The 144,179-nt window shown below is 38.5% G+C and overlaps 1 protein-coding gene across 2 annotated transcripts; it reads right to left on the bottom strand.

Annotated features, from left to right (window-relative positions):
• Nucleotides 1-69,754: 69,754 nt before the first annotated feature.
• SS18 (SS18 subunit of BAF chromatin remodeling complex) lies at nt 69,755-143,382 on the bottom strand. 2 transcript variants are annotated; one of them, XM_066352479.1, is made up of 11 exons: nt 143,050-143,382; nt 139,585-139,661; nt 129,700-129,784; nt 103,768-103,921; nt 98,558-98,779; nt 86,934-87,101; nt 86,043-86,147; nt 83,197-83,289; nt 82,368-82,490; nt 78,869-79,002; nt 69,755-71,507 (listed from the first exon to the last, which is right to left on the bottom strand). In XM_066352479.1, exons 1-11 carry the CDS (start codon nt 143,116-143,118, stop codon nt 71,481-71,483), a joined length of 1,257 nt encoding a protein of 418 aa, XP_066208576.1. In that variant the 5' UTR covers nt 143,119-143,382; the 3' UTR covers nt 69,755-71,480. The 2 variants fall into 2 exon arrangements, with proteins under 2 accessions (XP_066208576.1, XP_066208577.1); XM_066352480.1 differs by lacking the exon at nt 83,197-83,289 and having other exon boundaries at nt 143,050-143,376.
• Between the last annotated feature and the right edge of the window lie 797 nt (nt 143,383-144,179).

Below are 144,179 nucleotides of genomic sequence, written 5' to 3'. Positions count from 1 at the left end.
TGGTGATGAAGCTTCTTGTAAGGAATATGGCACTTTTCAAACTATTTAAAAAGACATTTCTCTCAGCAGCCTTAGCTGGGCGTCTTCTCTTATCTTTCAGAGTGCCTGGCACATAAGGAAGTGCCCCTAGGAATTCTGAAGTCAACAGGAGACTCGTGCAGATATGAGAACAGCCTTCCCACCCTCATCCCCTGCTTACCCCCTGCATTTTTCCATCTTCCCAGCCCGCCTGTTTCTGCATTTTTTTAAAACTTCTTTATATTTATTCTAGCAGTAGTCTGCCATGCAATAAAAGAATGGGGGAAATCTCATTAAAATTATATCAAAAGGAAAAAAGATGGAGCCGAGCTTGAAATTCCTGCAATCCATGCACAATAACCTAATCAGTTAGAACACACAGGTTAAATGGAGCCCACCCTATGGTGAGCCCAGATGATTAAACCCCCTTCCCAGGGAATTGCTACCTCAGGATACCTAGTGGTGAGCCATATTAAAATGCAGCCAGAAAAATACCTCACATTTTAAGAGCACTTTTAACCTTCCCACTCACTTTCACAACCACTTATCTTGCTGACTTCTGCCCAAGGGCCCTGGAAGGCAAGAAAAGCTATTGCTATTACCCATTTTGATAGCTAAGGCAAAGAAGGCAGTGAGGTTTCTCAGAAGTCACAGTGATGAGGGAAGCCAGGCTCTCGTGCACTCAGTTTTGGTTGAAATAGTCCCAGGCTGGAAAGATATTAGGTGACTGGCCTAAAAATTGTATTGTACTAGCAGAGTTTTCTCCCTCGGCTTCTCATTTAAATTTGACACGAGCCTATAAAAGCATGAGAAAACAATGTTTACTCGAAACTGAAAGTCGGGGTCCTTAAATCCATCTTAGCCTGGAAACACAGGGTAACAGGAAGATCAGAAATCCATCTGTTTGTGCTACTGTCAGAAAGCGGAATAAATAAACATCTGACTAAATGCGTACTGATCTCTCTCCTAGTTAATTCATTCTAGTTTTGATCAGGGCATATTTTCTCAATCAGAGAATAGTAAAATTAGAATGTGTGGGGCAATAGGAAGAATTGGGGGGGGGGATTTAGCATTAAAAAGAGATCCCAAACGCTAAAAGGGTTGGAAATCACTACGTCAGACTATTTCTCTACCGAAATTCCACTCAAAATTCACAATTCTGGTTTCCATTTCATAAGAGGCCTGATCGGTATTTTAGAATGATAGTATGCTGATATGATTATATAATAAGTACTAGTAATTGAATGCTTACCCTTCCTAGGGAATGTGCGTTCATTTTTAGACAACACACCTCAATCCAAAGCAAATTTTGGAACCCACCACTCTTTAGCTTTGACCTCTTGCCTACGTTCCAGACCTGTATGTGCTCAGCTTACTAAACATCTCCACTCCGGGTTCCCAGAGGCATCGAAATGCAATACATCCAGAATTGATCCACCACTTCTGTTCTTTATCTCATTCAGTGACAGCACTAACAATCCATTTATCAAAGTCAAAGACCTGGGAGTTGTTCTAGGTTCTTTGCCACCCTACCTCTAGCCGATCGCTGGGTCAATCTATGCAACTCAGCATTTCCCAATAGTGTTCTATGAATATACTGTCAATAGGCAAAATAATTTCCCTGATGAAATAAGTTTGGAAACACTGGGTCAGACAACCCAGTTTTAGAACTTAACTGAGTTTTCTAAGTTACCTTGCATTACATAAATATATAAATATATAAATATATATATAAATATATATATATATATATATTTCACCTTTTGTTTCCCAAACTCATTTGCCCAGGGAACCCTTATTTTCTTTGCAGATTATCCTGTAGTATCTATGTGTAATAGAACATGCTTTGAAAAAGAGCATAAGATATAATTTGAAACATGTTTTAGTATCATGAACTGTCTCGTGCAATTTCTGCAATGAATAGTGTTATACTAGTGTACAGATTTTATTTTTAAAAATAGTATTACATAAGTTGAAAGCCAGAAATGTGAAGAAAAAAAATGTTTTTCCAACTATTTATTGAAAATAGCCATCAAAATGTCACAGGTATTTGGAGGGTACTTCTTCATGAAGTGTGCTTACACATAAGAATGGGAGAAAGATTAAAAGGATGAATGTTCAGCAAATGGCCAACAGGAGCGACCTTCGGGATGTGTTGTTACCGGGTAAGACAGGGCGCTTGTCAAGCTTTATTGTTAAGGCTTATTCTCCACATGTCTGTATGATTTGACTTTGTTATTGCAAGCATATGTTACTCTTGTAATTTGTTTTCCTGAAAAATGAATACAGAAAAAGAATAGTAAATACATGAAATTCCTGGTGTAGTAAGCACTATTTTTTTATTTTCTTTTTTTTAAGACTTTAGTTATTTACTTTAGAGAGAGAGAAAGAGAAGGAAGAAAGAGCAGGAAGCATCAACTCCGATATGTGCCTTGAAGGGGCAAGCCCAGGGTTTGGCACCGATGACCTCAATGGTCCAGGTCAACATTTTATCCACTGCACCACCACAGGTCAGGCAACTTTTTGTTTTTTAGTTGCTCTATATCTCTTCTTTTTTTAAACGCTATTTTTAAAAATCCATCTGAAAGAATATAAATGCAAGAATAGCCAAGACATTCCTTAAAAAGTAGAATTGTGTGTAAGAACTTGTCTTACCAATTTTTATAATGTCCTTAGAGTCATAGTTATTGTTAAAATAAGATAGCAAAATGTGTATATTAATGGACAGATGAGTGAAATTACTTATAAATTCCACAAATGGACTCACGGAGACATAAAAATTTAGTATGGGGCCCTGGCCGGTTGGCTGAGTGGTAGAGCGTCAGCCTGGCGTGCAGAAGTCCCGGGTTCGATTCCCGGCCAGGGTTACATAGAAGAAGCGCCCATCTGCTTCTCCACCCCTCCCCCTCTCCTTCCTCTCTGTCTCTCTCTTCCCCTCCCGCAGCCGAGGCTCCATTGGAGCAAAAGATGGCCCGGGCACTGGGGATGGCTCCTTGGCCTCTGCCCCAGGTGCTAGAATGGCTCTGGTCGCAACAGAGTGATGCCCCGGATGGGCAGAGCATCACACCCTGGTGGGCGAGCCGGGTGGATCCCGGTCGGGCACATGCGGGAGTCTGTCTGACTGTCTCCCCGTTTCCAGCTTCAGAAAAATACAAAAAAAAAAAAATTTAGTATGGGATTATGGTGGTATTTCAAAGTAGTAGAGAAAGATAAATCCAGTACATTTTATTAAAACAGTAGATTAGCTATTTCTCAAATAAATATGCTTCTATTGTTAACTTATTTTTATACCAAAACAAATTCCAAATCAGTCAAAGATCTTAAATGTAGTTATGAAGCCATGAAAATACTAAAAGAAAATGTGGGTAATTATTTTTTAATCCTGGTTTAAAGGAACCCTCTTTAAACTTATATAAAAGCCAGAAATAATAACATCATAAGATTGTACATCTGACAACATAAAAATTCTCTATAACAAAAATCAATGCAAGGTTAAAATACAAACAGGACATAGAGAAAAATGTTTGCAACACACATGACAAACAGCTAATACCTCTTTTTTAGTGCTATTATATTTTATTAAACTATTTTTTTAAATAACACTGTAAAACAAAACTTGTAAAAATGTAATTTCATTTAGAGTGGCGGTCCCTCCTCTTTGCCCACTGGTTTGCCTGAAGGAAACCCCGCCTGGTGTGAGGCCTCAGAAGAGGGAGGGACCTATTCCACCTGAGCGTAGAGTGCTACCTGAGCTAGGTGTTTTTTATTTCCTTTCTTTTTTTTAAATTTAATTTATTGTGTTTACATAGATTTTAGTGTCTCCTCGATTGCAGCCCCCCTCCCACGTATTCCCCTCAACATCTCCCTTGCCCTCCTCCCTACAGCTCCCTCCCCCTTTCTCTTCAGGTTTAATTCCATTCCTCAGTTCACATTGTTCCTTGGATTCCTCAAATGAGTGAGGTCATTATTTTTCTTTCTCTGCCTGGCATATTTCACTTAACATAATAGTTTCCAGGTCCATCCTTGTTGTTGCAAAAGGTAAGATTTCCTTCTTTTTTAAGGCCCCATAGTATTCCATTGTGTATATGTACCACAGCTTTTTTCATCCACTCGTCCACTGATGGACACTTGGGCTGTTTCCAGATCTTTGTTATTGTGAACAATGCTGCCATAAACATGGGAGTGCTTTTTTTTTTTATGGAATCAGTGATATGGTGTTTTGGGGATATATTCCTAAAAATGGCTAATATCTTAATACATAAAGTTCCCTTGCAAATCACTGAGAAAAGAAATGACTACCAGCGACCCCCAAAATTATAAACCCTAATTTCATAAGCATAGTCTTAATTAAGATTCAAGTAAAAATCAAAGGTCACAAGCTTTAGTAGCAGAAATACTTAAAGAATATTGAGAAAAAATCACTGAGCAATCATTTAACATTTTCTTATAAAGATAAGGAAGAAAGTACAATATATTTAGAACTCACAGGTACTCATATTCAAAGCTCAGATAAAGCTAAGTAATGTGAGATATTTAAAACTCAAAGAATACAAATATTACCCAAGTAGAAATAAGGGTTCTTTCTTATTTTCCTTATACTTAATCAGTGTTTCATCATTACAAAATTGAACCCTGGATTAGTCATTTTCAAGAAATCTTCCTGTGAGGTTCCAGTTTATAAATAATATTTTGTTTCATAACCTTGAGATTAATAAGTATCCTTATTTTACTTGTTATAGAAAGCTTTATTTGTTGTCTATTGGTTATATGAAAATGAATGTAGATCAATTCAACAATGTAATATTTAACTCAGTGAGATTTGCTTTACTGACATTATTCTTAAAAAATTCACATACCGAAAGAGAAAGAACAGGAAGAAGGAAGGGAGAGAGAGAAGAAAAAGAAGAGAAGGAAAGATGGTTCCAATTTTCCTGAAATTAGAAAACCATGTCATTTTCTCTTTACATAAATTACAATGTAAGTAAAAAAAGAAAGGTAATTAAAGCCAAAACAATGCATAAACCAGAGACCAGAGTCTATGGTGGATGGGGAGGGACTGCGAGGGTGAGAAAGAAGATGAAAGAAATTTCCATTGGCGCAAACTACAACTGCTCACAAAAATTAAGGCATCAGGGAACATGCAGATACTCCAGTACTTTCAGCCTTTTGAATAGTGCATTTTCACCAATGAAATGAAAGTTGGTTTTGCATCTCATTTGCATAATTGAATAACTTTTTTTGACTTGTAGTTTGCTTTTCTGATGTTCTTGTTTAATAAAAAAAATCAAATGCTTCTTTTTATCTCTTCATATTAATTTTTAAATATCCCTTAATTTTTGTGAGCAGTATATTTTCTTATTTTTTGTTGTATTAAATCTTTCATTCATACAAAGAAAACTTACTTACTCTTCCTTCAGGTGCCCAGGCAAACTGGGTCTCTGGCCCTAATCTAGTTTTTTTGGAACAGTAATTTTCTTGAACAAAACATCCCATGGGCCCTGGCCGGTTGGCTCAGTGGTAGAGCATCGGCCTGGTGTGCAGAAGTCCCGGGTTCGATTCCTGGCCAGGGCACACAGGAGAGGTGCCCATCTGCTTCTCCACCCCTCCCCCTCTCATTCCTCTCTGTCTCTCTCTTCCCCTCCCGCAGCCGAGGCTCCATTGAAGCAAAAGATGGCCCGGGCACTGGGGATGGCGCCTTGGCCTCTGCCCCAGGCACTAGAGTGGCTCTGGTCGCGACAGAGCGACGCCCCGGATGGGCAGAGCCGGGTGGATCCCAGTCGGGCACATGCGGGAGTCTGTCTGACTGCCTCCCCGTTTCCAGCTTTGGAAAAATACAAAAAAAAAAAAAAAAAAAAGAAAGAAAAAAGAAAAAAAAAACATCCCATGGTAATGTGGGTGCTAGCTTCCTCAAGAGCAGGTGAGCCCTTTGTTGAAGCAAATGTCTTGCTTCATTTACCTGAAGGTCTCTTAATCCAGGAGACCCTTTGATTCTCTCTTCTTCATTTACAGCCCTATCCACCAGAGGGAGTCCGGCCATGGGCAAGACTGTTTTATGGCAAGGTGAGCCTCAGTCATGTGCTTATCAGTATTTGGCTTCAAGATGGTGGGCCCTGTTGGTAGCGGGCTCCCAAGCTCAGTTTGACCCCTCCCTCCTGGGTGGGCACCTGGTATAAGCAATTCTCACCTGATTCTCAAGTTTCATGAGTCAAGAAGCCAAGAGCCAACAGTCAAAATGTCTCTCCTTTCCCAGATGCTCTCAATCTTACCTTAGTTTTGTCATTACCAGCTATGATTTTCTATAGACCACCATGAAAAGTTTCCTTTTTTTTTTTTTTTTTTTTGTATTTTTCTGAAGCTGGAAACAGGGAAAGACAGTCAGACAGACTCCCGCATGTGCCCGACCAGGATCCACCCGGCACGCCCACCAGGGGGCGACGCTCTGCCCACCAGGGGGCGATGCTCTGCCCCTCCGGGGCGTCGCTCTGTCGCAACCAGAGCCACTATAGCGCCTGGGGCAGAGGCCAAGGAGCCATCCCCAGCGCCCGGGCCATCTTTGCTCCAATGGAGCCTCGGCTGCGGGAGGGGAAGAGAGAGACAGAGAGGAAGGAGAGGGGGAGAGGTGGAGAAGCAGATGGGCGCTTCTCCTGTGTGCCCTGGCCGGGAATCGAACCCGGGACTTCTGCACGCCAGGCCGACGCTCTACCACTGAGTCAACCGGCCAGGGCCTCCTTTTTTTCTAGAACCGAAAAAAAAGGGGGAAATTTGTATTTTCCCAAATTCTTGGAACCATATATAAAGTATTGCCCTTTCTGCGGTTGGGCAGCGTTCTACAGACAAAGCACAGTGTCCCCCAGTTCACAGGCTCCATGGGAGAAAGGAAGAAAAACAAGAATTAATAAAATGCCATCACATTTGCATTTGCTGTTACGTGACTTGGAATTGTCTTGTTCTTACATCACAGAAGACATTAGTGACTCAAAGATACCTTTCCTGAGTGCTACTTTCCCACATTCTCTGATCCTGAGCCTTGTCTTTGCCCATCTCCAGCCTGGACACATGATTCCCACTTTCAACCATGTTTATAGCAAGCACCGCTCTCTCCATTATTCCACTTAAGCATTCTCCTGCCTACAGCTCCTGGACCACTTCACATTTCATTAGGTGCTTCATCAGGAAGGGAAGAAAAAAGTGGGGTAGCTCAGAACGACTGCCTTCATTTGCTGATTTCTTTGTTTTGCCCCAGAAAGCATTTCTGCATCTCAGTTGGCATATTCAAGAACAATCAAGAGAAAGCCCTCCTGTCAATTCCAATTCCACTCTATTTCCTGTCATACGCAGTTGACTGAGCTGTTTAAGTAGGGTTGTTATGAAAGAAAATGAATTTAGATTTGCATTACATATTCTTTCAATTATTTATGGATTGGGGTAACCCATATCAGTGACTTTTCCCCTCTACTCTCTTGAGTTAACCAGAGAAAGCAGAAGGAAAAGTAACTCAGCACTTTTTGCAAGGCCTGGTGGTGATTACTGCTTACTGCGCTGAACTCGTCTTCATTAAGGGCTGGTATCCTGCCTTCCTCCTACAGCCTTTCAGACCTTGGAAGATCTTTGGGTCTAGGGCCACTACTCTATGGAGCTAAAGAAGACCAAATGTGATTTGCAAGGCCTCACCAAATACCAGGTGTGTTCTACACTTTTGAAATCCCTAATATTGAAGTTGCTTTTTTGGCTGCTTTCAGAAAGTCCTAATTAGTCACTTTTTGAGTGATTCTTTGGGGGTAGGGGGCATGGCCCCTTAAAGGTACTGTTAGAATGTATATTTGTGGCCTGCCTGCCATGGGGCCTCTCCCCTAACTTTCTTCCATTATCAGCTTAACTAACCATCACGTCGGAAGATTAGAGAATTTGGCCTTGCAGTGGGGGAAGTTTTTGCAATCAAGACTATACCCTACATGGTGAAAAGATAGGGGTTGGCTATCCATTATTTAGCCAACTGATTATTTAAGTGCATTCACAAGCTTCCAGAGAACGTACAAAACAGACTTTACTTTGGAAACAAACTAAATGTCTGTCTCTTTAGTTAAATCTAGGAGGTTAAGTGCAAAGGGATCAAGGTATTCACCTTGTCAATCCAGGGCTGGAGCTAGTTACCAAACCCATACTCGTAAGCCGGTGCACTCCTGATTAAGTCTGTTCTCACACCACTTGTTTCCACTTAAGCTTATGCAGGCATTTTGGTAATTTTCTTAGTTGTTACCTTTTTTAATAAAGAAGGGCTATATTGGAAAATCAGGGAGGTATATCACTAAAAACAAATACAAAATTATAAATTACTGGTATGGTACTTAAAATTAACTATAGAACAGAAGCTTAGAGAAAATGAACATAAAATTAAAGGGTAGCATTTGAAGGTCCTTTAATTGCGTGGTAATTGGGAGTCAAAGCAGAATCTATTCAGAATCCACAAGGCTTATTAGGAGTCCAGAGGACCAATAGCAAGTCAACCAAAATTAGGAAAAGAAATCAGACTTGAATTGTAAACAGAAAACTAATCATTAGCTTTCCCCTTTCCCTAGAGTAAGTCATGGAGAGTTACCTGACATTTTTACATTTTACTTTAAGGAAAAAAAATATTACACAAGTGGCCTACTCATTAGCAGGTTTTACTGTGTTACTGGCTATCAGAAATCTAGCTAAGGTACAATATTTAAAAACATCTTCCCAATTCCTCCACAACAGCATACTCTTCAAATTGCCCTGTATTCATTTCAGGTCTACAACTGCAGACAAAGGACCTCACTTTGCAAATGTACATGACAGCTTACCTGTGGCTTCATGACATACGGACCAATTACATGCACATTGAAAATACAGTTAACCCAAAGACTTTTTGAAAGATGTCTCATTGTTAAGTAGCAAAGAAGAGTCTATTCAATCACTGCCATGTTCACGTGATAGCGGGGATAAGGTCTGCTTAAGCCACCATTATGTACATATTGATACAAGATCAGATGATTCTGAAATTGGTAACATCTTTTAATAACCATGCTTATTATATAGCAGTCAAATATAATTTTTAATACTTAAATTGATCTGGCCATAAAACTTTTAACTATGTTAGGGCTCCATTTACATAATACATTAAAGCAAACTGTTTTTCAGTTAGAAATGAAATTGTAACAGACACTATTGAAATGGTAGATTAGGTGAAAATTACCAACTGTTAATATATGAACCACCTCTACTCTGTGTAAATTTTAGAAACATATCCATAGTGTAAAAAATAGAAAGAGTTACGTTTTTATTTTAGTTTGCTAATAATTAAATTATTTATTAAGTGGGGTTTTTAAACCTTTTTATTTGGGTACAAAGTTCATATCCCAAGGGCTCCATGTTAGTCAATTTTTTTTTTTTTTTGTATTTTTTTGAAGCTGGAAACGGGGAGAGACAGACAGACTCCCGCATGCGCCCCACCGGGATCCACCCGGCACGCCCACCAGGGGCGACGCTCTGCCCACCAGGGGGCAATGCTCTGCCCCTCTGGGGCGTCACTCTGCCGTGACCAGAGCCACTCTAGCGCCTGGGGCAGAGGCCAAGGAGCTATCCCCAGCACCCGGGCCATCTTTGCTCCAATGGAGCCTTGGCTGCGGGAGGGGAAGAGAGAGACAGAGAGGAAGGAGGGGGGGTGGAGAAGCAAATGGGCACTTCTCCTATGTGCCCTGGCCGGGAATCGAACCCAGGTCCCCCGCACGCCAGGCCGACACTCTACCGCTGAGCCAACCGGCCAGGGCCCATGTTAGTCAATTTTAAAAGGATTGCATTAAGACCCTGGCAAGTTGGCTTAGTGGTAGAGCATTGGCCGGGTGTGAGGATGTCCCAGGTTCGATTCCTGGTCAGAGCACACAGGAGATGTGCCTATCTGCTTCTCCACTGTTCCTCCTCCCCTTCTTTTTCTCTCTCTCTCTCTTCCCTTCTTGTAGCCATGTCTCAATTGGAGCAAGTTGGTCCCAGGTGCTGAGGATGGCTTCATGGCCTCTGCCTCAGGCACTAAGAAGAGCTTGGTTGCTGAGCAACAGAGCAACAGCCCAGATGGGCAGAGTATTGCCCCCTAGTGGGCTTTTCAAGTTGATCACAGTTGGAGTGCATGCAGGAATCTGTCTCTGCCTCTGCCCCTCTTGCTGAATATAGATAGATGGATAGATAGATGATAGATAGATAGATAGATAGATAGATAGACTACATTAAGTCTTTTATCTTTAATAAGCACCTGGTGGGTATAAGCTTCTATAATGGATATTGCAAAGACTACAAAAATGTACAAAGTGGCATAAGGCTAATATAAGAAAACAAGTGCCACAGGAGCTCCAAGGAGAGATGGCTTCCAGGAAAAAGACTTCCTGGAGGTGACAGAACAGAAGGTAGGTTGAGTAGAGTGAGAATTCAGTTCAATAGCTGAGCAGATATTCCATTCATTTATTGAGCATATACTTGTTGAGCCATACATACCCTGTGCTGAAAAATGTCATGGGTGAAGGTGCAGAGGGAAACACACTTCCAAAAGTTGGCATAACAACCAGAAGATTGACTCAATTAAATGCGACATAGTTTTTGTCAGTGATGAACAGATGCAGCTCTCTAGTTCCTGACTGGACCTGAACTAACTCATGAAGGGCCCTGAACGCCAACTAAGGAATCTGGGTTCCACTACTGGGAAACAGGAAGCCATTAGATGTACAGTACGTAACCAGGAGAGGAACATCAACAGCTGGTTTAACTTAAGTAGAAAAAAGAAAAATACCTAGAGTCAAGGAAACAAGGAAGACAGCTGCTGAAAATGTTCCTGGACGTCAAGACATGTCAGAACTAGTGTTATCGATTTGGAAGTCACGCATAGATGATGTTTAAAGCCACAGATTTGCAAGAGATTATCTAGAGAGGGAGATCATGTAGACTAGAGTGACAAGAACAAGATCAAAGAGACTACACTGGAGAATACAAAATTGAAGCAGTCGACTGGTCAGAAACAAGAAAACCAGGGGAAATGGTGTCTCAAACACCCAGGGTGCAAAGTTCCATAAAACAGGGCACGCACAAGTAGCGTTTGCCAGAGACAGGTCACACAGGCTAGAAACTAAAAGTCATCATTTGATGAAGCCAATGTAAGCAGCTTGGTAGTTTTTTAGGAGCAAGAGCCAGAATATTGTGAACTGTGAAGAGTAAGTGCAAGGGAAGAAGAGATGAAAACCAGCCAGAATACTCTTTCAAGAAACAGGACTGCCTGACCTGGTGGCGCAGTGGAGGGGGTTTCGACTTGCAATGCTGGAGTCGCTGGTTCAAAACCCCGGGCTTGTCTGGTCAAGGCACATATGAGAAGAAAATACTACAAGTTAATGCTGCCAGCTCCTTCCTCCTGCCTTTCTGTCTCTCTAAAATCAATAAATGAAAGAAAGAAAGAAGGAAAGAAAGAAAGAAAGAAAGAAAGAAAGAAAGAAAGAAAGAAAGAAAGAAAGAAAGAAAGAAAGAAAGAAAGAAAGAAAAAAGCTAGTTATACTGGGCTATAGTAAGGAATAGCAGTATCTTGGCCAAGGAGAAAAATTATTTAAGATAGGGAAGATCTGGGAACATGTAAATTTTTTAAGAGCCAGAAAAGATGGAAGATGCAGTGAAAAAAAAGAATCAACTGATATAGTACAGTATTTTTCAACCACTGGTCCACCAGAAAATTTGTGCTGGTTCGCAAAAGAGCTAGCCACCCTGATGTTGTAAGAATATTATCTTACGTCTGGTCGACCACACAAGTCCACGGGTCAGCGGTTGAAAGCACTGATATAGTAAACATGCACAATCTAGGAAGTACTTTATAAGAAGCAATTCTAAAACTCACCACCACAAAGTCAGGTACAACATCAACAGGTTGAGAAGAAAAGACAAAGAAAACAAAAGCTGGAAACTTTGATCAGGGTCAGAGATATAATATGAAACAAAGCTCATTTGTCCAGCCTGCCATGAGGTCACCTCACCCAGGGTGATTGACAATCCGGGATGATGCCTCTGTACACATCGCTTGCCCCTACTGCCAGAGCACTGCCGATGCTCCTGACAATAAATGAGCTCTGAGGTGAACATCAGCCCTCGTTTACAAGCACCTGGTGCTTATAGGTGCCCCTTGAAAGGGGCACGGGAGATTTCCCTGCTGGGGGTTCAATGAAGTAACAGGAAGGATAAGGAAGCATGTGGAGATCCCGAAAAGGCAATGAAGGGTAAGCTGCCTCAGTTCACCTCCCCTTGGTCAAGGTGGTATAATTCTTGATGGCATTTTAATGAAGTAGAGGAGAATTTGTTAAAAGGAGCAAGTAAATTTAGCGCATTACACAAACGACTTCCAGTAAACTTCTCAAAACATGCCCCAAATATTTCACTGAGAAAGATGCAGATCTCTCTCAGATGAAGCAAGTTTACTGTGAGATTTCTAGGGGGTAAACTGCTTTGAGGAGCACGCTGGTCCCTAGAAAATTTCCACTTGCTACCCCTTTCTTTTGGGCGTCTCCCCATAGACCACTGTTCAAGGTTATATTGCAAAAGAGTCAGGCTGAGGAGAGGTCTACAGAGAGGGCTGCAGGCTCTGCAAATTATTACAGGGCCTCTTGGCTTCGCTCATTAGAAAGTTAATCCTAATTCCTGTAAATGAACCAGATTTGAAAATAGGTGTTTAGGAACAGAAGCGGCCCCAGCGACACGGCTCACAACGCAGAGGGGCAAGGAGCATGCTCAGCCCACCATTCAATGATAATAGGTTTAACCAGCAAACTAAAGGCTAGATCGGGGACAGGGGAAAGCATTTTACCCTATTTGACCTCTTAGTGAAGTCACCCAGGGTGTTCTGTGGGGAGCAGAGCAGAGAGGAGGGAAATGTAGACATGCCCTCCCATCTGAGCTGATGGTCTCTTGTTACAGAACTGAGACCGAAAAAAAGAAAATGTTTCCAATCATTTTACAGTTGTATTATTCGTTTTAATTCTATGTTTATCAAGTTCTCTTGCTCGGTCTCCACTATATTAGGACATAGAGCTGTGCAGTTAAGCCCCCAAATACTCCCGGGGCAGCATTAGCTCCTCAAATCTCTCCTGGATCATGTCCCTGGAGCCACCCTCTGTCCCCACAGACCGCAGATACACGTGGACACACCCAGAAATCCCAACAGCTCTTCTACATGAAAGCTGGGTATGAAGGACATGGGTGGAATAAATTGTAATTTGGGAGGTCTGAAGTTCCACATTGCATTGTGTTGTTTATGTCACCAAGTCCAAAATTCTGCTTTTAAAGAATGTTTAAGTCAATCCATCTATGAAAAGAGAAAATTGTATGGATTATTAATTCTGTTTGTGCCTTTTTGCATAAAGATCATTGAATTTTCAGACCACTGGTTCTGCGCATACATCCACACAACACATTTTAGCAGCCTGCATGAGCTCTTTTGCAAATGTTAATGTCTCTTTGTTAATGGGAATTCTTGTAGTGGGCGTATATATATGTATTATGTACAGTTTTTGAGTGATCCCTGACCTCCTGGTTCTGATCATTTTCTGAAATAATATTTTCCTTACTCACAAATAGAATACTTTTTTATTATACAAAATTTAGTAAGTAAATAAAGGCAAAAGAAGAATATAAAAATTATTTATAAGCCTCTACCCAGAAACAAACATTCTTATTTTGGTACATATACTTCTAATCTGGCTTTCTGAGTATAAGTACACTTTTTCCTCCAAAATAGCATTATACTATGTATATGTATGCTTTGGGTATATAGCATTATAATTTGATAGCTATCTTATCCAAGATATTATAAATAGTTCTTTATCACTTAATACACATATTACACACATTTTCTATATTATTATTCTTCCAAGCATAATTTTCAAAAGATACATAGTATGCCATACAATGCATATTATTCAATCACCTCCTAGTATTGACTATGTAAGTTGTTGCTGATGTTTTTTATCATTAGCCAGATTGTGTTAAACATCCTTTAGTCCTTGCTTAAATCCAGAATTATTTCCTTAGGGTAAAATCTTGTAAATTGAGTTGCTGAGTCATTGAGATTAGGCAGTTATTAAGGCTTTCAATATATTGTAAAATTGCTTTTCAGAAAGATTATATCAATTTATATTCCTACCACTATCAAAGTGCATTTTTCCCCATTTTCTAACATTAGATTACCCATTATTTTAACCTTCTGCCATTTGGGATAGAACTTGTTCTGACCATTGTCTTTAAACCAGTAAATGAACAGCAGATTCAAGTAAAACATTTTCCCACTATGTCTTTCATAAACACTGGTCATCACCATGTTAATCTGATCACTGAACACGGTTCTAGCGTGACTCCCAGATCCTCACTTTCTATGGCTAATCTGTTCTTTTCCATCCACACAAAATGTTTCTGATCAGATATCTAAATGCTCTTAAGTAAAAATTAAGGCAATTTCAAACAGTTGGAGATAGAAATTCCAAATATGATTCTATAAAACCTAATGATGTTTTGAATTGTAAAATTCTCAGTTGAAGGGAGAGTTCTCAGCAATGACTGTGATACTAACAGGAAGATCTAAAGAGTAAACAGTTCAGATCCCTGAACGGACCTCTGAGGAATGAAAGGCGGGTAAAAGTTAGCAGGAGCGAACAGAACAATATCAGAGTAAATAGACTGTACCGATTCCAAGAGATAAGATTGATGAAATCCAGTGTAGCACTAATACATCCCACCCACATAGTTATATAAATAGGGCTTGGAAGAAAGCTTATGGAAATGTGTGCCCTAAAAAAAAAAAGAGAGAGAGAGAGAGGGAAAGAAAGAAAAAGAAATACAGGCTGTGTTAGGCCATGCCAGGGGGCTTGTTTTATGTAATGAACAAAGTATGTCCCCAAAGAATCCTTCTAAAACTGGATCTGAGCCTGGTAGGGTAATATAAAATGAGATGTATTGAAAATAATTGTTTTAACTAGTAATGTTAGTACATACAAAGTTAAGATCTACATCCAATTTTCTCATCTAAAACAGTTGGAATTCAATAATTAGTCTAAAAGGTAACTCCCAGAAATGTTTGACAGAGAAACCCATTATTTCTGTGAGAGGCTGCCACCTGGCCTTCAAGTCGACCCAAGTAGTAAATGAGTCCCAGAATGCTTAGGAAAAGCTGACATGCTGAACTAATCTTTAATTTATTGATTAGCTAGCTCACTGAAAAAAAGTAGTATATCAATAAATGGCTTTAGTTAAGAAGTTAAGGTCCAAGAAGAAACAGTGAGGGTTTGCTGGAATACATTGAGAACATCCAGGTTTATAGAAAATAAAATCAAGAGCTTCTGGGAGTAATTGATATCTGGTAAGGACACAGAGCATCAAACAATATAAACTTTAAGATCAACAAACTCGGAGATCTATTTTATAACGTCCTTCGCTTTTTTCTGCCTTTTTATTTGTACAAAATAAAAAACAACAAACTATAAATGGGAAATTTTAAGATAAACTACTCTAAAACAGCTAAGTAAAATAAATAATTTAGAACGCTAGAATCCAACAAAATATGACTTTGTAACTTATGACTTTATGCTAATTAAAATGATCAATTTTAAAAATCTCTGTATGAAAATTAAAAATAGGAAATCCTAAGTGATAAAACTAAAAAGAAAAGTAAAGAGAAAAGGCAATGGTGTAAAATTAAAATAATCCTTAATTCTGAAGATGAAAATGGTCCCTGAACATATTTAAATTACTTCTTGCTCTTGTAGTCTTATATTATTCTTTCAAAAGAAAAAATTGTAAAAATTTTTCTTTAGACTAAGAAAAAATGTTCCTGAAACACATTTTCCCATTAATACAATGACATATTAATAATTTGAAGATGTACAAAATTATTTCTTCCTAATAAGCATGAAAAGTTGAATGTTGATATTGAATACAATTTTAAGTAAATTTTATAAATATACATGTGGTGAAATATTTCAGAAATTTTGATTAATGAAGAGAAGATTGACTTAGGATGTCATTCCTCAATACAAAATTACTAAAAATGTTGTGTTGTGTTCCTTTCTAATATTTTTATCTGAATTAGTGTTTATTACATAGTTATCATAGGATGCATAAAATTATGTATCCTTCTTTTTTTATTTAACAGCATAACAGAAGCATTTTTTCTGTTACCACAGGACAGCTAAAAAATGTACTCCCAGTGTATCATAATTTTTTATTGCCTTTTTTGGACACTTGAGTTGCATTATGTATTGTTATGCTACAAAAACCACTGTGATGAACACCATAATGCATATATTTTGATAGCTTATGTAGACTGGTTTTGCAAAAATGCCAGCAATACTTCCCCTTCAGGGGTCCATGCCCTCTTGCATGTGACTGGGAGTGTTCTCCCACTCTGACTGGGAGCTCAGCCATGTGACTTGCTTGGCAAATAGGATATTAGCAAACCTGGTGCATGCAAGTGCTTGCATATTGGAGCTTTCTCTTTGCTCTCCTGGGAACTGTGTCATCATATCAATAAGCAGGGGCTGGCTTTCTAGATAATGAGACACATGGTCCAGTGCTACCATCCCTTCAGGAGACCTACCAACCACTAGACATCCTAAGTCACCCAGTCATCATCCAACTCACCAACTGAACACTGGTTTTAGCAAGCCTTGCTGAAATTGGCAGAGCTAGCCCAGACAAGAAGAAACACCTAGTCCTGGCTGGATAGCTTGGTTGGTTAGAGCATTGTCCTGAAGCTCAAAGGTTTCCAGTTCAATTCCTGGTCAGGGCACATACAAAACAGATCAATGTTCCTGTCTCTCTTTCTCTTTTTCTCTCTCTGTCTCCCTTCCTGTCTCTTTAAAAACAATAAATAAATTTATGGGGGAGGGGAGGGGCACAAAGAAAACCAGATAGAAGGTGACAGAAGACAATTTGACTTTGTGTGAGGGGTATACAGCATAATCAAATGTCAAAATAATCTGGAGATGTTTTCTCTCAACATATGTACCCTGATTTATCAATGTCACTGCATTAAACTTAATTTAAAAAATGGGGGGGAACCAATAAATAAATTAAAAAAAAAGAAGAAGAAGAAGAGCCTGACTTGTGGTGGCACAGTGGATAAAGCATTAACCTGTTTGAAACTTTGGGCTTGCTCAGTCAAGGAACATATAAAAGTTGATGCTTCCTGCTCCTCCCCACCCTTCTCTCTCTCTCTCTCTCTCTCTCTCTCTCTCTCTTCTCTAAAATGAATAAGTAAACTCTTAAAAAATAAAACTAAATAAAAGAAGAAGAAGTACCTAGGGACCCACAGAATCATGAGATAAATAAATGATTTTCTTTCATCAAACTACTTTGCTTTGGAGTTGTTTGTTATTTAACAAAAGCTAACTAATACAGACTTTGTCTCTATTCCTTACGCTATTTTCCCAGAAATGAATTTACTAGGTCAAAGAAAAAGCAGATGACTATTCTCTGTTCACATTTAGTGATGATAGGGTGTTGTGGTGAACACCTCAACATTCACTAGCCCCAAAAATAGATTAGCCATTAGGTCACTATTATCAGATTGGTTCCTAAGGTCTTCAAAGACTCTTTTCTTGGGTAATCAGAATGTGGTATTTGAGATGTTAATGGAATAAAGGAGACCCTTTACCAGGATAACCCTTGAGACTCAGAATTTGAACATCCAACCCAGGTGGAGACAGATGTCTCTGGTCCCAAATGCACTAGTAATGTAAAAAGTTTACTGTACTTGGGCATCCTTACTGTCAGGCCTAGTGAGATCCACTGTGAAGGCGTAAAACTATTCTATCTCTTACTTTCTTTCACTAATTCTTTCACAACATATTTACTTAGAGTTTAATAGCTAATGAAGCAGGTTTTTGGAGGCAACAAGAAAATAGTTCCTACTTTCAGGATGCTGACTTGGTCTCCTATAAGAGAGGAGAAATGTCTAGCCACACAGATCCTGGCAGCAATCCCTAGACTTCCTATGAACTTTATCCTGAAACATAGTCTGCCAACAGCCACCCAACCCCGACCTTAATCCTAATTTCATTCCTCTTGGCTTCGGTAGTAAAGTAAAAGTGATTTAGAACACAATAATTTTTATATTGATTACACCTAGAAACGGTAATACTGTGGATATATTGACTTAAATAAAATATACTATTAAAATTAATTTTACCTGTCTCTTTTGATTTTATTAATATTATTATCAGAAAAATTTAATGTATGGTCCACATTTGTGGCTCACACCATATTTCTGTTGGATAGTGTTGCCCTAGATACTTTCAAAACCAGGACGAAAAGGATGCTGATTTAAACAGAGCAGTAAAGAAATTAATTGAATGAAGTTAACTGCAATTTGGACAAAGGTGAAGACTCACATCAGATAACAGTATTGGGTCAAACCATAGATTTGAGTTCTCCCCTTGACATAGAAACTTGGAAAATTAGCTACCTCTTCAGTTGATGACACAGATTATCGTAGAAGCATATAGTCTTCAAGCCCTACATCCTATCTCCTACCTCAGGCCACATCCTGGCTGTGACTGTCAATCCAATACCAACCTCAGCTCACCCACTAGAGTGAATTTTCTAATATAGGCAAGTATATCTTTTGGATTTGGAAAGGCTAGAATAAAGTATAAATACAATAAAATAAATAAAACCCATGGTATAAACCAGTGGTCCCCAACCTTTCTTGGGCCACGGACCAGTTTAATGTCAGAAAATATTTTCACAGACCAGCCTTTAGGGTGGGACAGATAAATGTATCACGTGACCAAGACAAGCGTCAAGAGTGAGTCTTAGAAGGATGTAACAGAGGGAATCTGGTCATTTTTAAAAAATAAAACATTGTTCAGACTTAAATATAAATAAAACAGAAATAATGTAAGTTATTTATTCTTTCTCTGCGGACTGGTACCAAATGGCCCACGGACTGGTACCGGTCCGCAGCCTGGGGGTTAGGGACCACTGGTATAAACAATTTTGTGTTAAAGTTAGGAAAAATTTTTATATCATTAGGACAATTAGTATGTATCTAATAATAAAGCATTTTAAATTTAAGAGCATTTAGTATTAAGGATTATGACAGGTTATTAAGCTTTGTAATACCAATATAAAATGTCTAATTAATTTTATAATTTTTTGGAAAGGTTTAAAAAAACTTTTTGAAAAGCTGGTAAATAATGTTGGAATATTTCAGAGAACTTGTTTATGTTTATCATTGGCTTTAATGTGTTTGCAAACTCGGTGTAGTAGATTTACAAGATTTTCCCTGTTTAGTAGACTTGCCCTGTCAGACATTCAAAGTTCTATAAAAGAAAATGAAATCTATTAAATATATTGTTGCATTTTTAAATGTTTAAGGAATTTAATTAAATTAGGTTGGTAAATAGGACTGGTTGTTTGAGGACATCTGGTTTTTCCAACTTGAGTTCATTAAAGAACTAATCTTTAAAAAAAGTTATTTGTTTTTATTGTAATAGATTTTTACACAGAACACAAGATTTATAGGTCAAAATGAAAAACTTAATAAAACCGATTTAATTTTTTTAATTTTTATAAATTATTCACTGAAAACTAAAGTATTATGAATGGGTTTGTTTTTTGTTTGTTTGTTTTTTCTATGCACAAAAGCCCTGCTCAGAATATGAAAAAATCACACATAGCAGAAAGGAAAGGTAACCAAAATTCTTGGGGAAGCCACGTCCATCCTTGTGTTGCAATTATACTCACTTCTGGAAATATGTTTCCACCAGAAAATTAAAAAGGCAGCCTGCAGTGAGGTAAAAAGGTTGTAATGGGATGTACCTCAGACCCAGTTATCTGCCTCAGGAGGCCAGAACGTTTCCATTCTTGGGAGCACTTGCCTGGTCATGCCCAGGAAACCAAGCTGTGGGTGTGGGCAAGACCCCTGTGGCCATCTCTGCACCAGGGGCACCTCTGTTTCTGAGGTGCTGGGGGCTCACACGGGGAAGCATTCCACCTTCGGCCGAGGCCTCAGGAACAGTACCCTCATGTTGCCTGAACTGAGAGTAAAGGGACAATAAAGACTGAGCAAAGGGTCTCTTGGAGTCCTAAAATTTCTGTCTCATTGTTAGAAAAAGAACCAAAGTGGAGCTCATTCCAGAAAGAGGCCTCTTGGCCAATTCTGGCAGCTCCTGAAGCGTCTCCTACAGGCCCGCACTGCGACCACGTTGAAAGGCTGGCCCTCACAACGCTGGCCCTTGCGCGCCTCAGACTTTGACGCCCTGTTCTTTCCTTTCAGAGAAAAAGAAATAAAACTGAAATCACAGTTTGGGGCCAAATTGTGGAAGGCTTTAGACAAAGACCACAGGACATTTACTTTATTTCAAAGGCAAAGGTGATGAGTTGGCAAAGGTTTTAAAGCAAACAGTCAATGTATTTTTTTTAAGTATTTTAAGTCTTTTTCAATAGCATATATTCAGGAAGAGACTAGAAGTGAGAGACCCATTAAGAGGTATTGTAAGAGCCCCTCAAGATCTGAACTAATGTTTTGGATGTGGTGGGGTGACTCATTATCTTCCTAACTGGAACACTTTGTGAGTGAAAGAGGGTGCTAACAGAACGGGGTGCTGGGAGCAAACCCCACCCGTCCTAAGCAAACTGGGGTAGAAGGTCACTCAAGCCAGTGGAAAGACACCGGAAGAAAGATGAGAGAGAAATGTGAAGACAAAAAGCAAACAGTTAGTGGTTTACCGGATTGAAGAGGTCAAGAGAAAGGGAAGCGTCAAATACAAGGCTGAGCTCTGGGGACCTGTGAACACTGGTGCAGTTCATAGAAACACCTGCTAGGCAGGGGCAAGGGGTGACCAGGCGAAGGTGCTGAAGAAACAACAAAGGCTGGATTGAAGCCTGACTACGTCTGGATGTAGAACTAGGGGACTCATTTCCATAAGAAGGAAGGGGAAAGAAGACAGAGAAAGACAGTCACAGGAATACACCCTTGTAGGGGGAGAAGAGGGGAGATCAGTGAAAGAGTCAACAAAGGGGCCAGAGACATACAAGGAGGAAAATCGGGCTTTATCACAAAACAAAGACTTTCAAGCGAGTGCAGAGGAAACAGGAGAACAAGACTACCAGACACTACATGAAATACCAGATTGAGAAGAATAAAGCCTACCTCCTATATCTGGGAGTTTCCACTGAACAAGGAAGCAGTTTCTTTAGAGATATGGGAACTAAAGCTAGATTGTAAATATAAGGTAAGTAACTAGTGATGATAATAGAGACATGGGGGTAAACTATTCTCTTTTAAGTGTTTGACAGTGAAAGTCTGATGGAAGGGTGCTGGGGGGTAATACAGAAAACAATTTCAACAGCAAAATTCTATAGCTAAATTCAGGTTCTCTGCCCAAGTAAGAACTATGTGAAAACCACCTGATTCTCTTGGGCTCTGTCTATTCATTTCGGAGAAAGCCTAACAAAGCCCATATAATAACCTACAGCATGTTAACTTCTGTTTGAAGTCGCTAAATAATTGTGAATTCTGGATCAATTGTTTTGGTTGAATTCAAGTCAAATGTTTCTTTGTGTTATTGGAAGTTGGTCAAAAATCTCATTTTTCATTCAAATTTCCACTGTATTGTTATTTTGAAGACTGTCTATTTAAGTATGTTTCATCTTAGATATATAATTTTAATTTATAAGTCACCCAAGAAAATGTTTACTTTCTCCTTAAAAATGTGGAAAGACATACTCTGGTTTGTCTTCACATCATATAAAAACCTTCTGCCTTTTAAGAAGGTGGAGAAAGGGAAAAGGGAGAGGACATCAGAAGAAAATAGAGAGAAATGGCAACTCACTGTAATTTAGATAGATGATAGATAGATAGATGATAGATAGATAGATAGATAGATAGATAGATAGATAGATAGATAGATAGATAGATGATAGATAGATATCTAGATTTACTCTTGTAAACTTGGTTATTAAACAAGACACTAATCCAAGAAAATTAAATTTTGTTTACATGATTTAGTGTCCTGTGTCCCACCTACCCACCCCCAGTCTCTGTCTTCTTTCCTTTCACCTGTCTACTTCAGTGACTTTCAGGTTACAGCTAAACATCACTTCTGAGCAAACTGGGTTAAGAAAATATGCCATATGTTACTTTTATAATCCCCGATATTCTTTATTGAAATTATTTGTTTACTATCTGTCTCCCCCACCATCCAGAGGTTGGTGAACTAATGGGTTAGAAACCATGGCTATCTTGTTTGCAACTGTATCAGCATTTTGCATACTGCCTAGGGCAATGTAGTTGTTCAATAATACTTAATAAATGGCCTGACCAGGTGGTGGCACAGTGGGTAGAGTGGACGACCTGGGATGCAGAGGACCCAGGTTCAAAACCTCAAGATCACCAGCTTGAGCGCAGGTTCACCAGTTTGAGTGTGGGGTTCCTGGCTTCAGAGCCAGGATTATAAACATGACCCCTGGTCACTGGCTTCAGTCCAAAGGTCACTGGCTTGAAGCCCAAGGTTGCTGGCTCAGCTAGAGCCCTCTAGCCAAGGCACATATGAGAAAGCAATCAATGAACAACTAAGGTGCCACAATGAAGAACTGATGCTTCTCATCTCTCTCCCTTCCTGCCTGTCTGTCCCCTCCTCCTCTATCTCACTAAAAATAAAATAGAATAAAATAAAATAAAACAAAAACTACTTAGTAAATGAATAAAAACATAAAGCTCTGAAAAATGTGATCACTAGCAATTCTATTTCTATCTCTTATTCCTGACAGACTACACCTTTATTTTTGAATTTATAGAACTGAACATCACAGTATTTCAGAGCAATAGTGATACTGAAAGATGATCTGGCCTGACCTGTGGTGGCGCAGTGGATGGAGCACCGACCTGGAACGCTGGGGTTGCCGGTTCAGAACCCTGGGCTTGCCTGGTCAGGGCGCATGTGGGAGTTGATGCTTCCTGCTCCTCCTCCCTTCTCTCTCTCTGTCTTCCTTCTAAAATGAATAAATAAAATCTTTTAAAAAATAAAAAAAATTAAAAAAAAAAAGATGATCTGGTTCAAACATTTATTTTTAGCAGCGTTCTTCTTTCTCCCCCCACCCCCCGCCAAATACAATTTTATAAGGGCACTAAGCTCTAAGTGAGGTAGAGGAGAGATGCTCAGGTTGAAGCATGGGGGAGGGAAGCAGAGCCTTGTCTGTCTGTCTCTCATTTTTAAGGAAGTGCACCCACACATACCTCACACAGCCCCTAGGAAACTTGGGGTTCCATGGGTGGCAGTTCGAAAATCATGGGACTAGATTACTATCCACAATATATTAAAAGCATCTGAAAATTAACAAGAAAAAATGACAAATTAGGCAATAGAAAAAAGTAGGCAAAGATTTTGAATAGGAAATTAATTAAAGTCTAATGGCTAATAAAGGTAAGTAAAGATGATGAGCTTCTCCATTAATCAGGAAATTGTTAGTAGAAACAACAAGGAAAAGGACCTTAGCCATAACACTGGTAAAATGAAAATATTTACATTATCAAGAAGGTGAGAAAGCACTGTTATGGAAGTAAAAATTGAGCAGCTACTCCAACCTTAAATTGTATTCATCCTTTGACCTAGTACTATTACTTCTAAGAATTTATTCTACAGAAATTTCAAACATGTGCACCAAGATAAACATCCTTTAACATGTCTTTGTGCATTATTTTTAATAAAGAGAATTGGAAACTGCCTAAGTGACTATCAGTAGAAAATTAAAATAAATTATTGCATTCATATTTTAGAACACTATAAAATCATTCTTCTAAATGGCAGGTAACAACAAAAAACAACAATAAAATAGAATGCTAAATTAGAGGTTTTAACTGAGGCACCAAGATGCAGTAAATAGAGCCTGTTACTGAACTCTTTTCAACATCTCACCCTACTCAAAGATACAAAAAGCTCAATTGATAGGAAATTAGAGGATGTCAGGCATTCTTCTTTGCTGAAAGCTATTGGTGTACTATGAGCACCATAAAAGAGGAAGAGTTTGCAGTGCTTCCTGTACATCTCAAATTAAGAGAGAGGAACTCCAGAGACACTACTCGGAGAAAGGAATAAAAATCCCTGAAGCTAAGAGGACTGGGGATACAGTGAACTTGATGTCTGGTCCCATGTAAGAAACAGAAAAGGAGACACAGGCTGTCTAGCTACTGATGGATGAATGGACGGAGAGGTGGCTGTGTTGGGAGTGGCCTACACTGCCAGAGTTTGTAAAAGCAAACAGAGTCAAGGGATTTCCAGGGGCCAGATGTGGGCTATTGGGAAGAATCAACCAGCCTGATGTCTTCCTGGGGCCTGTCCAATGGGGCAAACTGAGAGGGTGGACAGACTTCAGCAGAGAGAAGCTGGAGGTAGCAGGTAGCAGTGTATTTCTGGGGAATGTATAATTGGAAAGCAGCCAATTGGAAGCCAGTTCATTATTCTTTTCAAGAGAAATACAGGTGGGAAGTCCCTAGTGGCTGGGAATATCCCAAAAGAACCCATGCAAACATTCATAAGAAAGAGTCCGTTGTTAAAAACTGCCAGATTCCGAAAGCACAAAATCATCCAACCATGAAATAACTTTCCTGCCTCCTTATAGCAATTTACTTTCCTGTTTCAACCCTGGAAGTGTTCTCCCTTCCATAGAAGATGCCAGAAGAAGAGGAGAAGGGTAAGATGGAGAAAGAATGTGGAAAAAGAACTCAACCTACCTTTCCCTAAAGCAGTGGTCCCCAAACTACGGCCCGCGGGCCGCAAGCGGCCCCCTGAGGCCATTTATCCGGCCCCGCTGCACTTCCGGAAGGGGCACCTCTTTCATTGGTGGTCAGTGAGAGGAGCACAGTTCCCATTGAAATACTGGTCAGTTTGTTGATTTAAATTTACTTGTTCTTTATTTTAAATATTGTATTTGTTCCCGTTTTGTTTTTTTACTTTAAAATAAAATATGTGCAGTGTGCATAAGGATTTGTTCATAGTTTTTTTATAGTCCGGCCCTCCAGTGGTCTGAGGGACAGTGAACTGGCCCCCTGTGTAAAAAGTTTGGGGACCCCTGCCCTAAAGGAAGCTTCCCACCTACAGCAGGTCCTAGCTGAACGAGGGGGTTTAAGGATTAATTGTAAATCAAGGACAGTTTTGTTTCTCACCTGATCCTGTATATTGTGACTTCTGAATTGACACTGTAGGTATTTACAATTTAAAGTGACTTTAGAACTTTTCATTACCTAAAGATGCTCAGAAGAGGTGTGGGACTGCTGGGAGTTTTATCCGGGAGCTGGAGTGAAGAATAAAGTTTAGATCAGGGGTCCCCAAACTTTTTACACAGGGGGCCAGTTCACTGTCCCTCAAACCATTGGAGGGCCAGACTATAAAAAAAAACTATGAACAAATCCTTATGCACACTGCACATATCTTATTTTAAAGTAAAAAAAAAAAAACAAAACAAGTACAAATACAATACTTAAAATAAAGAACAAGTAAATTTAAATCAACAAACTGACCAGTATTTCAATGGGAACTATGGGCCTGCTTTTGGCTAATGAGATGGTCAATGTGCTCCTCTCACTGACCACCAATGAAAGAGGTGCCCCTTCTGGAAGTGCGGCAGGGTCCGGATAAATGGCCTCAGGGGGCCGCATGCGGCCCGTGGGCCGTAGTTTGGGGACCCCTGGTTTAGATGGTCCGGAGACAATAAACAATCATTTTCTGATGACAGCCCTGCATGTTCCATGTACTGATTTGTTACTATTTATCAAGTGCTAACTCTGCTAAGCATAGTACTGAACACTTCATTGCCTTATATCAGATAAAATGTAGTTCCTGTCATAGAAAGAAGACACCAAGTGAATAAATAAAATTGTAGGGCAATAGAATCCCATTTAAGTTAAAGACAAACAAAAAGAAAGTAAGTGTGTGTGTGTGTGTATTTGAAATGTTCAGGAAAAAGACGGGAAGGTGTATTAGTCAGGATCTAATAGTCATCTTTAAAGTTAAGCCTAGAACTAGCCACATTCTATTATGTCACATTCTTCTGCCATATTCTATAGGTGGTCAAACCAGTCCAGCCCAGATTCTAGAGACTCGGCTTCTCAATGAGGGCGTAGCGCACATGCACAGGTAGGGAAGGAATCAGTGGCAGCCATTTTTGGAATGAAGGTACCACAGGATTTCTGACCAACATTCAAATAATTTGGAATCTTGCTGACAAAGAAAAAGTGAAGAAATAATGGTTGAATAGGCACCACTTTAGCCTTCTTTTGGGCACATTGTCTCCGAGGATAAGAGGTGGGTTTATAATGCAGCCTATTATGGGGCTCCCTGATGAATCTCAAACCAGAAGGGCCATGCATGAGAGGACTCTATAGATTCCTTGGATGTGTTCAATCACTCACTAAGTTTTAGCTACCATCACTTTTTTAAAACCATAAGATATTTTAGCAGATAGAAATTCAGAGATAATTTTATACAACAAACCATTTTTCAGGTGTAAAATCAGGGATTTAGAGAAATTATATGTTATGTCCAAGGTAACAGAAAATGGCACAGCCAAGACATTGACCACTCAGTCTTGGGCATCTCTTAGTCCCACATTCTGCTCCATGAAATCGAGTTCACATCTCCATCTGTGTAGTAGAATTAGAAGAGCACTGGATTAGGAGTCCGTGACCAATTTCTGTGTCTACCTTTCTGTGACACAGTCTGTTAGTGGCCCCTCAGTATTCAGCCTTACTTTTCCTTTTTTTTTTTTTTTTTTTTTTTTTTTACTTTTCTGAAGCTGGAAACGGGGAGAGACAGTCAGACAGACTCCCGCATGCACCCATGCACCCGACCGGGATCCACCCGGCATGCCCACCAGGGGTGACGCTCTGCCCACCAGAGGGCGATGCTCTGCCCCTCCGGGGCGTCGCTCTGCCGCGACCAGAGCCACTCTAGCGCCCGGGGCAGAGGCCAAGGAGCCATCCCCAGCACCCGGGCCATCCTTGCTCCAATGGAGCCTTGGCTGCGGGAGGGGAAGAGAGAGACAGAGAGGAAGGAGGGGGGGCGGGGGTGGAGAAGCAAATGGGCGCTTCTCCCATGTGCCCTGGCCGGGAATCGAACCCGGGTCCCCCGCACGCCAGGCCGACGCTTTACCGCTGAGCCAACCGGCCAGGGCCCAGCCTTACCTTTTCCATGGTAAAAGGCCTCCCAGTTTTATTTAGGGCACATGTTTAACACTACATTTCCTAAACTCCCATGCAGCTAGATACAGTCATGTGACAAAGTTCTGGCCAATAAGATTTTAGCACATGTTTGTGATGTCCAGAAAAGCTCTTTACAATCTAGCCTTTACTCATGGTCTTTTTCTTCCCCTCCTTGCACCCCCTTTTCCGATGCCCCACTCCACTGTGGCAGCCAGAGCACCAGCAGCTGTTTGGACTACACAGACAGGGCCATACCCTAGGAGAGTGCACAGAAGCCGAGCTCCTGACCACTCCGCACAATTGCCCAGAAATGATTTTCGCTTTCCCCTTCAATGTTCTTGGTTTCCCCAGCCTCCCGGTGCCTCAATACTACCCTCCCAAACACAAAACTACTCATAATTTTGTCATCTTCTTCTGCTCCTTCATTTCTGTCCTCAGACAACGAATCCTTCACTGTTTTTTTTTTCTGGTTCTCTCATCACTGTGTGTCTCAGCTCTTCCCTCTTAACTCAGCTCTGCCGGAGCAGCTGTATGACTGGTAGTATAGTGGCAGCCACAGCCCTAGTTACTTGTCAACATCGTAAGACGATGCTTTGTTCACCATCTTGGCTGTATCCTCTGTTTTTGTCAGTCACTGTGCACTGTGGTTCTCTGTGGGCAGTTCATCTCACAAGGCAGAAATGAAAAGAAAAGGCAGAGCCTTCCTTCAGTGAATGTACAGTCAAGCCTAAGAAACGTACCATTCATTCATTCACTCACTCATTTACTCAGTCAGTTTTTATTACATGTCTGTTTTGTGCCTGGACCTGAGTAGGTGCCAGAGACAGAAAGATGGCTGAGATATGATCCCTGCCATTGAGAACTACTCCTTCCAGAAAGGAAGACAGTCATGTATAAACAGAAACCAGAAACAAATAACTAGATGAAAATTTATTTTCAAGAAGAAAGTCCCAAAGCCAAGTTTCTGTTTGCCACTCAAGGAGGAACAATGCAAAACCACCCAGAGTCTCTTAGGCCCAGTCTACACATTTGGAAGAGAGTCCCATAGAGCCCATGCAATAACCTACAACGTGCTAACGTCTGTTGTAATCTCTTAGTGGTTGCAAAATGCCCATCTATCGTTTTAGCTAAATGGGTTTTGGGTGATTACATTCCTTCTAGCTCTAAATGTCTATGTTCTATGAAATACATAACTAATGACAGTTATGGTTACCAGAAACATATACATGAGTGCTGAGGGGTGCTTAGAGGGATAGCAGTATCTGGAGATGAGCGAGTTAATCTAGGAGGGTTTAATCGAGGAACGCCCACATAGGCATTCCAGTAGGAATGAGAGTGCTTTCCTGTCAATAATACTTCCAAGAGAATAACAGCCACAATCAGAATCCTCACTTGGGCTAAATACAAACAGTTTACACATGTATGTTTCATTAAAAAATGAGACAATACCATTTAATAAAATGTTATGGTTTCATTGCACATATTTATTTTCTACACCCCTACTGTTTCTAAAAATGTATTTGAAATCACTTGTAATGAAAACCATCTATACAACAGGACTTTGAAAAGGATAAGAAAAAACCAGAACAACTGAATTGGTGAGAATATAGCAGGTCCTCAAATAACGTTTTGTTCAACATCGTTCAATACGTTGATGAGATGCTGTAGGAACTTAGCTCTTGTTTCTATCAGTTGGCCTATATAGCAAAATTGGTTTCATAAAACATTTCACCATAGTTCCAACAACCTATCAATCGACTGCGTTAAGTTAGGACTTAACCAAATTTGTCTCTGAGCTTCATGGTAGCTAAGATAAAATGTAAAACATCCTGGCTTATACAGTTCTCATTAACTAATAAAAAAAAAGAAGAATATTAGTTTAACAGGATCTCTTTGTAATTTTTGAGAACTATTTGTACTGATCTTTGTGAAAGGAACATTGAACAATTTGATAAAAATGTATTCAAGAGATTTATAAATACAGTAAATCAATGTTCACTAAAATACCAAAGCATATAATCAAATTATAGTCTGTTAGGACCATCTAATATAATGTGACTGCTAACAATAGAAGCCTATTTTTAGAGGGAATGAAGAGCCTGCCCTAGAGACTCTTTTTTGTAAAACTGAAAATTCCAAACTCAATTGTCCACCCAGCTAATCTGTCACTTTGCACAGACATACTTTTGTATGACCCTATGTCTCCTCCTAGTAACTTTCAATCCACCTCTCCCTGGTTATAAATTCCCTCTTACTCATGCTGTATTTGGAGCTGAGTTCAGTCTCTCCCTGCCACTGTGAAATCCCATTGCACTTGTCTCTATACCTAGCGTGATAGTCCTGCGTAAAGCCCGCCTTACCGTCTTTACAAGAGTCATTAAATATTGTTTTGTTCTTGAACAGAACCAGAAAAACAAGCTTCAGGAACTGAACTACTGGGTGTGGGGTGGGGGTGGGGGTGGAGATCTAGTAACCTGAACCCAAGGAGAAAGATTCAAATACACACTCTCAGAGTACGTTTTCCTGATCTTAGAAATAAGAAAATGTTCTCTTCTCAGCTTCAAATGGGAGAAAAGAAAGGAGAGCAAACACACTGGGGGTGTGTTTGAGAAGAAAACCGCTGGAGCCAAGGGCACCAATCCCACCCTCCCTCTCCTTTGTTCGGGGAACCCCGATAGCTGCCAGCCAGTCACGGGCATTCTCTGGATTGGGGTGACTCCCATAAGGGCACCAGAACTTTGCCAACCCCCCTCTTCCCACCCATCTTCTTACATAGCCCTCATCCCATGATGGCCCAGGATATTAGTAAGCTCGTCTCAAACTAGAGAGTGAACGTCACCTTCAGGATGACAGCAAGAAGAGAAAACCCTGGGGGTGGGAGTCAGCTGGTTCGCACTAGTTCGGCAGAACCCATACCTAATTTTTTGCTGAGTTCAGAGAACCAGTTGTTAAAATGTCATTTGTAATCAGGGTTCTCTCTAAGGTGGGCACCTGGGCAGCCGCCTGATGTGAAAATCACAAATTTACATTCCTTACTCTTTTTTAATGCTCATCTGCGTAACAGCGTATTCTAAGCGCCTATAGTAATGTTCATTCCATCCATAGGTAAAAAAAAATATGACAGAACTGTGCTTGTAATATTTATTTATTCATTTCCTAAAACCCATTATACTTTTGATGAAATACTACTTTTTCATTCCCTTGCATTTGTTACTTCAGTAAACAAGCATAGAATGTAAAGAGAAAAAGTGCCAAACAACCAGGGGGTGACCAACTGTCATTGGAAATATGTTAAATAACATTTTTATTGTTTTTTGTCAGGTATTATTTAAGTTTATTTAAAACTCTTACTTATAAGATAATCTAGTTTTGTGTATCTCTTTTATTGTTCTTATTTACCATATTTTTCGCTCCATAAGACACACTTTTTTTCCCCAAAAAGTGGAGGGGAAAATGCCCATACGTCTTATGAAGTGAATGTTCATTTTTTTTAGCTACTATGGGGTACTGCACCAGTAAACATATGTAGAATGAGCGCCAGCGGGAGTGTAATCACCCGCCACAGCAGTGTGCAGAACCCCGGCATCAGCTGAGTGATCTCCTGGTTCCGGTTTCCACAGTTGCATGCAGCGCAGGCGGGAAGGTCAGCAAGGTTGTCTGGGCGCATTCATCTGGCATCCTCGAGGGCAGACATGAGAGGTGCGCTGCAGCGGTGGAGGACTGCACTGCAGCTGCTGGAGCTCTGTGTGGAGTGCTGACGTCACTTGTTGCCAGCCTAATAGCATTTCATTGGCTGGCTACCTGGCAGATAGGGGAGGGGCCAAGGGTGCGAGGCACCTGCAGTGAGCTGGGAAGCCAGTGCGAGCACAGACAGAGCAGGCTATGCTGCTCATATCCATCAGTTTATTCCAGCTGTTATCCAAGTAGTTTACCTATGTAGTGACTTTAGAGTAAAAAATAACTGGACTTTCCCTAGTGTAGCAGCAGAGGGGTATCCTGAATTAAAGAACTACAACCTAAATGGCCAGTCCTGGAGTCTAAAGGAAAGTGATACCAGTGATTGTGAGCAACTGAGCTTCTTAAATTCTGACACTAGTGATGATTGAGGAGCCCTGAGGAGCCACTGAGCCCCTTCACCCACAGGTGTTGTAAGGTACCAAAAACTACAGAATTAATATTAATATTTTAAGAGGCTTGAAGAACATTTTATTAATTTGGGTTAAGGTGTGCAGAGAAATTGTGAGAATAGTCTCTGTACTGTGTGATTGGCATAACCAGGATGGCCCTTGGCATTGTATTGAAATGCAAAGGGGAGGAAAACATGGATTCCCAGACATTCCACCACACCTGTGGGGAAAGGAGTGAATGGCTAGCCAGGTGCAGGGAGAGAAAAGCCAAAATAAACCTTTTCTTATAGTAATGAGCCATTTGCGGGCATTTGTCCCCAAGAAACTACCTCTCCTATGTAAATGCATGTGGTTAATACGTGTGACTCTGGACAGAGAGATGGCAGATGAACACTAGAAAATATAGGAATGCCTTTTAATATGTAAAGAGACATCTTTCTACCATTGTGTTGATTTGTAAATTTTGTTTTCTCCAAAATGATGTATGGCTTGCAAATTGAACATGGTCCTATCATGTTAAAGGGCATATGACTATAACCAATAGTGGTAAAGGGCTCCTAATTACAATTTTTGCTTCTGTACTTCCCACTTACAAAACTATAAAAACTAGGTAAATCAAAGGACCAGCGTGCTCTCCCTCAGATTTCTGTCGGAGTTGCCGCCACTTGGCCAAGCTAGACAATAAAGCTTTGGTGTGTAATCAACAGACCTTGTTTGTGTCTTCAATGTTTCGGGTCCCTCTGGATTGGGCTTAACAATGATGAGTTCCTGGGGTTCCCAAACAACTAGAAGAGTATTTGAACATTAAAGTCGTTTCTCATTTGTTAATAACAGTGCTAATGGTTGTTAATACTGCTGTTAAGTTTACACTGTTGAAATATTATCATGGTATATTTTATTAAATATATTAACACATCATTTGGTTCAGAATATTTTTTTTCTTATTTTTCTTTTTAAAACTCTAGGTGCATCTTATGGTCAGGTGCGTCTTATGGAGCAAAAATATGGTATTAAATAAATGAAATAATAAACTGCTTTTTGGGCTATCTTTTTTTGTGGTTAAAAGTCATTTGGGCAGAGAACCGGTTGTTAAATTATTTCAATCCCACCACTGGAAAGCCCCTAATAGGCAGGAACATATGAAATCATTTGAAACCAGCCACCCATCAGCACAGCAGTGGGACATGTCACCCCCATCACAACAGCCTTACAATTGTACGACGTTCTGAAACATGGAACCCTCCCATGTTCGGCATCAGGAAACTCAGGTGCCAACGTTCCATTGGCCCCTACAGAGCTCCAGTTAAATGATCTATGTCTTGAGGTAGAAGCTGTAGTCTCTGTCTCCAGGAAACATGTTTACCCTTGTTTTTCTGATTGTGAGGAATATTTCAGATCTTATCACCCGGCTTCCCGCTAGTATCCCAAGTGCTAACATTTTTAGTACCGGGACTCACTTCAAAAAATGTGCTTAAAGTTAAAATCTAACCTAAAATATACATTTTCTTACTTGGTGACTGAGGCATGAAATGGAATCATGTGGGATCAGGAAGTGGCAGAGTAGAACGCAGAAACAATACCAACAACACAGAAATTAGTGTTTCGTAAGCTCTGGGAAACACGTGTTTGAGAAAGTTAATTCCCTGGAAAATGCCTGCATCTATATTGTAGGTGTTTTTTTTTCTGTTCTACTCTACAACTTCCTGATCCCATGTGATTCTGCTTCCCGACTCAGTCACTGAAGAAAAGAAAATGTAGATTTTAATTTTGAAGTGCAAATTCTGAACTGTCTTTGAAGTGTGCATTGGTGCAACAAAGCTGACTCCCTAGACCTGACAAATCAGCACAGAGGTGAGACGACTGAAAAGAAAGTTAAGAGCTCAACAAGTTGATTCGGCAAGATAATTCTGGATGACTTTGGGGATGAGAACTGAATAAGTGGCAAACAAACCTACGGAGCCAGGTAAATATTAAGACCACCAAAAAAAAAAAAAAAAATTCAGGCACCTCTAGAAGGCAGGTGGTAGCAATTAACAAGAAAACAATGGGTGTTTTTTACATTGATTTTTTTTGAAAGAGAAGCTCTGCAATGTTTGAGCTCAATTAAGAGAATTCTAATATTAATCGTTTCACTTCCAAAGAAGAATAAATTTTTAAGAAGCGTGTACCAGCCTGATCAGGCTGTGGCAAGTGGATAGAGCATCGGACTGGGATGTGGAGGACCCAGGTTCGAGACCCTGAGGTCACCAGCTTGAGCGTGGGCTCATCTATCTGGTTTGAGCAAAGCTCACCAGCTCGGACCCAAGGTCGCTGGCTTGAGCAAGGGGTTACTTGGTCTGCTGTAGCCCCACAGTCAAGGCACATGTGAGAAAGAATCAGTGAACAACTAAGGTGTTGCAACAAAAAACTAATGATTGATGCTTCTCATCTCTCTCCGTTCCTGTCTGTCTGTCCCTATCTATCCCTCTCTCTGACTCTCTCTCTGTCTTCGTAAAAAAAAAGAAGAAGAAAAGAAGAAGTGTGTACTATAGGTTGCTTCTGTTTTTTTAATCAGAAATGCAGAATTTTAAGTGCTGAGTCACATTTTATAATGGTGAAGAGGACTACAATTGTTTTTTCAAGACAGATATTCAATAATTATTACACGGTTTGCTGTTGTAGAGGGAATCTTTGAAGAAAGGGAATTGATGATTTTAGAGGCACAAGACCTGCAGAAGGTCCAGGACAAAATGTTCCTTATGTCTAGTTGACAGTTCCACCAAAGCCAACAGCTACCTGGGACTTGAATGTCATCTGCTATTTGTGTTTTTAAAATTTATTTATCATAATTTCTTTTTCCTTTTCTAAAAAAAAGAAAGAAATTTGTTGTTTCCTGGGAAGTAAATTTTAATCTCAGTGAGAAATTTTAGTTTTTATGCTCATATGTTATCCTAACAATATATTAATAATAACATTTGTATTACCCAACAGCCCCCTCTTCAGCTCTTCAATAGAAATCTGTTGTTCACGAAGAGAAATGATTCCTGAAATAATCATTATATTTCAGTTTACCAATTGCAGTAGAAGAGAAAAAAATTATTTTCAAGCCCACACTGAACTTCTGAGGCAAGGTGGGAGGGGTGAGATAGAAAAGAAAAAAGGGGGATCAAATAAATGGCGACAAAAGAAGAATTGACTTTGGGTGGAGAGCACACAATGCAATACACAGATGCTGTGTTACAGAACTGTACATTTGAAACATATATTATTATTAACCGGTGTCACCTCAATAAATTTATTTAAATAAAAAGATAAAATGATTTCAAACCTAAATCTGATGATTTAAGAAAAAATCTACCGTAGGCCCAGTAGATGCATCCACCACAGCCGGGCACTTGCAGGTTCACATTAGATTCGGACAGACAGTAACGAAACTACGGAGCCAAGTACTGGTGGGCCATTCCTTTATTCCAGCCTCTCAACTTGCCAGCAAGTAAAAACACACAGAGGGCACCAAAACCCACTCATACATTCTTCAGTTTCACAACCAGGAGAATCTTTTCTGGTTTTTCCTAGAATCCATGGCCCCCCACCAGCCTCAGTCCCCTCTCGTTCCCCATCTCCTTTTCTCTGCACAAACTCTGCAAAACATGGCTTCCTTCCTCTCCTTCTTCTTCTTCTTAAAATTTTTTGGCATGAAAACCCCTCTTCCAGCATACGTTAGCATAACAAAGCCACTTCCCAAGCAGGAAGGTAATTAGCAGTTTCGCAATTTACCTGGGCAATGTCCATTTTTAACAATAAAAGTGAGCAAATCCAGAAAATACAGATTTTACTAACCCATTTGCCCAATATTTCACCCCTTTTGCTCACTTTGCAATCCACATCACAGGCATTCTTGTGCAAGGCATGAGGCACATCACACAAACAAAATACAGCAACAGCACAAGTCATACAATTGCAACAATTACAAAGGAGCCCTTCACCAGAGCTGCTCCCGCCCCATCAAGGTCTCTCACATTTTCCAAAAACCGTAAGTAAGTCCATCCAACAAGGAAGCCAGTGCCCCCTCTGGTCGCAGTTCAGAAATCAGTCCACACACACGGGGCCTCAGGCCTCCCCCTCTCCCTGCCGTCTTGGCAGGTCTTACAACGCTGTCCCAAAGAGGAGCATGTGGCAATGGCGACCAGCATTTCCACCTCTGCTCCAGAGAGCATGCTGCCATCTACTCCTATGTCTCAAAATGGCAGCAAACCTAATAGGGGCATAGTAGAAACTCCTTGCTGCTGGGATTTTACCTTCTGACGTCTGTGGACTGCAGCTTTAGCCTGATTTTCCTCATCCTCAAAAGAGGAGCTGGAAACGCTGGCTCCTGCCAACTCAGATCCACTCTGCCCTCACAGCTCCATCTTTGGCTCCTGTGGCTGCCGGCTCTCAGCAACTTCCAGGGCAAACTGCAACTCACGAATCAGTAATTCCTTCTCCAGAGACTGCTCCATTTCTAGGTGCAACTCATGAACCTCTCTGGCCTCCTTCTCCAGCACTTGCTCCATATCCAGGATCTGAATCTCTTTCTCCCATGGCCATTCCATCTCCTTCCGCTGCTCGGTTTGCAGGCTTCCGGCAGCCTCTTGCACAGAGCTCCTAGTTTCCTCTAGAGTAAAAAACACCGAGCCCGCAACCCCTAAAAGAACAGCCATGGGGAACCATAAGAGCAACCAGTGCCATTTTTAACAATAAAAGTGAGCAAATCCAGAAAATACAAATTTTACAAACTCATTTGCCCAACATCTACACTGTAGTAGGTGGAAGTCATGTTTATCTAACAGACCCAACTGTTATGGACTCACCAAAACAAGGACGCGACTAAAGAAGAGAGGTCTTGAAATAAAGAGACAAAGAATCCCTGGGTAGCAATGGGCTAGCTGTCCCTCAAAAAGGCTTTTAGTTGATAGTACATCTTTTCAGACTTTCTTGGTGAACTAGTGCAACTATCTATTAAACCACTCCTGAACCTTTCACTAACAACTTTTCACTCCTTTCTGTTAACTTAAGACAAAGTGAGACAAAGAGCCCAGACAGAAAATACAATCAATAGTAATGCTTATTAAAATAAAGAACGTGGAATTTTTCTCTTAAAAAATGAATCATAATTTTCAACTCATGACTCTGGCCATTTACTATTTTTGTTTGAGAAAATAGTGAACAGAATCTGAAGAGTGTATACATATGTGCAAATGGCTCTGGAACCATATGTTTAAATTCAGAGCTTCAATCTTTTTAGTGTTTCACATATTTGAGTTCACATTAAGTCAACAATTATGAGGTTATGAGTTTCTAGAGCAATAAGAATTTTTAAACTTCTCCAAGATGAGTATTTTATACTTTTTAAAATACATAGCCCTGGCCGGTTGGCTCAGTGGTAGAGCATCGGCCTGGTGTGCAGAAGTCCCGGGTTCAATTCCCAGCCAGGGCACACAGGAGAAGCGCCCATCTGCTTCTCCACCCCTCCCCCTCTCCTTCCTCTCTGTCTCTCTCTTCCCCTCCCGCAGCGAGGCTCCATTGGAGCAAAGATGGCCCGGGCGCTGGGGATGGCTCCTTGGCCTCTGCCCCAGGCGCTAGAGTGGCTCTGGTCGCAATAGAGCGACCCCCAGGAGGGGCAGAGCATCGCCCCCTGGTGGGCAGAGCGTCGCCCCCTGGTGGGCGTGCCGGGTGGATCCCGGTTGGGTGCATGTGGGAGTCTGACTGTCTCTCCCTGTTTCCAGCTTCAGAAAAAAATAAAATAAAAAATAAAATACATAAACAATGTAGACACAACAGTATGGTGATTACAAGAGAAAAATAAGGGTGGGAGGAGGTAGAAAAGGATAAAGAGGGGATAAATGGTGATGGAAGGAGATTGAACTTGGGGTGGTGAACACACAATACAATAAACAGATGACGTATCATGGAATTAAACACCTGAAACCAATATAAGTGTATTAATCAATGTCACCAAAAAATTCAATTAAAAATATAAGAATAGAAATATAAACAAACCCAAATTTAGAGATATTATAAGTCAGATATTATAAAAAATAACTGACTTGTACTCTTCAAAAATGTCAAGGACATGACAAAGACTGGAGACTTTTGTAGATTAAAGGACACGAAAGAGACTTGACAATTGAATGCAATGCATCATCTGGAATTTTCTTTTGTTATAAAAAAATTATTAGTAAAATCAGCAATTTGAATAATGTAGATTTGATAATAGTATTATATCAATGTTAATTTCTGAGTTTGATGATTGCATTGTAGATATGTAAAGATGTAAGATGTCTTTGCTTTAAGAAACATACATTGATGTATTTAAGGGTACAGCAGCATCATGTCTGTACCTTACTCTTCAAAATACAGTTCAGAAAAACTATAATAGGCCCTGGCCGGTTGGCTCAGTGGTAGAGCGTTGGCCTGGCGTGCGGGGGACCCGGGTTCGATTCCCGGCCAGGGCACATAGGAGAAGTGCCCATTTGCTTCTCCACCCCCCCCCTTCCTCTCTGTCTCTCTCTTCCCCTCCCGCAGCGAGGCTCCATTGGAGCAAAGATGGCCCGGGCGCTGGGGATGGCTCCTTGGCCTCTGCCCCAGGCGCTAGAGTGGCTCTGGTCGCGGCAGAGTGACGCCCAGGAGGGGCAGAGCATCGCCCCTGGTGGGCGTGCCGGGTGGATCCCAGTCGGGCGCATGCGGGAGTCAGTCTGACTGTCTCTCCCCATTTCCAGCTTCAGAAAAATACAAAAAAAAAAAAAACTATAATAATGCATATATGTGTCTATATATACATTATACACACAAATACACAGCATGGGGGAAGTACAAAGCTCATGTGGTATAATATAAAAATATGGAGGATATAACTGAAGGTCATATGAAAATTCTTTATATTATGTTTGCAAGGTCACTATATACTGACGCTACTGAAACTATGTGAAAATAAAAAACAGTTTAAAATATTTTCAAAAAAATTTTGAATGTTCATTTTATTGATTTTAGAGAGAGGAAAGGACAGAACAAGTGAGAGACAGGAACATCTGTTCCTGTATGTGTCCTGATCAAAGATTGAACAGGCAACCTCTGCACTTTGGGATGTGCTCCAACCAACAGAACTATCTGGCCAGAAAATTAAAAATATCTGTAAGTAAAAATAAATAAAATTAAATTTTTACTAACTGCATTCCTATATAGCCCTTAGCATTATTTAATTAAAGAAACCTATTAGGCCCCAGCTAGTGGCTTAGCAGATAGAGCGTCGACCCGGTGTATGGATGTCTTTAATTCCCGGTCAAGGTACACAGGAGAAGAGATCATCTGCTTCTCCCCCCTTTCAACTCTCTCTTATCTCCCTCTTTCCCTCCTGCAGCTAGTGGCTCCATTGGTTTGAGCATGGCCCTGGGCACTGAGGATAGCTCAATTGGTCTGAGTGTTGGCCTCAGCTGCTAAAATTAGCTTGGTACTCGAGCATTGGTTCCAGACAGGGTTGCTGGGTAAATCCTGGTCTGGGTGCATGTGCGAGTCTGCCTCACTATTATCCTCTCATCTAAAAAAAATAATAAATAAATAAAAGAACATATTAAAGGATCAAGTCTTCTAGTAGAGTGTTTTACCCTTAAAATTGTATGAGGGAGCACTATTTTAAGAAGAAAATATCTAACAATGAGAAGTTAAAGGAAAAAAAGAAAAGCAGGGATCATTACATTCTGATATCTGGAAATAAATTCTAGAATATGGACAGGTTTTTTATGGGTAAGCAACAAATATATTTTAAAAGCTAGGCTTTCTTATTTCAGAAATAGAATTTATTATCAAAGGAAACAATTATGCCCCTCAAATATTAGTTATTAGTACCTCTTAAAAGAGCAAGATTTTCCCCCACTTCCTACTGTGCTAAACATAGAGAAAGTTTGGGGAGAGTAAATTGATGGGAATGAAAGTAGCAATACCCATCATTGATAGAAGTTCCAACACAAAAAATGCCCTAAACTGGGTGAGAGGCTTGGGCTCATTGCTAGTTGCTTTAACAAATGGTTTTCCAAGAGCATTTAAGGGTTCTTAAACCTCCTTCATACCAACCAGTGGATCCCTTCATCCAAAAGATGAAATTCCCTCTCTCTTTTATTTTAACTCCAAACCCCAAGACAGAGAAAAATAACAGGGCAGATTAATATATTTGGAACAAAGAAGTGAAGTAATGGCCCTAAAGTCTGCAAAATCCAGTGGCGAAGAGCATATATCTCCTTGGTTATATTTTATGTATTTAATATTAGTGATTTTGTCAGAAACTTAATGACTTTTAAATTTTTTATTAAATGTATCAGGGTGACATTGTTTAATAATAAGGTGGCCAATCATCTTCCTCTAGGGAGGACAGTTCTTCTTTTGTAAAGAAGTGTCCTCCTACATGTCTTCCTTTGATATTGGATGACTAATCTGTAAATGTCCGTATTCGACTGATGCAGAGTTGATCCATTGCGTGTGATGTGACATATTTGTATTTGACATGACGATTCGTCAAGGATTAGTACAGTGTGGCGAGATGCTATTATGACACGCATGCGCTCCACATGGGAGACCTTGAGAGAGCACGCGATATATCAAGTGTGCAAATGGCTTTGTGTACTTTTTACTGAAACATGACACAGCACATACGACATTGTAGACTCACGATTATTTCTTTCTCAGTGAATATTCAATCATAGACAGGTAAGCACAATTCACGTTTTATTAATTCATTGTCTATTTAATAATTTATAAATATGTATCATTTTATTTACAAGTATTTCCCCAAAGTTTGAGTTTTAAAGTGGAAATCTAACCTCAAACTTATCTATTAATAATGCCTTTTGATTAAATTGTTGCATAAAACAGACGTTTTTTAATTAGAAAATAATAAAGGCCCTGGCCAGTTGCCTCAGTGGTAGAGCATCAACCCGGCATGTGGAAGTCCCGGGTTCAATTCCTGGTCAGGGAACACAGGAGAAGTGCCCATTGCTTCTCTCCCTCTCCTTCCTTTCTGTCTCTCTCTTCTCCTCCCACAGCCAAGGCTTTATTGGAGCAAGATTGGCCTGGGCGCTGGAGCCGGCTCCATGGCTTCCACCTCAGATGCTAGAATGGCTCCAATTGCAGTGGAGCAATGCCCCAGATGAGCAGAACATCGCCCCCTAGTGGGCATCCCTAGTGGATCCTGGTCAGGCGCATGCAGGAGTCTGTCTGACTGCCTCCCTGCTTTTAATTTTGGAAAAAATACAAAAAAAAAATAGAAAATGATAAATACACCGAATATAACTTCAAATTAGTGGTTTTGTTTGATATTTAGTTTTACTAAATGAGTACTTACTTTTTTCTTACAATTATTATTAAAAATTAATAGGCATGTAACCATAATTACAATATAAAATATTACAAATGTTTTTATTATGCATTTATCATATTATAGTATATTATTGTTGCAATGAATAAAATGTTTTTTTATTTACAATATTGTTTTCTTCAATTTATTTTTGTCCTCTTTTTCATTGTAAAATAGTTGGTCACTAGCGCCCATTTGCTTCTCCACCCCTCCCTCCTTCCTCTCTGTCTCTCTCTTCCCCTCCCGCAGTCAAGGCTCCATTGGAGCAAAGATGGCCCGGGCGCTGGGGATGGCTCCTTGGCCTCTGCCCCAGGCGCTAGAGTGGCTCTGGTCGCGGCAGAGCGACGCCCCAGAGGGGCAGAGCATCGCCCCCTGGTGGACAGAGCATCACCCCTGGTGGGCGTGCCGGGTGGATCCTGGTCGGGCGCATGCGGGAGTCTGTCTGACTGTCTCTCCCCGTTTCCAGCTTCAGAAAAATACAAAAAAAAAAATAGTTGGTCACCTTATTAATAAGATTATATAGGTTTCAAGTGTACATTTCTCTGATATGTGATCTATATATTACATTATGTGCCCACTACCCAAAATCAAATCATTTTCTATTAGCATATATTAGATTTCCTTTACCCTTTACTGGTGTTCCCTCTGGTAAACACCATACTGTTGTCTGTGCCTATGAGGTTTTTTTTGTTTTTTTTTCTTGTTTATTTGTTGGTTTTAGTTTTATATGCCATATATAAGTTCCTAACTTTTCTTCTCTGACTTATTTCACTTAGCATGATATTCTCAAGGTCCATCCATGCTGTTGCAAATGGTAGTATTTCATCTTTTATTTTGGCTGAATAGCATTCCACTAGGTATATGTTCCACATCTTCATTATCCAAATAGCTATTGAAGGACACTTTGGTTGTTTCCATGTTTTGGCAATGAACATAGGGGTGTCTATATCTTTGAGAATAAATGTTTTCAAATCTTTTGAGTAGACACTCAGAAGAGGAATTGCTGGGTCACATGTTTGTTTTTCTTAATGTCCCCAGTTTTCATATTAATGTCTAGGAGAATTGGTTAGTCTCCTCACCCCCTTAAAGTTCTACAGACTAAAATAAGAACTCATCATAAAATATGAATAATATGGCTGTGTTACCAATTCTATATTTTTTTCAATTGTAGTAAAATCTCAAAGTGCTTCATTTTCTAATATAAACATTTTATTGTTAACATAAATATTTGCATTTACAGTAATTTTTTTTTTTTTTTTGTATTTTTCTGAAGTTGGAAACGGGGATGCAGTCAGACAGACTCCCGCATGGGCCCTACCAGGATCCACCCGGCACGCCCACCAGGGGGCGATGCTCTGCCCCTCCGGGGCGTCCCTCTGTCGCGACCAGAGCCACTCTAGCGCCTGGGGCAGAGGCCAAGGAGCCATCCCCAGCGCCCGGGCCATCTTTGCTCCAATGGAGCCTCGCTGCGGGAGGGGAAGAGAGAGACAGAGAGGAAGGAGAGGGGGAGGGGTGGAGAAGCAGATGGGCACTTCTCCTGTGTGCCCTGGCCGGGAATCGAACCCAGGACTTCTGCACGCCAGGCCGATGCTCTACCACTGAGCCAACCGGCCAGGGCCGCATTTACAGTAATTTTATGAGAACTAAAACTCCTCCGTAGAGAACAAAGTTAAAAGTTGATGCAAAAGGTGCTTTGTTTAGTTTTACCTTAGTATCTCTAAAAAGCCATGTGAATTGTCATGAATTATCTAAATGTCCGCACACAGGCTTACACTTTTAGTAATCCCTTCTAAAGATATAAAACCATTTTCTTCTAATTTGACTTCATTTTCTGTGCTCAATAAGAACTCTACTCACATTCAGTTTGAAGTTTATGGCTTCAACTCTTTGACTTATATAAGCCCAAAAAGGTCAGAGCAGTTTTTTTAGTGAAAAAAGGTGTTTTTTCATCTTCACGTGACTCAAATATGTCAAAAGTGACACCACTGAAGCTGTAAAAAGACTCACTGCTCAGCTGATTTGAAAAGTTTTAACCTGAGAAAATGTAATCTTTAACCTAATATGAGACTTTTCAGTAGCATATTCTCAAATTACTTGATTACATGTTCTATGTAACATATACATCCATTTGTTAAACTCACAGTCTTAAACTCACAAAGCTTAAGAATTTAAATCAATTATTGCTTGATTTTGCAATATCCTTTCCAAAATTAAAAAAGGAATTTATTGGCCCTGGCCGGTTGGATCAGGGGTAGAGCGTTGGCCGGCCTGGTGTGCAGAAGTCCCGGGTTCAATTCCCGGCCAGGGCACACAGGAGAAGTGCCCATCTGCTTCTCCACCCCTCCCCCTCTCCTTCCTCTCTATCTCTCTCTTCCCCTCCCACAGTCGAGGCTCCACTGGAGCAAAGATGGCCTGAGTGCTGAGGATGGCTCTGTGGCCTCTGCTTCAGGCGCTAGGATGGCTCTGGATGCAACAGAGTGACACCCCAGATGGGCAGAGCGTCGCCCCCTGGTGGGCGTGCCGGGTGGATCCCGGTCGGGCGCATGCGGGAGTCTGTCTGACTGCCTCCCTGTTTCCAGCTTCGGAAGGATGAAAAAAAAAAGAAAAAAAAAGAAGAAAAAAAAAGGAATTTATTAATTTTTTTTCTTCTTTTCCAAGTTAAAGAGGGGAGATAGAGAGACAGACTCACACATGCACCCTGACCAGGATTCAGCTGGGGCTGATGTTCTGCCCATCTGGGATCATGCTCACAACCGAGTTATTTTCAGTGCCTAATGCGGAGGCTCCACAGAGCCATCCTCAGTGCCTGGGACCAATGCTCTCAAACCAATCGAGCCATGACTGCAGGAAGGGAAGAGAGAGAGAGAGAGAGAGAGAGAGAGGGCATGGGAGGCGTGAAGAAGCAGATGGTCCCTTCTTCTGTGTGCCTGACTGGAAATTGAACCCAGGACATTGACATGCCAGGCTGACATTCTACCAAGCCAACCAGCCAGGGGGAATTTATTAATAGTTAATGCAACCATATTTGTCTCCCACTCTCCTTTATTTTTTCCCCCACTGTCCTTTAAATCATCCTGACTGCAGCTAGTTTTTCCTACATCTTTGGGTAAAATTAGAGCAGGTTTCGTAGCTTTTCAGGATACACATAGGTAATTAAAGTTCCTGCAGTGACTCTAGTCCCCAAATAATCTCATTTCGTTAATGAAATGTTCAACCCTTGACACTTGTCAAGTTTTCCAACTATGCTTAAAGCTAAGTGTTCTTCCCTTCTGCAGCGAGGCCTGATTCAGGTTGGATGTCAACAATGGTGAAACTGAGCGTGATGGACTTTTCTCTTTATTCTACCAGCAGTATCCCTCCCCTCCCCACCATAGTCAGCCCAGCTCTGGCTGAGACTTTACCCCCCGTCAGGATTGGAGGGGAGTGGGAGAGGGAAGGGGCAAGAGCTGCATGGTATGAAACTGTCTCTGGATTCCCAGGACAGTGTTACTACTTACTGGCTTTGTCACACTGCTTATAGTTCTTATGGACCTAAGTTCAATAAACATTTGCTGAATAATCGCACTATTCTTCTGCTCCATGGAAAAATAGATGCACACTTCAAGGAAACTATATTCAATTGCTTCATCATGGTTGGTCATGGCTTTTCCCAAGACTTGGTTTTGAGTTGAGATGGGATAGAGCATGCCCTAGGTGGTGGAACTTGGAGAGGAGGGGCTATGGCAACACCTATGAGGACCCTAAGTCCAAAAGTCTTTTCATAAGGATTCCTGTTTATCATGTACTTTTGTTTTCTTAGTACAAAATTTTCAGCTCACGGGAAGTCCCTTTTCTAATACCAGTGCACCTGGTAGGCCTTCATTCAGCCATTATAAAAACCAGTGCTTTATGGAGTTGGCTGCGCATAGCCTTTGTCTTGGACTCTCGGCACCAAGCAGCGTCTGAAGAAGCCATTCTGGGTGGGACCTGAGTTCTCGCATTTCAGACAAGCTCTTAGGTGCCGTGATGCTGGCCTGGCGACCAGGCCGTGAGTGGTCCATCTGAAACTAGCACACAGATCTCCAGGCAAGACTGAGAGGGGCACAGACCCGGGCACAGATCTGGTGGCAATGAGGCTTCAGCAGGAGCTCCAGGGTCAGAAAAGCCAGGCCCAGGGGGACTCCTGCTGTGAGCTGCTCTGAAAATCCTCTAGGAAGAGCCTGAATGGGGTCCTGAGGCACAGAAAAGGCAGAGCACAACTGTGTTTTGCTGGAAGCTGCCTTGTTTTGGGGGTGGGGGAATGTACAAAGCTGGGTTCAGCAAAGGGAATGGGTGAGTCTTATAATAATAAGTCATCTATATGCTTAGCACCCACTTGGGCATCAATGAGTGAGCCTGGAGCCCTGGATTGTGTAATAAGACCCATTTCCCAGGCTCCCTTGACTTTCAAGTTAACATCTCACCGATGTGACTAAGCAATAAGCACACACAGGAGTCGCACCTAGCTCCGTGGCGGCAGCAATATCGTCTGATTGGAGATGATGCTCATAAAGGCTGGGGGACAGGAGCGTTTGCGAAGTTGGTTTCAGTGAGACTTTCAGAGAGCTCCTTAAGCAGTTTGCCTCATAGCAGGCAATATTCAGTCTTCCTCCCTCTGTGGCGTGACGCAGGGGCTTGGAGCTCCATTAGCCCCAGCTTAATTTTTACCAGATCCCTGCTGAGCATACACAGAGGCAATTTTTTTAATTGGCTATTTTTTTTTATATTTTGTACTTTTCTTTCTTTTCCTCTTTTTAAATTTACACACATACTCTTGCACAAGGGAGATGAGTCATTGGTGAAATCTGAAGTTTTATTCATTAGGAGATTTTTTTTAGGCATTATGGTAAAGAATGCTCATCCCTTTTTAGACCTACACAATTTAGAAAGATATATATATGTATATATATTTTTTAATGATGGGGCATATTTTCATATCACAAGATAAAGAAAAACTAGTTCTAAAATATGTTCCCGAACTATTGTATATGTAAAATGAGATCATTCATTACTTCACCAAATAAGGTATAATTTTTAATTCCTAGAAGTGATAGTTGTGTATTGTGTGTTTATCTTTAAAACACATTTTTTCCTATTAAAAGATCATAATAATTATTAATAATAAGTGATTAATAATCACTCACAAGTAATAAAATGAGCTAATCTCATTTCAATATTCTGAGGTTGCGGATACCAGTTCACATGTCTGTAATTTATTTTGAAGGCAGGACCGAGTGATGGAGGTGTTTCAATTAGTCAACAATTAGCCCTCCTCTTCACAGAAAAACAAAATTTTTTTTGCTGGCATTTAGTACATTCTGCAGGGGGTTTTTTTCCAGCTCTGATCTGCACTTCCCATGTTGAGAAGTCTTCCTACTTCTTTTCTATCACTGAAAAGTTAATGTTATTTTAAAATGTCCCCTGTCACTGCCTAGATTCTCCCGAGGAGCGTATTCCTTTCCATAGAATGGGCATTTTTGCAACTTAATATCTTACATTTGATTACCATTGGTGCATATTTAAGTGTTGTCTTGCTCATCTTGTTTATTACATATATGTATTAAAAACTAATAAAAGCAAAATAATACAAAAAATGAGCATTTCATTTTGGCATCCTCCCTACTACAAAACCCTGCAGATGTTTGGCTGCCTGTGATGTATTTTGGAGGATGGAATTTGCAACTGTTATAATTAAGCAATACCATTAAGTCACCCGAGAGTAAATTAGAAGCTAAACTGGTGCTGTGTGTTCAGGAACCCAAGATTATGGGCTGAGATCTCTATTCAGTGTATGAAGTCAGCTCCCTTCAAATTGGTTTTGAAATAAAAGGTGTTATTTCTATTCCCCACCCTCAAAATACCTAAGTGTATTAAACATGTCCCTAATATTGATTTGGCATGCCAATTGCAATCTTAAATTGTAGGGGGAAAATGTTTTAGTAAAATACAGCTATTTCTATTTTGCTGCCACTGTTTCGGTTGTAATGGGCAAGAGAAATGTGTAGGTCTGGATCATTTCCAACGAGTTGGCTGAGATCCACTGACTCAGTCGTGGTTTAAAAAAATCAAGAGAAAGAAAGAAAGGAGTCCTAGTACATCCTGTTGCAGTTAGAATTAGATAAAGGTAATGATACTTCTCGGAGTTTTCCCTGAATAATACCATCTGGAGAGAGACAATCAAATCCCAGCAACTGAAAATACAAATTGTCAGTAACCTGAATAGGACATTGATAAAATAGTTGTCATCAAAGGCAGCTTAAACAACCTATAATCCAATACACTTAAAATATTAACAATTAAAACGTGTTAATTAATTGCCTAATGACAATAAAATAGGTCATCACAAACCTGGCTCCAAGCTAAACTCTTCTTTGACAACAATTCATGTTGACCAAACTAAGATATTGTTACTAGCCACTCAAAGGGCAGTCTTTGGAACTTGCCTCATGCTATCCAAGATATGGTCTTTGGAACAGTATTATGAGCACAGTCTGAGAACTTGTTGGAAATGCAGAATCTTAGCCCTACCAAAGCCCGCTGAATCAGAATATACATTTTAACAAGCTCCCACTTGTTTCCCTCATGTATTTAAGTTTGAGAAGCACTGATCTAGAACGTTAACTTCTTACCCTTTTTCTATTTTCTTTTTTTTTTTTTTTTGTATTTCTTCCAAAGCTGGAAACGGGGAGAGACAGTCAGACAGACTCCCGCATGCGCCCCACCGGGATCCACCCGGCACGCCCACCAGGGGCCACGCTCTGCCCACCAGGGGGTGATGCTCTGCCCCTCCGAGGCGTCGCTCCGCAGCGACCAGAGCCACTCTAGCGCCTGGGGCAGAGGCCAAGGAGCCATCCCCAGTGCCCGGGCCATCTTTGCTCCAATGGAGCCTTGGCTGCGGGAGGGGAAGAGAGAGACAGAGAGGAAGGAGGGGGGGGGGCGGAGAAGCAAATGGGCACTTCTCCTATGTGCCCTGGCCCGGAATCAAACCCGGGTCCCCCGCACGCCAGGCCGATGCCCTACCACTGAACCAACCGGCCAGGGCCAACTTCTTACCCTTTTTTAGGCACCCAAACTTACAGCTTTTTAGTCACAGAACAGTTCCATCCTTTCTTCTCTTTCCCACTTGTTGATCACTTTCTTGACTTGCACAATGTGACTGAACTCCCAAATGTCATACTCCACTTTGACAGCTTCTAAGAATTCTCCCCAAATACCACTGGTCTAGAGGATTGAATACCCTCTCTTCTTTTCAGCAGAGCTGTTTTCACTGAGCTCCTTATGGAAACGTTGACAAGATTTTAATGCTACATGTTTTCAGGTTAGTCCTTAGATTGATCTTTCTGCAACTTGAATAGCTGTTAGGATGAATTGCTTTTCTCCCCATGCCTGACATATATCTTCCCTGGTCTCACAATCTGCTGCAACTTGGCAGCCCAAGTGCATGAAGTTTTCTATTCTTCCAGTTTTTCTTCTACAGATATTACTCTGCCTTTCTTCTTCTTTGGTCTGGGTTTAATTGGTTTTGATCTGATAGTGTTTATGCAAAAGAAAACTCTTTGTTAAGTGACATTTGTCCTTTATAGACATGGTTGATCGTATAAATACTGCTCACAAAAATTAGGGGATCAGGGAACATGCAGATACTCCAGTACTTTCAGCCTTTGGTATAGTGCATTTTCACCAATGAAGTAAAAGTTGGTTTGGTATCTCATTTGCATAATCAAAAAACTTTCTTTGACTTGCTTGCTTTTCTGATGTTCTTGTTTAATAAAAAAAAAAAATCAAATGCTTCTTTATTGCTTCATACTCATTTTGAAATATCCCCTAATTTTTGTGAGCAGTATATATAACAGTCAGGCTTGCACCTTTTTACTCTTCCCTATCAACAGCAAGGGTGTTTTCCCCTTCCCTATGATTCTGCTAGAAGCTTGCAAAGGACATCAATGCATAGGGACATAGACTTCTAATGATATTTAGGAAAAAGAAAAGTTGAAAGCACAAACCTAGCTGCATGAGGTCCATTGCACCAAGTTTATACGGATACAAAGAAAGATTCAATAAGGGCAAAGTCCAATCAAACTCTATGGTGACTAGGGTATCAACCAAAGACCAAGTCTTATTTTGTATAGGAAGCAGCCTCTGTCAAGTCTTCTCCTCCCTAAATGTACTTGCTTGTCAGCCATCTCCATGACTATGTTCAATCCAAGACTTGGCTACATAAGGGTTGCTTTTATTTCTACTTGGCAGTTTCGGTATTGCTGTGGCTTCCACAATCTCAAAATCATGAATTGCTTGAGCAAATAATGAGCCAATAAGCTTAAATCTAAGAGAAATTTCTATAAAACTATCTTTTAACCATTCTTAGATAAAGTGAAATGTTACTAGTCATCTAAGAAACAACATCTAGCCAGATCCACTACTTGGTTTCAAATTGCATACTATTTTAATATGTTAAAACAAACATGTTCTTATGCAATCAATATTTATTTAGTGTTGGCCTGACCTGTGGTGGCGCAGTGGATAAAGCGTCGACCTGGAAATGCTGAGGTTGCCGGTTCGAAACCCTGGGCTTGCCTGGTCAAGGGACATATGGGAGTTGATGCTTCCAGCTCCTCCCCCCTGTCTCTCTCTCCTCTCTGTCTCTCTCTGTCTCTCTGTCTCTCCTCTCTAAAATGAATAAATAAAAATAAAAAAAATTAAAAAAAAATATTTATTTAGTGTCTACTACATGCAAGGAACAAAGAAATAACTCTTGTAACAAACTCATTTTTTTCTTATTTCTTCAAACCTGTTCTCAAGCCCATCACCAGGGCCTCCCAGCTCGTTGAAAGGTCTCTGTGGTCCTCCCTCCTCCTAACCTGTTCCCATCAGCCCTGGGAGCAATATCAATTCAGAAGAGGCCACGAATCCTTTTCAACTCCCCATAGAGGGACTCTCCCAAGCATCTAGAAGAGAGAGCTCTTGCCGGCAAATCAAATATAATTTTAGTTAATATGTTTCTTAGTCATCTCAGTTTAATTTTTGTCATCCCCCCACATGGACCATTTTTCATACTACTTCCAATGGTAACAATTTCCCAGCCTCTTCAAACTCTGTGTGCTGAGCACCCTGGGACCTAATCAGGTTTTCTGAGCAGCGCCGTGCCGTGCTCTCAGCACTCGGGGACAGCAGAAAGACAGCTCGAAAATAAACTGGGGAAAATGATGTTTTTCTTTCCCTAGTCCCACATATGTAGTTGGTTCTCAACCAGTTTGCTTCTGATAGAGTGCCCAGTCATAAAACTCTATGATCATACTGAGAATCGCCATCCCCAAGATGCATCCAAAGGTGCTAATAGACTTCTGCTACCAGACGGGGACTTGCACAAGACAAAGGAGGGGGCCCTCACGAGACCAGCTTTCTGCACCAAACGCAGCGTTTGTACATCATTGGCTGGGCAGAGAGATGTACAGGAGCAAATAAAATCACATTTTGATGAAAGCCTTCCTGGTTTAAACTACCTGTTCCAGTTTGGATTATTTTCCTATTGAGATGTTCTTTAATTTGGAAGAACTCTTCATTCCGTTTTCATAAATGTTCCCTGGTAAATTCTTCTCTTTTGTCTATGGTAAGTTTTTGTTTCCAGAACCTTTCCTTCTAAGCTTCCCTGGAGCTTCACACAGCTTCCTTTTAGGAGATATCATAAGAGAAAATGCAAACAGAAAAAGTTCAGACAAAAACTGCCTTATTCCCATGTTAAAAACAAATAAGATTCAGCCATCACTATCTAGAAAACAAACCCTATTAATAATAATACGATGCTGATACATTCCCCAGGGTTGGCAAGAAGAGCACTGGCGCCCCAGGTCATGTTTTTTTGGCAACCCCTCCCCAAAACAACAAAGCCCGTCCCGCACCGCTCCCTGCTCTCCGTTCCCCAGGTCGCACCAGCTCTCTAATTGGTATTCATCCAACGCGGAACACTAGCTATCAGTACTTGATTAACAGCCTTGTGAGACCTTGTGCTAGCAGCAAGAGTTGGCTCTTTTAGTCACCTTTTAAGGGGATTTTTGAATGTGAGATTCTTGTTGCAAAGAGGTACAGATGGATGGCACTGCGTTCTCACCATCTGAATGGTCACGGGAGCAAGAGATGTGTGATGGAGGACAAACTCCAATATCCCCCTGCATGTCCCTCCAACACTGCTACTTACTGGGGAATTTTTCAAGCTTGAGCTGAGTCTACATTGCTTAAACATTAACACATCACTTGACTGTCTGGTGATGATATATCCATTTGTATTTCAAAGGGTCCTAGGATCGCCATTCACCTTTCTTCCTCACGTTGATTTGTGTGCAATCCAGCCTCTTTTCCCCTACCAACCAATTAGGATTCCTGACTCCCTCCCCCCCACCTTGTACCAACTTCACTGAGTCAAAAGAAATTGGATATTCATCTACAGTTATAGACTTACTAGACAGTAACCCAGTTATATGCAGAATTCAACATCTCTTCTGAATGATCCTAATGGCCTCCCGTCACAAAGACTTTTGCACATTGAGATTATGATCCCACCATATGGGCATCTTTGCTTTGCATTGGAGTTGGGCACAGGAGTCCAGAAACATGTTTGGGGACTCATGGAACTACCAAGTGTGTTTGGGTTGCACCAGATTTTATAAGCCATGGAGCACATTGTAAATACTTTTGGATAACTGGGGCACATTTTATAAATAATTCTGACAAAGTTTTAATTCTCTAAGACTTCAGGGGTTTGTTATATTCTATTTTTCATTATTTGTTCATTTCCATGTGCCTTATTTCTGCAAACATGACTTCTCAAAAATGAAATTAGGTCCAGATTTAACAAATACAAAAAGATGATTTGTAACATTTCCCTCATAAACTAGTTCTGTGCAAAGGCAAAATGAACTCATTTATACTTAGTGAAACGCAATTGTAAATTTACACATAAAACTTGAAGGGAAAATTTATGCTTTAAGTTTTACCAGTCTCTACAGTTGCTATCCTAACCTTTCCAGGGTAACTAGGCCTCTCTCTTTTGGTCTGTCGTGAGCCCAGAACCCCAAGAGGCCCATATACTTGACTAGAGGAAGCAATGACTAAGTGGCCCCAATCACAAGTTTCTCTCAATAGAACTATTTCTTTTTAGAGTGTTTCATACTCACCACCCTGTGTTGATTCTGCCTAGTGATTCAAGGAGACAGGAAATGGCTCTACTAGATAATGTTTAAAAAAAAAAAAATCTGAACTATTCATACAATTACAATTCTTCTGCCCTTAAAATACTCTTCCAGTAGAAGTCTTGATGGCTCACTCCCTCACCTCTTTCAGGTCACTCAGTTGTCACCTTCTCAGAGAGAATTTCCCTGACTACCTATTTAAAATTGCAACCCCTCCATTCCCAACCCCCTATCCACCTTCTCCGATTTCTTTTTCTCGAGAGCCACTGCAAGTGCACATGTGCATACACACGCTCACACTACTAGGATGCGGGTGCCTTGAGAGAAGGGATTTTTGTCATTTCTGTTCACTCTTGTATCCTTCGTTACGAGAATAGGTCTAGCACAGGAGAGACACCCAGTAAATATTTTTTGAATAAACAAATGAATACAAATCCATCAACAACATACATGCAAACACACTCTCACAATCACATTGCCAGTGTAAAATCCACACTCCCATAGTCACTCTTCTAGACTTTGCATCAGTAGGGCTGAGCCTGTCCTTAATATTCTTTTAACCTGTTTCATCTCTATGGAAAAGTTTCAAGTAGGAGGAAATGCATTTCCTGTAAGCTACACTTTAATGGGAGTAATTAATCAAGCTTCTTATATGACTATTTCCTTAACAGGAAACAAACTGTCTTCAACTCTCACAGCCTGGATTCTGTCCCCACCGTGCCGCACAACGGCACTGAAATTCTCACACAATCACTAAATCCAAATGGACAAATTTTTCACTTCTTTTCTTCTTTCTTTTCTTTCTTTTCCTTTCTTCCCCCCTTCCATCTTTCCTTCACTCCTCCTTTCCCTCTCTCCCTCCCTCCATCTCTCTCTTATTCCTCCTTCTACTTCCCCATGCGCACAATTCATCCTCACGGTAGCAACTCACCAATAATTCCCCGAATGCACTGCACGCTCTCAACATTCTGACCTTTGCTCGTAACAGGAGCTAGCTTTTCTTGGCCTCTATGGGTCAAATACAGTATAAGACACTTTAATATATTATTTCATTCAGCCCTCAAAAAAATCTTAGTCATAACTTTTGGTTTTATGGCGAGGGACAGAAACTGGCTTAGGCGTAACAGAGATCTGATTCATGATAGAAGACTACAGGAGTGAAACTGGCGTGGGGTCGGCCTTACTGGAGTAACAGCGATGACCCTGGGTTCCTTTTCCTTTCCTCCCTGCTGAGCTCTGCTTTCCTTATATTGGCATTCTGTGGGATTTAGATGGCTGTGGAAGTTCTAGTGCACAGTATTATTCTAGGGTGAAGCTTGCCCAGAAAAGAAAACTCAAGTTTCAAAACTCAGTCTTGCTGGTTGTCCTCATGTGCCCATTCCTGAACCAACCTCTGCCAGGAGAACACAAGGCACCAAGAGGCTCAGGCTCATCTCAGGAGGCCTCTACAAAGATGAGAAATGGGTGATTTCTCCAAAGCAAAATTAGCACACAGTTCCAACAAGAAAGGGAAGGGACAGAAGAAATAACAATACCCAATATACAATTCCACGATCATAAACAAGGCTCAGCCCTCACTTTGGTTTTGGCAACTAAAGCTCACAGAGGTAAAGTCACTTACTGAGGACCACAGAATTCAGCTCTCTTCTGTACAGACATTACTTCTGAACACCTATCTGTTCCCTTTGTCTAGATGGTTCTTATCCTGTTTCCTCATTTGTCTAACTCCATAATTTGCTTTGAAATTCCAGTCAAGTGTGACTTTCATCCAGAGCCTTTTATAGATGCACCTTCTCTCCTATCCAAGCTGATAAAATGAAACACAGTGAGCTACTCCCATTCCCATAACTTCCTTTCTGTTCCTCCGAAAGCCATGAGTTCTTGTTTGTCTTCACCAGAAAACTGTAACTTACTCATCAGTAGATCCCAGGGCCCAGTGCGTGCTCAATAAGAGTGTTGACTAAAATGACCTAACATGGGGTTTTAATGTCACAAAACCATGTGAGATAGATTTTAGGCTCCGTTCTGCACATGAAGACACCTGAGGCTCTGAGAATTTATGTGTAACTCCCATCTTCACAGGGTCGTGGGCAAGCCAGTGTGGAAAGTAGGTCACCAAGGAACAAGACAGAAAAATAGGATGCTTGGGAGAATGTGAACATAAACCGAGCAAGGAGAGTTTGGATAAATGCCACAAAGCAAGAGAGCTGTTCATTTATCCATTATTTATGTTTACTCGCTGTTGGGTGGGATTGTTCTGAAAATGCTCAGGCTGAGATTCAAACTGAGGTCCTCTAACTCAAAGTCAAAGGCATTGTATAAAAGGTCCTGGTTTCCTTAATCCATATCATGAATTGCACACATCATTCTCATCTAACAGTTTAATTAACATCTCCTTGTATAGCTCAATCTTGGAAGATGACTAGGAATCAAGAATATTTATTTTAAAATTTTATTTCCATTTTTATGTTAGCAGCAAAAGGGCAGGGGAAAAAGAAGAGAGTTAGGAAGTATGTTGCTTCCAATATCATGGCTATCAGGGTACATCTGTGTTCTCTGGGATCCAACAGGGCCATCCTTTGCTGCCCAGTCTTGCAGGGTTAGAGCTGCACAGGTAAGATGCATTGTTCTTACTAACCAGCCTCCCAGGAAGTCACGGATGCAGTGAGCAAAGAACTGCCTTCCAGAAAGGGCGAGTTATGGAGGGAAATAATCTTGTGTTTCACAAGAAGAGAAATATGAAGAGAAACGTGAATTAATATGACACAATGACAATATCTGAGCCTACTAGTAATGTGATTTGGAGGCCTTTTCTGTGGTTTCTGTTTTGGAATTATTTTTAACATCTTTCACTAGCCAAGGCAGACCTGGTACTATTAATTAACTAGCCCGATTAATTTTACATCTGACCTAACACAAATAGCCAACAAGCATATTATTTCCAGATTCCTAAAGATTGGTGAATAGCAGTGGAATTAATTCCAGAGTACACGTGAGGACACGCTCTCCCCTACGTACAGCCCATTGTGGTTCTTTCTTACACATGACATTCAAGCAGAGCTTCCTTCAGTTTCTGATTTCTCACTAAAGCAACATGATTCTTTTGCAAATTGGAACTAAAATGTTTTTGGAGTTTCTAGTATGTGAACTACCAAAACTATAAAACTCACCAAAACAATGATCCTGAATTTGGTTTAGATACGTTCTAATAACAGAACTTTTTGTTGATGCTTGGTTTTTCTCATGTGGTTTACCCTAAGATTAGATTTTCTACCCAAGTCAAACTCAGTTTTCATGAGTTAATTTAGCATCAAATTGAACACTATTCAAATAGTAAGAATAGAAGAATACCACTAGAATCCTAGGCCTTCAGAGAATATAAAGATGAATTAATTTTAGTCCTTGCCCCCAAGAAATTTATGCTCTCACAGGAGGACAAGACAGTAGGTGATAATAACATACATAAGAAACATTCAAAGAAAATATAATATAGATTCAAAAAATTGGTTGAGGGATAGATGTTACACTTGAGAAGGTATTTTGAAGGATTTTATAGGACGGTATCAAGGGGAGGGAGAGGACTAGAAAGCTGTGGAGGACATCTCAGAGACAGGAGAGCATGGGACCCTCTCATCCCATTGTCCATGGTCCTAAACATTAATTAATCTATACAGTAACTGCATGACTTAGCCTTTTCTGAGAATCCAAATTGAATATTAAAAACTGCTCCAAAGATTTTTAAAATTTTGTTATGTTTTAATCATCACAGCTATTGGTCGCTAATCAGTAAGCAAATTCTCAATGTTATCTGAGCATAACAATCGAAAGAACCTGAATAAATCAAGCTAGTTTAGTGGTTAATGTGAATACACTGGGTCTTCTATTTACGAGTCACTCTTATTTGTCAATTGACCCAAAAGTTGTGGTTTAGAAATAAACAATGTATAAGGAGGGCTAAAGTCAGAACTTACTGCTCAGTCCATGCAGACATGTTGTTACATATGGCCACTGCCTCAACTTTACCAACAGATGATCCAGCAACCATTCCCCTGAGAAATATGTGGGCTATTTATTTGTTAAGTCTCGTCACCCAATTTTCATCTTACCTTACCTAGTGACACATTTTTCCTTTGGAAATGTTGTAGAGAAAAAGCAGGCATGATATAATATACATGATAATAACCCAACAGAACTAACTATAACCAAGGAGAGGAGCTTATTCTAGCACAAAATATACAAGGGCTTTACACTTGAACTTGGACATCCTTAAGTGATCACCTTATCTCTCAAGGTTGCCCTGCCAAAAAAAATGGGGCTAATTCAACTCACTTAGATAACTCAGACCCAATGAAAAGATTAATTATTCAGGGTTCATTGAGTGCTTTCAATATGAAAAGCACGATGTATGTCACAAACAGAGAGCTGTGACTTCAGGGGAGACAATAAACAGCAGGCACAGATGAACTTTTAAAAAACAAAGGCCCTATTCTCATGTAAATACTCAGTAATAAAGGCTATAAAAAGAAAGCTACAGAAAAATAAAATACAAACTGAATATTTTCCATGAGGAGTCAGCAGATTTTATCAAGTTAATAAATTATTACAATAGAGTGCATAAAATCAAATTCATGCAGAATCCAACGAGAGAATATCATGTGTGGCTGCTGGGATAATCTGGTGGGAGAGATCTCATTGATTTTCGTAGAGCTTTGGATCTGAGAGATTTTTAAATTAGGCAAGGACTATGACCCAGTTTGGGTAGGAAAAGCTTAGAAGATCCCAAGGAAGAATACAGTCCAAGAAGTTATCTCTGGAGGTACAGTTATTTTTAACCTTTACGACTTGCATGACATAAAGAGAATTTTGACAAGTGAATGCAAAAAGGAAATATTTTAACAACTTCATATCCTTTCCTCTTTGTCGTGACCCTAGCATAGAATTGAAAAGGACAGGCAAAGTTTATTTACAATTAAATACAGATTTAAGGATCATAAAACTGAGCTTGTTTTTATTTTTACCAGTATATGAGGAAACGAAGTTGGGTGAATTTTCTCTTGGACTGTGATTTGACTAAGACAACATTGTACAAAATAAAAATAACCATCAAATACAAAAGCTATTAGAGGTAAGTATGCCAAATTTTAAAAATCAGTGGAAACAGAGAAGCATCTAAGAACTTTAAAAAAAAAAAAAGCGTAAGTTAGCTATTGTCAAAACATGCTGCATAACAAATAACCATAATAACTAGTGACATACAACAATGAGCATTTGTTCTCATGGCTTTGTGAATCAGTCAGAGTGCTTCTGCTTCATATATAAGACTGGATATATATATAAACATGTGTTTCTCCTTAACCTTAAATTATTGGGCTAGTCAAAGCATGTTTACCTCTCAAATCTAAACTCAAAACCAATGACCCTGGCTGGTTGACTCAGTGGATTGAGTATCGGCCCAGCATGCAGAAGTCCTGGGTTTGATCCTGGTCAGGGCACACATGAATTGCAACCATCTGCTTCTCTCCTCTCTCTCCCCCTTTTCTCTTCCCCTCTTGCAGTGACTTGGTTGATTCGAGCATTGGCCCCAGGCACTGAAGACAGCTCAGTTGATTTGAGCATTGGCCCCAGACAGTGGTTGCTGGGTGGATCCTGGTCAGGGCACATATATACTCTGTCTCACCATCTCTTCTCTCACATTAAAAAAAAAAAAAAAATTAAAAACCAAACTTTCCACCATATGTACAAAAAGAAGTATACATAGAATGTTTCATTGTTTATAACAAAAAGTATAATCTATTTAAAATCTCTCAATAGGAAATTTGTTCAATAAGTAATGGTGCTTCTATACCATGGAATATTAGGTAGCAATAAAAAAAGTCAAAACCAATCATGTTAAAATAACCAAAATACACCAACTAAAAAGTATCAGGTTAAATAGCAGAATAGTACAAATATACTGCTCACAAAAATGAGGGCATATTTCAAAATGACTAGGAAACAATAAAATATCCCCTAATTTTTGTGAGCAGTATTTTTATGTACATATGTGTGTGTGTGTGTGTGTATATATATATATATATATGTAAATTCCATGTGTTTATAAATGTATGAAAAGCTATATATCAAACTGTTAAAAATAATTATCTCTAGGGAGAAAAGGTATATCTTGTGTAGTTGGGAGATACTGAACAACTATTGATAATACCAACAGTCGATTAACACATATTTTGTATGCTGTATGTAGTAGATACTGTATTCTTACAATAAAGTTAAAAAATATATAAAAATGAGAGAATATACATTTATATACATTTACAGTACTTACTGAAAAAAATTCACATACAAGTGGACTCACACAGTACAAACCTGTTTTTATAAAGGGTCAACCGTATTTCCAATATATAAATACAATAGACATACATGATCTCAAGAGTATTAATAATTAGAATATATGGCACAATTGTTAGGAAGTAATGAATTTTCAGTATTAATTACCTTTTAAATATATATTTAATTGTAAATGTACAAAATTCTAATAATGGCGCCCTTAGTAACTGGCTCACAAAATCCTGAAAATTTAACAATTTTCTCTCATGAGCTGGTACAAGCTGGTTGTAGCACACTGTTGGTCTAACGTTAAGTGTAGAGGTCTGGGCTGGGACATCAAGTGGATAGATCAGGGGTCCCCAAACTACGGCCCGCGGGCCACATGCGGCCCCTTGAGGCCATTTATCTGGCCCCCGCCGTACTTCCAGAAGGGGCACCTCTTTCATAGGTGGTCAGTGGAGGAGCATAGTTCCCATTGAAATACTGGTCAGTTTGTTGATTTAAATTTACTTGTTTGTTATTTTAAATATTGTATTTCTTCCTGTTTTGTTTTTTACTTTAAAATAAGATATGTGCAGTGTGCATAGGGATTTGTTCATAGTTTTTTTTATAGTCCGGCCCTCCAACAGTCTGAGGGACGGTGAACTGGCCCCCTGTGTAAAAAGTTTGGGGACCCCTGGAGAAGTCACAAGTGGGACATGAATGAAATTCTCCCGGGAGAATATTTTTAATGTAATAAAAAAAGTAGTGAGGATGAAACCCTGGAGGAAACCAACATTTAAAGGGCAGGCAGTCAGAAGTGGGCATGGGGAGTGAAGAAGTAGAAATGGAGTGTGCAGGGGGCAATCGGGCACCACAGGAGAAGGGAAACGGGGTAGTCAACAGTAGGCAATGATAACAGGAGGCGATCTCAAGGAATAAAGATTATCCATTCACTTGAGGGATCACTTGTTCATTCGTTCAACATTTAAGAAGGAACCCCTGCTGAGCACTCTGGAGAGGCTGGCAATCTATTGTATTAAAGTGAAACTTTTCAGCCTTACTTTATTCAGGCTGAAGTCCAAAACACATTCCAAATAAGGTGCTAACCCACAAAATAGTGTTCGCTAAGGAAGCAGCTGCTAAGACTTTTTATCCACCACCACCTTAAGGGCATAAGAGGAGTCAAGTTAAAGTGATGTAATTAGACTAGATGAAATGTACATTTAGTTCAACCCAGGAGGTAATATTTCTTTCTGAAGATAAGTTTAGAACTGAGTTTCCAAATATGAAGTGATATAATACGGCTTATCCTTTTCAGCCTGAATTTTCATACCTCTTCCTTGCTCCGCTCTGGCAAACTTATTGATGCATCAGCCCAAATATGAATGTACAGAACCTGCACAATGCTTACCAAGGAGCTCTTTTCATAGAGAGAAATTATTACTAAAAATTACATATGCCAGGCCAAAAGCCCATCACCCCTCATGTAAGGAAACTGTCTACTAGAGGAACTTGGAAATGCTTAGAAGCCATAAAATGTTAATAAAGGAAACAGCTTTAACAGGCAGCTTGATTGAACATGGTTGAGTGAGTATTATGCAGTAAGGAAAGCCACTTGGAATGTTAACAGAATGTGTGGGGACTGTCAGACGGAGGGAGGGGGAACACTGGGAAATAGGAGGAGCATTGTTCAGGCAGAACGGGCGGGCAGCCAAGGCTATGAGAGAGATGTGAAGAGGAGAGGCCGGAGGAAGTTCACGATGGGATCCTTACATGTATCATATAGTTGGCTAGATGAGTGAAGGAGCAAAATAGCACGTGTTTTCCTAGTGGGTTGTAGAATCCTAAACGTTTAGCTCTGGGCACAGAACAGAGGATAACAGAGACCAACAATAGAGAGGAATGCTGTCATCAGTATCGTCATTCTTTCATCTGTATTCTCATATAAAATTTACGCCCCCAAGGAGACTCTTTTTTTTTAAAGGGGAAACAGTATCAAATTAGGTATGCTTATTATTTTTAACCATAAAATTATTGCAATGCTATAATTTATGAATCACCAGCAGGACCAGGCAAACTACCCCTAACCTACTTAAGTATGAAATGTATTATTCTGTGACACAGCTTAAGTATACACATTTACACCTGTTCACAACTCCTTATGCAAAATTCGTAGGAGCAGATGCGTGCATATACAGTGTGTGACGTGACACTTCCACGGGAACCTGAGTCAGATGAAGACAGACTATAAATAACCTCACCACAGGTCAGGCCCAATTATGCAGCCAGATGTCCTCAGCACAGGTCAGGATTATAAAATTGAGGAGAAGGTATTGTCAACCTGTGTTTCAAGTCCCTGACGTTTAACTCTAACCCATCTGTTTTATTACTTCAATTACACTATATAAATCCTGTCCTGTGCTGGCGCAGTGGATAAGGCATCAACTTGGAATGCTGAGGTCGCCGGTTTGAAACCCTGGGCTTGCCTGGTCAAGGCACATATGGGAGTTGATGCTTCCTGCTCCTCCCCTGCTTCTCTCTCTCCCTTCTCTGTAAAATGACTAAATAAAAATCTTTTTAAAAACCCCAAAACTATAAATCCTAAATTTCTGCATACATCCTAATTCATAACTAACATTCCCCACATGCTTTCTTTCAACCAATATATAAGGAGCTCTCAATACATGCTGGGCATTATTTTAGGCATTGAATGACAAGCATGTAGACAAAAGCAAAGTCCCTGCCTTCAGAGAGCTGACAACGACTACCTTGTACACTGAAGAAATCCATAAATGAGCTAGCTACAGGTGATTAAAGAATCGTTTGATTCCTAAATCTAGTCATGGTTCCTAAAAGGACCAGAGACCGCATCTTATATCACACCTATTTATATTATTTGACATTAATGTAAAATGTAAGACATTCACAATCAGGTTTGCCATACTCTTCTTTTATGGTACACTTCCAACAAAATGTGTAATACATCTTTCTCTTCCTAAAACAGCTTACTTGTGTCCTATTTTATTTTTGGTCAGTTTATAGCTTTTGTTTACTTAAAAAGAAATTTGGTTCTTTTTGGTGATCTTTTTTTTTATCTTATTTCATTAATTTATACTCTTTATTATTCCCTTCAAAATCCTTCCTTATATTGTTTTATCTGTACTTAATCTTGACTTCCTCATCTATATTCCTGAGTTAAATTAATTTTCCACCTTTTTGGGTTTTACATAAAGGCATTTAAGGCTATTAATTGACTTCTAAGAACTGTTATATCAGCATCTCACAGTTTTGATTTGAGAATTTTTATTGTAGTTCAGTTCCAATTTTTTAAAATTTCCACTGATTTTTCTTTAACAAGTTGTTTATTAATAAATTTTCCAAGTTCCTAATACATGTACCATTGTCAGAGATAGTAGTTTATCTAACAATTCTTTACATTATGATCAGACTTTGGTAAATTAGTGTCATTTTTATAAATACCATATGTATTTGAAATAATGTATACTGTCAGGTACAGAATTCTATTTTCATCAATTAGATTTTCTGCATTGAAACTATCCAATATAGTAGCCAGTGACCAGATGTGGCTACTGAGCATTTGAAATATGACTAGAAATGTACTGCAAGTGTGTAATAACTAGATTTCTAAGAGTTACTATTACAAAAAAGAATCTTATGAATTTTCTAAATTTTGAAATACCATTTTATATATGGTGGTTTAAGTAAAACACATTATTAAAATAGTACTCATTTCTGTTTTTAATGTAGCTAATAAGTTTTAAATCACATATGGGGCTGACATTGTGTTCCTGTTAGAATGGTTCTATATGTACTGTTTTCTGAGCCAAGTTTCTGCTAGTAGTTTGAATTTCTTCCACTGTGGTTTTACATTTTTGCTTGTAATTCTCAATTTTTGCTCCTATATTCCAAAGTTATATCTTAAATGGTTCCATTTATTATTACTTAGGACCCTTCTTTATTCACATTATTGCTTTTGCTTTAAATTCTTTGATATTTATATACCTATATCAATTTTCTACCTGTTATATTTTTAGCAATATATCTTAATAATAATATAGTTGAATTTCCTCCCAATTTAATGTCTTTTAATAAATAAGTTTAATCTGTTTATATTTATTATAAATATTGAAATATTTAGATAGAACTGGATCATCTTTTGTGTGATTTTTGCCACTTTTTCCCCCCTTGTTCCTTTCTTTCATTGGATTAGTACATTTTCTCTATTTCTTGTTTTTCCTCTCCTTCCCTATTTACTGGCTTTAAATCCCTATTTGTTCTGTTTTTTAATATTGACTCATATTTTTTATACTAATGCTTCTACTATTACTCTTACAACTTTACCTAAAAATTTTCCAAAAAGTCATACAATTTTTGGTCTTTCTCTTCTCCTAACTACGAAGGTCCTCTGCAAGCTTTATCTATCTCACCGTGCAGGCTTCCTAGCTTGTATCTTGTTAATGTATCCACTACTAGTTACTTAATGCTGCATAACCAAGAACTCAAAAAATCAGTGCATACAATAAACATTTATTTAGCTTCAGAGCCTGCAGAGTCTAGCTCACCTGGGTTAGACCTCCTTACACATCTGTGGTCAGCTGGCTGGTTGGCTGGGTGGCTCTACTGATCTTCACTGGAAGTTGGCTGGTCCATTGTGCTGACTTGGCTTGGCCTCCTAGGCCTCACATTCCTTCCGCAGGTTGGCCTGGGCAGACTTCCATGGCAAAGGCAGAGGTACAGAGCGGAAGCAGAACTGCACCAGTGCTTTCCCAAATTTTATATGAGTCACATCTGCTAACATCCCACTGGCCAAAGCAAGTCACATAGCCAAACTCAGAATTAAGGGGCAGGAAAATTAACTCGGCTTCTTCAGTGAGAGCAACTGCGATACCATATGGCAAAAAGGCATGAACTGAGAGGGGTAAAGAATCGAGGTCACAAATGCAATCAACCTATCACATTTCACTTTTTCCTCTTTTCATACCCAAATAATTGATGTTTCCTATAAATTTTATATGACAAATATTTTTGAAAAATCCACTTGAATTATTTCTTGCTGAAATACATCCACGGACAATAAAGTCTCTTGGTCTTTTTAAGTCTGACATTTTTATTTTGCACTCACTACTTCAATCCTATAGCTTACAATTGTTGCAGAAAACCCTTCTGTTTAATTGTATTATTTCTTTATAGGTACTGAACCTTTTGTCAGGTAGTTTTTAGACTGTTTGTTTTGGAACACCATGATAATGGGTCTGGATATGGGTTCGCTTTTCTTTGCCCTGATTGGATTTAGGGGAATTCAATGGTGGAAAACTGTCAGTCTTTATTTATTTTTGATGCATTGTAACAATCCCTTCTTTTCCTTCTCCTGAAGCTACCTTACTAAAACTCCATTTACATCTATCTCTAAGTGTTTATTTTTTAAATGTTTTTCTTTGTACTTTGGTATGAAACAATTTCTCAGACTTCCATCTTTTTCACAAAATTCTTCAACTGTGTCCAGCCTACTTTATGCCAGTTGGGCTTGTTTCAATGACTATTTTTCACTGTAAGATTCCTCAATAATTCTTACATACCTGTTTTAGTTCTCCATGTTTTTGTTATTTAATATCTATTTGAAGATCTAAGTGAATCAATGAATTTATTTCCTTGAGCCTCCTAAACATTCAAAATTTGAAATGTCACACTGTTCTATAGGATTAATTTTATGTGGTGGGAATACATGTTCTGGAAAGTAGGTATATTTTGAAATTTCAGCTCATGAGATTAAAGAAAGAGGTTTTTAAATTTTTTCTCTTTTCCCCACCCTTTTCCCTTCTGTACTTCCACTTATACCCATGGACCCTTATATCAAATCCAGAACCAAGTTTTTGAGAACTTCTTCCTTACAATGGTTCAGATATACTGTACACCTTTAATTACCAAGTTGCAGGATACCTCGGGGTTCAGCTCCAGATCAAGAGGCATTTTCTAACATCATTATCCTCAGCGTCCTCAGAACAAAATCCTACGTAGCCATCAGCGGAAAGCTTTTTTGAGCCTCCTTTTGTGAAGGGGAACAGTGGGGGGAAGAGTCAAATTCTAGCCTCTGAGTTCAAATGGTAAGCTGGTCTCCAATATCCAATCCCATATAATATTTTTAGTTCTCTATTACTTCATAGAAGCCAATTTCTACAGTACCACTATCGGCTTCTACACTCAGAACTCAGAAGGCCCATGGTCTTGGTATCACTTACCAATTTACATTTTTGTTCCATTTTTTTCCATAGAGATACATTGTTTGAGGCTGGCTATCTTCGGTTTGGTTCACTTTTGTTTTACCTAATAGTAGTAGTATGCATTTGGTGAGGGTACATCAAAGCATGAAATAATGCCTTCTTGACCAGTAGTCTACAAGTCTACACAAAATGTTCACAGACACATACACACTAAAACTAACTCCAAAAAAACATACACAACCAACTTCCTAGCCCGTTTTCTTTTTCCAAAGAAAATTTTAAGTCAAAATGACACATTTTTAGTGATACTAATGATTAACATAAATTGTTATCTTCCAACAGACTATTGCAAATTATGGTGCAAAGCCATTTAATCATAGGTAGATTTTATTTCAAAGAACCAAAGAGTTAAGTGCCATTGATTTGCAGCTTGGAATGCAACTCCTTCTTATAAAAAACCAGTTATAACTTATTAAAATTCAAAATGCTTTTTTGGGGGGTATGGAGCATGAATGACTTCCAGAATAGCCCGAGAGTCGTGAATAAAGAAAAACATTGCAGTGTTTATTTAGAGAGTATTACCCCTTGGAGCCAGCGTTTGCACTAATGCATTTTACATTAGCGTGCCGCATCAGGAAATCCTGACTTTTCGGTGCCAAGGGGGTAATTAATATCAGTTCATGTTTTCAAAATGGTTCTGTTTATGTGGGAATGAGGACTGAGCACTAACATGTAGAGCTTGAAGTATGAAAACCTGCTGTGAAGCGAGATCTTGGAAAAGAATGGAATACTGAATTCACTCAACAAAAAATAGGATTTCCGTCAATAGAACAGTGTTAGTACTGAAAAGACGCCACGGTCATATTTCAGATATCAGTTCTGAAGTTAAAAAAATGGATGTATATTAAATACTGTATGAAAAACAATCATTCTAAAATACTCTTCCACAGGTAACATACATTTCCTATATATATAAAATTTGTTATATTGACCTAAGCTGAGCAAGAGTCACTATAGGTGCAAAAGCAAAATTCTTTTAGTACATCTTTTTTCTTACAAAAAGATAAATTGGCAGAGAAATTAGAATCAAAGCACAAACTTCTTATAGTTAGAAAACTAAGGAAAACAGGAAGGAAGTGGAAGAGGAAAAGTTCAAAAGAACAAATTAAAGCAGTAGAAGCCAAAATAAAGTTTAAAACCTAAGAGAGTTTATGAAGTCCTGCCTAACATAATTCTCAAAGTACTTAGAAAACATGCTATTTATAAAATTTTTAACTATACAGATGACAAAAAGATGATAAATACTAAGTATATTTTAACCAATACTGAAAATGAACTATTAATTGTTACTAATTAAGCATCCTATTCATTCAAGCATTGGACATCAAAAAATGCTCTTTAGGGAAATAGAAAATATTTTGTCCTTCGTCATTAGTCAGGAATATGAACTGAATAATTATGAAGTACATCACATGCACAATACACTGTCATCATTCCTAAAAACTATGGCTCCATACAGAATATGTCAGAATACTAGTCTGAACTGATCCTCTGCAACATGATGCTAACATTCGAGTACAGGATTTGCTGCTGTGACCTTAATATGATAAAAGTGTTATTTCTCTCATGTCAAAGCCCAAGCTGACAGAAGTACAAGAGTGGGCTTCATGAGGCCATGTACTACCATTCTTTAGAAATTTCTTCCAATCTACAAGGCCAAAATTCACAAGTACACCATGTTCCAGCCCAGGGGTCCCCAAACTTTTTACACAGGGGGCCAGTTCACTGTCCCTCAGACTGTTGGAGGGCCAGACTATAAAAAAAATATGAACAAATCCCTGTGCACATTGCACATATCTTAAAGTAAAAAAACAAAACGGGAACAAATACAATATTTAAAATAAAGAACGAATAAATTTAAATCAACAAACTGACCAGTATTTCAATGGGAACTATGCTCCTCTCACTGACCACCAATGAAAGAGGTGCCCCTTCTGGAAGTGCAGTGGGGGCCGGATAAATGGCCTCAGGGGGCTGCATGGGGCCCGCGGGCCGTAGTTTGGGGACCCCTGTTCCAGCCCTTGGTAAATGGAAAACAAAAATTGGAGCACATTTTTAAGGATGTGATCTCTAAGTTACATACATCACTGCAGCTCACATCTCACTGGCTGACCTTAAAGTCACACGACCACACATTTTATAGCAAAGGTTATAAAATGTAGCCAGTAGGTAGGCAGTCATGTGTCTACCCAATACTTAAGGATTATTTTAAAAACAATATTGGAGAATAATCAGCATTCCCTACTAGAGATAAAAAATAATGAAAACCTCTCAGAATATTCAGGGTTGTTTATTCATTTAACTTCAAATAATTACTTTAAATGTCCAGTTTCGCAAGAAACCACTCTGTATGTTATCACAGTAAAAGATCACAGCCTTTGCAAACATCAATGCATCACATATATAGGTTCTTAAATTATGGATCTCTAATAAAAATAAAAAATATATACACACTTATCCACATATATATACAAGTACATAATGCACACATATACATGTGTATATGTGTGTACATGTATGTGTATATATATAATATTGATTCTCAAAAGTCTTCCAGATGGAGCAATAAATTACATGATCATTTTATTTATAGGTCCTTTATTGAATTATTAAGAATATTGCACTATTTCTAAAACTTAAGAGTTTTAAACAATAAAATAATTTGGTACTGATTTTTTAATTTCTTTGGTAATAATCAAATTGAGATATTTGGGGGCAGCTATGGAGATAATTAGTAGGGTACAAAAAAATTAAAAAGCCTGAAACTTTCAACAAGTATAAAAGAGATGTTCTAGTCATTCTATATAAAATTACATTTCAATAATTCTCTAGTAAGAAGTCAGTCATTGTCTATACCCTTTGCAGTTAACTCTAACTAAAAAACACCTTGCTAGGGAAAAAAAACTCACAGCTTAATGCAGTTAAATAGCTATACTTAAATAAATCCAACTAGTCTTTGAAATAGCATAAGTCAAACATGCTTTAACTATAATTAATGTATTAAATAAATAGAATAAGGTGATATCTCAAATCATTGGATAATTCAATAAAAAATTGTGAAATAACTATCTATATAAAAGTTAATGCTCTAAATCATACCATGCACAAAATTTTTTTTTAAAATAAATATGGGAATATTTTTTATGAATATGGAAATAGGGAAGTTGCAACAAGTTATGAAATTGACTATATGAAATCTTAAAACTTTAATGCAGTGACATAACATCATAGCCAAAGCTGATAAGTAATGAACAAAGTAGAATATATAGGAGATAAAAGATTAATGTGTAGACAAAACCATATATAATTATATATATACAGATATATAATATATATATATTTGTGTAGATGTATTTATTTTGTTTTCCCTCTCTTAGACAATAAACATTCCAATAGAAAAATGGACAAAGGACATTTAAATGCATGTCACGGCAAAAATAAATAGTCATCAGCATTTGAAACGATGCTCAAACTTACAAATAAATCAAATGTAATTCAAATTCAATTCTGAGGTAGCATTTCTTTTTTTTTTTCTTTTTTTTTGAGGTAGATTTTTCTTTAAAGCTTACCAGAATTTCAAAAATTAACAAGACTAAGAATATGGTGTTGGCAAAAATATATCTTTTAGAGACACTATTAAAAATAGCCCTACACCTACCATTTTAGAAATTTATTATCTAGAAATACACCAACATGCATACCAAAATTAAAATTAAAAAACCTTGCCAGGTAGGTAGTTTATAAAAGCTGTGCTTTTGCAGTAGTAAAATGTTAGAAACAACACAGGAAATAGAAAGCATTCAAAATATTTCTAACATTATAATAAAGGCACTTGCAAAATAGTATGGACAATATAAATCTATTTTTGTTTTAAAAGACAGAGCAATAATGTATGTTGAATTCCCTGTATAAAATAAAGTTGGAAGAAACATATCAACCTTTTAATAATTGCTACCTTTAAGATATGAAATTATGGAGAATTTTTACTCCCTGTATAATCTAGTTTTGCTAATATCTTAACTATTTAACATGAATGACTATCTAAAATAGAAAAGACTGTGATTAATTCAGTTTCTGAAATGGTTTCTAATTCACTGTTAATGCTGAAAATTCAAAATTTCAGAATCAGAAGGAGTCCTTAAGTACAAAGGTGTTTATTTAAAAAGTACTTGTCTTTTAAAGATACTTACTGTGGGCCTGGGCCGGCTTTAACTCAGTGGTTCTTTTGAGTCAAGGTCGCTTGTTAAAGATACTTACTGAATAGTTAAGGGACACAGTGTATTCTTTAATTTGTGGGTTGGTGTATAAACAATACAGGACTGGCCATGAGCTGCTAGGTAGCTAAGTTGGGTTACTGGTACACGTGCTCATTCTACCATTCTCTTCATGTAGGTGTATGTTTTAAAATTTTATTTTAAAAAAAAACAACAAAAACCTATAAAATAATACTAACATATTTTCAAACAAACTAGCAGTTAGATATTTTTAAATTTCGATATGGATCGATAATCACCCTGCATTTGTCTTAGTAATATTTTGCTTCTGGAATTCTATGAGATATTATAATTTCATTATAATAATATACATTTTGAATTTTAGTATAGTCTATATGGGAACGTCAAATTTGGTAGAAAGCTACTGGCAAATCTCTTCTTCCAGGTATTAAAGGAGTAAGGTAATTTTTGTCACCACCAATTAAAAACTTTTACGAAATAAAGACTGTTATAAAACAATTAAACCTTGCAAATACACTTGTCTCCAGGAAGAAAGTCCTAGAGGAAATTCTGCTTATTAAAATTGCAATTTTACTTTCCATTAAAAGGAGACTAAGACAACAGAAGATGGGTTGGCAAGACAAATTATTTCTTAATGTCAGCTGAGCTTATTTCAAATGAGATAACATATCTACACCAGGTTGAATTTAGTACAATTTTGTCTCCTCAACTCATTTATCTAATTCAGTCATCTTGATTATAGCCTCCTGGACTTCATTTTCAGAGAAAGAACTCTGTAACAAACAGCCCACACAACATGCTGATTACTGAACAGTTAATTCTAATTAACTTGGGCATGGCAAGAGAATTTTGATAAAGTCCTAGAATACAAATATAGTCTGCTTATACTAGACTAACTTATATAAAATACCCACAGCATAGTCTCCAGACAAAACAACAGAGTCAAAGAGATCTAATTTAAAGAAACAAATGAGAAAATTAAAATCACAAATAATTTATTTTTCCGTTAGAGTTGATACAGTTTTAAATAGCAACAAAGTACACAGTGGTGGAAAATTGGCACAGAACCTATAAGCATTTCAATCACAATAAGGCTGTCCATGCTTTATCTGTTCAAACTTGATGTCCATTTTCTACTGACCAAGTTGAAAGAAAAATCTATTCTGACCTTAAAACACACTCACTCTCTCTCATACATACACAGAGACACATTGAAATTCCTCCCTTTGATTACAGTATGTTGAGAACAGTATGTTTTGCTTATTCAAATTAATGGCACACCCTCTGTTTTGTTTCCAGATAGAAGTGGGAAAAACCAATTCAGTTATAAACAATACATCTTATTTCCTGGGCATAGGCAACAGGGATAAAAACAGCAACTTACCTTTGGGCTAGATGTTTTCAGATTATGCTTAAATAATTGTGGTTATAAACTTCTCAATGCATGATTTCCTGCCTAATGCAATATCTCTGAATTGAGCTAAAATAATCAGGCACAGGACAGTCTCAAATATGATTAAATATGCCATGTTAATGAACAAATAGCCTCTATGCTTTTAATACAGATCATAATTAACCTCATCAATAAGCATTTTCCTAAACATCTTTTTGTTTTATTGACCAACACAAAAAAAGGGAAAAACGTAAAAGTCTCCCTTTATAAATGGTATTATTTCCAGTTAAGAAAGTTAAAATAAAGGTTTGTAAGTCTCCTGAACTTCTCTATTGCATAAACCAGTTAACCTTCTTTTAAAAATAAAATTACTAAATCAATGTTGACTCTTCTTTGATATTATTTATAAAATGTTTTGATATTATTTACTAACTTTCCTGATTACTCAAACAAGGTAAAATTAACACTTCTGTTTTAAGTTATTGCTATTTTAAGAGAGGATTACCATTTCAATTACTTGAAACTGTTACCAAGATCTTCAGATCCAGCATGAAGTAACTGTTATTGCCTTACATTTTAAAGCTGTATTATAAATAATCTATATAAAAACGGTTTAATCCACAAAACTGGAAAGCTTTAAAAAAATGTTTTTACTCAAAACTGTCTCACAGTGCCCTTGATTACCTACCAGATAAAAGGGATGTAAATTTCCTCTAAAGAACATGAACAGTGGACACACAGTGTGCCTGGTCTTCTCCTTCACCTCTCCCTTTACAGTACACCATTTTGAGACCAACACAATCAAGCATCCATCCTGTTCTAACCCACATTAACAGATTCTGTCCAATGCGTAGTGTACCGCCTTGCATATTTACCACATGAAATAAACATAATATACAAAATATTGCTACTGTAAAAAGTGTACATTTCCCTCTTCCCCTTACAAAAGAATCTGTGGAAAAGTATTAAATTCCCTTAACCTTCATAAACATACAAAGCTGTTCACACCTTTCAGTCTGTAACAGTCCATTTGAAACAGTTCTGAAATCATTGCAAATTGGTGGTGTCGTATATTCTGTCCAATGTTGCCATCTAGAGTAGAAATGTGAAATTAAGAGTATTCTTGAGCTACTAAAGCCTTTTAAACAACTAAGCCACAAAGGCTGCTTATTGATGAAACAGCCAATTAGCCACAAGGTTTTTCCAAAAACTAGATGGAATGGAAGGATCTCTTCACAGGGAGGTGTCCACAGTGCTGAGGTGACAATATGGCTGCTATTAGATACTGGCTATCGGAATGTAAGAATGTTTTCACTGCTGGTAATTTCCATACTGTCCCTAAAAGATAAATTTTAAAATACAATTAGATAATAATTTGATCATAATAGTTTGCACAGAAAATGTTAACATTGCTGTACTGTAATAGCAATTACATTTATAACTAACAAAACTTGTTATGTATTAATGCAGTGGTCCCTAACCTTTTTTGGGCTACAGACCGGTTTAATGTCAGAAAATATTTTCACGGACCGGCCTTAGGGTGGGATGGATAAATGTATCATGTGACCGAGACAAGCATCAAGAGTAAGTCTTAGATGGATGTAACAGAGGGAATCTGGTCATTTTAAAAAAATAAAACATTGTTCAGACTTAAATATAAATAAAGCAGAAATAATGTAAGTTATTTATTCTTTCTCTGCGGACCGGTACCAAATGGCCCACGGACCAGTACCGGTCCGCAGCCCAGGGGTTGGGGACCACTGTATTAATGTACATAGTACCTCTGTAATTTCTTCTGACATTACATTCACTTGCAAATGAATTTCAGAGTCTTTGAGCATAGAATAGTACTTGTCACACAGTGGATATTTTAATATTGGTGAAATTTTGTTGAAATGATTTGGGCAAGAATGAGTAAGAAGTTCTAGTTCTAAATTCTATATACATTAGAATTTAGTTCTAAATGTATATACATTAGCATATACATTTTATGCTAGAGTAACAACTTTGCAACTGTTCAGCTTGCTATAATTACTATTATATGAATTAACATCAAAGGTGTTTAGGATAAGTGGTAAGGATATGTGGGAGGTAAAAAAAAAGAACCTTCTGAAGATGTGGGCCTTTCTCTGAAGCCAGTGATATTCAGACAGGCAGCTGGTACATAAAATCAAGGGAAGTTTGTTTTGTTTGTGTTGCTTTGACTGAAGTAGGCTTGAAAGCCTGTAGGCTGACAGGACAGGAGAGAAAAAGAGGGAACAGATATTAAACAGGTGATGAAGTGGCAAAATTCTATAAGGGAGGTAGATAATGTCCAGTCTACAATGTTAAGTTTGGCTTTTGGGGAAGAGAAGGAACAGCTTTTCCTCTACAACAGAAGAAAAAGGTATAAGAGAAACATATTAGAAAATATATATTTTAACAAAAATTTCTTAGATGTTTTTAAAATTGCTCATAAAAAGTATCTATTTTGCAAAAACAGTACTCACTAGAAAGAACATAATCAGCTAACTGTCTCTTTGGTTAAACCCCTCCAAGTCACATTAATTACTTTTTATCCACAAAGTATTTCTAGAGTTGAAATACCTGTGTATCATAGGAAACAGTACCCTAAAAAAAACTCTACATTTCCATAAAAGTAGATATACTTGAAAATCTGCTGAACGCCACTTTATATCTAATGGATTAATGCACTATAAATAAAATTAAAGTATTTAAAATTATACTTTACATAGTTATATTCAGCAAAATTTAAAGCCAATGCTTATGTTGAAATACTGGTGGGTAAAATATCAAATTTAGGATTTGCTTTAAGATATTCTGAGAAATAAATATGAGTATTGGGGTATAGAAAACAACCCTGGCAAATGTGGAGAGACTGCTGACATAAGAGTAGCTAAACTGGTCCCCTCCTCACAGCCTTTCCTACTGGGGAAGCAGACGTGGTGGCAATTGGTCTTTAGCTACAGTATAGTCTCAACTTCCTAAAGAACTTTAGGGAGATGGAATAATTATGATGATAAAAGAAGTACAGCTAACCCTCGAACAATATGGGGGTTAGGGGTACTGACCTCCCCAACTGCGGAGTTCAAGACAGGTTTCAACTGTACAGCTTGACTGAACTGTAGTCAACTGAAAAAATATCCATTTAAAAGTGGGCCTGTGCAGTTCAACTCTGTATTATTCAAGGGTAACTGTACATCATATGTCTATCATATATCAAACATGACCTACATCATGTTTACCACATACCCTAACCTAAAATGGCTTAGACGAATTTTCCTAACCTAACCCCAATTTATCTCTCCAGTCTTGCCTCTTCTTCCCTAGCTCTTGCTTTACTTAACATCTCAGCACAGTCCTTTGACTACACATCTTTCTGACTAGGACACCATTCCCACCCCTACATCTACCTGGTTACACCTAGTAGACCCTGGGCCCTCGCACTTATATACAGTAATTCCCTCACACTCATATAATGCTTCCCAAGGAATATATTCTCTTTATCTGGGTTAGCAGCTTCCTTCCACAAAGATCTCGCCTTTCCTCATCCACATACTTCTCACACTAAATTGTGCCATCTGCTTACTTGTCTGAACCCCACATAGAATGAAGTTCACAAAAGCCAAGTCCATGTCTATCTTAGTTCCCAATATACCTCAATCTTAGGTATCTGGCATCTAAATGTTGCTCAAGAAACATTTACTTAATGATTTTAAATCTGGGGGATTTAGAAATGCAGTGATTTAGAGAGAAAATTGTTAGTCTACTCTGTGATATACTGAAGCTGAGGAAAATAGAAAGACACCAAGAGAGATGTTCTGTACACAGGTGGAAAAATGAAGTTGAAGCTGGGTTTAAACGGGTGAGCTGAGGATACTGACAGTATAAGACTGGGTAAGTCTAGAAACTAAGAAAAATGCTAAGTCAAGGACTGATACAATGAAAGAAGAACATGTATTAAATGCCAAAGTAAAGTAAAAAAATCAAGACAATTGCTCCACAAGCTATAAGGACTATGTCTCTTACTTACCTAGGACCTATTACAGTATCCAACACATATTAAAAATTAAAAAATAGCCTGACCAGGTGGTGGCACAGTGGATAGAGCGTTGGACTGAAATGCAGAGGACCGAGGTTCAAGACCCCGAGGTCACCAGCTTGAGCATGGACTCATCTGGTTTGAGCAAAAGCTTACCAGCTTGGACACAAGGTCGCTGACTCGAACAAGGGGTTTCTCCAGGGGTCCCCAAACGTTTTACACAGGGGGCCAGTTCACTGTCCCTCAGACCATTGGAGGGCTGAACTATAAAAAAAACTATGAACAAATCCCTAAACACACTGCACATATTTTAAAGTAAAAAAACAAAACCGAAACAAATACAATATTTAAAATAAAGAACAAGTAAATTTAAATCAACAAACTGACCAGTACTTCAATGGGAACTATGCTCTTCTCACTGAACACCAATGAAAGAGGTGTCCCTTCCGGAAGTGTGGCGGGGGCTGGATAAATGGCCTCAGGGGGCCATTTGGGGACCCCTGGGTTACTCAGTCTGCTGTAGCCCCACATTCAAGGCACATATGAGAAAGAATCAACGAACAACTAAGGTCTCACAATGAAAAACTGATGATTGATGCTTCTCATCTCTCTCCGTTCCTGTCTGTCTGTCCCTATCTATCCCTCTCTCTGACTCTCTCTCTGTCCGTGTAAACAAAAAAAAATAATAAATAAAAAAAATTTAAAAATATTTGAATGAGGAAATAAATTACCAGAATATCACTTTTTTAAAAAGTTGACCTGTGGATTAGAACGAGCCTAAATGTTATCTGCTCAAGAATCTTGCCTTTAAATACTCATTAGCCAGGACTTACAGTGGTACCTTGAGATACGAGCAGAATAACATACAATTTTTTAAGATACGAGCAGCAACTTGGTCTGTATTTTTGTTAGAGATCAGAGCAAAATTCCAAGATATGAGTTGTAATTCGGGAAACTGCCGCTAGTTGGCGTGTTGGCGCACGGGTCCAGTATCAGCAGCACAACACCAGCATCTCCTTCTTTCTCACGAGTTACTCGCAGAATCAAGTAGAATCTCGTGCACTGTACTCATTCTTGCATCATTTTGGCATTTTTTACTAACTTTTTTTGTGTGCTATCATGGGGCCAAAGAAAGTGAGTGTAAAGCACAGTGGTGAGAAGAAGAGAATGATGTCAACAGAAGTAAAGCAAGAAATAATAAAAGAACATGAACATGGTGTACGAGTGATTGAACTGGCAAGGCTGTACGACCACAATACACCTATAATTTGTACCATCCTTAAACAAAAAGATGCCATCAAAAGCGCAAATCCAGCGAAAACAACTACAATTCTGTCCCAATTAAAAACAAATATCCATGAAGAAATGGAGAAGCTTCTGCTGGTGTGGGTGAAAGAGAAAGAGCTGGCAGGAGATACAGTGACGGAGACTGTAATATGCGAAAAGGCACCTTTTTAAGCGACTTGAAGAAAGAACCATCAATCTCAAAAGAGGCAGCAGAAGATACATTTAAGGCAAGTCACAGCTGGTTTGAAAATCTCAAGAAGAGATCGGGTATCCACTCGGTGGTGAGGCATGGTGAAGCTGCGAGTGCTGATGTTAAGGCAGCTGAGGAGTACATCACACGTTTTGCTGCGCTTATCGCAAAGGAAGGCTACAACCCCAACAAGTGTTCAACTGTGATGAAACAGGATTGTTTTGGAAAAAAATGCACCAAAGGACTTTCATCAGTGTAGAGACACTGCCAGGCCATAAACCCATGAAGGACTGTCTGACCCTTGCATTGTGTGCAAATGCTAGTGGTGACTGTAAAGTAAAGCCACTGCTAGTGTATCATTCTGAAAATCCTTGAGCCTTTAAGACTCACAAGATTCTTAAAGAAAAACTGCAAGTTATGTGGCGCGCCAATGCTAGGGCATGGGTTACGTAGCAGTTTTTTATTGAATGGGTAAATCTCGTCTTTGGTCCTGCAGTGAAGAAATATCTTCAAGAAAATAAACTCCCTATGAAAGCATTACTAATCCTTGAAAATGCTCCAGCCCACCCACCTGGTCTTGAAGATGACATTCTCGATGAGTTCAAATTCGTGAAAGTCCTCTACCTCCCACCCAACACGACTTCAATCTCACAACCTATGGATCAGCAGGTCATTTCCAACCTTAAAAAGCTTTACACAAAGCACTTGTTCTGCCACAGCTTTGAGGTGACTGAGAATACAATTCTAACCCTTAGAGAGTTTTGGAAAGATCACTACAACATCGTGATATGTTGACGCATTATTGACTTGGCATGGCAAGAGGTTACCAGAAGAACCTTGAATTCAGCATGGAAAAAGTGTGGCCTGATGTTGTTGCAGACAGGGACTTTGAAGGATTCAAACCAGAGACCGAGACCGAGGTAGAAGCGTTGGAGGAGACTGTGTCCCTTGGAAAGTCGATGGGTCTGGAGGTAGATGAGGGGGACGTAAACGAGCTTGTCAAGGAACATGAGGAGGAACTCTCAACTGAGGAGTTGAAGGAGCTACAGATGATGCAACATACGGAGCTTCTGCAAGAGATTAGTAGTGAGGACGAGGTAGAGTCGGAGGAAGTGATTTCTACAAGTGAAATTAAAGACATGCTGGTAACATGGGAGAAGCTTTCAAGTTTCATTGAAAAGAAACACCCAGAAAAAGTTTCAACTGGTCATGCTTCAGCACTTTTTATTGACACTTGTTTGTCATGTAATATTTGAAAAGGCAGGCAAAAGCAAACCTCTTTGGATTGATTTTTATTCAAAAGTCCTGCAAGTGAAAGTGCCCAAAGTGCAGCCCAAAAGGCAAAAACGGGTGGTGATTAGATTAAAATACGGAATGTTAAGTTTAGGATAAGTTTAAAGTAAAGAAAGTACATTTTTAAAAATTAAGTTTTTGTGGCTTCATTTTAAGTAAAGAAAGTGAAGTTTTAGTTTTGTTTAAAGAAAATGTAGTTTTAGTTTACATTTAGTGTTAAGAAAGTGCAGTTTTAGTTTACGTGTCTACAATGCCTGCATCCCTTCCTCCCTCCCTCCTCCTCCACCATTCACCTCCATTAGCTGCACTCATCTGTCTCCAAGGTAAGAATACAGTACTAAATAACACTTTTTTCTTTTATTTCATATATTTTGTTATGCATTGGTCAAGTATACATGTGTGTTTCTTAATTAAAAACATGTCTTTTTTCATAATTTAGGATGGTTTGGGGATGTTTCACAGGGCTGGAACGAATTAAATCTATTTCCGTTATTTTAAATGGGAGAAATTTGTTTGATGTACGAGTTGACTGACTAATGAGCTCGGTTACAGACTGAATTACACTCGTATCTCAAGGTACCACTGTATTGTGCTTTAAAAATTTAATAAGTCCTCTGCTTAATCCTTTGATTTAGTTCTAGTGTATTTTCTTCAATATTAGTCATCTGTCCTTACCCTTTCACTTTGTCTCTTATGTCTCTTTTATCGTTATCACTTAAATAGGAAGTGTCTGTACAAAGAGGTTGTAGGCTTAAAACAGCATTAGAAAAGAACTACTCATGCCTCAATTTCTAATTAGTACAGCATGAGTTATTATTCCTCAAATCAAATCATCTGACCCCAAAACCCTAACTTACAAAAAAAAACCTATTTTAGGTAGCTTAAGTGGTGAAGAGACCAGATTAATCTCACCAGAAAGTCATCAGCAAATCTGTAATCAATTTAAAGAAACTGCCAACATAATAAGTCATTTATATTATAATTCAAAGTATATATGAAAAGACTCACAAAAGTATGACAGTGGTACATATTACTGTCTGTGGTTAAAAAAAGGAACCTAAGTAAACATTTGTTTCAAGAGAATACAGTTGTCTTAAAATGAGATACACACCTCTACATTTTTAAAAGTATAAGGAAAGATAACAGGGAAGAAAGATTATTAAGACTTCAGATAATGAGCCAGACCAGGCGGCGGCTCAGTGGATAGAGCGTCAAACTGGGATGCGGAGGACCCAGGTTCAAGACCCCGAGGTCGCCAGCTTGAGTGCGGGCTCATCTGGTTTGAGCAAAAGCTCACCAGCTTGGACCCAAGGTTGCAGGCTCGAGCAAGGGGTTACTCGGTCTGCTGTAGCCGGACCCAAGGTTGCAGGCTCGAGCAAGGGGTTACTCGGTCTGCTGTAGCCCCATGGTCAAGGCACATATGAGAAAGCAATCAGTGAACAACTAAGGTGTCACAACGAAAAACTAATGACTGATGCTTCTCATCTCTCTCCGTTCCTATCTGTCCCTATCTATCCCTCTCTCTGACTCTCTCTCTATGTAAAAAAAAAAAAAAAAAAAGTCTTCAGATAATGAGTATGTGCAAAGAAGGAGGCAACAGAGACAGATAATAAGTGTGAATTTAAAAGAGGGAGAGATAAAGAGAATGAGAATGAGAGACCACGAATGAATGCTGGTGCCTAGAGATAAAACATGTTTTACATGGTAGTATAATTATAATCCACTGTGCTAGCCTTCTATGGAAAAGAGTTAAAAGTAAAAACAGGTTTTGTTGGTTAACTCATGTATTATGAACAGGAGAAGAAAAAAACGAACCTTCAAGTAACAATATTTAACCTAATCAAGAATGCACAAACAATGCAGCAGTCAGTTGGCCAAGTAACTTACCTGGTCATATCCATAAGGCCTCTGTTGTGGTGGCTGTGGTGGTCCAGGTTGTGTGGGTCTATAACCCCCATACTGCTGACCTTGTCCCTGTGGGTAGTTAGGATACTGAGGACCTGGACCACCCTGTGAAGGACCTGTAAAATAATTAACATAAACAAGAGCCCAAATAAAAATATAATGCTCTAGTACTCTAGAAACGGTTTAAAACTAGGTGTTATGTTTTTCTATCTAATCTAAAAAGGATAGCTTGGTTATCATGATTTTCTCAAATGCTTTTGAAATAAATTCCAAAGTTTATAGTAAGAGTGGAAATAATATATGGATACCACTATGTACTAAATGTTCTGATTCAATGTAACCATTGTGCTATGCATTAGCCATTAAAAATTTATATGTCAAAATGAGTAAAAGAGATAGAGGAGTTGTAAGGCAGGTTAACTCCTCATGAAAAAAATTCATGTAAACACTATTAGGAAGTTAATCAGTATAAGCAAGTTGTAAAAGAAAAGGTGAGAAACGAATTCAAACTAAAATACTAAAATTTCTGAATACAGTTTGGGAATCAATGATATTTACAGCTGTATAACTCTAGATTTATACTTGTAATCACTAATAGAATAAAAAGGAATAATTTTACATGTAAATTCTAGATTTATATTTGCAATCACCAAAAAAATTCTTTATGTTCTGCATTGACAAACTTATTGTCACAATATTTTCAAACCGAAAATAAAGACTTGATAAGCTACAATTTGCATGTGGAAAACTTGATTCCAAGATTACACTGTGTACCAATCACCTTTAATACTTAACCCATAAAAAGGAATGATTTCAAATTTCAAAGATGGCAAGGGACTAATTTGGCTTGCCAAACAAATATGTCTATTTCATAAACTCCACTATTGTCTATTATAGAGCAGGCTTTATAAAGTATGAACTAAAAAGCTTTGATATTTATGTTTTCTATCACAAACATTCAAAACCTGCCATAAAAAACCCTGAATGCAGAGGAAAGTACCAAAGAAAGCGATAAATTTTCAAGCTTAAATCAATTTCATCAGTCTATGTTACTTAATTATACGTTCATTTATTAAAACTCTAAATATTCTTCTAGAAGAAAGTTTGATAAGTCGATGTATAAGCAAAATGGGAGGTTCTTTAGGATTCCTGATGTCTAACAAAACAACATTTAGCTACTTAAACCAAAAATATTTAACCTCCTATATTCCCTCTTCCCACTGAAAATAATTACATCTCTTAAGTCAGTAGATTTACCTGATTTAACTACATATTTGTTTCCACGCAAATGCAATTAAACCAGAATACTCTATTCAAAGTACAAATAGACAGTGGTCACTAAATGTTTCTAATTTGAGAAGAACAAAGAAGTCCCTCTGTAAAAAACAAGAAACGCACAGAATATTTCTAAAGTCATATCTGACATTAGAAAACCAGAACGTAGCACTGTAAGGAAATGCCTGACTCACAATAACTGACTTAATTTCAATACATACATTGAAGGTACAAGAGAATTTTTAGCCTGATTTTGGTTCTTAGATTTGCCATCACAGTAGAGGAAGTGCTATAGTAATAGTAGAGCTTAAGTCAACGAATAGAAGTAGTAAAACATTACTGATGTAAGAAAGAGACCACGTTAACAAGAGATGATGGCAGATCAATAAACAGCTACTTCCCTGGCCAAGTAGCTCAGATGGTTTAAGCATCATCCTAATATATTGTTTCCTGGTTTGATTCACAGTGAGGGCACATACAAGAATCAATCAATGAATGCATAAATAAACAGAACAAATTATGTTTCTCTCTAAAATCAATAAATAACTTTAATAAAAACACCTGTATTTTCCTATTTTTTAAATTGTTAAAGTGGCCTAAAATTTAAGACACATATAAGGTCCTTAGCATTCCCCACTCTTTATCCAATAGAGTTATTTAAAGTCAGATAGCCAGCTAGTACATATTTTAGTGAATATATAACAGGGAAACAAAATACCCCTAAACTCTGTAAGACACACAGCTGCAATATATGTACCTGTGGATGTGGATGTTGCTATTTAGAAAATAACAAAGACAATCTCTTTATGCATTCTAAACAAATCACATTTGTACTTTAAAAATCAACATTATCTTTCATAGTAATAGTAAATAGTATTAATTTTAGAAACAAATTTGCTAATCAGATTATGTAAATATGGTTAATATGCAACCAATTCATCATTTTCCAAGCACATAAAACTAGCTGCTGGTCATAAATTCTAAATATGTCTAAGAATTTCTATTTCTTGGACCCAGATGGTTAGCTCAGTCAGAGCGTTGTCTTGAAAAAACCAAGGTTGCTGGTTTGTTCCCCATTCAGAGCACATACAGGAAATGACCAATGAATGTACAACTAAGTGGAATGAAAGACACTCTCTCTCTCGCCCTTCCTTTCTATGTCTCTCTAAAAATCTATTAAAAAAAAGTAATAAAAATAATAAAACGTTTAAAAAGAATTCATAAGCTCTGGCTGGAGAGCTCGGTTGGGTTTTAGAGCATTGGATAAAAGCACAGAGGTTGCAGGTTTAATCCCCAGTCAGGGGTCAAGGTCACACAGGAACAGATTAGTGTTCCTTCTTCTATCTATCTCTCTCTCTCTCACTTCCTCCCTCTCTTTAAAAATCAATAAAATAAATATTAAGAGAAAAAAAAAGTGTTGAAACGGCCATTTAAAAAATTTTAAAAATCATATTTCTTGTCCTCTATATGACTGACTATAGAGTATATCTTTGGTCAAGAAACCATTTCTAGTTGGTTTTTATTTTATTTTATTTAATTTTTCCATTGATTTGAGAGAATGAGAGGACAGGAAAAGGGGAAGAAGTGAGAGAGAGAAGCAGCAACAGGTTGTTTCACTTAATTGTTCCAATTAATGATGCGCTGATTGGTTGTATCTCATGTGGGATCAAACCAGCCACCTTGGTGAGCCAAAAAAAAAGACTCTAACCACTGAACCACCCAGCCAGGGCCTCTGTGTGAGGTTGGTCGGCAATGGGGGAAGGTCACATGAGGAACCACACATGCCCAGGCCCACCAAAAGAACCCAGGAGCATTTTGAAACTGTCAGCCAATGAAATTTCGCCACCCACCACCACCCTACCAACGCTATAAATCACCCCCGGGCAGGAGAAGCTGCACGACTTCCCAGGCCGCTGTCTTGCAGACCAGTGAACCTGGCCCAGGAACGCTCTAAATAAAGCTTTTGCTTGTCCACACTTGCTGGCTATATCCTTCTTTCTTCCTCGGCTGAAAATACCTTACACTGTTTCTTTTTAAATAGCCTAAAAGTTTATCTAAGAATGTTTTAAATAATACAGTAATAAACAATAGTAATAAAACAATAATAATTGGGAATTTTCAAAAGTGATAAATATTCACTTCCGTATTTCAAAACATTAATCACTTTATTTTTAGGGGACAGAAATCCAGTGTGGTCAGCTCGTACCGTAGCCCTGCTGCTGCCCCGGGTAGCCCTGCTGCCCCGGGTACTGCTGCTGCTGCGGCGGGTATCCCTGCTGCGGAGGCGGTCCTTGGTAAGCATCCTGCTGCTGGCCGTACTGGGAGTTTCCTACAGGGTAATCGGAGAAGAGGGGGGAAAACCTGAGAAGTTGGCTTAACTAATTACTTCCTCTAAGATGCATAGCCAACAACACAAGAACAAAATAAAATGCCATATTGATTTTTAAAAGTTAACAAAACAAAGAAAAAACTCAAACCAAACAGAAGGATTTCGGCCAAACAAACTGCAGTTAAAGCCAATTTTGCAAGGTTGAACTGCAGCATTTTCAGCGTCTCTGCCATACGAGCATTACATTTACTGGAACATCACAGTCATAAGATCATGACTATGCTAAATAAAATAAAAAAGACAAAATTAAAGACAGCTACAAGAGCACACACTAGCTACACAAGATCAGCAAGCTGTTTCCTAAAGGCACTATACTTGTATGTGAAATTATACATATGTAAATACACACGCAAAAAAAAATTGGATTGATGGATTTATGTTCAAATAGAAAATTTCCACTGAGAAAAAATTATTTTAAAAATGTTTTAGTCTTTTTATTGTTGTTAGAAATGGCAAGTCATGGTTACACATTTTAAATATACGTAAGGAAATTATTTTGATTGTTCTGGGCTCCCTGTAACTTTCAAGACAGCCAGCAACTATTTTTCTACGAGAGCTTTGCATGGGTAGAAGTTGTCTTATGCAAGAATTTTCATTCCTGTGGAAGGGGATATATATGTGTATGTGTGTGAAGGTATATAGATACCTCCTTCGTAGTAATGTTGTGAGGAATCCTCATAAGGCCTATCGTAGCCTTGTTCAGGATACGACGGTTGCTGATAACCGTAATCATTATGACCTACATCAATTCGACAAGAGACAGGAAGAAACGTTAATGGCCACTGAGTGAAAACCCTAAATATATTTAAACTTTCAGATAAAACTGGAAAAAGAAATGGAAATACATAAAAAATAATTTCAATTGCATTAGCCAAATATTTACCAATGTGATTTTTTTCATATAGAGATAACGTGCAAAATTTTTTAAAGCAAAAAACAGTAGATTTAGAAACTTAGAACACTTAAATCTTAACTCTGATAATCCTCTTTGAGAGGGGTGAAAAACTTTATCTTCCATTTTCTTTTAAGAGAATAAAAGCATTTAGGCCTTTCACATGTAAATAACTTGAATTAACTGAGAATGAATAAAGGAAGCAATTATAGTTTCTCAAAAACATCTGTTCTACTGGTCACCAATTCAAGAGCATATGCTAAACAACGCAAAATATTTATATAAGAGTTCCATTTCACATTTGGTTTACTTGAATAAATTATATGTATCTCAAAGTATTTTTAGGCGCAAAAATATAGTGCTTAATGCTGCCATTCTACTAGAAGCCTTTCAAAAATATTTCTAGGGTAACATAAGCATACACCTTCATACAATTAAGATTGTATTAAGTGCTAGAGTACACCTTTCCTTTTAATACTCAATAAATTTCACCAGCAAGATGACTGGACTTTAGTGAAAATCAATACTCTAGTCCTTTTAATTAGAAAACGCAGAAAATAACCTATCAATTCGTTAAAATCTGAACTGCATTTTAGTAGAATGTCTAACTAAGGAAGGAGGAATACAGTTATGAATAAATGTTATATTCAGTGCTCTAGTATTCCAATGTTCCCAAACCAGCTTAAAAATATCTATATTAAGGGTTAGCAAACTATAGCCTGCAGTCTAAATAGGCCAGTGGCCTGTTTTTGTCAATAAAGTTTTAATGAAACAGTCATGCCCACTTATATCTTCTTTAGCTATTTTCATGCTATGACAAGAGTTCTGTGGTTGAGACAAAGACCATGTGTCACACAAAAGACTAAACTATTTACTCTCCGGTTCTTAACAGAAAAAATGATTGTCAATTCCTAATCTACATATTTACAGGCATAAATATCTAAACATAAGAAAAAATCCAATGCTGCTTAAGAAAATTAACTGTTATACATGAAATATTCTATGTAAATGTCAGACAAATATATTAATAGACACCTAGCAAAATGTACCATTTAAATTTTTAAATCCCAATGTAATAAGATGAATTATTTATAGAACCTTAAAGTTCTGATAGTTAGAAAAATAACATCTATCTCAAGTAGAAAGATCCTATTTAAAACAATACAAATCACACATTTCAGGAAATATTCAGGACCATAATAACAGTATCAAAATTCAAGTCAGTTACTTAAAATGTATTTTAAAAATTAAACAACAAATCATTTATATTCAGCAGATTTCCTCTTTTAAAAATATCTATAGTTTACAAGCTTACTTAATACAATGTCTACACTACATGTAAAAATAAATGCACAACACTGAATGATTCCGGTCAAAAAACCCGAGATAAAAAAAATTAATATGTTGTTTTCTAACCAGAATTGTCCATACATATCACAACACTAACACTAACAAACATTTATTGTTTGCAAAATTCTACAGGTGAGTGCTTGTTCTGCCTACATAGGCAAAACTCTGGCAGTAAAACTAATGCCCTTACACCAATGTACCTTTATGCTTTAGAGATACATTGATGAAAAATGGCAAGCAAAATGATTTTTAGATACAAATTACATCTTCTTGCTAGCTTATATTAGCTTCCCGTAAATGGTCCCAACACTTTAGCTTTAAAGTCTTAGTTTCCCACAGTTTCTCTTTGAAAGTAGTTTACCTTAAATACACCAAGGGAGTTTACTATATAAATGAAAACTTTTGCAAATCCTTTCATAACAAGATAAACCATTTTGTGATGTGACTAAGCACCTCTTAATTTACCAGTTTAATATGTTTGAATCCTTTTTACCTCTCACCATTGTATTATAAATTTTGAAACATACAGAAAAACTGAGAAAACTGAAGTGTACAGTGATAGCCTACTTGGATGCTTGGATTGTTACCAAGTACAGCACATCGTTACTAACCACTTTTTCACGAACCACCTTCCTACTAAAAAAAATATATCATTAAATCAAATAAATAAAATTAAAATTTGTTTTCTAAATGCCTTTACTATTCCACTAAATCTATATACTACATTATATGGATATAATTTAACCTCCAAAACTTTTTCTCTAATGCAAATGCTAATGTATACAAATCATAGTCCTTTAAAAAGTATGCAATATTAACTAAAATGATGAAACATAGAAAAAAACTTTAGAAATTCTATGTATTTAAGCTATGCATAGAAGTAAACCAACAGGTGAACTTTACGGTATGTGAATTATCTCAATAAAGCTGTTATTTAAAAAAGTAAATTAGTAACATTGGCTTTGGTTTAAATGAACTGCAAATAAAAAAGCATCGATCCTCTTTTACATAAGGATTCCAATGACAGAACGTGATCCCCGATGGTACTAATAAGGAATATCTAAACAAAATATACTTTGAAATAGACTATATATATTAATGCTATGATGCTTTAGATTACTGAAGTGTTCTAAACTTAGAAGAAACATATAGCTAGTTTCTTCATTCACTTAAAAGTGTTTTTGAATAGCTATCTTCATTAATATGGGCCAAGGATAGAAAATGGGAAAGTTAACATTAGGAGAGATTACCATCAGGGTAATATTGCTGGTTCATGCCTTCAGGAGGACCTTGTCCACCATGACTGTATTGGTCCCCATAATAGTCTTCCTGGCCTGAGTATTGCTGTGGTGGGCCTGAAAAACCACAACCAGTCAAGATATAAACAATTTGTTCACCAGGTCATTAAAGACTTTCTTTCTATTCTGGTGTTATGAAAGATTAATTCAACTGTAGATTCCCTTCCCATGCTTTGGCATTTCATACACTTTTAACTATTCTTATACACACACATACTTAAACACACAGCCAACACAACACACATTTCACAAAGATTAATGTTAAAACCATACATATAATATTAAACAATGCCAACTGAAAAAAACAAACACCAACTTCTTAAAAAAGAGGGACAAACTAGTAGAAAACTAATTTCCTTTTTATTCTGATATTAGAACAGTTTGAAATAAATTAGGGTTTTTTTTTCTGACCATGTATTTAGTACCTTCTCAAAAGTAAAACAGTATTTTCTGCTATAGCTTTTGATATAATATGGTATGAAGCATTTTCCCAGAAAATAAAAGAAAGCTGAATACCAGGAAGTTCCTATTATACCTACTATATCCTCTACCTTTTAAGAGAAAAAAAAATCTCTCTATATATAGAGATATAGATATAAAATACACACACACACACACAAACATGTAATTAAGAAAAAAACAACTATTCCTACCACATCCACCACTTTTCAGGAAAAAAATACATCTATACATCAATATAGATAAATATAAATATATATTTTTTTAAATCAAGAAACTAAAGCCCTGACTATGCCTACATGAAAAGTTCATTAAAAGGGAAAGAAAGCCTTTCAACTACTGTTACTCATATTAAGCAGAAAATTTTTCCAAATGGACTCTTACCCTGTTGAGGTGGTCTATAGGGAGGAATCTGTCTCTGACTCATCATATGATTGCCTTGGTTAACTTGACCCATCATTCCCATAGGGGGCTGCTGGCCTTGGTAATGCTGCCCACCTCCCTGTGGCATATTGTACTGTTGAGAAGGAGGCTGCTGATGCATCATTGGACCTGAAAACAAACAAAACATTATGCACACAATGTTAAAATATAATATTAACATCTTAATAGAAATACAAAAATATTTTATTGTATAATCTCCAAATTACATACCTTCTTATAATAAAAACTGACATTAAGTAATAAATTCAAATCTTTGAATTAAAGTCTGCATGTCTAAAATAATCTACAAACAAGGAAAAACAACCAATCCATGGTAGCTGATTTGAAATTTACTGGATAATATTCTAGTAAGTTTTTTAAAAACAAAATGGATACAATATATGAACATCCTGACTGCATGTATTTTTCACTGTGTACTATACTACCTAATACCTATGTATTTAACCATTCTGGAAAAGATAGACTCCTTAGTTACACAATTAAAAACAAAGTAAACTTTACATAATCACATAGCAAATCAGTAGTCTAACCAAGAGAAAAACTATGATTTCCAGGATTATCCACTTTTCCCCTTTTTCAGTGCCACTCATTACATAATGGTAGACAGGGAAACTATGCAAACATGTATAAATATATTGGTGGAACTTCATAAACTTTCAATTCAGACAAAATTTTAAAGAGTCAGCTTTCCCTTTTCCGACTATAAGATTTATAAACTAAAACAGTCTTGCTGAAATCAAAGGTTTTAGTGCTCCTTAATAACTCCTAACACATACACAGTAAAAAACCGTAAGCAGAGAACTACAATAAATCATAGACTCAGAAATCAGAACTATGCAGTTTCCAAAGTGAGCAATACTGCAGTAGCCAAACTACCCACTGCTATAGTACCACATTAGCAACAGGAAAAATATATCACATGAAATAATCAACATAAAGTTCTGTGGTACCATCCAACAACGTAAACAGCTCCTCAAAGGTTCACTGGGCCAAGTTATGGGGTGGGGAGCTCATCACTCTACCACTACAGCCATTCCTGTCTCAGAAGTATGCATGAGTTCTCCCCAGTGCATACTGCTTAAATAACTACACACTTCCCTTGAGTAAAGGGGAACGATTTAAGAAGGCAAAGGAACTAGAGAGACTACAAAAGTTTTACAGTCAAAATTACCTAAATGAGCTGCAAGCTCAATTCTTAATTATTTAAATAAAAAAATCAAAACAAAACCTGCTCACTTTGCTAAATATGTAAGTGACCTACAGTAACAGCAACAATGTAAGCAGAAGGAATTCAACATTTTTCCATTTGAAGAACTGTATTGCCCTGGCGGGTTGGCTCAGCGGTAGAGCGTCGGCCTGGTGTGCAGGGGTGTGCAGGGGACCCGGGTTCGATTCCCGGCCAGGGCACATAGGAGAAGCGCCCATTTGCTTCTCCATCCCCCCCTCCTTCCTCTCTGTCTCTCTCTTCCCCTCCCGCAGCCAAGGCTCCATTGGAGCAAAGATGGCCCGGGCGCTGGGGATGGCTCCTTGGCCTCTGCCCCAGGCGCTAGAGTGGCTCTGGTAGCAGCAGAGCGACGCCCCCTGGTGGGCAGAGCATCGCCCCTGGTGGGCGTGCTGGGTGGATCCCGGGTGGATCCCGGTCGGGCGCATGCGGGAGTCTGTCTGTCTCTCCCCGTTTCCAGCTTCAGAAAAATACAAAAAAAAAACCACAAAAAAAAACTGTATTATCTAAAGTACTTTATCAGAGCTAACTCTTTTTCTCCTGTTTGTCTTCTTGTGTTCTAATATTTTTCAAATTCCTTTTTCCTTCTAATTTTACCATCAATAAAGCCTTTGAAAGGTTACTGTGGGATTTTTCTTTCAACCAGGAAATACACTCTTAGTAGTAGGGGCAATGTGGCTCACTGGAGAGGAGGGAAGAGAACTGAACACTGAATGCACTTAACACTGCAGACAAGCTTTCAACATTTATATATTTCATGTAAACCATTAACAACTACCACAGGTAAGGATCCTAATTTTCAAGATTTTAGCCAAGGAATTTAAAGATCAAGATTACTCATTTGTGATTTCAAAGTACATTTATTCCAGTATTCTTCACTGCTTCTACTCACACTATATGGCAAATTTAGTAGTTCAAAAGCAAATTATGCAACAAAAGTTCCAAAACACTAGTTTAATTAAGGTAAAGTAATTTAAATATATTTTGTATATAATAAAGTATTGAACACTAGCATCCATAATTTAATAGGCAGCATGACTGGGCATTTATGTCATTCATTTCAGTAAAAGGAGGTTTTGCATTGTCTTTCTTCTCCAACACTGATTTTAAATACCTCCTGTCTTAACAGAATGTAACTATAAAACTAATGCATACAATATGTATTAAAATAAAAATTTTAAATAAAGGTGGAAGAAAGCAAAAACATAATGGCTTAGGGAAAATCCAAAAGGATACAATGTCAACAAAATTCTAAATTTTGGTCTAAAGGAGAAAAGCATTTCCAGCTTAAACCCACTTGTGCTTTAGAAAAGACAACGCTACTTGTGCTTTATATTTTCGGACTGTCAGCAGTTCCGTGCTGAAGAGCTCCATTACCACCCTTCTTATTCTCTGTCAATCCCTCCTTCTGAGGATACTTGACATCATTCTGGATCAAGCCTAAAACCACACACAGAGAATAGAGGACAGAAGACTATCTGTCCTCTCCCAGGGAAAGGTTCTATATAATATTATCACTACAATACAAAAATCCTAAAATACAAGAAATTTCTTTATCCCACCCATATCCATGTTATGAGAATTAGACTAGCTAGCCCATTACCTATTAAATAGCAATTTTTAAACCATACATCTGTCTTCATCAAGAGTTCTACGATGTTTATTATTATTTTACACTGAATTTATTTGGGGGTTACACTTGTTAATAAAATTATATAGCTTTCTGGTGTACAATTCTATAATATAGCATCAGTATATTTGAATTATGTTCACACCCTAAGTCAAATCTCCTTCTAAAACCATTTATCCCCTTTATACTCTTCTACCTCCCCCACTCTCTTTCCCTCTGGTAATCACCATACTGCTGTCACTCTATAAGGTTTTTCCCCCCTTGGTTAATTTCTTCTCCTCTTTCACTCCCCCAACCCCCTCCCTTCTGACAATTGTCAGTCTGTTCTCTGTATCTATGAGTATGTTTCTATTTCGTTCATTAGATTCTACAAAAACGTGAAATCATATGGTTTTTGTCTTTCTCTGAGTGGCTTATTTCACTCAGCATAATAATCTCCAAGTCCATCCATGCTATTGCAAAAGGTAAGTAAGCATTCCTTCTTTTTAATGGCTGAGTAGTATTCTATGTGTAAAAATATCACAGGTTTTTCATCCACTCAATCTACCGATGGACACTTGGGCTGTTTTCAGATGTTGGCTATTGTAAATAACGCTGCAATGAACACAGGGGTGCATATATTCTTTCAAATTAGTGTTGCAGGTTTCTTTAGATTAGGCTCAAGTGTTGGTGAGAATATGGAGAAAGGGAACCCTGTACACTGTTGGTGGGAATGCAGACTGGTACAGCCACTGTGGAAAGCAGTACGGAGTTTCCTCAAAAAAATAAAAATAAAAGTAACAGGTGGCATTATTACCAACTTCACTTTACAGATAAGAAAATGTAATATTCGCACGCATTAAGAATCTTACCTAAAGTTGCGTAACTAGTAAATGGTGAGAACTCTCAATCCATGTTCTTAACTACTATGTGTACCTCTTCTCCAAAGTCAAACCATACTTCTCCCATGTAACATCTCCCAGGGAAAAGGTTCTATATAATATTATCACTACAATACAAAAATCCTGAAATACAAGAAATTTCTTTATCCCACCCATATCCATGTTATGAGAATTAGACTAGCTAGCCCATTACCTATTAAATAGCAATTTTTAAACCATACATCTGTCTTCATCAAGAGTTCTAAATAATTTATAATAAGACATTTATAAATGTAATAAGCAAGGACCAAAAGCCAAGTAACTAGGAAAACCCTAAAAGTTTACTTAGTAAATTAACTACAACTAGTATAAATTTAGTTAAGTTTCTAAGCAACTAATGATAAATTAGAACTATGGTAGATTTTAGATAGTAAAAAGAGTGTCAGTTTATTAAGAGATATACTCTTTTTAGAACATGAAAGTGTTGGAAAAATTCCCATGAATGTATTAAAAAGTATTAAAACATAAGAGTATCAGTAACTTGCTACTGTAATTTGTTTTTTTACTAACAGCCCATCTTCAAATATAACTCCTTACATTAAACATTTATTAAAGCTGTGATTTTCAACTGTGGGCAAGATTTTGTCCCCCAAAGGACATTCTGCAGTCTGGAGAGATTCTGGTTGTAACAACTGGCAAGGAGGATGCTACGCCACCTAGCAGGTACAGGACAGGAGAAATACTGCTAAATATCTCAAAATGCACAGGACAAGTCCCCACAATAAAAAATTATTCAACTTAAAATGGAAACAATGCTGAGTTAAAGAATCTTGTATCTCAAGGGTATAATTTTACATCATAGGCATCTCTACAAATAATCTGGAATTTAGATTATGTATTTAGCTTTCTAGCGACTGAAAATTGGAAAAGGGGTATGTTATAGCTTTATAGCTTAATAAGTCTAGAAAAATAAAAGATTACAGAATTTCTTAAGGTTAAACAACCTTTTTATATAGTTTCAACTATACTATATAATATTAATTCTAAAACATATTCCAAAAGCTGTAGATTTATGTGGCACAGGTGACAATCTGCTGTGAAAGATCCCATCCTGCTCAAGTAGAAAGCCATGGAGATGAGCTACATTAAAACATATAGTTTTGTGTCATTAGCATGAAAGCTGAAAAGTTATGAACCACAGATACAGAAGAAATTATCTAGTCCAGAAAAATTCTGAGTGAATGGACTATAAGTAAGCATGACATCAAGTAGTTAAATATAATTTGTAAGATTTATTCCTAGAGATTCTGGTTTAGCAGGTATAGGGTGAGACACACAAACCTTATTTTAACAAGTATTCCCAGTGATTCTGATCCCGGTAATCCCAGAAACACACACTGAAATCAAGTTCTAAGGGAAAGAATAATCAATCAACCCCTTTTTTTACCATAATAGAAGCTATAGAGTTGGATAGAATGTTAGCTAAAAAATGAATCCACAGGGATTCGTGTTACAAATATGCTAAAACTCATTAAATGACACGCTTAATATTTGTGCATTTCACTCTATGTAAATGTTACCTAAAGAAAAAAATTGTTTAAAAAATTTTAAATATTGAGCTCTAATAATATATAAACCAAAATGTTACAGGTAAAGTGTACAGATTATCTGCAAATTAATCTGATATGCATTTTGAAAATAAGACTCATTGATAGATAGGTGATGGACAGACAGATGAATGAAAAACAAACAGTAACATATTGAATGGAGAATGCAAGTGGCAACTATGCAGGTACAATTCCTCAACTTTTTCTATATGTTTGAAATTTTATGTAATAAAATACTGGCAGAAAAATTTAATCCTAGAATATATAAAGACTTCTCAAAACTCAACAGTAAAAAAAAACATTTTCCAACTAGAAAATGGGCCAAGACCTGGAGACATTTCACTGAAGAGGATATATAATGGCAAATAAGCACACGAAAAGATGTTCAGATCAGTAGTCATTAGGGAAATGCAAATTAAGACCACAATGAGATATCAATACACATTTTTAGTACGGCTAACAAAAAAAGTATTGACAATACCAAATACTGGCAAGGATTTGGAGAAAGCAGATCTTTCATACACTGCTGCTGAGATTGTAAAATGGCACAGCCACTTTGATAATCAGTTTGGCAGTTTCTAAAAAAAAGTAAACATATACTTATTCTGTGACCCAGCACCTGCACTCCTGTGAATTTATCCTAGAGAAATGAAAACTCATGTCTAAACAAAAACATGAACATACTCACGATTGTTTATAAAAGCCTAAAACTAGACACAACCAAAATACTACAGGTGAATGATTAAATAAACTGTGATTCAACCATACTATGCTATACTAGTCAGAAATTTAAAAAAAAATCACTGATACATGCAATAATTTGGATATTAATTGGGCGTAGTTTAAAAAAAAAAAAGCCAATCTGACAAAATCATATACTGTATGATTCCATTTATATAATTCTTAAAAGGACAACATTAAAGAAATAGAAGAGTAACAGCAGTTGCTAGGGATTAAAGATAATTAGGGAGAAGATACATAGAATCTCTGTATTACCACTGCAACTTCCTGTAAACCTGTAATTTCAAAGTAAAAAGTTTTTAAAAGTGAATCGTAATGAAACTGAGTTTATAATCTGTTGAATAGAAACATCTGGATTTTGTCTCCCAAACCCATTAGGTTTTGGTGTAACTGACACTGATCTGTTTTATCTGACAGAGCCTTCTTTGGTTCATCCCTGGAATGATAGCTGATGGATGACAATAGCATACAGAAGGATGCTAGTTTTTTAATTTGTAATGGCAAGAAGAAAATCTAGCTATTCTATTGAAAAACAAATAGGATAAAGTATAGGCCCTGGCCGGTTGGCTTAGTGGTAGAGCGTCGGCCTGGCGTGCAGAAGTCCGGGGTTCAATTCCCGGCCAGGGCACACAGAAGAAGTGCCGATCTGCTTCTCCACCCCTCCCCCTCTCCTTCCTCTCTGTCTCTCTCTTCCCCTCCCGCAACCAAGGCTCCATTGGAGCAAGGATGGCCCGGGCGCTGGGGATGGCTCCTTGGCCTCTGCGCCAGGCGCCAGAGTGGCTCTGGTAGCAATAGAGCAACGCCCCTTGGTGGGCAGAGCGCCGCCCCCTGGTGGGCGTGCCGGGTGGATCCCGGTTGGGCGCATGCGGGAGGCTGTCTGACTGTCTCTTCCCGTTTCTAGCTTCAGAAAAATACAAAAAGTATAATGACAAGCACAAGACACAGTTCCTGAATTCATAAAATGTAGGAACTAGAGAAAGATAATTAAACAGATATTTACAAATAATAACAATTACAAGTACTCTACTACTAAAGAGTCTACATACAGGCTCTCTATGCTTTTCTGCATTTTCCAAATTTTAAATTATTTTTATAACAAAAAAAGTTATCATTGAAAAAATTACAACCTTGAAAAATTCATTCAATATAGCAGTTATCAATTAAATGTATGTAGCTGTACATCCCTAAAACTGTAACAAATAGAAACCTGATATACTAGCAATTCTGGAGCCATTGGCCAATTTAAAAGAGAAGAGAGATGAGTTAACTGGTACACAATGTGACTTATTATACTGCAACTAGTACTGCAAATTAGCAGACTACTACTCTTTACTTTCTCAAACAGTCAAAATGATAAACTGTAAATGTAGTGTAAGATATCCATCCCTTAGAGCAGGGGTCTCAAACTCGCCGCCCTTCCTTAGAGTAATTTCAACCAAATTCCTAAATTACAATGACAAGATTTTTAGATTAGTTACTCCCCCCCCCCTTAATCTCATTTTCAAAGATAAGAAAAAAAGAAGGAAAGTAATAAAGGGTCAAACAGTCACTTTAAAACTATCAGAATAAATGCATCTAGACTTTGACCTGAAGGTTCTGTTTAGAAAACTATTACTGCCTGACCAGGTGGTGGCGCAGTGGATAGAGCATTGGACTGGGATGCAGAGGACCCAGGTTTGAGACCCCGGGGTTGCCAACTTGAGCGCGGGCTCATCTGGCTTGAGCAAAAGCCCACCTGGTTTGAGCAAAAGCCCACCAGCTTGAACCCAAGGTCGCTGGCTCCAGCAAGGGGTTACTCAGTCTGCTGAAGGCCTGTGGTCAAGGCACATATGAGAAAGCAGTCAATGAACAACTAAGGTGTTGCAATGCGCAATGAAAACTAATGATTGATGCTTCTCATCTCTCTCCGTTCCTGTCTGTCTGTCCCTGTCTATCCCTCTCTCTGACTCTGTTAAAAAAAAACAAAAAAACTACCATATCACCAATTAAAATTCCCAAATATGTCATTTAAATAATTAATAATTACTATAATTAAATAATTGCCATTTAATTGTTCCTTTTTAAAACAAAATTCTCAATACTAGTCTTTTTCCATTTTTGTCATTGACAGAGATTAAATCTAAAAAATCCCACAAGTATTTTTCCTTGACTAATAAACCCTATTATAAAAAATGGTGATTAGCTTTAATATTTTTCTAACAACTCATGACATAGAGATATGTAAGTAAGAATGAGGAGATAGCAACAAGATTTCAATATTTTGTCTTTAACTCAAAGAACTGCTAATAACATCTCAATAAATGTTAAGAGAAATTTTTAAAAGTTCAGTGTTCCAATGGCAAGAGAAGTGAAGGCAAAAATTAATGAATGGGACTACATCAGACTAAGAAGTTTTTGCTCAGCAAGAGAAACTGATAACAAAATAAACAGAAAGCCAACTAAATGGGAAATGATTTTTTCAAACAACAGCTCAGATAAGGGCCTAATATCCAAAATATACAAAGAACTCATAAAACTCAACAACAAACAAACAAACAATCCAATAAAAAAATGGGAAGAGGATATGAATAGACACTTCTCCCAGGAAGAAATACAAATGGCCAACAGATATATGAAAAGATGCTCATCTTCTTTAGCTATTAGAGAAATGCAAATCAAAACGGCAATGAGATACCACCTCACACCTGTTCGATTAGCTGTTATTAGCAAGTCAGGTAACAGCAAATGTTGGAGAGGCTGTGGAGAAAAAGGAACCCTCATACACTGTTGGTGGGAATGTAAAGTAGTACAACCATTATGGAAGAAAGTATGGTGGTTCCTCAAAAAACTGAAAATAGAACTACCTTATGACCCAGCAATCCCTCTACTGGGTATATATCCCAAAAACTCAGAAACATTGATACGTAAAGACACATGCAGCCTCATGTTTATTGCAGCATTGTTCACAGTGGCCAGGACATGGAAACAACCAAAAAGCCCATCAATAGATGACTGGATAAAGAAGATGTGGCACATATACACTACGGAATACTACTCAGCCATAAGAAATGATGACATCGGAACATTTACAGCAAAATGGTGGGATCTTGATAACATGATACGAAGCGAAATAAGTAAATCAGAAAAAAAACAGGAACTGTATTATTCCATACGTAGGTGGGACATAATAGTGAAACTAAGAGACATTTATAAGAGTGTGGTGGTTACGGGGGGGGGAGGGGGGAATGGGAGAGGGATAGGGGGTGGGGAGGGGCACAAAGAAAACAAGATAGAAGGTGACAGAGGACAATCTGACTTTGGGTGGTGGGTATGCAACATAATTGAACGACAAGATAACCTGGACTTGTTATCTTTGAATATATGTATCCTGATTTATTGATGTCACCCCATTAAAAAAATAAAATTATATAATAAAAAAAAAAAAAAAAAAAGTTCAGTGTTTTCCGTTCATAACATTTTTGTATTTTTAAAGCTTTTCTTTAAGCACTATATTTACAATGCAGTCTCCTTTAATTTCTTCCACCTATTTATCAAAACAAAATTTTTAAAGTACGTAGTTCATTTCTGTAAACCACTTAAAAACTATTTTATAATGAAATGAACTATTAAAACTTCAAATAAAACTTTCACCAGGCTAAACATGTTTTATTCAACAGGCACATATAATTAAATTCATATGATTAAGTAAGAAAATATTGCCAGAGCCTAGTATAACTTTTTTTCTGATAATTGTCATTTTCTTTGATGTTCTTTGATTCTGAAATATCAAAATTTAACTGAAAGTTTATTTTTAATAAAACTAAAGATATTTTAATAACAATATATTTTTTAATACATTGGAAATTTCTTTGTGTATTTCCATCTTAGTCTCTCTTTTAAAAAGTAACTTTTATTTCTTAAAATCAGATCCCTACATAGTCAATTTCTGTATAATATATATATAGCTATAGAGTTAGAAACTTAACTGTACGGTTTCTAAGAAGTGTGCCATCATTACTGTAGTGCTGTCAGAATCACTATCAACTTTCTGGCTCTCTCTCCTGTTAACTACCGTATTTTTCGCTCCATAAGATACACTTTCTTCCCCAAAGTGGAGGGGGAAATGCCTAAGCGTCTTCTGGAGCGAATGCTCTTTCTTTTTTTAGCTGCTGCAGGTTTCCAGACAACTAGAAGAGTATTTGAACCTTAAAGGCTCATTTGTTAATAACAGTGCTAATGATTGTTAATACTGCTGTGAAGTTTACATTGTGGAAATATTATTGTGGTATATTTTATTAAGTATTTTAAACACACCATTTGGTTCAGAGTATTTTTTTCTTATTTTCCTCCTTAAAACCCTAGGTGTGTCTTAGGGTCAGGTGTGTCTTATGGAGCAAAAAATACAGTAACTATATGGAGAGCATCTGAATTCCATTCTGATCTAGCAATGATTGTTATCTTGCTGTTGGTCTGAGTCTTTAATTGACCTAGTTAAAACAATAATATTCCATCACAGGCACTAAACCACTTTGAAGAAAATAATGGAGCAAGCACTAGTTTTGCAAAGCTACATTCAATGATAATTTTTTCTATTATTTCCCTTTGTTTTCAGTATATCTCATCAAAATTATAGAGGATGTCTGTTCTAATATTTAAAATGTAGAATATATTATTTCATCAGAAATAAGTATCAACAGATAAACACTGACTTCCTTTATCTGAATTCACCTTAGTGATTTTTCATTAAAAAAAAAATCTAGAAAATTTTATTGCAAATATATTAAATTTATCTTCTACTCTTAACTTCACCACATTTCACAATTAAAAACCTTTAGGCTGCAATATGCCAAATGTTTTGACAAGTAGCAGAACAGAGTGCCCACTAACCAGTTTTGAGCTATTATTCACAAGAATACTTAAAAGAGAAACAGTATAACAATTTCATTATCTGAGATTGGTAATAAACTTTAATAGACTTCACATCACTCTAATACAAGAATATAGCAGCACCTCCACTAAACACTGTAATAACAAATTATATCTCCACTAAATACTGTAATAACAAATTATGTTATAATTACCGTTAAATGCTGAAACTCAGCATTAGAAAACACAAGGGAAATTCACATAAGTTTTTCTAGCCTTAATAAGTAAATGAACCACAGAGATGTTTTTTAGGGGTGATACTTGCAACATAAAATTGTATATTCTCTATTTTCTAGCTCTAAAGCAAATATTTATTCATTAACTAGTTCTTTTTTAAATCTGCAAATATAGAACCTCAAATAAAATGTCCAAATGACATAAAAATAAATAAGCTTCAAAAGCTAAATCAAGCAATTTAATTTCTAAATGTAAAAAAAAGATATTTTAAGCTGGCTTCAAACTCAACATTCCTTTTTTGTAGATATAATTGTTACTCAATGCAAACATATTTTTATGCACTGGCTAACTTCTTGAAAATGTTGTTTTCTTTTCAAAGGCTGATTGGCATTCTAGTAAAGAATAACATAAAGCTGCTTCACCTTGGTTCGGCTGCATATTCATGTTTGGTCTGGGGCCATAGTTTCCCATGGGTTGCCCTTGACTCATCGTCATCTGATTCTGTACCGGCATGCTCTGCGATGATGGCACGGAATGGTTGTAACCGCCCATGGATCCATGGCTACTTGAAGGCATGTTCATGGAACTGTTTGTCATATTGAGTTGATTGGGTCCAGGTCCCTGCATAGGCATATGGTTAGGCCCTTTGAAGAAAAGTGATCAGAACCAAAATGTGAAAGTTAAACAGACACTCTGTATAAAAGCACCTTAAAAGTTTTTATTCTTTTTTTTTTTTTTTGCATGACCAGAATAATAATACCAACAGTAACTTCAGTACTTAATCAATAACAAACAAAACACTTAACGTGAATGATAATAGATACTGTGAGGAAAGTATTATTCCCATTTTAGATTAAGAAACTGAAGCTATTCTGAAAACGACAAGTAATGAGGGAGGATTATTAGTTTTTAGAAAAGAGCCAAGAATACAGCTGGTATAATTAAAAGTCTGTAGTATTTTAGCACATAAACTAACAGATCACTGAACCCAGAGCAGTCTAAAAACAGACACAAATGCAGACTTTATTAAAAAATTATAGTGGTGATACTAAGCATTGGTAGGCAAAAGGAAGATAATTCAATAAATGGTGTTGTGATAATTGAGTAACCATCTGAGAAGAAAAAAATAAATAAAAAACCAAGTTGGATCCATACCACATAAGCTGGATCCATACCACATTACTTCCATGAAAACTAATTCCAGATGACTAAAACATTAAACATTGAAAAAAAGGAAAGACTGCTCTGGCCAGGTACCTTGAGTGTCATCGGGATACACCAAGGTTGAAGTTCGACACTGGTCAGGGCACATATAAAAATCAACCAATGAATAAGTAAGGGACACAACAAATCTCTCTCTCTCTCTCTCTCATATCAATAAATTAAAACAAATTTTTTTAAGAAGAAAAAAACAACACAGTTTCAGAAAGAAATAATTTAAAAATAATACCATAGTTAAAGGGCCTTCTTGAGTATGCCAGAAAATCCAGAGTCATAGATTTATAACTCTTTGTAAGGCTGCATAAGAATAAAAATTTGAACCCTGGCCTGCGGTAGAGCATCGGCCTGACATGTAGAAGTCCCAGGTTCGATTCCCAGCCAGGGCACACAGGAGAAGCGCCCATCTGCTTCTCCACCCTTCCCCCTCTCCTTCCTCTCTGTCTCTCTCTTCCCCTCCTGCAGCCAAGGCTCCATTGGAGCAAAGTTGGCCCGGGCGCTGAGGATGGCTCCATGGCCTCTGCCTCAGGCGCTAGAATGGCTCCAGCCACAACGAAGCAATGCCCCAGATGGGCAGAGCATCGCCCCACCCCCCACCCCCATGAGCATGCCGAGTGGATCCCGGTCGGGCAATTGCAGGAGTCTGTCTGACTGCCTCCCTGCTTCTAACTGTGGAAAAATACACACACACACACACACACACACACACACACACAAAATAAATAAACAAACAAATAAAAATTTGAACAAGACCAAAACAAAAACAAATTAAATAAAAAAATAATCTGGGAAATAATTATTTAAAAGTCATATCACTGACCAAACTACACAGTAAAATACCACCAGCAGGAGAAAGGGCAAAGTTCACACAGAAAAACTAGAAGAGGTCATAAACATAATCAGACGGTTTGCTATGCTTATATACAAAAAGGCAAATGAAAACTATGAAACCATTTTTTGTCTTTCAAATTGGCAAAGACCAAAGGTTTTGATTGAACTATAGTATTATAAAAAAATACCTTCATACATTGTTCAGGAAATATATACATTAAAATGTATGTAACTTTACCCAGCAATTTTAGTTCTAGGAATTTATCTTATAAATTTACAAGTTTGTATGTGCACACGTGTACACATATAAAATAGTGTGCATTTACTTATCTACTTGTTTAGCTATATTTTACAGACATATTCAAGGTAGCAAAATTTTTAATATCAAAAGTCTAGAAATAACCCATATTTCTGGGTGTTTTTAACCTGTATTTGTTTTAGAAGGCAACTTCTCAAATAAATTAGAGGCAACCATTAAAAAAAAATGCAATGCAGTCATCAAAACGAATGAGGCAACTCTTTATATACTGAGTGGTCTCCAAAATAAATCTTTATATACTCAGGGTCTTTAAGATACATACACTTTTAAAGAGGAGGAAAAATGATACATAATACTATCTAGTGTATGCTACTTTTTAAAAAAAGAATAAAGAAAAGATTTTTTATGCATGTGTTTATCTGCCTAGCCTGTGGTGGTGCTGTGGATAGAAACTGACCCAAAACACTGAGGTCGCCAGTTTGAAACCCTGGGCTTGCCTGGTTGAGATACATACAAGCAATCAATGAACAACTAAAGTGAAGCAACTATGAGTTGACACCCTCCTCTTTCTGTAAAAATCTATAAATAAAATCTTAAAAAAAAAAGAAGAATATCTCTTCAAGGACAGCTAGACACCGAATGACTCTGAAACAAAGTACCTGAAGAGGTAGAGGCTGTATGACTTTTGGTACCTTTGGACTTTGGTACCATAGGCACGCACTATCTAGCTCAGGGGCCCCCAAATTTTTTACACAGGGGCCAGTTCACTGTCCCTCAGACCACTGGAGGGCCGGACTATAAAAAAACTATGAACAAATCCCTATGCACACTGCACATATTTTATTTTAAAGTAAAAAAACAAAACGGGAACAAATACAATATTTAAAATAAAGAACAAGTAAATTTAAATCAACAAACTGACCAGTATTTCAATGGGAACTATGCTCCTCTCACTGACCACCAATGAAAGAGGTGCCCCTTCCGGAAGTGCGGCGGGGGCCGGATAAATGGCCTCAGGGGGCCGCATGCGGCCTGCGGGCCGTAGTTTGGGGACCCCTGATCAAGTCTTTTGTTATAAATCCGTTAACTTTTTTAAAAAAGAAACCTGAGACTGAGAGATTATTTGACGAGGAACAACAGCATATAAATAGCTCTGTAACTTAGATCATAGAATATTTTTAAAAATAAAACTAAAATTGTAAATGAAAAGCCTTGATATAAATTTGTGTACACAAAGTTGGTTAAATTGCTATAGAGAACTTATTATACAAAGAAAATATAAGTAATTGGATTTCCATCTTCTCCTACACGTAACTATAACTCTCTATCTATAAATGGTTTTGGGAGATCCACAGTATTCTGGACAACCTAGGTCATAACTAGAGGAAACTCTCTGGCTTAGAAACTATACCTACGCCAAACGGCCTTACACAAAATGTAAAATATCATGTTAACAATAATTATATTGCTGTTGAACTGCTTCTTCAGCCTTGGGCTTGAATGTTATATAGTGATGTCAAAATCCTAATTAAAGGTAACACCATAAAAACCCCACAAAATTTCTATCTTGCTACCATGTATTAGCACAGTTTTTAAACACTGCCGTGATGTGCTAAATGTGGTTCAGCAAAAATATTCCTCCTCACTACACCTGACAAGTAATTACATCTTTATTCATACCTCCATATCGCTGTGGGATAGGTGGGCCACTGACTGTGGAAAGCTTTAGCAGGAAATAGAAGACAGCCACCAAAACACCACTGCCCATCTACCTGATCAATCACACATCATCAGTTGTCTATACATGAGCTACCTGTCTTCTTTTGCTCCGTGCTCTTTTACTTCACTGTCTACACCAGAGGTCCCCAAACTACGGCCTGCGAGCCGCATGCGGCCCCCTGAGGCCATTTATCCGGCCCCTGCTGCACTTCCAGAAAGGGCACCTCTTTCATTGGTGGTGAGTACTGTATGTGGAGTACTGTATGTGGTGGCGCAGCAAAGCGCAGCATCGCTCATGTACAGTACTACTTCCAGTGACGCAGGACGCACATGTCACAGCTCCGGAAGCATGTCACATCACTTGTTACGGCTGGCAGTGACAAATATGGAACTGGACAGTGACCATCACATTAGCCAAAAGCAGGCTGATAGTTCCCATTGAAATACTGGTCAGTTTGTTGATTTAAATTTACTTGTTCTTTATTTTAAATATTGTATTTGTTCCCGTTTTGTTTTTTTACTTTAAAATAAGATATGTGCAGTATGCACAGGGATTTGTTCATAGTTTTTTTTATAGTCCGGCCCTCCAATGGTCTGAGGGAGAGTGAACTGGCCCCCTGTGTAAAAAGTTTGGGGACCCCTGGTCTACACCTATCATCCCTGGTCACCAATGCTATCAATCTACACAACCAGCTAGGATGACACTCTCCTAATGATGCTAATTATTAATCTTAAAATAAATTGCTCATTATTTTAGTGCCATTACTGTTATTTGTATAATACTTTATTTTTCTTAATGAAAATAACCTCTGTCATTAGAAAGTAAAAATATTCTCTTATTAAATTGAGAAAACACCCCACCAAAAACTGTGAAAGTGGGCTATAGCTGTTACAAAAAGAAAATACTTTTCAGATTAAATATTCAAACCGGCAAAGGATAACTAAATAGGCATCCAATGGCCTGAAATATATCCTAAGTCACTCTAAAATTAAAATGGATAAATAGTAAAGGAAATGGCTCATTATACAAGAAAGCTGACATTGTTTTTCAGCTTTTAATTTTGCTTTAATATAAATTTCCACATTCATGTTATGTTATAAATACATAAATCTATACTCAGCTTCAATAGTATCAATGAGAAAATACTAAAATAAACTAGCACTTTAGAGATTGTTTTGTTTCTTTTCCCTACATGTTATTTTAGGATTACTGTTTCTAAAACCAATAAATGTTTAATACCAAATTCTGGGAAATGTTATAATACCTTTTAATAAACAGATTTTAATGCTTAAGCCATTGCACAATGCCTTTTCCCCCCCAAACCATCTAAAGCCAGCTGTATTGCATAGTTTCAGACAGACTAAATTTAGCCAGTTCTGTTCATCAGAGGAATGCTGTGTGTCAGCTACATCAAAGCCCAAGGGCAGCCTGATAAACACTGAATACAGGTCACGTAGCTCTGTAGCTAACAAACTCTAAGAGAGCTTGTACTCGGGGGCATTCAAAGCAGTTTTGTCATCAACAATCTAGTATCCCTTGAGCCCCCATGTCGTTTCAGTTGCTAAGCAACTCTGGTGTTAATGTCTTAGAGGAGAAAAACTTACCAGGCATCTGGCCGTTCATCTGGTTCTGCATGTGTGGTGCAGGAGGACCCCCACCTACCATTCCATCTGAAGGCATGTTGTGAGACCGTGGGGGTGGGGGAGGGCCGCTCTGATTCATCCCTCCAGGACCCATAGGCATATTCTGTGTGGGTGGCTGAAAGAAGACAGTTTAGTAAAACAAGAGAAACAGTTAGACAATATATTAAAGATGCATATGGTGTAACAGTTGCCTATATTATTAAATTAAATAGGAACAAAAACAAAAACATTTCAATTTATTTTAATGCATTTTAATCACAGACTTATTAACATCATATTTAATATACCCCTAAAACGTCACAGCACCATCAGCTTGAATCTATCACCTGACCACTTCAGACCAAGAGAATACAATAAAAGTATATTTTAGTTTATAAAATCTCAATGATGTTTAAAAAATTTTAACATTCTATATACAAAAAGAATTTTTATTTGTATATTAGGATTTCTAAGGTGTTCATTGTTATCAAAATTATGTTTTGAAAATTAAGTCTCTTTTCATTATTAATATGTTTGTATGTATTGACTATTAATAATGGATTTTACCTGAAAAAATACAGTAACAAAAAATTATCAAAGAACTAGAAGCCCCAAAATGTAATATACTTGCTACTGTTGGGGGCAGGCAGTGGTCTGAGGAGGGGGGATGTTTTAAACCACCAAGACTCAGTTCAGCCCAACATTTTTGTGCTGACTGCTCTTATAGATGGGAAACATTACTGATGGCCTCCAAGGGTACAGAGACAGCTGCCTTAAAAGGATGCCTTTGGCAACTTTCCTAATGAAAGTGTGAAGAAAATCACTGACTAACCTTGAGAGTTCACAAAGGGCGAAAGGAAAAACACAGATACAAGGTGGTCGGCAACACCTGGCTCCCTTCTTAGGGGTATTTTGATGGAGAAAGCAAATGGTTAGTTTCTTTCCAAACCCTCCTTTTTAAGAATGCAGGAGGATAGGACAATAGTATTCTTTACAGATCTGTTTCTGCTTTCCTTTCCACTTCTCTATGCTCTAAACATAATGTCTATTCCTATAATGTCACTCTATTTCCCCTACATTTTTAAATGGCCTGTTAACGACTTTGTTTGTACCATCCAGATTTTGTGATCAAAGTCCTCTCTGGCACTGTTAACAGACACACATTGTTCTTTAGCCACCACATGTGAACACTCAAATCTCCAACCATTTCCATTTCCAATAATCACTAACATTTACGAAAATAAACAAGTGGTACTCTAATAATATTCACTTAAAATTGATCATCTTAATTTTTTCACTATTAAATCCAAATATTAATTGCTCTTCAATAAATATTTTCTCTTTAATTCTCATCTTAAATTCTTTATTCAACGTGTATTCTTTAATGATCTTGTTCAATTTTCAAAAAAATTATCAAACATCAACTCGGTGTCACATAATAATTTTAAGTTATCCTTTATTATCCTTCAAACATAGCAGAATGTGAACCTCATTGGAAAATAAAAATTCCCCCTCCTATATTTGTGTTCAAATATTCTATTGAAAATTCATGTTGTTACTCTCAATAGGTATCAGTTTTTCATTTCTCTGTGATTCAATTAAAAAAACATCAGCATTCATGGTTCCCATCAAAGTAAGAGTAGCTTGTATATCAAGCTAACCCTCCTGTTTACCAAAGTTAACTGGACAAATGGAAAAACTCTGAAAACACTGAAGAATACACACAGAGAAGAACAGGAAGGATTACAACTCTTGAAAGAATGGAAGTACAGAAGAGCAGCTCTGAAATCACCTTGGCTTTTTCCCTGAGTTTGCTGTGCAACAGGAGAAAGAGTCCAACTAGGAAGTGGCAGTTCTCCTGGACTGAGCAGAAGAGTCAGTTTTGGACTACCACAGAGCTGGAAGCTAAGAGAACGGCAGTCAGGAAACTAAACAGCTGAGTAGGGTTTAGACTCTGCCCAGTATTAGGGAGACAGATTGTAGTTTAGGTCCCAACAAGATAGAAGAACCCTTGTAAACAACTGAAGCTCTCTATGGAGACTTCATAAAAGTCTCTCCATAGATTAAGGTAAAAATTGAAATAGATCAACCATAAAAATTTTATAATCAATCCTCAAAAGGCTCAGGGTGACCCTAGCACTTCACCTACCATAGTAAAACTTAACTCTTTGGAGGAAAAAAACAAGTAGAGTCGCTAGAATTGTTTATTCATAATGTCTGGCATTCAGTTAAAAATTACAAAGTATAATAAAAAACAAGAATGAATAGCCAACACCAATTAGGACAGTTATAACAATAAAAAATACTATAGGAAGTAACAAGTATTAGCAAGAATGCAGAGAAAATGAAACTCTCATAAATGCTGTACGGATTGTAAAAGGGTACAGCCACCATGAAAAACAATTTGGCAGTTCCTCAAAAAAAAAAAAAATTAAAGAGTTGCCTGACCAGGCGGTAGTGCAGTGGAGAGAGCGTCCGACTGGGACAAAGTACGGGGAGGCAGGCAGACGGACTCCCGCATGTGCCCGACCGGGATCCACGAGGCACGCCCACCAGGGGGCGTTGCTCTGTTGCGTCCAGAGCCATTCTAGTGCCTGAGGCAGAGGCCATGGAGCCATCCTCAGCACCTGAGCCAACTTTGCTTCAATGGAGCCTTGCCTGCGGTAGGGGAAGAGAGAAATAGAGAGAAAGGAGAGGGGAAAAGGTGGAGAAGCAGATGGGCGCTTCTCCTTTGCGCCCTGACCAGGAATCAAAACCGGGACTTCCACACGCCGGGCCGACGCTCTACCACTGAGCCAACTTGCCAGGGCCCATAGCAGCATTTTTCAAAATAGCTAAAAAACCCAAATGTCCATCAACTGATGATGGATAATGTGGCATATAAATTCATACAATGAGCCTGACCAGGCAGTGGCGCAGTGGATAGAGAGTCGGACTGGGATGCAGAGGACCCAGGTTCGAGACCCCAAAGTCGCCAGCTTGAGCGCGGGCTCATCTGGTTTGAGCAAAAGTCCACCAGCTTGAACCCAAGGTCACTGGCTCAAGCAAGGGGTTACTCAGTCTGCTGAAGGCCCACGGTCAAGGCACATATGAGAAAGCAATCAATGAACAACTAAGGTGTTACAATCTGCAATGAAAAACTAATGATTGATGCTTCTCATCTCTCTCTCCGTTCCTGTCTGTCTGTCCCTGTCTATCCCTCTCTCTGACTCACTCTGCCTCTATAAAAAATAAAATTATATAAAAAAAATTAAATTCATACAATGAAATATTATTCAGCCACAAAATGAAGTACTGATACATACCACAACATAGATGAACCTTAAAAACAAAGAAGTTGAACTCAAAGGCCACACATTAAATAATTCTGTTTATATAAAATGGCCAGGAATATGTAAATCCAGAGAGACAAAAAATAAGTTGATGATTCATTGCTGGGGGATGAACTGAGGGGGCATTACGATTGACTGTCAACCCAGTCTGGAGTGATGAAAATGTTTTGGATTCTTAGATAGTGATGACAGTTGCACAGAATTATGAATATATCAAAAACCAGTGAATTGTATACTTTAAAAGGTTAAAATGGTGAATTTTATGTTATGTGAATTTCATCTCAATTTTTAAAAAAAAGAGTAAACTGACAACAAACAGAAATAAATAATAGAAAAGATGCACAGGCCATTCACATTTTGGAGTTATCTAAGAGACTTGAAAATAACTATGATTGATAGATCCAAGAAAATAACACAGGACAGATAGAGAATTTCACCAAAGTCCTAAAATTCTGCAATCAAATGGAAATTCCAGAACTGAAAAATGTCATCCCTGAAATTAAGAACTTGGTAGTTTAGTTTAAAAGAGCAAAAGAGAGAACTGCTGAATAGAAAAAAATGTATAAAAAATATGACATGCCAAGAGATAATTGAGAGAAAAATACAAAAAAAAACCTCCCCAAAAAGGTAAAGACATGTAAAACATAGTGAAAAGGTCTAATACGTATCTAGCTGAAGTTATAAAAGCAAAGAAGAGCAAATTAAACATTCATAATATAGTATTTGAAAAATACTAATATAAAATTTTCCAAGGCTAACAAGATGTGACTTTCTAGCAAGTGTACAAAGCTCTAAATATTCAGCATGATATAAAGAAAATCATATCTAGAAACATCAAAGTCCTAAAAGTCAAAGTCAAAGAGAAAAATCTTAAAAGTACCCAGGGAAAATAATATATACATTATTTTTTAAGGTAACAGCAATAAGACGAACAATTTTTTATCAGAAACAATATAATGTGACATTTTTAAAGAAAATATTCAACCAACCTAAAGTTGGACACTATGAAACAATATCCTCCAAACACAAATATGAAATAATAGTCTCAAACAAAAGCTCAGAGGACTCATTATAAGTAAAGGGAATTCGCCTGAGCAGGCGGTGGCGCAGTGGACTGAGAGTCGGACTGGGACGCAGACTCAGGCTCAAGACCCCGAGGTCACCAGCTTGAGCGCGGGCTCATCTGGTTTGAGCAAGGCTCACCAGCTTGACCCAAGGTCGCTGGCTTGGTCACTCAGTCTGCTGGAGCGCCCTGGTCAAGGCACACGAGAAAGCAAACACTGAACAACTAAGGTGCTGCAACAAAGAATTGATGCTTCTCATCTCTCTTCCTGTCTCCATTTGTCCCTCTCTCTGTCACAAAAAAAAAAAAAAAAGATGTAAAGGGAATTCATCAAAGCATCTCTCATGTTGATTACTGCAATAGCCTGCCAACTAGAGGGACTCCCTATTCCACCCATGCTCCTCTAACAGAAAATTCTTCACACAGTAATCAGGATAAGCTCGTTAAAATATATTAATTCATGCTTCTGTTCAAAATCCTCCAAAAGTTCTCAACTTAAGAGTAAAAACAAAAGTCCTTAAAAGATTTTAAAAGAAGAAAGAAAAAAAGCCTCGAGAACAGGAGCTGTCCATACTCCTTCCTCACCTTTACACGTCCGTCACAAAACCTTCAGGTTCCTGAACAGGCAGGCACCTTCCCACTGGTTGCTTCTTCTCCCTCAAACACTCTTCCCCTCAAGTCTTTGCCCAAACACCACCTTCTCACTGAGATCTGCCCTCACTACTCTATTTCATGCTGCAAATTCCATTCTCTACTTCTAGCATTCCCAGTACACCTCTCCTTGCTCTATTGTTTCCTTTCCCATGGCTCTTAACATCTTCTAACAAGCTATATAACGTAATTATTTATTATGCCTGCCTTGCCTGCTAGAATATAAAACAAAAAGGAGCAGGAATATTTGTCTATTTTGTTCACTGATGTTTCAAAAAGTACCTAGCTACAGCCTGTCACACAGTAGCTACTTAATATTTAGTAAATAAATGAATGGACTCTCAAGTTTAATGATTTACTGTAAAACTAAAAATAATTCTGACAATAAAATTATCTTCAATGTTTCTTTAAAATATAAAAATATTGCAAAGTACAATTTTTAGTTTAATAATCTTTCTGTAAAACTATCATTAATGTAGCTGTCATTAATAAAGTTCCCCACAAGGAGGCACTAAAATGACACATAAAAATAAACTAAAAACAAAATTATTCAAAAGAGATATATATATTATACTACCAGAAGTTGATAAAAAAATGACCACTATACCCACAGACGAAGATCCTTCATCAGCCAACCAAGAATAGCTGCAAAAGTTCCATCAGGTATCGTATTTGCCTTACATCCTTGTCTTAAGCCAGTCTCCCAAAACTGAGATCTATATATATCTGACACAATCTAGAAGGATCCCTTTGCTTCCTCACACATTCCCACAAGAAATTTCAGGTAGCCTTGAATTTACCAACTGATTTCCTCGTTTTATAATTTCATCAAGTGGCATGTATTTTTGCAATTCTTTAAAAATAGCTAATACAGAATTCAGTATATAAAACCTGACAATCTGAACTTTCATAACTAAAAATTTTTACCACTTGTTTTCACAGCATGATGATTCTCCAAATTTCCTAAGAAATTAGAACTCAAAATAATTCACCTACTAAAATACTCTCCCCAGTTTTAGTAATAAGCTCCCCATTAAATCCAATCTTTCCTTTATAAAACAGCAAACACGCCCACCATGACAAGTCCAAAATTAACACTACCTCAGAGCTCTGAAATCTAGTGATGTTAATCACTAAAGAGTCATTCCAGATCCATATAATCTTAAAGAATAAAAAAATAAATGCCTTCTTCCCAGACCAGGAGAATTCTCTGAATATACTTTGAAAAATAAAATAAAATAAAACTAGTCCAATCCTGAAACATGGGAGAAATAGACTCTAACCTTTAAGTTTGTAGTAATATCATCTGTTAAATACAGGAAGATATATTGGTTTGACCTTGAATGTATTTTTTATATTATTTTTACATCTATATCAATCTGGCTAAATTAACCAAAGTAATGCATAATCACTGTAAAAAATTTGAAAATGAAAAGCACTAATAAAAACTTCATATGCATACTTTCAGAAATTTTTATAAAATGTGTATATATGCATTTAGTTTTTGAAAGTAGGATTACATTATTGAGATTTCTTTTATTCTAATGTAAGCATTATTCTTTATCAGTATATAGTTCAACCTCATTCAAAAGTGTGGGATTCTACTGTATAAATGTAATTTAAGTTTTTACCCACTCCCAAAACTGACACTTGTTCCTAGTCTGTTTTGTCCTAATATAAACAATGCTTAAAACAATAGACTTGTGCAAAAAGTTTTTGTCTTGAACTCTATGCAAATAAGAATGAATTACTTAATTTCCAACATTTAGGTTCTTTTTTTTTTTTTTTTTTTTTGCTAAACAGCAAAGAAAGTTTGCTTCTTGAATATGTGAGCTACATACATTAGTGTGAATTTATGACAAAGGTACAATCTTTAGGCTCCCTAGTACATTAGGAAACTACTTTCACTAATTTAATACAGTTCTTAAAAAAAAAAATCAACATACACACATATATACAAATGCACATACTAACATATATCATATATTCCTCACAGTAAGATGTATCCAATCTTTACATATCTGGACTCAGACTTCTGAATTTTATATATACTTTCCAGCAAATAACATGACTTTTTTATAGGATTCTGAAAAAACAAGATAGGCAACAATACTGGCAAAATGCTACCAATATGTTAATCCACAGAACTGCACCCCCATAAATCAATTCCCAACAAAATACATGGTTACCTCTTTGTGAAACTTTCCCTAACAATTAGCAGAAGTAAATCACTTTTGTTTCAAATGTATTTATATATACAGTATTCTAAAATAGCATGTATTAGACCACCTGTTGTGTTCTCATTAATTTCATTTATAAAACTTATAGGTATATAGATTTTATAATACATTTTTAAAAAAAAATCATCTTCAGATGTCTACGTTTTCTCAAGAAAGCCTTCCTCACCTCAAGATCAAATAAATAACTGACACTTTAATTTATACTACAGAGTGGGACAGAAGTAGGTTTATGGTTATTCATAGGGAAAATAATATATTAATTAATAAATAATAATATAAGAATGAACTTTTGTGTACTCACAACTGTAAACCTAATTTTGCCCACTGTATATATAGGGTAAAAGTAAGTTGACAGTCATAATACAAATAAGTAATACAACAATTACTATATAAGGATAAACTATTTCTCATACTCACAAGTATAAACCTACGTTTGCCCTGTATGTACACTTTTATTTGTATAAAAGCAGGTAGAAGATAGAGATGGCAGTAAGCTTTTAAGTGACATTTTTATAGTTTTTGATGTTCTAATTATATCTAAGTATTACCTATGCTAAAAATCAAGTTAAAATGTATAAATGAAAAAAACTATAAGTGAAATAAAAATTTATAAATGAAATGTATCCTGCTAATCTTTAAGATGTTCCAAACTTCGGTTCGATCACTGTAACCAGTGAATTCTACCGTTCCAAATTTAGTCACTGGAACACCTTAACAGATGCTCTGCCAGCCAGGTCACTAAACCTGAAGACTAATCTGCTATCTTTTTTTTACTGAAACTTGTATAATGAAAGGCTAATCAAGTGCTGTCCAAAGGTTTCTCAGAACATCAAGTGTAGGTGGCATCACCAAAAATAATGCAAGTTAGAAAATGAAAATATCAAATACAAAACTTACTATAATCAATGTTTATCAATAGTGCAGACTTCAATTCTCTGTGCAGGACATCTACTAAACAAAAATTATTTTTGACAAATTTAAATTCAGCCCTGGCCAGCTGAATCAGTGGTTGAGCACTGGCCCAGTGTGTAGATGTCCCAGGTTCAATTACTGGTCAGGGCACACAGGAGAGGCGCCCATCTGGTTCTCCACCCCTCCACCTCTCACCTCTCACCTCTCTCTCTCTCTCTCTCTATCTTTCCTGCTGCAGCCATAACTCCATTGGAGCAAGTTGGTCCTTAGCACTGAGGAAAGCTCCATGGCCTCTGCCTCAGGTGCTAAGAAGAGCTGGGTTGCTGGAGCAATGTCCCAGATGGGCAGAGCAATGCCTCCTAGTGGGTCTGCCAGGTAGAGCTCGGTCAGAGCACATGCAGGAGTCTGTCTCTGCCTCCCCTTCTCTCACTGAATAAAAAATAAATTAATAATTATATCCGTTAAATTAGGGATTTTTAAAAACATAAATTACGTGAAAGCCAAATAAGCAATTCCAACCAGCTTTCGGCCTTCTTTTAAAATTAAGAGACATGCTTACACACTCAGTCTTAGTGAATGGCATTACTGTCAGTCAAGTCTTTAAACTTACCCTTCATAGATATTCAGTTAACTAAATCCCATAAGTCTTGCTTCATATACTCCAGAATCTGACTTCTCTTTCCAATTATATACTACCTTCTTGTTCATCATCATCAATATTTACTGAGCCTGACCAGGTGGTGACACAGTTGATAGGTCGTCGAACTGGGACACGGAGGACCCATGTTCAAAACCCCGAGGACCCAGCTTGAGTGTGGGCACATCTGGTTTAAGCAAGGCTCACTCGCCAGCTTAAGCCCAAGGTCGCTTCCTGAGCAAGGGATCAATCGGTCTTGAGCAAGTAGCCCCCGGTCAAGGCACGTATGAGAAAGCAATCAATGAACAACTAAGGTACCGCAATGAAGAACTGATGCTTCTCATCTCTCTCCCTACCTGTCTGTCTGTCCCTCTCTCTCTCTCTCTCACACACACACACACACACACACAAAATTACTGAGTACCTCCTATATGCTGGATTACATAACTTCTTTTATTTAATCTTTGTAACATTACAGAATTAGTATTATCTTTCTCATATTGTAAAAATAGTTTGTGTTATGCAACATTAGATAAAGTTGATACTACAGGAATAGAAATAAATTTATCCTGAAGTTTTGCATATCCTCAAAACATCACTGAATATTCCATTTAAAAAGCATGAAAATATATAGTCCTTAATTCAAAACTGCACGGTAGAATCATTTGCAAAGCTTTTAAAATGTGTAGCCAAGGTAGAGAAGCTAGACTATGTGATTAACTATGTTCTTTCCAGTTGTAAAATTTTTAATTGTTTTATTACTATATTTCCAAACTGTACGCCTTAAAATAAACTACCACAATAGCAAGACTATTTTCTCCCCAAGTTTTTCAAAAAGAAAAATTAAGTTAACAAATGTAAACTTTTTGGGATTTAAGCTACTCATAATTCTTTCCTAAACCAATGGTGCCTACAACTTCATGTATGATAAAAGTTAGTAAACAAAAAGAAATGAACAGCCTGCCCAGGTGGTGGCATAGTGGATAGAAGCATCGACCTGGGACGCTGAGGTCCCAAGGTTAGAAACCCTAAGGTTTCTGGCTTGAGTGCCAGCTCATCCAGCTTAAGCGCAGGGTACGGCATCATCAAAATGATCCCGTGGTCATTGGCTAAGCTTCAGTGCCCCCACCTCGCAAAGGCACATCTGAAAGCAATCAACAGACAACTAGAGTGCCACAACTACCTACAAGTTGATGCTTCTCATCCCCCTGCCCCTCACCTCCTAAAAAAGCCCAAAAACAGAGTTCGTTTCAAAGGTCAAAATGTCTCAAATTACAGTTAGTAACTAGTACATTCCCCCTATTGTCAGATGGGTTATATTCCTTTAGGTACTCTGTTATTCTAGTTTTCCCAAATTCTCAACTTCTATTTTACCTCCAACCCACTGCTTTCCTTCTAGCTGAACATTCCCCTCTCTAGGGTCACTTTTCTTTGTTGGTTCAATGCTCTTTCGATCCCTGTCCAGTGAGGATACATTTCTTTCTCTTCTTTCTAAAACCCTTCCTCCTCCTTTGTTAATTCAGCCTCCAAAGCAACTGACCTTCAAAATACCCATCTTTTAAAATGAAATCTGGACCACTATTTTAAATTAAACTTTAACCAGTATTAAGAGGTAAAAATTTTATTTCAAAATATACAAGTGTCAGTATTTATATTCATTAGTTAAATACAATGTAAAACGGTGATTCCATGGTCAATGAGTGAACTAATGGCAAAAATTTGTAATGACATGTCTCTTCCCTTTATAATAGTTCTTAATTAGGTGACAGTAAAATAATATAATACTTTACCCGAATCTAAATGATAATAATTCTTACTGTCCTATTTGGTCTATAGGAAAAATTAAAAATCTGTAATAAACATGCAGAAACTTCATTAAGAGTTTATACCTTAAACAGGTGAGAATGAAAAAGTAAATTCTGAATTAGAGATTTTACTTGCTCTAACATAATGAATTTCTATGGTAAGATCAATTTTACAATGGCATCTCTAGAATTAAAAACTTTCTGAAAAAGGGCAAGAAAACGAGTAACTAAATTTCAAGATAAATGATCTAATCAAACATTTTTGTTTTCTTCATAAAATCTAAGGAAAATAAGAAACATTTGAGAAGCTGTATGCTTACAGCTTTCAGACACTACCACACTTTATAGAGGTAATACAGTGGTACCTTGAGATACAAGTTTAATTCATTCTGTAACCGAGCTCATAAGTCAGTCAACTAGTACATCAAACAAATTTCTCCCATTTAAAATAACTAAAACAGATTGAATCCGTTCCAGCCCTGTGAAACATCCCCAAACCATCCTAAATTATCAAAAGACATGTTTTTTTAATTAAGAAACACACATGTATACTTTACCAATGCTTAACAAAATCCAAGAAATTTTTAAAGTGTTATTTAGTACTGTATTCTTACCTTGGAGACAGATGAGTGCGGCTAACAGAGGTGAATGGCGGACAAGGAGGGAGGGAGGAAGGGATGCAGGCACTGTAGACACGTAAACTAAAACTGCATTTTCTTTACTTTAAACAAAACTAAAACTGTACTTTCTTTACTTAAAATAAAACCACAAAAATTTAATTGCAAAAAATGCACTTTCTTAACTTAAAACTTAACCTAAGCTTAAAATTTTGTATTTTTATTTAATAATCACCTGCTTTTGCCTTTTTGGCAGCACTTTGGGCACTTTCACTTGCAGGACTTATGAATAAAAATCTATCCAAAGAGGTTTGCTTTTGCCTGCCTTTTCAAATGTTACATGACAAACAAGTGTCAAAAAAAAGTGCTGAAGCATGACCAGTTGAAACTTTTTCTGGGTGTTTCTTTTCAATGAAACTTGAAAGCTTCTCCCATGTTGCCAGCATGTCTTTAATTTCACTTGTAGAAATAGAAATCACTTCCTCGGACACTACCTCCTCCTCACTACTAATCTCTTGCAGAAGCTCTGCATGTTGTATCATCTGTAGCTCCTATAACTCCTCAGTTGAGAGTTCCTCCTCATGTTCCTTGACAAACTCGTTTACATCACCCTCATCCACCTCCAGACCCATCGACTTTCCGAGGGACACAATCTCCTCCAACGCTTCTACCTCAGTCTCAGGCTCTGGTTTGAATCTTTCAAAGTTCCTGTCTGCAACATCAGGCCATAATTTTTTCCATGCTGAGTTCAAGGTTCTTCTGGTAACCTCTTGCCATGCCAAGTCAATAATGCGTCAACATATCACGATGTTGTAGTGATCTTTCCAAAACTCTCTAAGGGTTAGAATTGTATTCTCAGTCACCTCAAAGCAGTGGCAGAACAAGTGCTTTGTGTAAAGCTTTTTAAGGTTGGAAATGACCTGCTGATCCATAGGTTGTGAGATTGAAGTCGTGTTGGGTGGGAGGTAGAGGACTTTCACAAATTTGAACTCATCGAGAATGTCATCTTCAAGACCAGGTGGGTGGGCTGGAGCATTTTCAAGGATTAGTAATGCTTTCATAGGGAGTTTATTTTCTTGAAGGTATTTCTTCACTGCAGGACCAAAGACGAGATTTACCCATTCAGTAAAAAACTGCTACGTAACCCATGCCCTAGCATTGGTGTGCCACATACCCTGCAGTTTTTCTTTAAGAATCTTGTGAATCTCAAAGGCTCTAGGATTTTCGGAATGATACACTAGCAGTGGCTTTCCTTTACCGTCACCACTAGCATTTGCACACAATGCAAGGGTCAGACGGTCCTTCATGGGTTTATGGCCTGGCAGTGTCTCTGCGCTGATGAAAGTCCTCTGGGGCATTTTTTTCCAAAACAATCCTGTTTCCTCACAGTTGAACACTTGGTGGGGGATGTAGCCTTCCTTTGCGATAAGCGCAGCAAAATGTACGACGTACTCCTCAGCTGCCTTAACGTCAGCACTCGCAGCTTCACCATGCCTCATCATCAAGTGGATGCTAGATCTCTTCTTGAAATTATCAAACCAGCTGTGACTTGCCTTAAATGTATCTTCTGCTGCCTCTTTTGAGGTTGATGGTTCTTTCTTCATCAAGTCCCAGTAAATAATACGTGCCTTTTCACATATACAGTCTCTGTCACTGTTTCTCCTGCCAGCTCTCTCTCTTTCACCCACACCAGCAGAAGCTTCTCCATCTCTTCATGGATATTTGTTTTTAATTGGAAAAGAATTGTAGTTCCTTTTGCTGGATTTGCGCTTTTGATGGCATCTTTTTGTTAAAGGATGGTACAAATTGTAGATGTATTGCGGTCGGACAGCCTTGCCAGTTCAATCACTTGTACATCACGCTCATGTTTTTCTATTATTTCTTGCTTTACTTCTGTCGACATCATTCTCTTCTTCTTCTCACCACTGTCCTTTATACTCACTTTCTTTGGCCCCATGATAGCACACAAAAAAGTTAGTAAAAAATGCCATAATGATGCAAGAACGAGTACAGTGCACGAGATTCGACTTGATTTTGCAGGTAACACGTGAGAAAGAACAAGATGCTGGTGTTGTGCTGCCGATACTGGACCCGACCTGTGCACCAATACGCCAACTAGCGGCAGCTTCCTGAATCATGACTCGTATTTCGGAATTTCGCTCAGATCTCGAACAAAAATATGGACTGAGTCGCAGCCCGTATCTTAAAAATTTCGTATGTTAGTCTGCTCATATCTCAAGGTGCCACTGTATTTCAATTCCAGACAAACTGACAAAATCCACAGTTTGCACAGTATAATAAATTAGAAAATCCCAACTAGTTGGGTACAAGGAATGGGGAAGGAATACATAATTACCTAAGGAAATCTTGTGAACCACACCCCTTCACAAACCACAAATTCTGATAACACATGTTAAAAGGAAATGTCCCCCTCTCTTCCCTTGTGCCCTGACTTGACCATCCCTGCCATGATGAGAACATGTTAAGAGTGTGTCCTGTCTCAAAGATGTGCTAGAACAGAAATAAAGATTAAGAATTACTGAGTTACAACTGCTACTTAAATCTATAGTTTAGTCCCTAGCTATAAGTAGACTCATTCACTTAACTTTTTAAATTTAATACCTAAATACAGAAATAATGCTAAACAAGATTTTTAAAAAATACTAAGGCATGCATTTCCATAACAATGCAATAAAACAATCAAGACACTGCAGCTTATAAATTTTAGATTCACGTTCTGTGAAGACCTAGCCAAATCCTACCCAGATACACAAGGCCTTTATTTCCATTCCATCCTAACAGCAACATAACTTGATAGCATAATACACAAACTACTTTCCATAAGGCGTAGGTTCAAAGCCCATGCTACTGCTTACCAACTATGAATCCCTAGGCATGTTAAATAACCTGAGACTGAGTTTCTTCAACCAGAGAATAAGATTAATATAAAGTACTGTAAAAGGACCCAATGCATACTAGTTATTCTGCAAGTGTTTATTCTCTCTGCAAGGAAATTGTCACATTTGAGAATTCATTTCTGTAGATAGCAAAACAGAATTCAGTTCTAATACTTAAAGGAATCACCAAAGATAACGGCAAACTAGGACATTCCAACAAGTCACCCAATAGGACAATAAAAAAATGCTGGATATTTTTTAAATATGTTTAACGATATGAAAGAGCAAAGTAACAAAAAATGATCAGGCCAAGATTCCGGATAAGAAAAAAGTTCCAGAGAGGCAGGCCCAAACTTGGGGTACCTCTGCTGTGGGTATGTTAGCCAGTCTAGAAAGCCAAATGAGATTTCCCAAAACTGATGAAAGGCATCAATCCACAGATTTCAGAAATCTCAACAAACAGGGTAAATCTCAACCAAACAGGTTAGTTAAAAAACAAAAAATCACATACCTAGAGATATCATAGTAAAACTACAGAAAACTCTAGACAAAGTAAAAAATCTTTTACACAAAGAAAATAGATTACCTTGGCCCTGGCCGGTTGGCTCAGTGGTAGAGCATCGGCCTGGCGTGCGGAATTCCCGGGTTTGATTCCTGGCCAGGGCACACAGGAGAGGCGCCCATCTGCTTCTCCACCCCTCCCCCTCTCCTTCCTCTCTGTCTCTCTCTTCTCCTCCCGCAGCCGAAGCTCCATTGGAGCAAAAGATGGCCCGGGCGCTGGGGATGGCTCCTTGGCCTCTGCCCCAGGCGCTAGAGTGGCTCTGGTCACGACAGAGCAACGCCCCAGAGGGGCAGAGCATCGCCCCCTGGTGGGCGTGCCAGGTGGATCCCGGTTGAGTCTGTCTGACTGCCTCCCCGTTTCCAGCTTCAGAAAAGTACAAAAAAAAAAAAAGAAAAACAAAAAAGAAAGTAGATTACCTTCAAAATAGTAATATTTACATTGACAATTAAATGTTTAATATAGATACAAATCAAAAAACAATAGAATGACATTTAATGTAATGGCAGGCCAACCTAGAATCTGCCCTTGGCAAAAACACACTTAAAAAACTTAAGAGTGATGAGGAAATAAAAGTATTTTTAAATCAACAAAAGAGAAAAAGAGAAAGGAAAAAAAAAGACAACAAACAAACCTGAAAGTAATCTGTCACTAGCAAACCAGTACTAAAAGGAAATACTAAAATATGTTCGTAATAGGGTCAAAAATTATGCTCTGAGAAAAAAGTTGTAAACAAAGGGAGGAATAAAAAACATAAAAAATGGTTAACAAAGATAACTCTAATGAATACTAACTTTAAAAAAAGACAGTAATAACAATCGCTTGTGAGTAAACATAGAGATTTAAAATGTATGACAACAGATATGTCACTGAAGGGAACAAATGAAAATAAAGTATTTGAAGGTCCTTGAATTGTCTGGGGATGCATATTGTAAACTGTACAGTAACTACTAAAAGAATAGTAAGTACATAATTATATGTATATAATTTCCACACTTGCAAAGAAAAAAAAAAATAATTACCGGTAATTATTATATAAAGACTAAAAGGAACATATGACAAATGAGACAAACAGTACATAATATGATGGTAGGTTTAACTCAGATTATATAAGTGATGACATTCAGTATAAATAGATTTAATGTTCCAAGAAAAGAACAAGATTGCTAGACTGCATTTTTTTAAAAATCTACATGCTGTTCACAACACAAATAACTCTAACACAAGGAAAGAAAAGGTGGATATACCATGCAAAACATTAAAGAAAGCTGACAAGGCTACACTGGTATCAGTAAGTAAACAAAGGGACAAAAAGCATATTAAAAATAAAAAGGGATACTTCATAATGACAAATGTTACAAAGAACCAGAAAGTGCTAACATTTTAAAATATATATGCATCTACTAACAGTGCCTCAAAATAAATTAAGCAAAAACTTGAGAGTTACAAGGAAAAACTCAATTCACAATTACACTTGAGCATTTTAACATACATCTCTCAATAACCAATAGAACAAACAAAACATTTAAAAGGTTAAAAATCAAAATCAAAAAATCACCACACTTTACCTAATAAACATAAAGACTCTGCACTCATAGGCTAAATATACATTCCTTCTAAGTATACACAAAACATTGTAAAAACTGACCATATGGTGCACCATAAAACAAATTTCAAAAGATTTCCAAAGAACTAAAATCATGCAAAATGTTATCTAACCACAGGACAATGAAGCCAGAAATCATTAAGAAAAGGAAATGACCCCATTTCCATGTTTGAAAATGAAATATATTTATCAATCCATGTACAAAGAAAAAATAACAATGAAAACTAGAAAACATTTGAAACCATATAAATATACCACATATCAGAACTATGAATAGAGAAAAATTTCTGCCCTTAAATATATGTAATAGTACAACAAAATGTAAATTGATAAAGCAGGCATTCATCTCAAAATTCAGAAAAAAGAACAGAATATACCAGAAGAAAGTGAAATGAAATAACAAAAATCAGAAATTAATCATAACCAAAAATACAAAAAAGAGTAATGGTTTACAGTGTGTGGTTCTCAAAAGTCTTTTAGGGGATCCTAGGTCAAAATTATTTCCATAAAAATATGAAATTGATATTTGCCTTTTATGCTATATTGATATTTACAATGATAGTACAAAAACAAAAAAGTGGGTATAACTGCTGAAGCCTTAGCATGAGTCAAGGCACCAAACTCCACTGTAAAACACTATTCTTTACTGCCACACACTTGCAGTTAAAAAAAAGTAAAGAAAAAATCATTTTGATTTAAGCATGTCCTTGACAAACAGTAAAATTGTTTACTAAATGCTCTATGTCAATTAAATATTCTGTGTGACAAATGAGAAAATGTTGTTCCAAATCAAAGTAAGATAAAAGCACACCGACTGAGTTGCTTGCTGATCCAGGTATTTTCATGGGACATCATTTTTACTTGAAAGAATCATTTACTTATCCAGGCTTGGGAACTTGGCAGATATTTTCTCCAAAATGAACATAACCTGGCCCTGGCAGGTTGGCTCAGTGGTCGAGCCCAGCATGTGGATGTCCTAGGTTCGACTCTTGGTCAGGGCACAGAGCAATCATCTGCTTCTCCATCCTTCCCCCCCTCCCTACTTTTTCTCTTCCCCTCCCCCAGCTCAGCTCAACTGGTTCAAGCCCATGGACCCAGGGCTGGACCCCGGGCAGGATAGCTCAGTGGAGCATGGCCCTGGATGGGCAGAACATCGGCCCCAGATGGGGGAGGCGTACAGATCAATCCCGGTCAGGGCACATGAGGAAGTCTATCTCCCCTCCTCTCATTTGGAAAAAATGACCAAATCCTGGAAAATAGCTGATAGTATTTGTAGCCAATGATTAAATTTGACTTTTCAAGCAAGAATTAAGAATTTGGCAAACTTATCTTCTCTCTTGAGTATCAAATATCCTGATACTTAGAAACTTTTCTGATAAGACTTTTCTGATGAGACTGTTGGTAATTTGGTGATTTACCAAATATGGCTTTTGGTATCATACAATGAAGTATGTCAATATTTAGAAGAAGTGAATAATTCAGTGAACTTGTATTTTCTGAATAATCAATGCATGAGGTTACAACAATGCATGAGCAAAAGATGCATCCAAATGCAAGACAGACCAATGAACTTGAATGTAAAGTAAGAAAAATGTACTGATTTCAGATTTCATACTGCAACTAACCTTTAAAAAAAAACACAAAACTTGCTGAGATCTGCTGTAATAACAAAACTTATCCAAAATAATATGATTATTTTTCAGAAGCTATTAAAATATGCTTCCCTTTCCAAGTCTGTATTTGTGTGAAACCAAATTTTATTCTACTTCAACCAAACCATACTGTGCTAGTTTAAATCCAGAAGTAAACCTGAAAATATAGCTTTTTTTCTATTAAGCTAAACATTTAAAGGAAATTTGCAAAAATACTAAAAAATGTCATTCATATCTCACTAAATTTGTTCTCAAATATATAGCTATTTTTCTTTTAAAAATTTATATTAACATGCAATGAGTTTATTATTGTTCATTTGAAATATTTTTTTGTTTTAATTTAAAAGCTTGAAAAAAATGTACAAATATCTCTATATATAGCCTACATAAAGTTATTTGAAGTCCTCAATTTTTAAATGTAAAGCGATTCTGAAAACAAAGTCTAAGAAATGTTGCAACAGAGAAAGATCAAAATCAAAATAGATTCTTTGAAAAGATTTGAAAAAATAAGTGATAAACACCTGGCCAAAGTGCTCCAAACATTTTTTTTATTATTTTTTTTCTTCTTTTCCCAGGAGAGAGGAGGGGAGACAGACAGACTCCCGCATGAGCCTTGACTGGGATCGACCCAGCGACCCATCTGGGGCCAGTGCCCTGCCCATCTGGAGACATGCTTCCAACAGAGATATTTTTAGCACCTGAGGTGGAGACTTCACAGAGCCATCCTCAGTGCCCTGGGCCAAAGCACTCTAACCAATCAAGCCAGAGCTGTGGGAAGGGAAGAAAGAGAAAGAGAAAAAGAGAAGGGGGAAGCGGAAGGGTGGAAAAGCAGACAGTCGCTTCCCCTGTGTGCCGAGATCAGGAATCAAACCCGGGATTTCGACAAGCTAGGCTGATGCTCTACCGCTGAGCAAACTAGCCTGGCTAGTTTGCTAGTTTGCCTGAGAGAGAAAAGACCAGAAGAGAGAGAGAGATGAGAAGCATCAACTCGTTGCTCATTGATTGCTTGCTCATATGTGCCTTGACTGGGGGGCTCTAGCTGAGCCAGTAACCCCTTGCTTAAGCTAACAACCCTGGGCTCAAGCCAGCAACCTTGAGCTTCAAGCCAGTGACCTTTTGGCTCAAGCCAGTGACCGTGGGGTTATATCTATAATCCCATGCTCAAACTGGTGAGCCCACACTCAACTGGCAATCTTGGGGTTTTCAACCTGGGTCCACAGTGACCCAGGCCAACACTCTATCCACTGTGCCACAACCTGATCAGGCCAAAAAATATTTTAAAAGAGAAGGCACAAATAAGCTACACTAATAAGAAAAAAATTACCATATATTCTGAGAACATTAGAAAAATGGGATTTCATGAATTTATGCCAACAAATTAGAAAATTTAGAAAAATACCTTATTTCCCCATGTATAAGACCCACATTTTCCCAAAAAATTTGGGGTTTAAAAATGGTACATCTTATACAAAGGCTGTAGTTTTTTTACTTGCATTTACAGCTTTTTTCACACGTTTTTGCGCTCATTGTAGAAGATGGTGATTCATCATCAGATACAGATAAGGGCAAGCTAATGGATGGGAGTTTTGATAGTGATGTGGAGTTGTATGAATTTTATGATGAATAAAACCTGAGTTCAATAACTTTACGTAACACATTTTTTTCCAAATTTCAGACTCCAAAATTAAGGTATGTCTTATACATGGGAGCATCTTATATATGGGGAAATATCATCCTATAAAAATTAAAGAAATTAAGCAAAAGCCTTCTCACAAAGAAAACTTCAGATCCAGTTAGCTTCTCTGAAGAATTATATCAAACATTTAAGAAATAGCAGCTCGGTCCTGGCCGGTTGGCTCAGCAGTAGAGCATCGGCCTGGCGTGCGGGGGACCCGGGTTCGATTCCCCGCCAGGGCACATAGGAGAAGCACCCATTTGCTTCTCCACCCCCCCTCCTTCCTCTCCACTGGAGCAAAAGATGGCCCGGGCGCTGGGGATGGCTCCTTGGCCTCTGCCCCAGGTGCTAGAGTGGCTCTGGTCGCAGCAGAGCGACGCCCCGGAGGGGCAGAGCATCGCCCCCTGGTGGGCGTGCCGGGTGGATCCCGGTCGGGCGCATGCGGGAGTCTGTCTGACTGTCTCTCCCCATTTCCCGCTTCAGAAAAATACAAAAAATAAAAAAATTAAAAAATAATAAAAAAAGAAATAGCAGCTCTACTAGGCAAAATCCTCCAGATTAAGAAAATGTAGGAAACTATTCCAGCTCCTTTTATAAAGTTAGAATAACCTCATAATAAAGACTAAAGGTGTCTGACCAGGTGGTGGCACAGTGGATAGAGCATCTGACTGGGATGCCGAGGACCCAGGTTCGAGACCCCGAGGTCGCCAGCTTGAGCGCCAGCTCATCTGGCTTGAGCAAAGAAAGCTCACCAGCTTGGACCCAAGGTTGCTGGCTCAAGCAAGGGGTTACTCGGTCTGCTGAAGGCCCACAGTCAAGGCACATATGAGAAATGAACTAAGGTGTCGCAACAAAAAACTGATGATTGATGCTTCTCATCTCTCTTCGTTCCTTTCTGTCTGTCCCTATCTATCCCTCTCTCTGTAAAAAAAAAAAAAAAAGACCAAAGGCTTTATAAGAAAAAACAAATTAAAGGTCAATTACATTAATGAACAAAAACATTAAAATCTTGATCAAAATCTTAACAAACTGAGCCTGAGTAGGTGGTGGCACAGTCGATAAGAGTATCGGACTAGGATGCAGATGACTCAGGTTCGAAACCCCGAGGTCGCTGGCTTGAGCACGGGCTCATCCGGCTCAAGCAGAGGCTCACCAGCTTGAGTGCATGGTCGCTGGCTTGAACGTGGGATCACAGACATAACCCCATGGTCGCTGGCTTAAAGCCCAACGTCACTGACTTGAGCAAGGGGTCACTCGCTCTGCTGCAGACACCCCGAGTCAAGGCACGTATGAGAAAGCAATCAATGAACAATTAAGGAGACTAATGAGCTTGTTAGTCAAATGAGTTTGTAAATATGATATATGTGTTTGCTCGCTTGTGGTTTGTGTTGGGTGTGGGGGACGGGCTGTGGGCAGGCAGGGTTGTTGTAGCCTGGGGTTTGGTTTTTTGTTTTTTTTTCTTTTTTCCTTTTTTTGTTTTTATTTTTTGGCATTTTTCTGAAGCTGGAAACAGGGAGAGACAATCAGACAGATTCCCGCATGCGACCGACTGGGATCCACCCGGCACGCCCAACATGGGCCAACGGCCCACCAGGGGACGATGCTCTGCCCATCCTGGGCGTTGCCATGTTGCGACCAGAGCCACTCTAGCGCCTGAGGCAGAGGCCACAGAGCCATCCCCAGCGCCCGGGCCATCTTTGCTCCAATGGAGCCTTGGCTGCGGGAGGGGAAGAGAGAGACAGAGAGGAAGGCGCAGCGGAGGGGTGGAGAAGCAAATGGGCGCTTCTCCTGTGTGCCCTGGCCGGGAATCGAACCCGGGTCCCCCGCACGCCAGGGCCTGAGGTTTGGTTTTAAGACTGGGCTTTTCCCCACACCCTTGACTGATTGTATGATCTGGGTGGTGCACTCTCATGAGGAATCCAATTATGCCTCAGATAAGTGACTATGCCTCAGATAAGTGACTTTGTTTCGGAGACTTCCTTGTTTGTATATTGGATTAAGGGTTTTTGGTTTTCTACACTATAAAGTGGGACAGACCAGGAGCTGACTCACACAGTTCCTGCTATCAGGATTGCAGGGGCTTCCCTGATCCCTTGCCCTTCATGGGAAAAGCTGGTATTCTGCTTTTGTGGTTTGCCTGTCTTGGTGAGACACCAATAAATAGGATGGCCCACCATCCTCCGACTCCGCCATTTCTTTACCGTCTGCCCGAATCCAATGGGAACCTGCATGTGAATGGCCACGATGACGGCTCCTGGCCTTACAGAGCTGCAACAAAGAATTGATGCTTCTCATCTCTCTCCCTTCCTGCCTGCCTGTCTGTCCCTCTCTCTGTCTTTCTGTCTCTGTCACAGGAAAAAAAAATTTTTTTTAAATTTTAATCTAAATACAGAAAATTTTTTAAAAGACCATGACAAAAAAAAAAAAAACCTAATATCAAGCGGTCCATAAAAAAGTATATTAATTATTAATTACACGAATGCAAAATTGCTTGACCAGTCGGTGGTACAGTGAATAGAGCGTTGAACTGGGACACAGAGGACCCAGGTTTGAAACCCCAAGGTTTCGAACCCCAAGGCTTGAGTGCGGACTCATCTGGTTTGAGCAAGGCTCACCAGCTTGAACCCAAGGTCGCTAGCTTGAGCAAGGGGTCACTCGCTCTACTGCAGCCCTTCCCCCGCCCCGGTCGAGGCACATATGAAAAAGCAATCAATGAACAACTAAGGTACTACAACAAAGAACTGATGCTTCTCAACTCTCTCCCTTTCTGTCTGTCTGTCCCACTTTCTGTCTCTGTCACAGAAAAAAATGCAAAATTGATTTTCAAAGTAAATTAATGTAGTTCACCATATTAACAGATTAAAGAAAAACTTATTTCATTAGATGAAATAAAAGTATTTAATAAAATTTAACATTCAGTCAACATATAAACTCCTAACAGAAATGAAAGGGAACTACCTTAATCTCATAAAAGGTTATCTACAAACAACAAACTTTATGGTCAAACAGTGAAAGCTTTCCCTTTGTCACCAGCAACAAGATAAGGGTGTCCTCTATCACCACTTCTACTCAGGAATGTACTGGAGGTCCTAGCCAGAGAAGTAAGGCAAGAGAAAGAAATAAAAGGTGTAGTATTGGCAAGAAAGAAACAAAACCAATTATTCACAAACTATACGTTCGTGAACACAGAAAACTGAAAGTATGTACAGAAAGGTTAACAGAAATAAGAGTTGAAAAAGATTTGTGAAATTCAAAATCAACTGCATTTCCATGTAAACAGCAATCACAGAAGATAAAATTTAAAACACAAAGACTACATTTAATTGCCTCAAAAAATATGAAGTACCTAGCAGTAAGTCCAATGAGAGATGCACAAATCCTCTGCAGGGAGAAATCATAAAAGTTCATTGGTGGGTATTAAAGGACTATCTAAATGAAAACATAGACAAGGATCATGATTTCAAAGACTCAATACTGTTTTTGTTTGTTTTAAGTGAGAGGAGACAGCGAGACAGACTCCCACATGCGCCCCGACCAGGATCCACCCAGCAACACCCATCTCAGGTCAATGCTTAAATCAACCAGAGCTATTTTTAGCACTTTAGGCTGATGCTGGGACCAAAGAGCTATTCTCAGTGTCCAGCTTGACACTCAAACCAATAAAACCACTGGCTGCAGAAGGCAAAAGGGAAGATAAACAGATGGTAGCTTCTCCTGTGTGCCCTGAGCAGAAATCGAACTCAGAACATCCATACACCAGGCCAACACTCCAGCTACTGAGCCAATGGGCCAGGGTCCAAAGACTCACTATTGTAAAAATACCAATTTTCCCCAAACTGACTTACAGTCAAAGTAATCTCAATGAAAATCACAACAGGGTTGGCCTGGCTGGGCAGGTCAGTTGGTTAGAGCATAGTCCCAAAGCACAGAGGTTCCCAGTTCGATCCACAGTCAAGGCACATACAGAAACAGGTTGATGTTCCCTTCATTCTCTCTCCCTTCCTCTCTAAATTCAGTAAACATTTAAAAAAAGAAAAAAGTAAGAAAAATAAAAGAAAATCACAACAGGACTACATTGTACATAATGAAATTTAAGTGTAAAAGAAAACGCAAAGCACCATTAGCCAAGTTATTCTATAAAATAAAAAAAAGTACAGAACTTCTCTAATATACATTAAGATTCATTAGATAAGTGTGACAAAGTAGTGGAATTTATAAAAAGCAGACCAATGAAACAGAATAGAAAGATCCGACACAGACATATATGGACACCTGCTATGATACAGGAGACACAACAAAAAAAAGGTACTTTTGTTTTTTCAATAGATAACGCTGGGACAGAGAACTATCCACACGAAAACAAATGAAACTAAACCTACTCACATTACAAATAAAAATAAATTCTACTTAGCCAGTAACCAACTTCACGTCAATAATCACATAAAGAATTATTTCAGATTCAAAAAAAATTTAGTAATTCTATATCCTCAGTAGGATATATTTAAGGAGAAGCATCTTATTTTAGTGATAAACTTGGTAGGGTCATACTGATATTATGTTTTATATATAGTACTATACAGCAAATAAACAACCATAGTGTCATTAAGGTACCAAGATTTTAGAGTAAGACAAAAAAGAAATACTAATAAATAAAAGCAAAGATAATTTAAAAACCCTCCCTAAAGGGGAAATATCACTAATCCAATGCTTTATTTCTTTTTCTAAATAATGTTTATACTAGTTCTGTCCACTAAAAACACCTAAGAAACCGTTAAAACCCAATAACAATAAATGTTCCAAACATACAAATTGTGGTCTCTAAGTATCAATTCCCACTGAAAAAAAACTGCTTGGAAGAAGAATAGCTTGGGTAAAACAGTTCCGGGACAAAAAATATAATCAACCTGATATCTCCCTCAACTCATGACAACAAAGAAGCTCCACAAGAATACTGGAATCGCCTCAGGACACAGGAGCCAAATGAAGACGCTCCCACTGCCCAAAGATGAGATAACTTGAGTATCAAAGAATGACTGCAATGGATTTAAGCACAATAAAAATACAAAGATTTGTAAGTTTAGATTTTCTACTAAAAATGGAACAACCAAACAGGTTCCTCCTGATGTGTTAAAATAGGCAACACACAGCATCACCAATGAAATACAAAACTAAACCTAATTCATAAAGCCTCTATTTACTAGTTTATAGGAAATAAAGGATGAGATGACTAGGACATGTTAATGAACCATGAGGATAAAATCAGCCAAATCCAGAATGTGAGAAATTCTACAAAATGTTATGACCCAGTTTCTTCAACAAATAAATGAAGAATAGAAAAGATAAACTGATACAGATTGAAAGAGACTTAAGACATATCAATCAACCAACTCAAGATGTGGATTTCGGATTCCGTGGTGAATAATCATTAAAACATTTTTTTTTTTTAAGATAACTGGTGAAAATTGAAAACAGTCTGGGTATCAAAAGACATTAAGAAATTTTGGTTAGCCTGACCAGGCGGTGGCACAGTGGATAGAGTGTTGGACTGGGATGTGGAGGACCCAGGTTCGAGACTCCAAGGTCACCAGCTTGAGCGCGGGCTTATCTGGTTTGAGCAAAAAGCTCACCAGCTTGAGCCCAAGGTCGCTGGCTCGAACAAGGGGTTACTCAGTCTGCTGTAGCCCCACGGTCAAGGCACATATGAGAAAGCAATCAATGAACAACTAAAGTGTCACAACGAAAAACTGATGATTGATGCTCCTCATCTCTCTCCATTCCCGTCTGTCTGTCCCTATCTATCCCTCTCTCTAACTCTCTCTGTCTCTGTAAAAAAAAAAAAGAAATTTTGGTTAAATTTGTTGGGTGAAATAATAGTCCTTATCTGATAAAGATGTATACTGAATGAAGTATTTAGGTAAATTTGTAAGGTATCTCAGATTTGCTTTGAAATACTACAGATTTATTCATAAATTATTTGTGCAATTACAGATTAAAATAAATGACTAAATAGGCAGAGAGATAGGTATGTCAGTGAATGGATGGAATGGATATTACTTCTTCAGGGAGGAAATCAATTCTAAGTGAATGAATTCAAATTAAAGATGAAGGCAATATATTAAACCTTTTAGATCATAGAGGGTAAACAGCTTCATGTTCTCAGAGGGGATGAGGATTTACTAAACAAATCTCTAAATTAATAAACAAATTATGTTACACCATATATAACTATAAAGATTGTCTACTTCACACTATTTTAAAAGGTACTTACTGCTGGTAAAAGAGACTGCATATTTTGATTAGAATCTGCTATTGTAGCAAGGTAGACCAAGTTTGTATGCAACATCTGTTGATACCTATTAAAAAAAAACAAATATCAATATTAAAGTCATTTTCTTCCTATCTGTTTAAATGCAAACAGCACTATAATCATTTTCCAAGTTTAAGAAGAGATTTATGTTACCTGAACATCAACAGCATTTCATTTTCTTAGTTCCTCTGCAAAAGAATTCCACTAAATACATTCAAAGATAATAAACTTAGAGGTGTTACCATGTGCTAGCTAGTGTTATAGTTAGTTTGATATACATCTCATTTAATCCTCAAACCAACACTATGAAGTTCTTCTTTTCTCCCTTTTATAGATGAGGAAGCAGATACAGAAAGGTTAGTAACTTGTAGAAGACTGCAGAGCATAGTAAAGGGATGAAAATGAGATATGTCCTGACTCCATATATAGTACATACACTTTTTAAAAAGAAGTCTAGAAAGAAGAAATTCACTGAAACTAATATGCTATTACCTTCCCCTTTGCCATTTTCATGCTACCAAAAACCTCAATCCCAAGAACATCAATATGCTCTGCTAAAATGCAGAAAGGAGGTGGGAACCACGTCGCACCCTTGCAGCAGTGACCAACAATTTATGCCTGCTGTGTTTATACTTCTCATCTATCAGGACAGTAAACAGGTGTTTCCAATTACTTATACACTTACAAAATATGCTAAAGCACAGAGATGGAGGAAATAATAGCACACCAACACCATTAAGGATTAACTTTAAAAAATAAAGTAGATTCTCATTACTGGCGCAAAGTGGTTAAACACGTTTATAGTGATCTTGCTTATGAATTAGCTTTGCTAAACTTTTCTTCATAATTTTAATAATTAACTCATATGATACCAGATTAAAATTAGTAATGATCCAATTATTAGTGCTTGTAAACACAAAATACAAATTTAAATCCTGCATCAAATTGTTAAGCTGTTTTAGAATTTTGTTTACCAACAAACATTATATACAAATTAAAATAATGAAAATAAGACCCTGGCCAAGTGGCTCAGTAGATGAAGCATCAATCCCTGAAACCAAAAGTCACAAGTTTGCCACCTGGTCTGGGCACATACAGGAAGCGATCAATGAGTACACAACTGAATGAAGCAACTAGGTAAAACAATGAGTTGATGCTTTTCTCTCTCTCTCTCTCTCTCTCTCCCTTCCTCTCTCTCAAATCAGTGGAAAAATTAAAATAATCATGAAAATAAGTCAAACTTTATTCAGTGTTGAGCAAATAAGTTTGTAAATTGTAATTTTTATGCTCACTTTATTAAAGATGGCGTTGCCCATGTGATAATATTAATTACCCTTCCTGCTTGGGAAGGGGATTGGTTATGCTAATATGTGCTGGAGGAGGGGTGATGGGTGGGGTTTAAAAAGGAGGAGCTAGGAGGCCATCTTGGGAAGAGACCACATTGTTGTAAGGCAGAGTGGCCACGTGGTTGCAAGTGTTTTCCCCGCTGTGTGTATTCTCTTGCCTGCCTGTTGAGAGCAGGAATAAAGGATGGCCCACCAGTTCTGGGCTCCATTGTTTGATTTCAACCCGAATCCAATGCAAACCTGCACAGGTAAGGCCGCTGTGATGGTGGCCATGACTACTGGCCCTACATTCAGCTAAATAAAGTCTTCTAACATCCATCTCGAGTGAAATAATTTTCTAAAACACACTACAAAAGAAAGCAGAGTAAATCATTTCCTATGTTATTGTTTCCCTATTAGAAATAAGTGGTTCACTATTTTTTTTAGGGAAAAGAAATCTCAATGACTTAAAAGTTTCCTCACTAATAAATTTATGCTCTTTGTTTATTCTTTCCAGATTTATTCAGGTATAACTGATATACAAAGATCTATACATATTTAGTATGTACAATTTGATGAGTCTGGACACAGGGAAATACCATCATTACAATCAATGTAATAGACTTCCCAAACTTCCAACACTTCCCAGTTTCCTTGTTTCCCTTTTTGTTTTTTATTGTTTAAAAACAAGTCTGTGCTCTTTTTTTTTTTTTTTTTTTTTTTTTTACAGAGGCAGAGATAGACAGAGACAGACAGACAGGAACAGAGAGAGATGAGAAGCATCAATCATCAGTTTTTCGTTGCGCATTGCACCTTCTTAGTTGTTCATTGATTGCTTTCTCACATGTGCCTTGACCGCTGGCCTTCAGCAGACTGAGTAACCCCCTGCTGGAGCCAGCGACCTTGGGTCTAAGCTGGTGAGCTCTTTGCTCAAGCCAGATGAGCCCGCGCTCAAGCTGGTGACCTCGGGGTCTCGAACCTGGGTCCTTCCGCATCCCAGTCCGACGCTCTATCCACTGCGCCACCACCTGGTCAGGCAACAAGTCTGTGCTCTTAACACTTCTCCACACATATATTCTACATTGTTGCTCAATCAGACCTGATAGTTTATTTTAGTGACCCATATATAAACAAGGACCAAGAATTATATTTCACTGAATTATTCATAATGGTTATATTGTCAAAATTCTTCAAACAGCACTAATAGGCACCACTAGCTGGAACTATTTCCTTATTCTACAGAGATTATAAATAGAATTTAAGATACAAGGTTCCACAATTTTGTCATTTTTTAAAAACCAACCATTTTTAATAAGAACACAAAACCCTTTTCAAAGTCTCCGCCTGCAAGTTTTTCTTTTCTTCTCCGAGTATTAGAATGGTTGTATTATATTCAGATATAAGATTTGCTGACCACCCTATCAAAAATAAAAGTCCAAACCTAACGAAGAAACAATGATTTACTCATGACCCTTTATGAAAAACTTGAGTCATGCTGATTAGTACTTAGTAAACCAATGTTAAAATACTGTTAAATCTAATCTGCCAAACTCTGAAAGCCTCATTTGTAAAATAATGGTTAAGGTGAATCTCAAAGTCCCTTGTGCTTCTAAACATCTACAAGTACAGAATTTTTTGAGTACTTTAATTTTAAGCCATTTCCCAACCATCTTTTTAATTTTTTTTTTTTTTTTTTCATTTTTCCTAAGCTGGAAACGGGGAGGCAGTCAGACAGATTCCCGCATGTGCCTGACCGGTATCCACCCGGCATGCCCACCAGGGGGCGATGTTCTGCCCCTCTGGGGCATCGCTCTGTTGCATCCAGAGCCACTCTAGCGCCTGAGGCAGAGGCCAGAGCCATCCCCAGCGCCCGGGCCATCTCCACTCCAATGGAGCCTCAGCTGCAGGAGGGGAAGAGAGAGACAGAGAGGAAGGAGAGGGGGAGGGGTGGAGAAGCAGATGGGCGCTTCTCCTGTGTGCCCAGCCGGGAATCAAACCCAGGACTCCCGCACGCCAGGCCAACGCTCTACCGCTGAGCCAACCGGCAAGGGCCTAATTTTTAAGTTTGAAATAATTTCAAATTTACAATTTTAAGAGTAATATAAAGAATCTGAAACATATTTCTCCCACACTGTACAATCATTAATATTTTACTTTTGTATTGAAATATAATTCCATCCTAAACATGTACACCAACATACCCATGCATGCAAGCACACACCACACCTTTTTTCCAAAACCATGTAGGTGTCAGTTACAGGCATAATTGCTCATTACTACTAATACTTCATTTCAAGTTCCCAAAAACAAGGTCACCCTATGTTACCATTGTACAATCACTATAAAGAAGAAATTAACATTGATGCAGTATTACCATCTAATCCACAGAACCCATTCAAATTTTTCAAAGTGTCCCACTAGGCCTGCTGTGTTAACAGCAGGTAAAAAGAATCATTTTTAACTGGCCTTTTCTATCTTCAGTTGGTTTTATTTTATGTAAATCTTGTTATTTTTACGGCATTCAAATAAGCTTATACAAGGCTCAGAGATGAACATTAATAAAAATATTATATACTCATATTCTTTTATAAGTTTGTTTATATGTCACCTAAAAGGAAATAAGCAAACATTCTAGAAAAATCTGGCTTCAGCCAGACTACTGAAATGATAATGAAAAGTAGATTCTCCTACAAATATTAAAGAAACATCTGTCACTGAAAGTTTACTTTTCTACTGGGTATGATTATTTCTTAATTAATCTACATTAATAAAATAAAATCAAGTATATTAAGCTAAGATTAGATATAAAACATCTTCAACATTTTATATTTGATGATTCCATCATTATTAACCTATTAAATGAGGCAGTAGACTTCTCAAAGATTCCACTAACAGCCACTATATCAATTACCCTAAACAAGGTAAAGTAATCACTAATAAATTTATCAATACAATTTAAAAGTGAATCCGAAGCTAAATTTCATTAAAAACATTCTACCAAGAAGCTATAATGATTGAGTTTTTAAGACAATAGGAATATGTACAATTTCTAGAATAAAGTCATCTTCCTAACTAGGGACTGAAAAACCACATTCTTTTATATTATGATGAATACAATTATTTTTGCTTTATAATTATTGACAGCATACTCTGAAATAGTTGCATTCATTCTAAAATGCAAAAAAAGAAAATTTATATAGTCAAGCAAACATAGAGGTTGACTTAGAAAACATCTACTCAAACCAAACATCTTATATAAGAGCAATCATTACATTCTCATGTCAGAATTTAAAGGGAAGTGGATCTGTGCATATGAGCACAATTGATTCACTGACTTCATGAATGCAATATACAGTACATGCATAATGTGGAAAAGAATACACAGACCAATGTATACAAAGACGTCACAAGTGAAAAATGTTAGGGTGGCAAGAATATGGTGTTCATTATCTCATTTTTCACATATCTGTTTTCTAATTTTCTACAATACATATACTGCTTTCATAAAAATAAACTTATTTTCAATTTAAAATAAATAGTTTCAGGCAAAGTTATCACATCTTAAGGAATTAATTAAAACAACTATTAAGTCCCACATGGCTATCATTTACTGATGTTCCTCTTTCTTTTCCTTTTACTTCTCCTACCATAAGAAATAAAATAAGAGAGGACTTTTTTTCTCTTTGTTCACAAACCAACCCTGACAAGAATGAATAACTAAAGAACTCTAGGAATGAAGTAAAATCCATCAGAAAGAGCAGAATTTAAGAATCTACCTAACTCAATTTACCCCTTTTATACCAAATATGGGAGAAAATGAAGTCTATTCCAATATGTAGAGAATAGAGAAAATAATCATTTATGTAAAAAGGTTGAGAATATAAAGAATAAGACAGCATAAACTTTTTCTTTCTTTTTTTTTTTTTTTTGTATTTTTCTGAAGCTCGAAATGGGGAGAGACAGTCAGACAGACTCCCGCATGCGCCCCACCGGGATCCACCCAGCACGCCCACCAGGGGCGAAGCTCTGCCCACCAGGAGGTGATGCTCTGCCCCTCTGGGGCGTCGCTCTGCCACGACCAGAGCCACTCTAGCACCTGGGGCAGAGGCCAAGGAGCCATCCCCAGCGCCCCGGCCATCTTTGCTCCAATGGAGCCTCGCTGCGGGAGGGGAAGAGAGAGACAGAGAGGAAGGAGGTGGGGGGTGGAGAAGCAAATAGGCGCCTCTCCTTTGTGCCCTGGCCGGGAATCGAACCCGGGTCCCCCGCACACCAGGCCGAGGCTCTACCGCTGAGCCATGCGGTCAGGGCGCATAAACTTTTTCTGACCCAAGTTGAACAAGTTGGTTCTCGATCTGAGTATTTCCCACCCATGCTAGGTCCCTTAATAAACAAGACATGACACAAAACCCCCTGGTTCTACGCACGATTTTAAAAGCTACAGATGAAAATAATTCTAATCAGAACCTCTCAACTTTTATCATCTCATGGCTAACTTGAGTTAGTGATCTCTTTACCACTGATAATTATCCACATATTAAACTAAGGAAGTTCATAAGTTACTTAATTTTCAAATATATTTTATTTGAAAAATATTTTCAAATATAAACAAACCAGATTCATCAAAGAAAAAATATGCATAAAAAACAAAAAGTCAGCCTGACCAGGCAGTGGTGCAGTGGATAAACACTGGGACTGGGACGCTGAGGACCCAGGTTTGAAACCCTGAGGCTTGAGTGTAGGTTCATCTGGGTTGAGCGCGGGGTTGCTGGCTTGAGTGTGGGATCATAGACATGACCCATGGCCGCTGGCTTAAGCCCAAAGGTCGCTGACTTGAATCCAGGGTCACTCACTCTTTGTAGCCCCCTGGTCAAGGCACATATGAGAAAGCAAACACTAAACTAAGCTGCCGCAACAAGTATTGACGCTTCTCATCTCTCTCCCTTCCTGTTTGTCTGTTCTTATCAGTCCCTCTCGCTGTCTCTCTCTGTCAAAAAAAAAAAAAAAAGTCATATAAAACACACAATGTGGAATGACTAGAAAATAACATAACCTAGCACTCAGACCTAAATTTCTAAATATCATTCTCCAAAAAATGAATCAGGGCTTGAAGAAACAAGTGACTGCAAACTTGGACAGGAAAAAATACAAGATAAATTTTTTAAAGTGCAGGAAAGTAAAAAATGTCAAAAAATAACAGACACACATCTAAAAGCCATCATGAGGGACTACCAGTGGCCAACATGAGGGACAATGTGAGAAAGAAAATAACAGAGTACTGTATAACCTAGGGAATACAGTAAGAATCCCTAAATCCATTTAGAGATATATAAATGAATGAATAGGAGCAAATGATGGAAAATTTCTTCCTTACAGTAGAATTCCAGATAAATGTAGAAGGAATGGTGGATTTAGTCACTATTTGGCAACCACCACAGACACAACTGTTTCAGGCAAGAATCACTGGTGGATACTCAAATTAATGTGAAAAAGTAAGATTAAGAAACAGCATATGTGCGTCTCAAGTTATCTTCACAACAAGATAAATAAGTATTAATAAAGAAAAAAATGTAACTTTACAGGGGAGAACTGGCAGGCACCATCATAACCTGTGACCAAAGTCACCACAAATACTGGGACAAATCATACCACTACTGAGGATGCACTGAGAAGAATATGTCACATCTGTAATACTCCTGCCAGAAGTGCCTAACTGAATCTAATCAAGGGGAAATACCACTCAAATACAAAATGAGATATTTCACAAAACATATGCTCTGTATTCTTCAACGATATCAATATTATGAAAATAACAGGCTCAGTGGTAGAGCGTCGGCCTGGCGTGCAGGGGTCCCGGGTTCGATTCCCGACCAGGGCACACAGAAGGAGCGCCCATCTGCTTCTCCACCCCTTCCCCTCTCCTTTCTCTCTCTTCCCCTCCCGCAGCGAGGCTCCATTGGAGCAAGGATGGCCCGGGCGCTGGGGATAGCTCCTTGGCCTCTGCCCCAGGCGCTAGAGTGGCTCTGGTAGCGGCAGAGCGACGCCCCGGAGGGGAAGAGCATCGCCCCCTGGTGGGCAGAGCGTCGCCCCCTGGTGGGCGTGCCGGGTGGATCCTGGTCGGGCGCATGCGGGAGTCTGTCTGACTGTCTCTCCCCGTTTCCAGCTTCAGAAAAATACAAAAAAAAAAAAAAAAAAAAGAAAAGAAAATAACAGGAAGACTGAAAATCAATTCCAGGTTAAAGTAGAGTTAAGACAAATAACAACTAAATGCAATATCTGATCTGAGAGCAGACCAGTGAGATCCCTAGAAAAGACAAATGTGCCTCAAAATGATGGTGAGAATAAAATATTCTAGAGCTCTACTGTTTATGGTAGCCACTAGACATAATGAAATGTGACTAGTCCAAAATAATGTAATTGTTGGTGTAAGATACACAATGGATTTCTGAGACGTAGTATGAAACAAAAGAATATAAACTATCCAAATATTTTTTTTTTATTCTTTTTTTTTTTGAAGCTGGAAACGGGGAGAGACAGTCAGACAGACTCCCGCATGCGCCCGACCGGGATCCACCCGGCACGCCTACGAGGGGCCAAGCTCTGCCCACCAGGGGGCGGATGCTCTGCTCCTCCAGGGCGTCGCTCTGCCGCGACCAGAGCCACTCCAGCGCCTGGGGCAGAGGCCAAGGAGCCATCCCCAGCGCCCAGGCCATCTCTGCTCCAATGGAGCCTTGGCTGCGGGAGGGGAAGAGAGAGACAGAGAGGAAAGAGGGGGGGGGGTGGAGAAGCAAATGGGCGCTTCTCCTATGTGCCCTGGCCGGGAATCGAACCCAGGTCCCCCGCACGCCAGGCCGACGCTCTACCGCTGAGCCAACCGGCCAGGGCCTAAACTATCCAAATATTTTTAAGTTGAATATATATTGAAATATTATTTTGGAATTAATGAGTTAAATAAAATATAAAAATCAATTTGTCCTTTTTCTTCTTTTACTTGTTTAACGTGTCTCCTAGCAAATATAAAACGACATACATGGCTCACAATATTTCTACTAAACAGTGTTGTTCTATAGAGCTTTGATAAAATATTCAGCTTGTTCCACTCTATCAAATTCTATTAAGGGATACTATTTACTTCAGATATAACACTTCAAATGAACAAATTAGGTTTTTATGAACGATGACGAATTTTTTATTTATTAGCTAAAATCTTTGCTTTCTCAATCACTTACGTGAATATAACTAAATATCCTATGTATGTGAAAATCTAACTTTTCCACAAATTAGACCATAAACAAATTTGAAGTCATTATTTTACAATGCAGGAAAAGAAGTATAAGAAAAAATTAATACCCACTCCATCCCAAAGAACATTTTTCTTTTGTAAACATCAACTCACAAAAAAATCTATACACTGATGTTCATAGTAGCATTATTTCCAACAGTCAAGTGAAAATAACCCAAATATCTATCACTTATAAATTAAATATGGCATAGCTATACAATGGAAGATTATTCAGCAATAAAACGGAAGTACTGCCCTGGCCGGTTGGCTCAGTGGTAGAGCGTCGACCTGGCATGCGGGAGTCCCGGGTTCGATTCCCGGCCAGGGCACACAGGAGAAGCACCCATCTGCTTCTCCACCCTTCCCCCTCTCCTTCCTCTCTGTCTCTCTCTTCCCCTCCCGCAACCAAGGCTCCAATGGAGCAAAGTTGGCCCGGCCACTGAGGATGGCTCTGTGGCCTCTGCCTCAGGCACTAGAATGGCTCTGGTTGTGGCAGGGCAACGCCCCAGATGGACAGAGCATCATCCCCTGGTGGGCGTGCCAGGTGGATCCCGGTGGGGCGCATGCGGGAGTTTGTCTGACTGCCTCCCCGTTTCCAACCTCAGAAAAATACAAAAAATAATAAAAATAAAAAAATAAAACGGAAGTACTAATCATGCTTCAACATGGATAAATCTTGAAAATACGCTAAGTGAAAGAAGTCAGTCAAAAAACCCCATATAGCCTGGGCAGTGGCACAGTGGACAGAGCATTGCCCCAGAACACCAAGGTTACAGGTTTCATCTCAGGGTCCACAGCTAGATCCCAGAGCACTGGCTGGAGCCTGGGTCAGGGCACAAATGAGAAGCAATGGGTACATAACTAAGAGGAGCAATAAGTTGATGTTTCTCTCTCTCTCTCTCTCAAAAAGACATATAATAATCCATTTATATGAAATGTCCACAACAGGCAAATCTACACAGACAGAAAGACTGATGGTTGTCAGGGGGTGAGGAATTAGGTACTAGAAACAGGGAGTGACCGCTAATGTGTGTAGGGGTTCTTTTGGGGTAATGAAAATGGTAAAGTGGTCTGAAATTGAAGTGATGTAGTTCCAACTCAATGAATATTCTAAAAAGTATAAATTATACACTTTAAAGTGGGTGAATTATTTCTCAATAAAGCTGCTATTAAAAAGAAAAGTAGCAAGTTAACCAATACAGAAAAATAAAAATTTAAAAAGTAATTTCATATCAATCTTACTGAGAACACTCCGAGGTCTTTCCTTTATTCTGATAGTCCATTATACACTGAATGAGATGGTTATTTTCATCCAACATCTGAAATAAAATTAGAAAAAGTTTACTGTAAATCTAGTACAGTATATCAAGTAAAATTTTTGAAAATCCTTCAGATTTCTTTATCTTCAGATATGTTTATGTATACAAAAACTGAATCCACTCAGGTCTTTGAACTCTTGTTTTTTAACTTGGCAATAATGTCATGTTTAATCAATAATTTTTGAATAACTCTATTCCACTTTTCTCATAGTTTTACCTGCAACCCAGAATGGAAAATTTGGAGTTACTTCTGTATTCAAACACTTAATAACCTCTGCTATACGTAAAAGTAGCTTTAACCTGTTAAGACTAAAACTTTTATCCAAGTTGGCTTTGTATCATTCTAGAGCTTTTTAGTAGTAAAGTAATATTGTCTTTACCCAAGAATGAAGTAAACATATGAAAACTTCAGCCCAGAAGGCTTGAGGAGATAGCTAGCTAGTTTTCAAGTTTTACCAAGAATGGTTTTTTGATTCTCCAAACACGGACTCAAATACTGTACAATAATTCCTATGTATGTATGATACTTACTGCCGACTTTATGACCTTACCTGATAATTAAGTTGTCCCAAAACTTTAAAAACAAAAGCACATCAATTTATCACCCTATCGTCTTATAACAATTTAAGGCAGTATTGGCTTTAAGGGTTAAATAATTCATCTAGCCCTGGCCGGTTGGCTCAGTGGTAGAGCATCGGCCTGGCGTGAGGAACTCCCAGGTTCGATTCCTGGCCAGGGCACACAGGAGAGGCACCCATTTGCTTCTCCACCCCTCCCCTTCTCCTTCCTCTCTGTCTCTCTCTTCCCTTTCCGCAGCCGAGGCTCCATTGGAGCAAAAGATGGCCCGGGCGCTAGAGTGGCTCTGGTCGCAACGGAGCGACGCCCCGATGGGCAGAGCATCGCCCCCTGGTGGGCGTGCCGGGTGGATCCCAGTGGGGCGCATGCGGGAGTCTGACTGCCTCCCTGTTTCCAGCTTCAGAAAAATACAAAAATAAAAATAATAATAATAATAATAATTCATCTAAGCAAAGGAACACTGAGAAAAGAGTAGGATGTAGCAAAAGGACAGTTAATTTTAGTGCCAGCTTTGCTATACTGTGCAAACACTTAAGATTTCAGGGTCTCAAATTTCTCTGTAAGATCAAGGGACCCGAGTAACTGTTTCTTCTGTACTTGCTCCACCCTTCGATGAAAGCATGAAGCAGCAGAACACCATAATCACTCTTAGTAATTCAGATAAAGCAACTCTTAAAAATGAAGACTCATTTAACATTAACTGTGACTTTTTCTCTGCATATGAATCATAATCTTCACTCGCTGGAAAACAACTATAAGATACCCTCCAATGGTTATATATCTGTCTCATGTCTAAAACAAATCCCTCACACTGTAGAATGAGATACTTAATTTGGAACCCATTTTCCCTTCTCATCTGATGATGAAAACTAATTGATCAGCATCTCCTGAATCAATTAATTAATTAATTAATCATCCATGAGGAATATCTTTAAGATGTATGTAAGAATAACTGTAGAAAATAATGGAAAACTCTTGACTTTCCTACAGTCCAAAAATAAAAAGTGAATCCCCCCATAAATATGTTTTACATGTGTATACTTAGAGCTGTTTGCCAGGCTGCAGACTTAGCCCAATGTACAGACACTGCCAAACCGGTCAGTTCATAAAATAAAGTAAGTTAGACACATGTCAAATGCCACACTACAAAGAACCTGACAGTCAACAGAAGCTAAGAACAGACTGACAGCTGTCAGAAGGGAAGGGGGGAGGGGATAAGGGGAGGGGGTTGGGAGAAGGAAGAGGTTTCAGAGAAGTGTAAGGGAGTAAAAGGGGGATAAATGGTGGCAGAAGGAGACTTGACTTTGGGTGGTGAACACAGTACAATATACATATAATGTATTACTAAATTGTACACTTGAAATCTATATAATTTTACTAACCAATGTCATCTCAATAACTTCAATATAAAAAAAACCCAAAATAACAGCCCTGGCTGGTTGGCTCAGCAGTCGAGCGTCGGCCTGGCGTGCAGGAGTCCCGGTTCAATTCCTGGCCAGGGCACACAAGAGAAGCGCCCATCTGCTTCTCCACCCCTCCTTCTCCTTCCTCTCTGTCTCTCTCTTCCCCTCCCACAGCCAAGACTCCATTGGAGCAAAGTTTGCCCCGGCGCTGAGGATGGCTCTGTGGCCTCTGCCTCAGGCGCTAGAATGGCTCTGGTCGCAACAGAACAACGCCCCAAGATGGGCAGAGCATCGCCCCCTGGTGGGAGTGCCAGGTGGATCCTGGTAGGGCGCATGCGGGAGTCTGTCTTTCTGCATCCCGGTTTCCAACTTCAGAAAAATACAAAAAAAAAAAAAACAAAAAAAAAACAATATATTGGACATATGATAGTGCCCCGAGTAGAACTAAAAGTTGACTTCTCTTCATTTTTTCATCCTTACTCCAATGCATAAAACAAACCTGAAATATTTAAAGTAAACTTTGAAATTCAGCAAGTAACTGCAAAGACTGAGTAAAACTCACAATGCTCCCTTGCTCAAAGGCAACAAGGCTTAGGCAATAACTTCTGTGTCCCTAACTGGCAATAACAGAGCAACAAGAGGCAGCACTACCCTCTAACAGGACTTCTGAAACCGGTCACGATTATCAGAGTGCCCGTAGCAGCAGACTGCAAGCTTCATGAAGGCAGGGACCATAGCTCACCAATGCAGCCGCAGGACCTACTCGCTGCAGATGTAAACGGATAGGGAGTGAATATGGAATGGAGGAGACTCGGGGGTAACCTCGAAGTCCATCGGGCTGGCGGTCGCCCGCCACTCTGACTCTAAGGTTCCCCGCAACGTGCCCCAAGTTCTCCAGGGAACTCCCCAACTCTGCCAGAGTTGGAGCGCGGCGGAGGGTGGCCAAGTCCCCTCGGCCTTCGGGGCTCAGGTCGGGTCTACACCGAGCTGCCCCAGCGCGAGGGCGGGGCGACGCCCAAGTAACTCCGGAGCGCGGAGCGCGGCGCGGGGCGGCGGGGGGCGCCAGCGCGGATCAATAGCCCTTCCCCGCGCGGCGCCGCGCCGGGCGCACGCGCCTCGCCGCCCGAACGCCGCCCCATCCCTAGAGAAATCCGGCGGCGGTTCCTCCAGCTTTTGTGCCTGGAGGAAAGAGCCCCGCCGCGCCAAGTTCGCCGTGCGAGCCGCTTCCCCGTCTCCCGCCACCCACTGCCGCACAGCCCCGCACCCGCGGCTCGGGTCCCCACACAGCCGCTCCCCAGCAGGCCCGCCTCCGCCCCCGGCCCGGCCCGGCCGGCGACTCCTGGCCCGGCCCCCGGGGTCGCTCCCGAGGGCGCGATGGACCTGGCATCCCCGTCCCCACGAGCTTTCACCTTCTGAATGGCGGCGGGAGTGATCTCCCCCTTGCCTCGCTGTCGCGGGGCTGCGAACGCCACAGACATGTTGCCGCCGTCACCACTCTCGGCAAGTCCCGAGCGCTCGGGGTGAACAGCAAACTGGGGGAGAGACGCCGGCCTCTCGGCCCGTACCACGTCGGGAAGGCGGGGAGGGGGGATGCTCCAGCGCCCAAGAGGCCGGCTGCCGGCCCGGCCCGCGGAGGGACTCTGGCCCAGGGACGCCCCTCCTTCGGCACATGACTCGAGCACCAGACCCCCGTGGAGCGTCCCTGCTCTTGGTCGATCAGTCCTCCCTCCACCTGTCCTTTTGCCACTCTCCCGCCCCTTTGCGGCAATGGTAGGGTCCGCCCTCCGCTTCAGCGATTCAGGAAATGGGCCCGCCGCCGCGGGTGAGGGAGAGGCTGGGGCAGCCCTGTCACAGGAAATACGAGCCGGCCCGCCCCCAGCGCGGGTGCAGCTTGCTTCCCTCCCCCGCGCCGAGGGGTCCCTCTGACTGCGTGTCGGGGCTCTGCTGTCGGTCTAGCTCAGTTTTCCAACTTGATCCTCACCCCTCCTGGGAAGAAGGGTCCCGGCACCCAGGAGACGGGAGTTAGAAGGTCAGGACCGGGAGTCCGTGCCAACCCGCGGAGCATCGACCGGGATGGGCCGAAGTGGCAGGACTAGGTGAACGCCGATTCGCTGGTTTGAACGGCTCCGCTACGCCCCCAAAAGCGCACTCCTGAGTCCGCCGTCTCCGCTCCCGCACGCACAGTTAACAGTTGGAAAGGACGCTTGACCCAAAATCGGGAAACGAAGGCTCTGTCGAGTACTCGGGGGCAGTCGGCCAGCTTGGCTGTAGAGCCAGAGAACAGTTGGTCTCTTGAGACAAAACCTTAGTAGAAATGTGGAGTCGGTTTCGTCTGACTTGGCTCTTTAGAATTAAGTTTTGAAACAGGGTAACCTCACTCTTTTTCAATTACATATTTTAGTGTCTTGGAAATTAGGCCTAACTTGTCAGGCTTCAAATCAGAGGAGGAAGAAAACCAAAGCTCTCAATTTATAGAAGGAACATGGGAAAATCTGAATAATGTGTTGGTGTGGGTATTTCTTATTCTACAAATTTAATT

The sequence above is a fragment of the Saccopteryx leptura genome, chromosome 11, assembly GCF_036850995.1.
Source record: "Saccopteryx leptura isolate mSacLep1 chromosome 11, mSacLep1_pri_phased_curated, whole genome shotgun sequence".
In the NCBI taxonomy this organism is placed as follows: domain Eukaryota; kingdom Metazoa; phylum Chordata; class Mammalia; order Chiroptera; family Emballonuridae; genus Saccopteryx; species Saccopteryx leptura.
The sequence above is the reverse complement of the archived record's forward strand: the minus strand, read 5'-3'. Positions and strand labels throughout refer to the sequence as shown.

What these genes read in the sequence shown, in the direction of transcription:
- SS18 (XM_066352479.1), bottom strand. Translation starts at nt 143,118, where the DNA reads ATGTCTGTGGCGTTCGCAGCCCCGCGACAGCGAGGCAAGGGGGAGATC. An exon ending in CTCCCGCCGCCATTCAGAAG is followed by an intron (nt 139,662 to 143,049) that starts GTGAAAGCTCGT and finishes ATTTTATTTCAG; the next exon opens with ATGTTGGATGAAAATAACCA. An exon ending in TGCAGTCTCTTTTACCAGCA is followed by an intron (nt 103,922 to 129,699) that starts GTAAGTACCTTT and finishes GTCTTCTTTCAG; the next exon opens with CCACCCACACAGAATATGCC.